This window comes from Pomacea canaliculata, linkage group LG14 (assembly GCF_003073045.1).
Source record: "Pomacea canaliculata isolate SZHN2017 linkage group LG14, ASM307304v1, whole genome shotgun sequence".
NCBI classification, from domain to species: domain Eukaryota; kingdom Metazoa; phylum Mollusca; class Gastropoda; order Architaenioglossa; family Ampullariidae; genus Pomacea; species Pomacea canaliculata.
In genome coordinates this window covers 1421069-1549721 of record NC_037603.1, presented here as the reverse complement: position 1 = coordinate 1549721, position 128653 = coordinate 1421069, and the positions used below count along the sequence as shown (strand labels likewise).

Genomic DNA, 128653 nt, shown 5'->3' with positions numbered 1-128653 from the left:
TTTTTCTTCTCTTCCCTTTCTTGTGGTCTTGTGCCAAGCTTTCACCATCTCCATTGATGTTAAGGTCCTGAAAATAACGTACCAGTTTCTTTTTTTAAATTTCAAATACCTGTATGTACAATAGATCAATCTTTTATGTTTGATTAGTCGGCTGGCTTTTGTGTGTTTTTTTTTTTTTAATTTTTGGAAGCTGAAATGTTCAGCGTATAGATTTTCCTAGAGCGTTCTAGAAGTCTGTCTCGTACTTTGCCATGTCCGTCTGGAACCAGTATCAAGACAAGAGGTTCCATTGTCATGTTTTCTGTCAAACCTTTCTCATCAAAGTAGAAAACGGTGTTGTCTGGTGTAGTGACAATGGAATCTTGAAGAGGTGGCTATGCTGTCCGACCTTCACCTCCCGGGAAAAGTTGACATCCATGATCGCATACAAACCTAAACTAAACTTCACCAATAAAGGCTGAATATCAACACAACAACCGACTGAAGAAAAATACACAGAAGTGTACACAGACTCGCTCTCCAGTTGTGCAAACTGCTTACTATTTACAGTCTGATGCATGGCATTGTGTGAACCGGCTAGCCCACCTCTGGGACAATCTGATGCAAGCGGTTGTGTAAACACATCGACTTGATCGTCTTAGTTTCTAGGTGATAGTCTGATCCATGTGGTCGTGCCAACGGTCGGCTGGCATGGTAAGACGCGTAGGTGACACGTGGCATCAAGTGTATTTATCATCTAGACTGCGCAAAAGTCAGCAAGATAAGCTAGGAAAAAAAAGAAAGAAGGTAGGAAGGACAAAAAATGAATAAACGATAAACAGAATCAAGGAAATATTAAAAGAAATAAAAACATTTCACTTCATGTAAATTCATGTTTGATCATTTGAAAGAAACGTCTGGAAAGAGAGGTTGGTGGATTGGAGTGGGGTGGAAGATGGGGGATGGGGGTGGGGAGAACGGTACTGAAGAAATATTCGGCTTTTGTCATCAAACCGGATTCTGTAGTTACAGAAAGAACATCACATCCTGTTCGGGAAACACAGCAGCTCCATAGAAATGGTATCTGACACCTAATCCAGCTCTGACTAACCCTTTTCTTCAAACCCAATCCATCCATCTACCCGCCTGCCCATATCTTGATCCTCATCAACGATTATGCAACAAGATTTAAACAAATGTAAACATTTTCCCTCAATTTGTCTCCGTACAACAGGTTTTCTTGTGAGCAACATCCGGGCTTTCACGCTCAGAGCTTAGATACATCCTCTAGCATCCATCATCCTTGACAAGTGTGTAGAATATAAACCACGTCCATCGACGTATTAAACACGTAAATTTCACGTCCACATCCGCTAAGTGTTTTCTGGTTTATTTTGTGCAGACGTAAGAAGCAAGCTGCGGCGACGGCCGCGGCTTCACTGGCTGCTGAGCTCGCCATCCCGGACGACACCAAGTCTCTGAAAGTCTGGACCTTCCTGCTCAATGGCAAGCCCAACAGCGTGGTCCTGCGTCAGTAGCCTCTTGCTGGCATCCATGTTTGTTTATGTTTGAGTAGCTTATATGAGTTCTTTTGTTCTTTGATTTTCAAATGTTTTGAAGTTTAGAGCGGTAGCTGTTGATAATATCATTGGCTTGAAAACTTTTCGTGGGAGACGCAGGCGCTGAAGGACACACGTAGACACAAGTACATGCACGCAAACATACACATACGTACATACATACATGCAGTCTATTCATCTCTCACAAGCACACAGGTACATTTCTTTCTTAGACAGTTTTCTCTCTGTCTCGCACACAAACACAGATGCATTGTTAATCCCTTAATCATCACACACTTTGTAACATGTATTTATATGTATATCATTCTGTTACAGACCTAGATACTCTGGATGTTACCTGCAACGGAGAAGACACGGACTCACAGGTAAATTTTGCTGAAAAAAATCTGCGATATAAAAAAGAGAGAGAAGGGGGTAGGTCGTTATGACATTTTCATTTTGTAAAAGTGAAGATTAGGGAAAATTACTTTGGGCTGATACAAGTAGATGGTAAAAGCACGTTGCTGATGCTGATACTCCTCCTCCTTCTCATCATCATCATCAATCATCATCATCATCATCTGTTTTCAGAGTGAATTTGTGGATGGTGGATCGAAGGTAAGCTTCTGGCTGGGGGACCACAACGCCCAGATCATTACCGAGGCCGCCCCGAGTCGCTCCCACAAGCTCATCTACACCCTGGCTATCGACGGCTACGTCGTCCCCGACTAGTCGGCCATCAGCAGACGTGTGATGGGAGGAGCTGCAGTCAGTTCTGTTTGTGAGGCTGACTGAGCAAGAGAAACTGTCAACTCTCTTTGTGTGCTTCGACTTTCAGTAGTTTTGAAAGTTAAATGAACTAATTTAAATTATTTCTTTCTTTCTTTTACTATCACTTTTCGCTAATTCAATCAGTCCTCATCTTTTGCTCGTGAGTTTCTCCTTTCTTACCTTCTTCAGCAATTTTCATATTTATGTGCAATATTCTTTCTAACAAGACAATTTTATATTTGGCTAGGTTGTTAATGTTGTATTAATTAGTTATTAAAGAGTGATAGCACATGAATTTTTCATGTGAGGTTTTTCAAATCGATATTTTTATCGATTTTTTAATCAATTTTTTATAAACACGTTTGCAAAACATATGAATGTGTTTTTCGATTTCTCTGTCATAATTACTTTGGTAATACTTTGGTCATTTTTTAAATGTTTTCACACATTTTTCTTATTGCAAGACCTCTGCTGATTTACAGTGGACTAAGGTCTTGCTCTAGATCTTGATTAATATTATTCTTTTCTTTAATTTTAATCGAACTGGTTTTAAAGAATCATTTGTATTTGGAGACGGCAAGGTTACAAAATAGTGGCTTTGTTTTTTTTGTTTTTTGTTTTTGTTGGTTTTTATTTTTTTTTTGTCTGTGGAGTGCTTTTGCTCGAGATAGTGGTATTCGAAAAGTGCTCTAAGATAGTTCTATAGCCACTTCGAGACCAACTACGCCAATGAGATGACCCGGATTTTAACGTCGAGTCGTGCTTAAGTACGGTTGACCTAAAGTACGACTACTTCGTGTTGCCCAAGGTGCCGACATGTCAAGTATGCCCTTTCTGTGCAGCCAGGGTACACTAGTCAACATGTAGACTGGTTTTGAATTCTGTTGCTTTGCACACTGATATTTAATCTTTGATGTGTGTAGTTACTCTATTATTGTACATGCAGATGTTTATATTTTTTTTTTATATACTGATGTACAACATCTACACACAATGTACAAGGGGCTTCAATAACTATACCTATAACATAAAAAAATGGAGGAAACTGCCTTGGCTGAAAACAGTGGTGTTTATAAATTATTTTATTATTTTCTTTATGAAAACCAGTTTCAGTCCCCAGCCATTTCTCAAACAAACACAAGATTTCGGAAGCTGTTAATTACACATGAAAATATGTAGCATCTTATAATAAACAAATACTTTTACTAATCTGACAATTACCAAGAAATCGTCGTTTTCTTCCCTAGGTTATGAATAAACAAATAAATACAAGTCATAGTGTTTTCCAGCTTGTAAGCAAACTAACAACATTTTCCAAGCAATATATCCACCACAAAGCATAAAATAACAATGCTAAACATCAGCTGACCTGTCAATTAAAAAATTGAGACAAGCAGTCCCATTGCATTTGATGTTTTAGAAACACTTCAGAAAAAAATAAACTAAAACATTTCTTCGTTTAGAAAATTTATCGGTTGTTTTCCCAGCACTTCGTTGCCGTCCCTCATGTCTGTGATACAAAGAAATCAGTTTGGCGTTTTCGACACCACCCTCCTCTCACAAAAGCCCCTCGTGGACACAAGAATCGCAGCCAGAGACCAACAATGATGTCTGTGCACATTGAGCCAACTGGGGTCCACAGCCGTTAATGATCCCTAGTGGGATCTTTGACATCCAAGACCATGGCTCCCCTAGTTTTGGATCCACTGGCGTCCATTAAACTCGCCTCTGATCTTCATGCGCCATTGTGCGCGGTGTAACTATATTTTTTGTAACTGAGTGGAATCGTGTGTTTGTGAGTATATAAATTATTTACTAACTGTTGAATTATCCGTCCTTTGCTGGTAATCACGCTGACTACAAGACGCACATAACTCAGATGAAAGTTCCTTCAAAGACACCTGTGTGTGTAGTACATCATAATAAACAACAATTGTAAGCACAAAACTTCTGTAAGACACTGGAAATGCTACCTCGACAACATATGTACATATGTACACGAGCGAGGATATCAAGAGTCGGTAACCACAATCTCGCTTAAATACACTAGTTAGCTCCCTTGTTCCCTCGACAGTATCATCAGCGACAAACGACAGGTAGATGCACTACACAGGTAGTTTGGTCGACATCAGTTCAAAGACTGCACCAACTGCATGGTAGGAGTATGTTTACATAGTTTACATTCCAAATCAGGTCCTTGCACCATGCAGCAAAATATCTTTGTGCGCATGTCTGACAAAAAAGGGAAATCACTAGGTGCAAAGTTTTTTTTTTTACATTTGAACTACCATCTGAGCCTTGATCGAATCGACTGAAACGAACAAACTGCAGCCAACATTTGTTGTTGTTGTTGTTGTTGTTGTTGTTGTTGTTGTTGTTGTTGTTGTTGTTGTTAAACGCACTTTGCACCCCACCTCACCCCTCCCACTCAACAGAAAATTGTCAAAGTCTGTTGGTGAACTGTGTAACTAGAGGTCATCTCTTTGTTGACTTGTTGCAAATTTTTTCGTTGCTGTTATTTGTGAAGAAAAATTGTGATATACATACTATTATTTACCTGCTTGTTCATTCCAATACTCGTTATGAATCATTTCACAGGATTAATTTCACGATTTAAGTGTTGTCATCACCGCAGGACATTGTGAATACCTTCTTGACTGAAGTAATTACAGCTCACAGAAGCAATAGCATGTCTTGTAAATGAAGTCGGTGGAAGCTCCATGAGTTTGATTTTGTCACAGACAACTTCTTTTGTCTTGCAACTAATGTGCACGGCAGTTTGAAGGCTGGCAGTTCGAAATTCGGTTGGAAGCAGAGACTAGACAAAGCCTAGCCTCCCCAACCTTCTCTCCTCCCCTCTTACACATCAATCACAACTCCCTCATTCCCTAGCAACAGTGAATCAGTTCAGTTCACTACCACCCGACACCCTGGTGTATTAAATGTTTAATTCAGGACAGAAGAACAGTGGAGTAAGGTACAAGGTTACTTGATGTTTCTTTCCTTTTCTTGTTATTTAATTATTTTTTGTTATTGATGTTGCTAAGGCGGATGGAAATTGTTTCTTTCAACAGCACCATTATTATTAAATCATATCCACTGGACATCTCTTAACACTGGACTGAATATTTACACAAAGTATAAGATCGGTTGGCTGAGCAGTGAGGTGAGCTGTAGTCACTGTTTCTCTTTAAATGAAAGAGTAGATTTTATTCCTCAAATGTGTTTGTTGTGTTGCTTATTTGTTTTAGAAAAATAAATGTTTTTTTCGGAACTGACTTGCCCGAGTTTTTAGTATCACTCTGTGTGTATGAGTAACTCAAATGTTTCCAAATTCATTCACTCTAAAAAAAATAAAAAAAAAAAAAAAAAAAAAACAAACAACAAACAGATACAATGGTTATAAAAAATCAAAAAATATTATTTAATATGAAACTAAACAAAGCATGACTACGACAATGAATGTAAAACAGCAACTAACCTCAGTTCAGGAGATATCGTCCTCTTTCCATCTTCAGTCTGTCTGCCAGACTATTCTTACTTATATCAAAGATACTGATTATAAGTATTTTAGTATTTACTATCTTTGGTTATTTATATTAAGGTAAATCACCACAAGAGACATTAGAAAAAAAATTTACTCCTACCCGCATCCCCGATACTGTTTTTAAATTTTGTTTGTTTTCTTTTTCTCTGTAATTTTGTTTTTGTCTGCTTCGACTAATTCTAATTTTTATATATATATAGTATTCGCGAGCTTAAGTTCTTCTCTATTGTCATTCACTTCCAATCATCTGTGTGTGTGAGTGTGTGTGTGTGTGCATATGTGTGTGTGTGTGTGTATTACAATAAAGTAATATCTCTAGTTGGTTATGAGTTTGAAGTAGGAATAATTAGCTTAATTCAAACAAAATTTCAGTCGCGCCTTGTGTAAACAGTTTACACCACTCTCCAGTGACATGGAAAATATTAGAAACTTGTGAAGGAGTGGAAAATAACGAGACACGAGATTAATTAATCGCCCCACCCAGCAACTATACTGTGAAGAATGTTGATTATCGGCATTGAGGTCTTGATAAAATAAAGTACAACTGACATTTTTGTCTAGATGTGTAAACTTGTGTCTATATAATTTAAAATACAGGAGCATTCTGGAATCACACACACACAAACACAAAGAAAGAGACTCGCATTCTGAGGCGCCATCTGCCCTGTGGTGTCTTTCAGAACAGAATCAAAACAGAAATGAGCTTCACCGAGGTCATGTACCTGACGTCAGGGCTGTACAACTTGAGAGACTTCAATCTCGAGCCGAGCATCACACCTCGCGCAGGTCACGTGGAGGGGAAAGAGGAGGTAATAGCGGTGAGAGCGTTTACTCCTTGCCGAGACCCTGACAACAATATTGATGAGATGACTGCTAAGATGGTGGAGAGGGTGTTCCATACAAGTGTCCTGACCAGTCTGCAGGTTTTCGGGGTGAGCACGAATGTTTTCAACATGGCGGTGTTTCGTCGCCAGGGTCTTCGCGATCGCATCAACCTCTGTCTCTTTAGTCTGGCTTTGGCCGACTTTGCTTTCCTCATCTTCATCTTTGCAGCCAAGTCCTACAGCTTTCTGGGTCTGTTTGACCAGCGTCTGGAAGATTACTGGAGTCAGAGATACCTGAACACGGTGCTGGGTCTTACGCTGGGTGCCCAGAACGTCTCCAACACCATAACGGCCATTATCTCCCTTGAACGCTGTATCTGCGTGTTATCACCCTTTACTGCCAAGAAGTTCCTCAAGACCAGGTACATGGCTGTCCTCATCGCCGCCATGTCAGTTTATGTGACCAGTTTTTACAATCTTTTCAACATGAAGTATGTCACTGTGTTCATCACCGACCCCGTCACCAACCAGACCCACTGGGCGTCCGGGCTCAGCTCCTTTTATCTCAGCAACCGCGCCGTTGTCGACGTGCTGAACAACTACTTGCTGGGACTCACCATCCCGTGCACCTCTCTGGGCGTTGTCATGGTCACTACGTGCATCACGGTCATCAAGCTACGCTCTACGGTGGCCTGGCGGTCAAGAGACGGCCAACGTGAAAACTACGTCCAGAAGAGAAAGAAAGGAGTCCTCCGTCACAAAGACGTTACTTGTCGTCTGCTTTGTGTACCTGACCTGTATCTCGCTGTCGGTTCTTCAGGTCTTCCTACTAACCTTCATTCCCGGGTACCTACCTGCAGGTAAATACTGCAACACCTTCACTGTAGGCCAGACTCTCGGACATACCTTCGAGGTAATTAACTCCTCAGTAACGTTCGTAATATACGTTACCATGGGAACCAAGTTTCGTAGCACGGTGAAGAAGATTTTAACGCTCGAAGAGAAATCTAGTACATCCACATTCTCTGCTAGCGAAGGCCCAAGCTCTGGGTAGTAAGGCCTCAGTCACACGATGCGACAAATGCTCCGTTCGTGTGATGACAGCATCACCCTCTGGCTGTGTGTCGAGGTGTATACTCGTGTTTATGGTCATCATTATTTGCATTGGACAGTAAATCCTCAACATTTTTATCAGTCTGGTGCAGTGCTTAAGCAACTAATGTAAGAACAGACTTCTGAATGTAATGAGCTGGAAGTGACTGAAACACAGTTTCGTCACGTGCTGTCTACTGCTTGTATATTTATTATAGTCTCGTGCATGAAACTACATTTCAGGTCTTTTTCTCTACCTCAAAAATCGCTCTCTGGCATGGTTGTATGATTTGTTTCTCTTTTATTAATATGAATCAAGTATCATTTTGTTATAAATTTGTTAAGCGCTTCATCCCTGAACGAAAGAAATCCCAAACTCTGAAATAAGGAGCGCAAATGCACTAAAGCAATCGAAATTGATTAATTAATATTTAATAATTAAAGATTTAGTTAAATACGAAATATATAAAATCATGAAAATCGATTCTCCTCGAGATTGTCTAAATTGTATAAAAACATAAAAATTAGGTTTTTTTGAGGAAAATTAATGACTTTTTTGAAGCTGTGATTTTCTTTTTACTTATTTCATACCATTCTTACTCAAACTCTCCTCATGCGATTGACAGTGTTTGACTTTGAAATACGACTTTTCGCGGTTACTATCATTTCCATGGGAAACAACGACGCCATGGCAGGCGACAACCTGCTTGATGACCGACGCACAGTAGTGGTTGATGACTAGTTGTATGGTTAACATCAGTCAGTCTGATTGATTGTTTGTCTGTCATGAGCGTTTTGTTTGGCTGTTGTGCCTTTGTGCATCAGGTCAAAGTGCACTTGGACTCAAACTAAGGCCGCTAGGGAGCCCCGGTGGCACAGTGGTGTAATACCAGTCATAGACCCGAGGCTACATCTCCTCGTTGCAAGTGATTTCAGTTTCATGGGCAAGCCATCGGTTGATGGGGGAAGAGAGTCTTGGTGATAATTCTTAGTATCACCCATTCACTCCAATCTCGCTTAGCACAGTGCAACAAGCCACCGCCAGGTGGAGGCACATTTCCTTTTGATCCAGCCAACCGACACGCCATTGTTATTAAGGACAAGATTAAAAGTTTTACAAGCTCGAAAAAAAATCAAATCAATCATAAATATAACTAGTACAGGCAAATCTCGCTACTATGCCACCTACCGGGACCGAGCAAATGTGGCATAATAACGAGGGTTCGTACAAACGGCTTTATTTGCTCGTTACCCGTCAGTCCAAAGCTCTCAAGAATCGTCTGCTGGCGCTAGCTGTCTCCTCTCATTCTCCCCTCACCTCTTCATCCTCCACCCCTCCCAACCACATCCGCGCACCTGCATCCTGTCGCTAGTCAACCCCCTCCCGCTCTCCCTCTGTCACGTGACTGTCACCCAGCCAGCGACCATCCCCCATCGTTAGCCTCCACCCTCCCTGTGTGCGTGCTAGGTTCCATCCCACCTAGCTGCCATGTCCCACACTACCATAATAATTTTAATAATCGAGCACTGCGCGGAATTTCACAACTCTTGCCTTTTAACAATCACACAAAGTAAATATAGAAATATAGAAGCCGTGTTTCCAAATTCATTCACTCTACAAAACAGAGACAATGGTTATAAAAATCCAACAATTTTATTTAATATGAAACTAAACTAAGCATTACTACGACACTCAACGTGAAAACAGCAACTAACCTCAGGTCAGGAGATATCCTCCTCTTTCCCTCTTCGGTCTGTCTGCCAGACTATTCTTAATTATACCAAAGATAATGAATACAGTCGGACCTCGATAAGTCGAACTCAAAGGAACCCGAAAAAAATTCGACTTACGGAGTTTTCGAGTTAGGAAAATGGCGTAAAGGCGCAGGTATTTGGCCGGGAACTAACAACTGAAGGGATACTCAAGGCTTGTGATAAAGCTCTGGCGACGGTCAAACGTTTCAAAAATATATTTAGTGACAATTACAGAGCACGAGAACAACACAGGAGAAAGAAATGATTCGTTTCTCACTTTATTACCGCTTATTAGCACTATTTCGGTTGCCGATGTTTATAAAAATCGAAAAAATCCTTGAGTCCTTCCGCCGAGTAATCGCGATATCTTCCCGAGATGGAAGACTTGTCTCCTTATGACATCAGTTTCCTTATGACGTCAGTCTCCTTATGACGTCAGTCTCTGACATGAAGTGTCTGTGGTCATTGGGAAGATTTTGCGTTGGATTAGTGATATCCAAACTAATCTACAATCAAGATGGCTTGGAGCATAATACGTCCCACTCTTTGGGCTCCCAAATCTTTTTCGTACTGGGATCGAACCTGTCTATGGGTATGACCCACTCGTTTTGTATCGCCTTGTCTTTCGGAAATTGATGAAAAGAAAATTTTGAATCTTTTCCCATCTTTTCGTGGCAATCGCGTGCAGCGCATTCTCGAGGCATGGTTCTCACTATGGAAACCACGCGTCATAGGGTCACGTGACGGAGAACGAGACTTCGTGGAAGCAAAATAAAGAGAGTCCCGTGTAATTTCTCTTATTAAACACAACATTCTACTAAAAACCTTCAACGTTTTCCACATGAACACACATATAAATAGACGAGATTCAAATTTATCCTACTCTGTACGCGATTCTAAGCAGTTTTATTTTGCCTTAGAATCCCTTTAATTCGATTTAGGCAGGTTTTCGACTTAGGGAAGGTATTAGTATTTTAGTATTTACTATCTTTGTTTATAATGAGGTAAATCACCACAAGAGACATTAGAAAAAAGTTTACACCTACCCGCATCCCAGCTACTGTTTTTAAATTTTGTTTGTTTTCTTTTTCTCTGTAATTTTGTTTTTGTCTGCTTCGACTAATTCTTCTTTTATATATATATTTTATACTCGAGCTTAAGTTCTTCTCTATTGTCATTCACTTTCAATCATCTGTATGTGTGTGTGTGTGTGCGCGCGCGCGCGTGCGTGTGCGTGTATTAAAAAAAGCCATAACTCTTGCTGGTTATGAGTTTGAAGTAGGAATAATTAGCTTAATTCAAACAAAATTTCAGTCGCGCCTTGTGTGTAAACAGTTTACACCACTCTCCAGAAACATGGAAAATATTAGAAACTTGTGAAGGAGTGGAAAATAACGAGACACGAGATTAATTCATCGCCCCACCCAGCAACTATACTGTGAAGAATGTTGATTATCAGCTGTGAGGTCTTGATAAAAGAAAGCCCGTGAGGCTGCAACCAAAGTTATAGAAGGATCCAGTGTTATCACGGTATCGCTTTTATCTTTATATAAAACTTGTTCTGTTTAATGCTATTGTTAAAAAAATGACTTGTGATGCTCGTAAATGTAAACGATGAGCACCGGTTGAAAAAAAAATGTGTTCATTCAATGAAGGCTGTCGAACTTAAAGAGTGAGAATTTGTGAGACAGATGCTGGCCAGCCAGCAAACTATTCAGATGAAAAAACAGGAGAAAAAAATTAATATACTGATGGAGAGAAAGCCATCCTGTCCTCCTAAAAAACCACAACCAACAACAACAGCAGCAGCAAAACAGGAAATGATATTTTTAAAAGGTGCACAAGCATTCAAGCAAAACGTACAAAGGCGTGGAAGTGACTGCTGGCGCCATAAGTTAGTCTGATACTTTCATGTTATTAATTTATTAAATAAATTGATGACGGAAAACATTGACAGTTACAAGTTCAATTGACTTTTTTTGTCCAGATATGTAGAACTTGTGTCTATACAATTTAAAGTACAGGAACATTCTGGAACCACACACACACACACACAAACACAAAGAAAGAGACTCGCATTCTGAGGCGCCATCTCACAAGGGCTGCCCTGTGGTGTCTTTCAGAACCAAAGGAGAAATGAGCTTCACTGAGGTCATGTACCTGACGTCAGGGCTGTACAACTTGAAAGACTTCAGTCTCGAGCCGAGCATCACACCTCGTTCAGGTCACATGGAGGAGAAAGAGGAGGTCACGGCGGTGGGAAGGTTCATTCCTTGCCGAGACCCTGACAACAATATTGATGAGATGACTGCTAAGATGGTGGAGAGGGCGTTCCATACAAGTGTCCTGACCAGTCTGCAGGTTTTCGGGGTGAGCACGAATGTTCTCAACATGGCGGTGTTTCGCCGCCAGGGTCTTCGCGATCGTATCAACCTCTGTCTCTTTAGCCTCGCTTTGGCCGACTTTGCTTTCCTCATCTTCATCTTTGCAGCCAAGTCCTACAGCTTTCTGGGTCTGTTTGACAAGAGTCTGGAAGATTACTGGAGTCAGAGATACCTGAACACGGTGCTGGGTCTTACGTTGGGTGCCCAGAACGTCTCCAACACCATCACGGCCATTATCTCCCTTGAGCGCTGTATCTGCGTGTTATCGCCCTTTACTGCAAAGAAGTTCCTTAGGACGAGGTACATGGCTGTCCTCATCGCCGCCATGTCAAGTTTATGTGACCAGTTTTTACAATCTTTTCAACATGAAGTATGTCACAGTGTTCATCACCGACCCCGTCACCAACCAGACCCACTGGGCGTCCGGGCTCAGCTCCTTTTATCTCAGCAACCGCGCCGTTGTCGACGTGCTGAACAACTACTTGCTGGGACTCACCATCCCGTGCTCCTCTCTGGGCGTTGTCATGGTCACCACGTGCATCACGGTCCTCAAGCTACGCTCTACTGTGGCCTGGCGCAAGAGACGGCCAATGTGAAAACTACGTCCAGAAGAGAAAGAAAGGAGTCCGCCGTCACGAAGACGTTACTTGTCGTCTGCTTCGTGTACCTGACTGTATCTCGCTGTCGGTTCTTCAGGTCTTCTTACGAACATTAATCCCTGGTACCTACCTACAGGTAAATACTGCAACACCTTCACTGTAGGCCAGACTCTCGGACATACCTTCGAGGTAATTAACTCCTCAGTAACGTTCGTAATATACGTTACCATGGGAACCAAGTTTCGTAGCACGGTGAAAAGATTTTTAGGCTCGAAGAGAAATCTGGTTCATCGACAGTCTCTGCTAGCGAAGGCCACTAGTTCTGGGTAGTAAGGCGTCAGTCACACGATGCGACAAATATGCTCCGTTCGTGTGATGACAGCATCACACTCTGGCTGTGTGTCGAGGTGCGTACTCGTGTGTATGTCATCGTTACTGCAGTGCTAGGGTTAAATTTCCTCTGAACATGAGGCAGCTAAGTAAGAGCAGACTTTTGAATGTAATGAGCTGGATGTTACAGTTACCTCATTAATGGTGAAGTGCAGAAGAATTCTAAGTTGCAAGTAACTGAAAACCCAATTTCGTCACGTGCTGTCTACTGCTTGTGTATTTATTATAGTCTCGTGCATGAAACTACATTCCAGGTTCTGTTTCTCTACCTCAAAAATCGCTCCTTGGCATGGTTGTATGATTTGTTTCTCTTTTACTAATCTGAATCAAATATCCGTTTGTTATAAATTCGTTAAGCGCTTCATCCCAATGAACGAAAGAAATCCAAACTCTGAAATAAGGAGAGCAAATGCAGTAAAGCATCAAAGGCAATAATTAATTAATATTTAATAATTAAAGATTTATTTTAAAACGAAATAATAAAGTCAGGAAAACTGATTCTCCTCGCGGCTGTCTAAATTGTATAAAGACATAAAAATTAGGTTTTTTGAGGAAAATTAATGACTTTTCTGAAGCTGTGTTTTTTTTTTACTTATTTCACACCGTTTTACTGAAGCCCTTCTCGTACGATTGACAGTGTTTGACTTTTGAAATACGACTTTTCGCAGCTACTATTATTTGCATGGGAAACAACGACGCCATTGGCAGGCGACAACCTGCTTGATGATGACTGACGCACAGTAGTGGTTGATGACTAGTTGTATGGTTAACATCGGTCAGTCTGATTGTTTGTCTATCATGAGCGTTTACCTGGCTGTTTTGCTTTTGTGCATCAGGTCCAAGTGTACTTGAACTAAAACTAAGACCGCTAGGGAAGCCCCGGTGGCACAGTGGTGTAATACTAGTCACCAACATCATAGACCCGATGCTAGATGTCCCCCTCTTTGCAAGTGATTTGAGTTTCATGGGCAAGCCATCGATTGTGGCGGGAAGAGAGGCTTCATGGTTATCCTTAGTATCACCCTCACTCCGATCTCGCTCATCACAGTGAAACAAGCCACACAAGGTTGAGGCACATTTCGTTTGGATCCAGCCAACCGGCACGCCATTGTTAAAGACAAGATTAAACAGTTTCAACAAGCTAGAAAAATTCAGTCATTAATAACTGGGAATCCTCCTCCTCCTCCTCATCGTCGTCATCATCATCATCAAACGGTAAGCCTGCAAGAATCCCCACTCTTTAAAAAAAATGAGGAATCGTCTTTCTTATCGCCCTCCAAAATTATAATCGCTGCAGGTCATCATGTCACCATGTCATCATGTCATAGTAAATATTCTTCATAGAGCTTCCTTAGCTTTACCACAATTTCTTGACCGTGAGTTTCTTGTCCACATACAAAATTTTACAGTCAGGAAGATGTCCGTTGTAGAAACGATGGATCTGAGCTTTTTTTCTATATTTTTAATTGTACTTTGTGACTATGACCATGGGACAAGTTATTAACCTTAATAACACAAGCTACAAAATTATGAAAACAATAATAAAAAATGGAGATGGCTAGGACGAGTGTATAGAATGAAACCAGAGATACATCCCATATAGAGCATTAAGGGACAGCTGATGGCAAGAACTGGTCGGCCAACAGAAACATGGCGAAGGTCAGGAGAGCGAGAGAGAGAAATAAAGGACGAGAAACTGAACTCGAACAAAATAGCTAAACTTGCTGGTGTCAGCCAGAGATGGAGGTCTCTAGTGGGTGACTAGGTACAAAGAGGACTAAATAAGTAGAGTACTGCACTGAATTATTTTAAACTTCTAAAGATCTGTAAAGCTGTCCCTCCTAACAATCTTTTTGTTGTTATTCTTGCCTTTAAGTGGCCCGATGTCGCTCCAACAGATGTTTGCAGTCGCGGTTAACGTTGAAAGTCTCTCAGGGTCCACAACCAGTTGACTGCCTTTCGTGTAGGACATCCCCTCGCATCTTGGGAGGACTTTGTAGCCTTATGGTTAGAACAACTGGCTTAAAGAAGCCATCTGAAGGCTCTCCCTAATTAACGACTGGAAGACAGCATCCTTTGTCCACCGAGCAAAAGGGATAACCTGATTTATCAGGCAAGACAATGTCGTGACGTAGTCACGGTGAACCACTCGGATACGGACTCAATCTAGCTTTTGTCTATTCGCCTGGTTATAGCCTTGCTACATTGTTGCTGGAACAGGCCTCTTATTGTGCGCAGTTTCGGGATATTTACAAGACATCTTTATTGTCTATGGTCGCAAGAGACATAGAAATTTGTCTTTGTTGGGAGCTCAGAAAAATCATTTCCTAACGTGAATATGTTTTCTTGCCTTGCCTTTTCTTCTATGTTTTCTTTCATCAGTCTGTTCACTGTGATTTGAGTCACTTGAACTACACCTTATAGTCCGACAACGTCTTACCAAGAATATTCAGCAATAATAATAATAATAATAATAATAATAATAATAATAATAATAATAATATGATTTCAAGTAAGCAAGTCGGCCTCTCTGATCAACGATAATAAAGAAATGACATTAAAGCACTAACAATGTCTAACATCATTGATACTAAACACATTCAGCTACTGCATTACAGTTTAAAGAATGCACAGGTAAGGAAAGTTACAGGTAATATAAAGTGTAAAAGAACACACATAACTAAGTAAAGTACTGTATAGAACTAAACTGTGTTCATGCCTAAAGGTAACAAAGTACAAAAGATCAAGCATAATATTTTTAATTACATGACTAGCAAGAACTAAGGGCGGGTGGTGCAGCGGCAGGTTGTCAAGTCTGGCACTGGTATCAACGATTTTGCGGTTCCAGGGGTAAAACATCTGCAGGGTGTAAACACTGTCTTATGACTATGGAAACTAAGCACTTATCCTTGAGCTTATCCACGTCACCCCAGGGTAGCGAGCTACCCTCGCTTCATAACTATGGCCAAGGATTCAGATCAACACAAACATCTTCATATCTTTGAACAAGTTTCAGTCAACCACACCATGTCCCAAACACTGTCTGCTATATTTTAAAATCATGAATTATGTCTTTCGTGACTACTTTATGCGTTCTTTAACCGATTTTATGTTTTAAAAGTCCGTCTGTGATTATATCGTTGCTATGAGAATAATAAGAAAGCTCTGAACGTTCGTACAGTGTGGGCAAGCTTCGTATTTTATTGCTGTCTCATTTGACTATTTTTAATGCAGTAGTCTTTACGACTGCAAATTAATTTTTTTTTTCGCAATAAAGTTTTTAAAAATTTATACAGCTTAGATATTTAATGCTGCAATCATATTTACAGAGATAATACGAAGTGACAGTAGTGGAAACCTGCGATGTAAGGCCAGTAACTTTTGTTCTCCTGATTATTTATAGACCTCCGTCCAGTTGAACTTCTCCTTCATCTCTGGGGTCTGCAGCTGGGATTTTTTTCTTTTATTAAAAATTTCATTGTTTGTGTGTTTCCTGTAAAAATATAACTTTTCAATGTTACACTTGAACGTATTCAAATTTCGGAAGACCATCGCTTTTCATGTATCGAGAGCCGAGTTAAATTGTTGTGTCCCTTAGTTCGTTCTCTTGATATTCAGGACAGTTTTACTAGCGTGTAGCTATAGCAACCAGGTTGAGATTTTGTAAATGAAATGGCAGCAAAATTCATGTTTGCTGCTGGTGATGCGAATGATAACGATCAAGTTAAAGTCAGTAGATTACAAATAGACGGTTTCTCTGAATTTTTCAAAATTATTAAATGGCGATGTAGATAAATCGACCAAGGTTTTATGCCAACATGTTATTTTACTTCACAAAAAGACGACGAAAAAAAAAAAAGAAAATGACTAGGTAAGCAAACTTGAAGGTAAAATAAATGAAATAGATAATTAAAAGTTTATAACTTTTTTACAATTAAAATTTTATATATTTTTTTAAGTCTACATTTTGAAGCCAGTCTTCAGAATGAATGGCGCAGCGTCTTACCTTTTGTCTTCGATGTAGCTTTCTGTTGACATGATATGTCCGCTGGACTATGTCACATCTATCTTCAGTAAGGAGAATTTTTGGAGATATGTTCAGGCATTTGCTTTCTTAGGGCGGAGATACAGGATGGTGATGCCAGCTTCATCTTCTTGAACATGTCAGCGTTCAGTCGGCAGTGACCTGCACCTAGTCGTTGGATCACTCACTATATACCTGTAACCTTCACTCAAGAAATGGGAGCGGATGGAAGCTTCATCATTTGCAAATGTCTTTTATTTCTCCTGGAAGCTGATTTTTATGTCTGGCTGCCTTTTTTGTTATCCAAGTTTGGAAAACTGCCCGGCTGTCTCGGTCGTGATCTACAGAATTCAGGGCTACTCACCGATTGTTTGCTCACTCTTGCAGTTTCTCAATAAGGCAGGGAAATATATTTTCGGAAAAAGCTTTCAGAGCGGTCAGCACGTATCGTTGAAAATAGTAGCTTATGAACATTAGCAATGACAATGACCAACTTTACTAATCCCAGTGAGTAGTTATATTTAAAAAAAGTGTGCTCAGATAAAAAAATCAACAAAACAAAAAAGTGCTCTAGTTACAATATACAAATTGTGTAGGTTTTGTTGAGGTATTAAGTTATTTTTTAAAACTAGAATATTACAAAATTCTAAAAGAAATTTAAAATATATTTTAATCTGTCCTATACATGAATTTCTACGTACAAAAATTGTTTTAAGATTCAGATGAACAAGTTTCAGTTTCATTCAAAGTCAAAACTGGACATGGTCTGGAGTGTGTGAGAAATTATTGACAAGTACCATTCATTCGTTCTCGCTGCTGTTATTTCTGTTCCCCATGCTATTTCTAATCTTTAGTGACACTCTCAGCAAAGCAGAGCAAATCGTTTGTAATTGTATTCAGTAAATAAAAGTACAAAAGTGCCGTATTTTACTCCAGAAGTATGTTGTCAATAACATCGTTTAAGTGTTTTTTAAATAAAGCCCGGTTTATGCCCTCCAACGAAAAAATTATTATGTAGAGGGAAAAAAGAGAACACGCCTATTTGAGAAGCAAATCTTTGACACGAAACAACATATAATAATTGTGCTAACATTCTTCTCGGAAACATTTTCTGGAGAAAATTGTCTTTTTTTCTGAAGATCGAAAGACTTGAAAAGAAAAATCAGACGCGAGAACAATTAACCACTCGTACTGGAAAATAGTGGATGCTTGTAGGAACAAATAGCAATTTATTATATCTCATGGAAATAAGTTTAGGTTACATGCTGATACATGTTCACGCACATATCAATATACACGTTTGAATTGTGTTTGTGTGTGTACGTACGTATGGATAGGTGAATATATGTATGTGTGTTTGTCAGTGAGTGAACCTGTGCGTTTGTGCTTGTGTGTGTGTATTTTCAGTGCTCAGTATTCACGCAACTTTGACATAAACTGTTATACCCCTCTCTCTCTCTCACTTTCTCTCTCTCACACACACATTTACACAAGTATACAAATGCACACAAATGAAACAAGTAGCAAACGGTCGTGTATTTAAACAGTTATTACAGAATATACACGTCTTGCAATAAAACAAATACGAGGAACTGTCATTTTCACTATATATATATAGACACGATGATACAACTCGTACAATATATTCTGACATTATCTTACAAGTAAGTTTAAAGATTCTAATCATTTTGTGCTAGTCAGTGCCATGCTTTGTACTTGGAGCAAGAAAATAATTCATTTGGACAAAGGTACTTTTGCACAGAATATAACTCTTCTTATCATTAAATAAAATTCTTTCATTCGTGACAATATTTTCCGACAACAATATTGGTTTGTTGTTATTAACAATAACATGTAAGACAGGCTTCGTTCGTGTCTCTTCGCAAGTTGTGAGTTTGATTTCTTACTGCTTGTCTCCTTGCCTGTAGGTTTGTGTGTCTGAATATATGCCGGCTGTGTATTACTACTAAATGAGAGATAGAGAGATTAAAAATACTGTCTGCTATATTCAGTTGTGTTTTTTTTTCGCTCTCCACGACAAAGGAATCATCACAAGCCAGCAATATTATAGAGTTCTTATGCTAACTGCATATTACAGGAAGTACAATATGGTGAGGACAGTAATAACTCACTTTTATAAGGACTTTAATGGACTTGTAATTGTGTATGAATAAAATGAAACTACACATACAGAGAACGTATGCATGATACGAACAATTTTGTTTATTTGAAAGAGACATTTTGTGAAGCAAACTTGCAGATAACTCGGCATTGTGGAATCCCTGGCTGTACAAAATCCATTGTGAAACTTCTGATCATATTTTTCAAAAATAGAAAATTGCAAATTTATATCAAAATGTAACTGTCGTAGTGAAGCTATTTAAGATTAGGGTCTACTTAGTATTAAAAAGATGTAATGATGATAAAAGATCAAAAAATGTATTTATTTTCTTTCATTTGTATTTCCTAATTTTTGTTTGATTACAGATGAAATTGTAAGTTCAAACGACCAGCATTGACAACACCAGAGGAACTTTGTGATGGCAGTACAGCCCGCAGGCCGTAACTTGAGCTATTCACACACTAACATTACTGACCCTCAGTATAATAAGTCCGACATATTGACGAGGGCTTTCGCACCCTGCAAAAACTCCGATAACGGGATCGACGAAATGACAGCGAAAACTGTGGAAAGGGTGCTCCATACCACGGTGCTGACCTTTCTAGAGATTTTCGGTGTCATCACAAACGTCATCAACATGGCGGTGTTTCATCGCCAAGGTCTTCATGATCGCATTAACCTCTGCCTCTTCAGCCTGGCTTGCCGACTGTGTCTTTCTTCTTCTCTTTTCTACTGCCAAGTTCTACAGCTTCTTGGGTTTGTTTGACTGGAGTCTGGAAGCTTACTGGAGCCAGAGGTACCTGGACACGGTGCTTGGCCTGATGCTGGGCACAGCCAACGTGTCCAACACCATAACCGCCATTATCTCCCTTGAGCGCTGTATCTGCGTGTTATCGCCCTTTCTTGCCAAGAAGTTCTTCAAGACGAGGTACATGGCTGTCCTCATCGCCGCCATGTCAGTTTACGTGACCGGATTTTACAACTTAATGACCGTCAAGTTTGCCACGGTGTACGTCACTGATCCCCTCACCAACACGTCACACTGGACGTCTCAGCTCAGCTCCTTTTACCTCAGCAACCGAGTTGTGACCGACGTCCTCAACAACTACCTGCTCAGCCTCACCATCCCGTGTACTTCCCTGGGCGTTGTCATAGTAACGACGTGCATCACGGTCCTCAAACTACGTTCCACGCTGGCTTGGCGTTTGGAGACCACCAACGTGAAAACTACGTCAGAGAAAGCCAGACAGGACTCGGTGACGAAGACTTTGCTTGTCGTGTGCTTCGTGTACCTGACTTGCATCTCCTTGTCGCTCGTTCAGGTTCTGGCGCGGACTTTTGTCCCTGGGTACCTACCCACAGGTAAATACTGCAACACCTTCACCATCGGACAGACACTTGGTCATCTGTGCGAGGTGACTAACGCATCGTCCTCCTTCTTAATCTACGTTACCATGGGAACCAAGTTCCGCGAGACGGTAAAGACTATTTTTGGGGATCGAAAGGAAAAGAAAGTAAAGGAACATCGGCGAAATATCTTGTCCATAAAGGTTCAGCCACAGTGAACGACTTGAAAGCTAATTTTTGTTATCAATAAATATATCAGAATGTGGACATAATTGTCCCTACTCTCCCTCCCTGGCATTTTTATCTCTTAATGAATTAAAATAGACGCTGATTTGGACATAATTTCTTTCTCTTTTTAGCCTCCAACTCGATCTGCTTAAAAATGAGAACGAAGTTGATGTTCTCACTTGTTTTGCCTCTCGAGGTTTTTTCCCACGCCTGATGATTCCAGTCAAAGATGAATAAAGACTTTTAAAAAATCGGTCACCAATAATTCAAGCCAGTAATTTTTTTCAAGCGCCGCCTTTTGTTAAGCAGTTGGTCTCGTGGTTTGTCTCGACTAAAGAGTGGTTATAGCTCATGTCTACCTCTCGCGCGGTTTTATATATTTCTAGAAAGTGACAGTTACATCCATTACATAAGTCCATTCTAATGTCATTAGTTGCAACAGCACTACCTTAGTCTTCTGTAGGAAATATTTCAACTCTCGTTTAATTAAACTAATGATTTTCAAATAAAAGTTAGGCACTTGGTGGCGCAGTGGGTACAGCGCAATCACCACGGCAGTGAGAATCGGGTGTCGTGGGTTCGTAGTTCGGCTCAGACATACCCTCTCTGAATGGGACAACTGTTCAAAGGGCCGTGTGTGTGTGTGTGTTTTGAATGATGGTGAATACATTTTCCAGAAGCATTTGATACCGATTAATAGTACTCAAATAACGATGAACAAAGTTGATGAATGCTATCCTCTGTCCATCTACAAATTGCTCATCTTTTACGAATACCCCTGAATATTTTTGTCTGGACGTTTTTGTTAAGCATGGAACATATATATATATACTAAAGTCATTGGTATCAAGTACTATTAGGTATCTACGACCCTTTTATAAGGAAAAATTTAATCTTTGGTCTTTTCCGACTTAAGAGTAGTCTTCATAATGAGTACCTTTAATTACCTTTAATTACCGTCTTTCATTACAAGAAATTTAAAAGGGAGTCTTTCCTTATAACTTCAGGGAAGTCTTTTGGTATCAAATATCTTTTTATGATAATCTTTCGTTATATGTAACTTAAGGAGTCTTTTGCTTGATGTTAAGAGAGTCATAAGTCGTTTTACATTTCGCAAGTTTATAGCAGTTTTTCATGTATTTATATAAAATTACAAATGAAATTCAGATTTCATAGATGTTTCTTGCCATTTTGTATCTTTTTGTTCATCCACAGGTGGAATATTTGCTTAATGGGACACAATTGTCTGTGATTTTGTGTAAAACTATTTGAAACTTTTATCAAAAGATCTTTCAAAAAAATTCTTCATAAATTTAAGATAAATTTAAGGATTTAAGGAATATTTTTCTTTCTGAATTTTCTCTTTTGTTGGGATTACCTTTCTTTCCGGAAAATTCAAGATCGACTGAATAATATAAACCTTATTCGTGTTGTGTCCGCGTTTTGCTCGTTTTAAGTACAATTTAAATATCTTGAACGAGTTTCATTTCATCCTCTTTCTCGCGACCTGTGAAAAATTATCGCGTTTTACATCTCAGTAAACGACCAATTATTTTAAAATCTTCGTGTGATTCCGTGACCTAAGAACTATCTATGTTATGATTTTCTACCATAAATATATATGCACAAATTTCGAAGGTTTAATTTTTAAAATGTTTCACTGAAGTTTTGGAGGAGGATTCTCAGAGACGTTCGTGGTTTTTGCACACTCGCCGGGTACCCGAACCCCTCCTGCTTTCTCTTCACGAAAATCTTGGAACGACTGACAAAAGATCGAGTTACCTTGCTGAAATAAAAATGAAAAGTCATGTGTCCATATAGCGATTTTGTTTTCAGTATCCAGAAATATATTAAATGTGGAACGGGATTTACCTTTCTTTAGTTTCGGTTCATTTGTTTTTATTTAATTTAGTTTCGTCATTGTTCACGCGCCCACTTGCTCTTGTGAAAATGATTGTTTACTTGTTTATATCAATGTAACTTAACATCTGAATTCAATTTAGATATATTTAACGGATGACTTAAGCAACATACTGTAAATCGAGGAGGATGTTGACCAAAATAAACGGACGATCGGGCGATCATTATCGTTTTCATTTTTATCGCCGTTATTATGACATTCTTCACAGGTAACATGATGTCGTTAGTGTCTCATCGTTGTTGTCGTCCTCCATCGTGTACTCATGTTTTTTGTCATCATTCACAGATTGATAACAAAGTCGGCTTCTTCTAAATCGGATTTTTAATTCTGACATCTTTAAACCCAAAAAGTTAAGACCAGGTGGTTCGCATGCTCGGTAGTCATAGCAACGGTTGCCTTTCGACTATCTCTTGTTGCCTCGCCATTGTGATTTCTGGGTCTATGTGAGCCTGATGCACTTTAATTATTTACAATGATAAACTTCGACATGCACACACACACACACATCCAAGCCACTCTTCAGAGTTTCTGTCAAATTCAAACCCAGGCGTTTGCTGAACACTTATTTCATGCCAAGCATACACTCTTCAGTTTGTTTACTTCCTTCTTGTTGCACTGATAAAAATCTTTAAATGAAGAGTAAAAGGCTGTAAAGAAAATGTTGGAATGAGAATAAAGAATGTTATTAGTGCTACGTTCGTTCAGACATCTATGGTAACCGCTCCAAGATCGCTTAAATAAAATAATTTCCCCTTGCCATGCCTCGATGTAAACTAATTTTTCAACAACCAAGTGGGTTTGCTCTTTCCCATGAAAGGTGGGTGGCAGGATTGCAGTTTAGCATCTACCTGGACAAAATCATGCGGAATACACGCCAGGACCATCATATCTCAGTGTTCATCAGAGGGAGGCTGCTCAGTAACCTCCACTTTGCCGACGACATCGATCTGATGACGGGTGAGATAAGGACCTCGTGGACAAACTGACAGCCAGCACCAGCAAAGTCCTGGTGAACACAATCAGGAGTTCAGTGGAGTACAGATGGAGGAGGTGCAGTCCTTTAAATATCTGGACACATTTACAATTAAAGCCATGACATCTAGATAAAACTGTGTTAACGTTTCCTTCAGCTGTCTTCAATATTTTACAGTATTTTGTAAGAACCACTCTATGAATGTTTATTGATAGAAATGCCACTTTAATTCCTGAGACTTTTTTGTGATAAAATTGGAAGAAATGGAAGATGACATTTGAAGACAAAATCCATAAATGTTTATGCTAATTAAAGGCCACGGACTCTGTCCTCATAAATGAGTCAAATACTAGACAAAAAAATATTCTTTTCTTTAATACCAAATGTTGCCTTTACAACGACAATTGGATGTTTAAGAAGTCAAACAAAATTCTTACGCCTTTCCCTCCCAAAACCAAATAGACACCTACACATGTGCACTTGCGCACACACACACAGATACCGACGCACACAAGTGATAGCCATGATTTTGTTTGTAGGTGTGTACTTAAACGTGAAGTCTTTGTTTTGTAAAGCGTAGTTTGCACGTGTACATGTCACATGTATTTAATGTGCCTGTGTGTGTGTGTTGCGCCATGTGTGTGTGTGTTGCGCCATGTGTGTGTGTGTGTGTGCAAATGTGCATCAGGAGATGTTTGTATGCTTAAGACATTTTGTTTAATCGAGGGAAGTGTTCATGAGCAATTAAATATTTTCTGATAAAACCCTCGCCATTTTGGACTGGGAAAGCACTCGTCAGCTGCTTAAGATATAACAACCGCAGCAGAGGTATAAAATAAACAGGGTGGATCCGATCCACCCGCCATTGTGAGTGCTGTTTGAGTATGAAGCTGCATAGGTGAGGGTTTCTGAAAGTATTGTACAATTGATTAGTTTTGAAACACAAGTTTGATTGTCTTGAATTTCTTTCAGTCATCCTCTAATTATGAATTTGTGACATTTAAGTGGTAATATATTGGGCGTGGTAAAGGAAAGAGAGAATAAAAGTTGTTCAATAAATGCCCGTAGCAAAATGTTCATTAAAAACCCGTTATAATTAAGGAAACGTTTGACGTCAGATATACACTTTTGACCAATCGCATTTTGCAGGTGAGCAAGAGTTCGTTTTTCCCCCTTCAATTGTCATGTGACGACAAATCACTCCCAACATGGACACAACAGAGATCAGGTTTATGACATATATACTCATTGCTACTTCCACCTCAGATTACACGCTCCGTAACATTACGGAATTAGAGAAGGATGAGGAACAAACATCGACCAAAACCTTCTTGCCCTGTAAAAATCCCGATAATCCAATCGACGAGAAGACAGCGAAGATCGTGGAGAGGACGCTGCTCACTACGGTGATGACACTTTTAGAGATTTTCGGCGTGAGCACAAACATCATCAACATGGCGGTGTTTCATCGCCAGGGTCTTCGCGATCGCATCAACCTCTGTCTTTTCAGCCTGGCCTTGGCAGACTGTGTATTTTTGCTTATAATCTTTGCAGCCAAGTTCCACAGCTTCCTGGGTCTGTTCGACGCCAACCTCGAAGAGTTCTGGAGCCAGAGGTATTTAAACACATTGCTGGGTTTTGTGTTGGGGACGATGAACATCTCCAACACCGTAACAGCGATAATTTCAGTCGAGAGGTGCATCTGCGTTCTGTCGCCTTTCATCGCTAAAAAGTTCCTCAAGACCAGGTACATGGCCATCCTCATCATCGTCATGTCCATCTACATCCTGGGCTTCTATAGTCTCCTCAACATGAAATACGTCACTGTATACGTCACCGATCCGGTCAGCAAACAGTCCCACTGGACGTCACGACTTAGCTCGTTCTACACCAACGACCGGGTGGTCATCGACATCCTCTACAACCACCTCCTCAGTCTGACTATCCCATGTCTCTCCCTCGGCGTCGTGGTCATCGCGACGATCATCATCGCGCTGAGGCTTCGCGCCACTCTGGCCTGGCGTCAGGAAACGGCCAACGTCAAGACGATGTCGTCGAAGATGACTGGCGAGAAGAAAGAGGCGGCTGTGACTAAGATGTTGGTCGTGGTCTGTGTCGTCTACTTGACGTGTATCTCGCTGTCGGTGACGCAGGCCTTCTTCAGGACCCTCTGGCCAGATTACCTCCCCTCGGGCAAGCTCTGCAGCACCTTCATCATCGGCCAAACTCTCGGTCACACTTTTGAGGTCACGAACTCCTCCGTGACCTTTGTCATCTACTATTCCATGGGGACCAAGTTCCGGAAGGAGGTAAAAGAGATTTTTTGCCGCCAAACGAAGCCCGTCCAGCCAGCAAAGACTTTCTCCACCAGCATGAGTTCAGTTCAGTGAGAGCGCAGTTGAGGTGCTTGAGATTTGAATTTATTTGATGTTCTGAGAAAAGGGTACCCATGGCCAGCACATTCATTTTTGTTTACGATATTAAGAGACTCAGACATCTTGCCAAATACTGTCCAATGGACCTTAGACATTAAAGACCAACTAGGGTGCAAAGCATTTTATGCAGACGTTGATAGATAGTCACAACATTAATATTTGTTTAATTTCCGAGTTTTACATGTGACTAAATATTACGAGGTTAAATGTTTTTAAATCCCTGTAGATCAAAAATGCTGCAGAACCCCACTGAGAGGTCACTTGAGTGTCAAAGTTGATGCAAAAGATTATATTTCGTCAATCTTCACTTTTTATTTCTATTGGAGGCTTCACGAGGAAGAACACAAAGTCTCTCTTAGTCTTGAAACAGTTCATCCATTATAACGGACACTTCTGTAATTCCCTCAGGCTTCTTTTGAACAGGTGAGCCAACGAATTTTTACGAAATTTCTCGGAGAAAGTCTTTCTTTTCGCGATTTTGAGAGTTTAAAGTATTTACAGGTGATGTGAATGAAAGCTTTTTTTGGTTGCACTCCGTTTTGCATTTACTACACAGACATCTCGTGAAGCCCGTGTATTTTGTCCCGAGACACTGAAATGGAGATCTTTCACAAACGACATGAATCTTGATCGAAGAGTAAAAGGAAGAAACAATTTACAAAAGACATGAATCTTGATCACACGCTAAACCAGACTTTTAGCAAAGAACATTGATCTTGACTTATTACGGAGACAATGAACAAAGAGAATTTAATAATAATATAATCATGGTACTTATTGAGCGCCAAACCCCAGCCACAGGCAGTTTGCCACTATTTACAAAAAGACAAAATTAAAGTAGGTAAAAGTATATAACAATGATAAAATATGCAATGGTAAAGGATCGGACACACCGACAGACTAAGCGCAAATGACAATAAGCAAGAATGTATATCAGGTCTGTACAGAAGGTAATGAGACTTTTTAAAATTATTTATTGAAAAAAACTGACAATACAGTATTAGCACATTCGAAATATTATTCTTGTGATCACACACTATTGGTAGCTGTGCTTGAAATCGCCAACTGTGAACTCGGTCGCGGTTCTATGATGTTGTTTACTGCGCCAAGCAGGGGTAAACAGTGGGTGGGCAACGACTGGAATGTTGTTGTTGGGTGGGTTTATTTAGCCACATATTCTGTCACCGACAGTGACGTGAGATTTGGTGCGCGGTCATAAGTACATGTAGGTGTAGTAGCAGTAGTCATCATCATCATCAATCATCCATCCATCATCCATCCATCATCATGTGAATTTATAACGCACATCATCACGACCAAGATCGCAATCTCTGTTCAGACTAATAACGATAAATAAAAGATAAGCCATTGGCCAGTGAGGTATGTGTAGACACACTGAACAACATAAAGATGAGATACAAGAGTAGAACGCAAAGCAATGGATGAAGGTATGAGTGGATGTAGATACTGTAAACACTAAGATGGCGTCGTTACACGATGTTTACATGACAGGCAATATTTCCAGGGAGTTACGAATAGTAATTCAGGGTTAATACTTTGTGATCAGATATGTTTTCGGAGAGAGTGCGATGTTTGCTAAGCGCAACGAACCTTGGTGGTAATAGCGGTATTTAAAAGTGCGGCGTTGTTGTTATTATTATTATTATTGGAGATAAAAAAGTCCGTCCTACAGAAACTACTCATAAGAGTGTCTTTAAACAGATTAAGTTTGATTCTCTATATTAAAATGCTGGTCTGTTCGCGTAATTAAGTTTTTTTATGCGATCTGAGGTGGCTGAGCGACAGGTCTTGTCTAATAGTGTTGTCCCGAGCTTATATCACATTTTCTTGCATGATACCGGATAAAAATTAGACATGACCTCCATCCCGAAATAGCAACCTTTAATTCGGGCGAGGGGAGAAGGTCCGCAACGCAATAACAGGTTGTTATAGACGCCATGATGTTCAACCGAATAACTCTAACCCTAACTTTAATCCTAGTCTCAGCCTTAACCCCTCACCTAACCCAACCACTAACCCTAACTTTAACCCGAATCAGATTTTTTCTGGGTTATTAAAAAGATCATGACCTCCTGGGCCCCAGGTCATGATTTAGCGCGAAAGCATTAATAATATTTACTGTTTACTTGTTTACCTGACGACAGAAGTAGGTTTGATAATGCAACCAAGTCTTAATATATTGAAATTTGTACCAAACAAATCTCTTGTCCCAATGACAACATTTCTGTTTTTTTTTTTTTTATTGCGCCATTTACCTGTGTTCTGTGTTGTACTTCTGTTACTGTGCCAATGCAAAATGCTTTTTGCTTGAACAACTTTCTTGATGTGGGTCAATGACCTGTAAAGATATTTTATAATCTCTACCTGGTTTAAGTTTTTTAAATCAGCGAACTCAGTCCAGTATGTAAAAGTAAACGCCTGAAACTGAAGCAATAACAAAAAGGATTTAGAACTTCAGAGATTTTATTACACAGAATTGCAATTCCATTTTTACAATTAAAACAAACATTCAAACCTACACTGTTGCGCAGTTTGTTTGTCCGGAAACAGAACGACCAAACAATCGTATACCAAATAACCCAAATACCTAGAACAGAAATCTACTTTAGTAACCTTGACAGCCTCGACTGTTGAATGTACCATGGAAAGTGTATCTAAAGGTTGAGGTCAACACTTACTGGGGTAAACAAATGCTACATTTGTTCTTAGCGGTGCATGTTAACAATTGAACAAGAAAATTGCAATACCGGAGAGCAATGTGTGAAGAAAAATGTGGACAATTTTTGAGTGGTACCCGATGTAATCAACAATTAGACCTTGTTTACGGGTGGTCCTATGTATCAACAGCTCATAGGAGAAGGCGGCTTTTGTGGACATTATATTTTTGTGAAGTTGATGACGATGAAAATGATAACAGTCACGATGATGGGAGTAATGACATCAGCAAGGATGCTAGCTCTGAATTTTGTTTCTCGTCACATTGTCATGGGAACCACTTTAGTGTCATCAGTGTAAATATACTAATGAAATTTGCTGGTCATCTGAAAGTTGAAAGGTCATGTGCAGAGGCTGTTCTTAGAATGCCGCTAAAATAGTTGGTGCATCATAAATACTTTATGCCATTGATTTGAGACAAAGTCCTAATTACTATAAGTAATATGAACGACAAAGTTATGATCACAGATTTTTTTAAAACTCCATCACAGAATATCAAATAAGCAAATTAACAGAACACCAACGTAAACAAAACAGTGAGACAGCATTCAACTATAGTCCTAAAGGATTAAAAAAAAACTTAATAGAGAAATCATTTGAAAATAACCACGGAAATCGCGGCTTGAACCCACTCAGTGACCTCTTCTCCTTTCACCATACGTTAAAAAGACTGAGGAGTAGGAGAGGTGTGTGAAGCAAACGCATAAAAGGTCAAAAGTTAAACTGAGGTCTGAGGATCGTCCAACTTGCGGTATGTCTGAGATTCCACGATTCTTTCTTAAAATCTCCGTGGTCAGCTTCTACTACTAGTCAGTAGCATCGCCTCTATCATCAGGTCGTCATCGATGGAAAAACAATCGTTAATTGGATACGAGAGTGTGGGATGGAGGTGCGATGGAGGGGTACAAGTCTCCCCGTGGGATTAATTTTTCAGGCAATTATCGACTGTTTGTATTGTGGACAGCAAAAATGTGGGTCGTGTCATAGTTCATCAAATAAAGTTTTCCTCCAATCAACAATGCTACTGGATTCTGTTATTATTTATAGGTACAGTTTGTTGAAGCTAATGTTTTGCTTGCAAAAGCAGGCCACGCAATTTCTAAACATTTCATTAATCATGCAGTAATCATACAAAACGAGAACTATTTTATAAATTCTTTACAATTGTTTTTAAACTCGAAACATTTAGACCATATAATTCATACAAAAAAGCGCAAAGATGGAAGGTAGGGGTGAGGTTTAATACCTCACTAAACTGATGAAAACAATCACAAATTCATTTTTTTATCCCTCCGCAGCACACACTGTAACAAAATAATAAATAGTGCCGCAAAAAGTCTCAGAACCTATAGTTCTCAACAAATATCTTTGGAATATGTGAATAAAAATGCATGCAATAACATTTTATGGATAACGTACGGGCCAACAGTACAACTTGTTCACTAATTTTCTGAGTCTCATAGAACCGCCAACACATAAAAAAATTAGAGGAAAATATCGACAGCAGCTCTTGAAGTTCCATTTCTTTCACTTACATAGTGTGATTTTTCTTTTCTTTTAATCCACTTTAAGCCCAGATGGGCATTTGTAGCCAAGATACAAGCAATGATGCATACAAACCTGAAATATGTCACATATTATGTCACATAGCAATTATATAAATATACACACATTTTGAAACTGCAGTTGTAACAATCTGTCAAATTAACACTACATTCATATTGTATTAAAACCACAAATGAGTATCCAGTTCCTGAACTAGTGATATTACAATTTGAATAAATTTGCTTAATGTTCACTGTTTGTTTTCATATTAATTAGCTGATAAAAATTTTAATGTATCAGGGGAACATACAAAATAGTCTGGAAGAATCGCTTTAGCGGAAACAGTCAATAAGAGGTGAGCACACATAAAAATATAATGAAATTCATCCCCTACCTCACTTAAATTACATAATTTCTAGGTATTTCATTATATCTTAATTGTTGGATAGGCAGTTTATTGAAACTTAAATTAAATTTTATTAAGTGGATTTTTTTAAGGCAGGGGTTAAATTTATCAGGTACTTCTCCATGTTAAAATCTTCTTTCAACATATGGCAAGTAACGCGGAAATTATCTGTGTACATAGTAATTCACATACTGAGCTATTAAATAAAATCTTGCTAATTGGAACAGTAGGACGGATAATTTTCGTTCTCCAATGGTATGGTTAGTTGATAGTCTATCCCAGAAGCACAGTAACTTTCATTTTGCAAAGATTGACATAGTTTGGTCCTCACCATACATGATGGTGAGCTAGTTTTTACATTCAACATCAATGTCATAAATAATACCTGCATCCTGTCACAAATATCAAGAGATTCAAAAGCCCAGACTTCACTTCAGCAAAATACATTTTATACATCTTTCAAAAAGGTCAATTTGAATATCAAAGGGCAGGTCAAGCTATCTACATTTCTTTATCAGAGAGAACATTGCTTTTTTTTTTTTTGCAAGAGCCCATCATAATTTAATAACCTTATTGAATTTATTGTTGTGATTAAAACCTGTTTTTAGGTACTTATATAATCCTGTATCACCTCAATAATTCAGCCGTTAAAGGAAAGATGTGGAACTTTTCTAACCTTGCCAAGTGAAAATGTCATAGTTCTAGTTTCCTCAGTATTTAGTTGCAGACCGTATTTTTTGCAGTAAACATTGAAAGCTTCCAGTGCATTCTGCATGTCACCTCTGTTTTTTTTTGTATGACTGTATCATCAGCATACAAAACTAGGAATAGGTATAAATAATGACAAACATTATGGAAATCATAGTTATTTGATAATGTTTGTGGTAATATCAGATATCAATTACTGTTTTGAGATGCTTCATTTTAACAGCATGAACATTCGCTAATAGTCTGATTAATATAACAGTTTAATCACTGACATTAAATTGACTCATTAATTCTATTAAGAAAATTAGAAGACAAATCACACTTTCAGACTGGTCTGTTCAGGCTGCATGGCATAATATTTTTATCATCCAGTTTCTGTTTAATACCCTTAGCATGTTTATTATTATCAAGTTTCAAGATTCTTTTGTGAATCTCTTATCCTCTAAGGCGTATATATATATCATATTCCTATCTATCTTTATGTACAATATCTCTCACTCACACCCACCCACACATTTCATTGGTCGGGTTATAACAGCTAATATATTAAAAATTAATGAAACTAATCAGTAAATTAAGTCAGGTATGATTCCTGTTCTGGCATTAAGTCTCTAAGTAGTAATATATATTTATTATCCCAATAAGCTAAAGTCTCTTCAATTTATTGAAAAGCATTCTTTAGGTGTAAACTGAATGTTCTGGTGGTACATATACCGCAGTACCAACGAGAGTTGGATTGTATTTATTTGGAATACTAAATTTGAAGATAAGGTCAGGGTGCTGCAGAAAACTGTAATAATTCTGAAGGTCATTATCTATTCTACTGGCAAAGTCGACATCTTTACATCTTCAAAATCTTTAAATACCCCAACAGCTCATTATGAACATTGTTTACATACTAGAAACTGTCCCATTTTTCACAAAACACATAAAGCCAGTGACATTACACTGATCTAAATCTAGTTTTGTTTCTAGAAGACAGACAATATCCATTTCACTAAAACATCACATAGCTCAGGAACTGTTTCTTTGAGACCACAAACATTCAGGGACTAAAAAACATAAGTGGAAACTTGGTAACTTTGGGCTTCAGCATTCATGTTGAACTTTCTGCAGGCAGTGTATTTATATTTAAAACCTGTACTCTTATTATTATCGTCACTGACATCACAGGTATTGTCCTTCTCTACCTCGATCGCATTGTTTACATTTATATAAGTAGCTTCGAAAGCAATAGTAGAGGTAACATACAGTGAAAGCATCAATACTTGTATCACCTGATGGACACAGAGAGGTGTTCAAGCGGTTCAAACAGATGTACCTCGACGAAGTGGCATCAAGTGCTGGAAAATGATCTGGGTCTGATGGTTGCACCTAATCAGTACACAAATAGTTGGCTAGTATGAGAAACAAAATTACATCCCCTCCCATGCCTTGGGCCGACCAAGACCCGTTGACCGATCACAAGAGCTTCATCTTGAGGTTAGGACACACCAGGTACGGGGGATCATACATGTACCCCACACCATGTCACCGCAAACTTGAAGAAGTCGTCTGAGGTCTCGATGACTACAGGTTTCGGACGATCTGCAGGAAACAGTCCTGGAAGAGTTTTCTTGGCACACGTGACCTTGCCAACCAGTGAGTTCATACGTCAAATCCCAACGAGAGGATGTAAATTCAGAAAGGAATTCTGCAAATGCAGTACTGTAATTAACCACAATTCAAGCCACAGAAATACTCCCTTGAACACAGCTCAGAAATAGGAAGAAAGAAACAACTTATCCCTTCAATACCCGGGTATTTCAAGTACTTAAGCAATACACGTTTGACGATCTGAAGGGTTTGACAACAGTTTTAAAACCTCTCCTTAAAAAAATCTGTGTAAGAAGAGATTTCCAACAAAAGACAAAAGGAGAAGTAACTTTGGCTAGATCTCCGAGCAGTTGTCTCCCATGGCTCACTGCACGAGGTATCAGGATGTCGCTGGTGAAGATGAGGAACCAGATGTATGTTTGTGCCGTCCTTGTACCCGCTTCACATGGTTCAGAAGGTTGCTCTCCCGCTTCCCTCTCCATTTACAATGTAGCACATACCTGTTGACCACTGATGGACAAGAAAAAAATACTTATTTTTTAGCCTTAACTCACCGCGCTAATCCTAAGCTAGGAACACGCGCCTGTATCATTATCCCCACCACTGGAAACCTAAATCAGATACCAAGAAAGAAAACAGGACCAGGAGATGAGGACCTGGCTTGAGGGATCCGTTTTGCTATACACTACAAAAAAAATGTTGTACTTACCTATTACTTTCATCTATACGATGCATTAGCCTTCACTCCATCAGCCATCAATGCTTCACTGTATAGCAGTGGGTCTGGAACCAAGGGCTGCAAGTCATAACTTCCCTCTTCGTCATCTTGGCCAGAACGATGTATAAATTCCATCTGCGAAGACGCACATTGACTTTTGCCCACGAGCAGGCATCGTCTGCCTCGTCTGGTCGTTGCTGTTTACTGAAGTTTTCGTCGCTGCTACCGCATTTGCATTTTGTCGCTTTTTTTCTGTAGTTGTGATGATCTCACCGTGGTATCAGAGGCTACCCCCTCGGTGCCTTTTCTATTTTGCGATACGATGAGGCCATCAACACAATCTTGTCGCCCTTGTAGTGTGCGTGGACATCGTTTCCTCTGTAGCTCCTCAGGAGATCGATGGCGTTCGATGAAGTCACTTGCTATGGCAATTCCTATTTCTCTGTCTCTTCTTTGGGTAAAAATGTCCATTTTGTGACCACAATACGCAATTTTTGCGATCATTGGTTTAGGTTTCTTTTTATATTCAATTTGTGAAGCGCTCTGCATGTGATGCTTGCCCAACCGGTGATTACGTCACGTGTATAACCCTCTCTGCCGGGTGTGGCATTACACTTGTTTAGGAGCTCGATTACAGCATTCACACGCGTTTCAGAAATTTCTTTCCCACTCTCTGGTATTCCAAAAAGAAGTTTATTTTCTCCACAGAATCCTCCATGAGTGTTAGTCTCTGGCGCACATCGTCGAGGGTTTCAGCTTCATTGTTTACAATTGTCATAAGATAACTCCCAGCACAATGTTTCCAACTTTTGTTTAAGCTTTGAGAAATCTATCCAGACGGCGTCATGACTAGATGCATTGCAAACATTTCCCCCCATCCCCTGGTTTCACACTTGTAGAAGTAGTTTTGCTGTGAAGAAGAGGTATACCTCTAGTGGTATTCTCCTTCCACTGAAAGATCAAGATGTCCTGCTGGACGCCATTGTCATGTTCCCTGTCTGAAACCTCCTAACACGAGCCGGCATTGTCTAAACAGAGAACACACGTTTTAGTTTAGTTTTCTGTACACGGGTATTTCAAGCACTTAAGGAAGGCGGGTTTGACGATCCGAAAGGTTTGACATCAGTTTCACAAACCCGAAATATAAAGCAAACGGGTTGTTGTGTATTAGAAGAAAGAAAATATTTCTAACAGAAGACAAAAAGATATGCCCTGGCAGTTGTCTCCCATTGTCTACCATCACGTAGAAACCTGGGGTACGTGATTGCCCGAGGTATCAAGATGTCGCTGGTGAAGATTCACACGTGTGTGGGTGTAAGGTTTGCTTCCCCGCTACTATCGCTAGGAAACAGATGTGTGCTTGTGCCGTCCTTTCTATCCTGTTGCCTAGTCATCTGCGCGGTGCCAACTTTGTGTACTCGCTTCATGTGGTTCAGAAGGTTGCCCTCACGCTTCCCTCTCCATTTGCACAAGGTGCAGTGCAGCACGGAAGCGTTGACCACTGATGGACAAAGACAAAAATAAACTTCGTTTTTTTCTACTCTCACTTACTGAACTGCGCTAAACCTAAGCTAGGAACACGTGAGTATATCAACATCGCTACTACAAATAAAAACTAAACAATCACATACCAAAATAGAAAATAGGACTTGGTGAAGAGGACCTGGCTTGAGGCACCCGATACAAAAAAATGGAGCCTTCCTGTTACTTTAGGGCACTGACTTAACTTCTAGACCTATTTGCTACGGAAGGAGACTTGTAATGTTGAGGACCACTGCACAACCTGCCAGTCCAAGTTTTTAAGTATACTAGCAGAATTTGTGAGCATTTGGGCTTGTGAACCTTATACTCCCTCACTCTCTTTTTATTTTTTTGTTGTGCAATAATAATAATAAGTAATCTAAGGTCATGGTGGCCATATTCGTTTAAGAATTTTACAAGAATATTGCAAGTTTCGTCACGGCAAAAGAAATTCGACACAATCGAGATCACTAAATCTTATCAGATTTTGCAATAACAAATGTAACATACAGTCATACAGTCTTAAAGGCTTCTTTGTGAGAATGAAACTAAGTTGACACGATTCCTAGTCAAAATGATGATTGCAATTTAAAACAGTTTGGTAGGATTGCTAACGTTTTCATTAGTGTGCGAATGCAAGAAGTAACTAACATGATCATGGCCCCAATAATCTTGCAAATATCAAGACAAATTATAAGTTATCCTGATACCTTATTAGTTAAAGACCTTATGAATCCTCTGCAACCACAAAAAATCACCTATCCATTTGAAACGAAGAATGCTATAAAGATAGAATTTCACTCTTTTTGCATGCACCAGATGTGCCAAAATATCAACCTTTCCGTGATTTCTGTTCTAGAACTAACCTTTCTTACGCTCCTCCTGTTTCTTGTCGCCGTCAAGCGCCATGTGGAAGGGCCTGCGTCCCCGCTTGCCGATGTTGAAGCTGAAGCCCTCCTGACGGCACAGATCCCGCTCCACGTGACGTGCCAGTGCTGTGCTGTCCAGAAAGCAGCAGCGGCACGTGCGGCACTGGAAGGGGCGGATGCCGGTGTGCAGACGCGAGTGGACGGTCAGGTGGATCTTCTGGGTGAAGCGCTTGCAGCAGACGTGGCACTGGAAGGGCTTTATACCCAGGTGAGTCTTGCAGTGCTTGGCCAGCGTTTCCTTGCGCAGGTACACCTTGCCGCAGGTGTCGCAGGTGAAGTGCGGCTTGCCGCTGGAGATGTGCTCCTGCACCTTGCGCCGATACAGGTCAGCATACTTAACGGGCTTCACGTGCAGCAGGCGGTGCTTCAACAGGTTGTGGCGGTACGTGAAACTTCTCCCGCACTTCTCGCACATGAACGGCTGCACGTGACAGCGCAACGCCACCTCTGGGTGCGACTCCAGGTGGCTGTTCAAGCTCTGGGCCGTGGCGAAGCGGTCGGGGCAATGCGGGCAATCGTAGGCGGTGTAGGAAGAAGTCGCCCCATCACCGCGACTCTTGTCGCGGAGCTCCGTTGCCTCTGTGTGTTTCCGATGTCGGGTGGAGTCCTTCGTCTTGTCGCCAACACCGTTTTCCGACGCGGTCGCGATTGAGGTTACAATTGCCACATCAACGAGCATCTGGTCGTGTGACATCATGTGGTATCGGAAAGATGACCTGCTGTTGATGATGACACCACAGTAGTGGCACAGAAAGCTGCGCCGCCCGACGGTGTCGTGGGTCAGTCTGTGCTCGTTGCGGTGACCGGATTGCTTGAAGCCCTTCCCACAGATGTCGCAGATGTGGGGGCGTTCCTCGCGGTGTGATCCCTCGTGCCGCCGCAGCCGGTAGATGTTCGCAAAGACCTTGCTGCACTCGCGGCATGTCAGCTCCTCTTTTGTGTACGGTACTCGCCGTCGCCTGCGGTTGGGCCGCGAGTGACGAACCTGCAGCACCGCCGATTTGGACTCTCGAACAGCTTCGTCAATCTGGAAGCTGACGTTTTCGCTTCCAGACGCTTCACTTGTGGCCGTGCCAGCGGAGCAGCTTGTGGAGCTCACAGAGCCGCGGAACTCAGAGCTAGACCTCCCCTCACTGGGTGGAAAACAAGATGGAGTGACATAACCATCCCCGCAGTCCGAAAGCACCTTACCGAGCTGTAACTTTTGCGGCTCGTTATTGCTGCCGATTTTTCGCGATCTGCTTGTCCCACCCGAGCTTCTTTTTCGGCTTCTTCTATTGGCGTTGTGATCAAAGTCCCAGTCGCTTTCAACATCTGTCTCATTTTCTGAGGAAGAAATGAGATCAATTGTTGTTATCGGGCCTCCAATCGTCATCCGAGACATCGTGGGCGTGCTCAGAAAAGTCTGACATCTCCGACAGCTCCTCTTCTTGAATGGCCGTTCTGTAACGGTTGGGCATGCTGCGCCTCTGCCTCGTCGGTCTTCCTTTATCTTCTGGTTCCAAAGTGGTCGAACGGGCGCCTGGCACCAGATGTTCAGTGGAATCATGAAAACTTTGCTGGGGATATTTTGTGTCCAAATTATTGTTACCCTCATTCAGACTGATCTCGTAGCCGCTCACTGGTCTCTCTTCAGAGTTAATGTCATTACCAGTGCACGACACTGGCGCGTCGTCACACCACGTGCTGCTGACGACTTGGCAAATATCCACAGGGCATTCCACGCTTTCCTCCAAAGTCCTCGACAATATTGGCTGAGCGACCGAAGGCTGGGTCTGGTTTTCGATCAAAGTTACTGACTGATGACCAAGTTGTGGTAGGACCGGAGTCGGCCCAGAGAGTCTGTCTGGGAGCACTTTAGATTCTTTGTTAGTTTCCATTTTAATGCTTCCGTAGTCGTTGGGTCGGACGTCGCGCTTGTGTGGACTTCGGCGCGAGGTGCGTCCCCATGGGAACAACAACCTGTTGGCATGGGAAAATTTCTGTGCTGCAGCCTGAGGAAGTGGCGCCTAGAGTCAAGAGCTGGGAGTGGGGAAGGAAGAAGAAGAGAGGAATCCCACTCCCACTCTGCGGCACGCCGGCAAGCGGAGCAGGAGAGTAGTCGACGCTGTCGGTTGCAGGGGTCACATCAACGGATGATCCTTCGGAATCAACTTCTACGTAACGACTCGCGTACCCAGCACCTTGACATGTGAGGGCTGTCGGTAAAAGGTTCCTTCCGAGCGGGCATCGGGGAATCGTCCGATTTTCTTGATAGTTGCAGAGGACGTGTCAGTGTTTCTATGAGAAGGATTTGATGCATGCCGAGTAAACATGGGGATATTATGAGCGATAAACTGAAAGGGCAAGAAAGAAACGTTTCCGAATGGAATCGGAAATGAGGGCATCGGACTAGGACTGTTAGTCTTAGAAGAAATTGGAAGCTTTAGCCCTGAGTTTTCCAAAGACGGTAGCTGTAAGCCTTCCTTTCCCACTTTTTGTGTAGATTTTCTTGACCTCTTAGCCTTCGACCCCTTTCCTGAAGAAATATTTATTTGGATTTGCTGGAGGATTGTACGTGTCCTCGATGGTGGCTGCTCCTGTATGTTCGTCAGCGACGACCGACCCATGCAGCGGATCTTGAATCATAGATTCTGTTACTCTGTCTTGTAAAGCTCTCTTCGTGCCTTGTGACCTTACGTTTCCTTGTTTTGACTTATTTACTCCTGCACTCTTTTTTCCGGTGTTGTCCTTTCGTTTGATCTCGCTCACTATGTGTGTCAGCGTAGCCACAGCAGGGAAGGACTCTATTGCCTGAGTGGTATCTTCGTGGGAAGTCCACTCCGCGTCCTTGGTCTTAGCTGTTAGAGACTGCAGAAGAGCACTTACAGCTGAAATGTTACATTAGAAGCCGTTTCTCCAGAGTTTTCTGACATTTTCTGCTGCTGTTGACTGACTGACGCTGGCGCTGATCTGGTACACAATGTGGGATCTTTCTTGTTTTGTCACTTCATCCTCCTGAAGAATAGGACCGTCTTGGACTGTGTCTTCTGCTTGTGTGGCGACTTGTTTGTCTGGGCAAGCCACTTCAACATGCGCCCTACAGTATTTCGGATTTGATGGGTTGTCCCTGCGTTGTTCAGTACCTGGCGAAGTACATGCTGAAGTATTATTTTGACCTGGTTCAGCTTCACCATCTGGGGCTGCTATTCTTAATTCCTTCTTTTTGATCTCTAGAAACGACCACCTCAGACTTTTCTGCTTGGTGTGTTTCTTAGCATCAACGTCCTTACACGCAATAGGCTGAAGAAGTGGATGTTCATTAAGCACATCATGGTTAGAGGTAGCTCTTGTAGTATCAACCGTAAGATCAAGAGCACCCCTTTGGTACTCAGTCTCAGAAGAGTTCATCTTTGCTCTTGGTTGACCTATTTTCTTTAAGGAAGACCTAGTGTAGATGTTAGAAACGACACGGACGCTGAGTCACTATGTGAGTTGTGCTCTGTCGACTCCGTCCCTGTAAGTTCTTCTTTATAGACACATCCTCTTGTGATGAATTGATGTCATTAATGCTGGTCTGAATGTTTTTATACTTATACCCGAGTCCGAATCCTTGATAAGCTTCTGAGATGGAAGGTTGCTGGTAGACACAGCCGTTACCTGAGTCTGCGCTGGGCAACGCTGTCATGTTTATCTCCCTTGCGTTTAACGCAGCTTTCAGTCTCGTTGTTTTTAAGCTTGTAGCAGAAGAAAATACTGAGGTAGTAGTTCCGATAGTTCCAGACGTGTTGCTTGACTGGCAGAACCCAAGTAGGCTTGCAGTGTCTGTGGGTGGAGAAGTACTAACTATGGTTCTGTGTCCCGTCGACCGAGGGGAAGTAATCACGTTTGTCCGGGCTTGTCTTAAGCTTGATGATGTCCCCATTTTACAGTTGCCAGGTTTGGACGTTTCAGCAGCATCAGTGGGATCTGAGAGTGCAGAATTTGTCAGTTCATTCTGTCGTCCTTGTCCAAAGAGATACGAGGCTCTTCTTGCTCCTGTCGTTGCCGAGCTTGACAATTCGCTTCAACGGACGATTGAAAGCAGAAAGGCGACAGGGGTAAACCTGAGTTTATTTTCTGGAAAGGACTTGGACTAGGACGGGAAGGGTGAAAGGGAGATTGTAGAGGTAAGCTAGGTGACTGCAGAACGGGAACGATGAAGCGTGTTGCAGACTCGTTCAAAGAGCTCATGCCTGTAGGAGCTGAACTGTGCTGAACCGCGCTCTCTCGTTGTTTTGATTTGAGAACATTGGAGTGTGGAAACTTTGTGTCTTGAGAAACAGATGTGCTCCTTCGCCTTATTCCTTGAGACTGCCTCCCAGGTCCAGTGCCATTCTTGTTCGTTTTTGTCTCGGAATCATTGTCAGATTTCATTGGTGCATCCTCTGATTGTGTGACACTAATATGTTGGGGTAGAGAAAGCTGGCCTCGTGCCGGTCGCTGTCTAGGGTTCACCTGCTTTCTGCGGCCCAATGAGCGCTGTACAAGTGCTGACGTAGAAGTGAAGCCATCGTTTTCTGACCTCAAAGATTTCCCTTGAAATCCAAGCTGGGAGAAGACGGGCAACACGGAGGGATGCGTGGAGGGTTCGAGACTAAGACTAACAGGCTGGTCACTGATGACTAAACTCGATGATTGACCTGTGAAGCATTGTTTCGATAATTTCATGTCGTCTGCATTCTCTTCGTCGACGCAATCTTTCAAGGTGCTTTTCGACAGATCGTCTCCCAGTGCCTCCAAGACAGTGCTTCCTCTCACATTTTTGTCGTCTCGAATATCTGCTTGATTGTTTGCCTCTTGCCTTCCTTGCCAGGAGGCAGAACTCCCGCCTGATCTAAGTGATTTTTCACCACTGTCCTTGGTACACTTTCCTGACACCGGTGACTGGATGACTTTTCTTCCCACATTGCCCCTGAACGTCTCTGTGTGGATGTGCTTTAACGAGGCTGTTGATGCCCCAGGTGAAGCAAGAGTTTTGCTAAAAGCAGTTTCTGACCAGCCAACACTTTGCCAGTTATTTTCCTGAAGATCTCTGAGTGTATTAGTATTGGTTTCTTTATCAATATAACTTGGCGCATTGTCTTTGTCCCTGACACCTAAGCTTTCAGTGGTTATTCTTTTATTATATGCCACGTCATCGGCTTGTTCAATCGCAAGGAAGACTGTGACATCGACATCCGTCTTCTTGTGGCGATGAACAAGTGAATTGTTGAGACATTCAGAAGAAGTGCCTTCGATTCTGTCTTCGATAAAAACGTTTTTCTTTTCGACATCGCTGGTTTGGGAAGAATCATCCACCCTGAAATTTGCGGGCTGCTGGGGAAGGTCAACTTCGCACAGGTAGCTCCACTCCTTGGAGATGAATGACGGTGGGAGTTGTGTCAACTCTTTCCTCGGATCACCTGAAAGGATGACAAGATGTAGCCTGGACTGAGATGCAGCATCAGCTCAGGGATATCAGTGTCAGCTTCATCACCCATCTGTATGCCTCTAGTCTTTGTTCACACATGCACACGAGGACAATACATTCACACACAAAGACCAATCGCATGGGCAGACCAACCCTCTCCTGTGTGTGTACGCGCATACACATATTGCACACATGCATTAAATGCGTGGACAAACACGAAAAACAACGCACGAACGCACACATGCATACAGACCATTTTCTTCCTCCATCTCCTGTTTGACCCTCGTGACCTTGTCGGACCAGGGGTCGTGTGATGACCCCGTATCCTGGGCTGTGTCTTTCTCAGCTTTTCCTCCCGCTTTCTCGCTACACTTGTGACAGTCGCCCCGAGTTACCCCTTCCTCCAGAACATGGCGGCAACTGTCAGCATCCGAGGACGTGCTCATGTCCATCTCTTACTCTGCAGAAGAAGACATCCCACAATTCACCAGTAAATCAACGGAAATGGACCACCTCGATACATGAAAATAGAACTTAGACTAACACGAACAGGATTTTTAGTTCTGAAAGAGGGGAACAAGCATCCGTGTGTGAGTAAAAGCCTGACGCCCAGATTTTTGTTTCAAATTTTAGTGCCGCTCATTAAGTATTATTTCCATTTTTAAATCTGTAATCAGTTTGGATTATATTAAAACACAATATAATGTTTTATAAAGATAGAAGAGAAGAAACAACTGAATTTTTGACCAAGGAAAACTGGAAAAGTCAAATGAAGCGTCGCTCACATTCTTGTAGAACTGGTAAATTTATACAGATTTTATAGGCTAAACACATCCTGCAGGATCGTTCTCCTCCTCTCACCTTCCCCTTAACTTTTGCCTACAGGTATCCGAGAGACATCTCCCGTGTTGCCCCCAGCAACTGATCTCAACGACCACCGTAGCAAAGCACCACTGATCCTGTCGTTGCCTTGATTACCGAACTACTCATCTACGACATTAAACGCCATTAATTTGACTGTACCGTCATGCCACTCTCCCAGCCCCTGTATGTCCACATCTGTGAAGGTACAGGAGTCGTCTGTAACCTCGTTTGTAGGTCATCCAAAGTCGGGGACAGATCTGTGTCACCAGTGACTGCGTGCAAGCTATTTATAGCAGCACGTCTCCGAACTGTGTCAGATCTATGTGTGATCTTACCGCCAACTAATACAATGCTAAAAAATTGTTTTCTTTTACTGTGTATTCTGGTGTAATTTTACTTACTACCTATTTCGCTATTTTATTTATTTATTTTTTACTTGTAGTAGACCTGTAGCTGAGATTGTAAAGGTTCAAAATACTGTTTGGGACTTGGAAGCTGGGAGAAGGCGAACTGATGCTACACGACCCTCTCAGTGCAAATGAACTTCATAAAAACAAAACAGGTTCAGAGATTTTTTCCAGAAGAATTTCCAGCAAAATCATGTGCCCTGCTCTTCAGGGTGGATCCTGTAAAGTGGTCTCCCATGACAACCAAGCCAGCAGATGCTTTCCACCCTGGGTGTCGGAAGTTGCATCGTCCGATGTAGATTGACGAACAGAACTGATTCTGAGAGATCAAGACTCAAGGGAATACATACAACCACAAGCAGACGGCTGTCCCGCCATATTATCTGAGGACAGTTGATTGACGTTAGCTCAACGTCATCAGTGATGCTACTGAAGATAAAATTAGACTAATCTGAAAATGATGGAAGTTTCATATGCCTTCACTCTTACTTACTCTTTGTAGAATTTTAACTCGACTGCCTTAATGAGCGTTGTTGGTGCTTGACACAACATTTCTCTACGCCAGTTAATTTATTGCAAATCTAACGGTTTTTGAAATCTCATATAAAAATTAGATATAAAAATATTAAATTTCATATAGAATTTAATTATAATCAGATTCCTAAACAGACATTTGTTATTTTGAGATCAAATTTTTTCAATATTTATAGATTCTAGAACTTTCAAGGTGCAAAGAAGTGGAAATTTCTTGCTCATAAAAATTCTTGCGATAATATTTTTTATCGATGAGGTACACTCTTCATTAAAAGAATGTAAATAAGAAAACATATTCCTTAATAGAGGCTATCAAAAAAATATTTTTTCATTTTTTTCTAACCATAAAACTTTTTTTTATGTAGAAAGTATTCTTGTAATAATTCGGATCTAAACCGTAAAAATGTCAACTCTGATCAGGCAGCAGAATTTTGTTGGTCAGATACAAAATTCATAGTTACAGTAGGACTTACTTGATATGCCTTTGATTTCTTTGCAAACAATCTCTTATTTCATTGTTTAGCGAGGCACCAAATAATCCTCCATCCTTCGCTAAGCAGAAATATCTCGCCCAGATTATCGCCCTCGACGATGATATCAAGATGGCAGCGAAACCGAATAGTCTTGTGCTTTGAAAAATATCACTAAAACTTCAAAATACATCATACACTGTTTGTCGTTTACTATTAGATGATTGTCAAATTTTACAATAACAGCTTTGATGGCGAAAAAACTTGAAGACGATCGCCCGATGTAAGGGGTTGATCTAAAATTGATCTGAGTAGAAAGCCCTCCGAAAACCGAACACTTTGAGGTCTTTGGCGAGAAAAGAAGAGCCAGCTGCATCCAACCCTTGTTTAAGTCCAGTTGTGGTGACTAAGTCTGTGGACTGGAAGCAAGTAATCGCATCATTGTTTCAAGAGTTAGACAAAGGCTGGGCAGACAAGTGTATTACCTGACTCAGACGACCGGTTGATGAAGCTGAACTTCTAGAACCATCGGCTGCGTAACTTGTCAAAATACGTAATCACGAAGGGAAGCAATCGCGATTAAGGACGATTAATCGACTTTGAAGTAATTCGAAACAGAGTGCTTGAATATTTGATACTAACTTTGAAATTAAACTTTATTTATTTTATGGTACAGAAAAAGTGGTTGTCACCTTTTCCCCCTCCTAACCCAAGTTTATTTGAATACTTAGCTTTTGACCTTTAGTGTCATCTTTAGTCATTTAACGTTAACAAAGGGACAACACTTATGAACCAATGTTTTGTTCGAATTCTGTCTTTCAACATAAATTACTCTGGGGAAGAAAGAAAAAGACTGTCCAACAGAGTAACCAGAATAAAGGTAAGAGGAAAGGGGTCAAAGGGCCTGATTTGAATTACTTGTGTTAAGTGTCATGAGATGACTAGGAATAGGGCTGTAGCGTTGGTGCCGCACTGATGCCTCTTGCGGGTGGAGCGAACACGCGGTTAAACGGACGTATGCAGGATGGGAACGGGTAGCCGTTAGGTGGCGTTACGTTCGGGGACCACAGCGGTTAGTGGCGGTGCCAGGCTGTCGGGAGGGACAAGTGGGGGTAGGGGGTCAGAGGCTGAGAACCGCGGACGATTGTTAGTTGTTGCGTCTGGTCACAGCTACGACTGGCGAGGATGTCATCTGATTTCAAACGTAAAGGAACATCAGAGGGCCTTCAACGTCGCAAAAGACATTCGTGTGTTAAGATAAGTGGTGAGAGTGTGTCGAAACGAGTGTAGTGTGTAGTAATTAAGGATAGGATCACGTTGCATGGATCAGAATAAGGAATTGTATACGCGAGCCTTACAAGACTGGCCATATTTGGAATTTTGAAGTTATCTGTAACTTCTTGTACAAATCTCTCGACTTTATTTTTTTATTTTATTTTATTTATTTATTTATTTATTTTTTTTGATGACACCAAATTGATTGAACTGATTATTAGGGAGGCGGGGGCTCTGGATCAGTTTGTATCATCTTTGCTTGTGATTTAGTGTAAGTGTTTCACGTACACCTACATTTAATCACCCCGATAGCAGCTCGATTACGGCATTTTGTCCGTCTCGCATACCCATTCCCCGAGGTTCACGACAAAGTGAAAAAAATAAACGAAGAGAAGTACACTGAATGTCCAAAAATATGTATTTTATTCAAGTATTTTAGAATTCAGAAACGTTGGTATTTTCAAAAATATTGTCTCCGATTAAATTGGTTAACATGGCAAAAATATTATATTTTATTAAAATGACTAGTATATAAATATTATATTATATAAATAAGCATTGCCAGTAAACAGAACATCTAAACAATAAAGATTGGCAGTACACATCACAAGTCTCCTAAGTGTTACTGTCATGGACAACAGAGTCTGTATAATTCTGAAAAGGGATAAAATGTTGACTTTTTCTTTATTTCAATGGCTGACCAGAGGTGCATAAGCGATCCTATTTTCTTTTACTACACATCACTATCCGCAGATTGCGTATGGACATTTTTGTGAACGAGAAGAAAAATCAAAGTTTCATGCACGTTCTAGAACCTGGGACAGGAAAGCCACTTTCCACAACGAATGTGGTTAACATTCTGCTCATCACAAAGAAGAAAATATCTTGTCAGTTATTAGTCAGCCTGCACGTCAGAGAGACAGGACTGCATAGGTCAAAGGGCAGGTTCCAAATACTTGCTGTAAGCTTCCGTTTTGCGTTTGGCCCTAGTTGTAATCTGCTTTAAACTCTAGTTATTTTTCAACACCCAGCGACCCGAAATCCTGTGCATTTCTGCAAATATTTTTTTTTTCTGCACCCTTCCCCCCACCCCGCCTCCACTCTGTCACTTTTTGTTTTGGAATGGAGGGTGGGGAGAGATGCGAGGTTTCGAAGAGGAGCCTAGCTGTTCACTTCATCTTGATCTTTTCGAGGGTCGACAACGAGAGTCTGTAGGTAGAGGGGCGCGGGTTTGAAGAATACGGCGACCACCAGGAGGAAAGAGCCGAGACTAGGTACATGGAACCGGCCATCACAAAGGGCAGGAGGTAGGCGCCAGTTTCGTCGTACAGCTTGCCTGCAGCACGACAAACTTCTGACACCAACGTGTTTCGGCATTTACTGATGTAACATCTAGTGAAAGAAATCCTGTCCCTTTCATTTTTTTTGCTGCTGCTGAGAAATGCACTATATAAATCTTTAGTATTATTCTTCTTCAAATGATAAGATCCCAAGTTTTGATGACTTACACCACACATATCAGCACCATCCTCTACCAACGAAAAGTGGAAGGTCGCATATGAGACTTACCCGCCATGGGAGGGTCCAGGGTGAAGAAAACGCCTTGGAAAAGAGCAACAACTCCAAAGGACTGGGTCAACATTTTCAAGCCCAGCTGCTGTCAGCACGATCGTCCTCATGGACACCGCCACGGCTGTAACAACGGAGTTTGAAGGCAGAAGTTGAGTTTCATTCCCTTATCCCCTTCTCTCCCTCCCTTCTTCATCTATCAAACCCTATCACACAATCAAATCATTGCTGGATGAAATGAAGATTATGCAAATGAACTCTAACCCATGCACATTCCAAAGACTGCGGAGTTGACGGCCAGCCCGGCGAAGCCCTCACACCATGGGAACGTGTAGCAGACGACAGAGGCGATGGAGAGGGCGACGACGTAGAGCCAGATGCAACGCAGGTGCAGCAGGTCAACGAGGACGCCAGCGACTATTCTGCTGGCGGTGTTGGTGATGCCCACGATGGAGATGAGGAAGGCAGCCTGGTGTCTGGGCACGCCTTTCAATAGGGCTAGGTCCGGCAGGTAGGTCAGCGGGACGGACTGGACTGGAGGACATGGAGGGACACCAAAATACAATGGTTAGCACGGTTCTTTTGGGTGGGTTAGGTGATGCAGGGGCTCAGAATGTGAGTTCTCAACATTACAAATCGATCTTGAACTGCGAATTAAACTCTGAGCTTCTATTTTGTGTGTGAGGGTGGGAGCGAGCAATTGAAAATGATAATTGACTACCACGAATGTTGTGGTCATTATTAATACATATTACTCATATACTGTTCCTTAATGAAATAAATTAATTTATCTTTAACAGTCTGAAAAGCAAGACCTGAAACGAAAGCTATGGCAGCCTTCCTTTCAAAGCACATGTTTCAGTATGCCTAGCTATCACTTATTTATTAGACTTTTAACTTGTTCTTATCGGGACGAGGAATCAAAATCTTCGAGATTTCTTTTCCGTTTCTTAATGAATTTTCAGTTACAGAAAAAGAAGCGTTTTAAGTGCTACAGAAAGCTAAAAACTAAGTAAAAATGGTTGCACAGTTATCCATTTCTATCTTCTCCGTTGAGAATAACCACAGGGTTTACCTAACTTTCCTATATTTCTTTGACAGTTAATTACCTGTCCACATGGAAAATGTCACAAGCAGGAAGAGGAATGCTTTGTTGCTGAAGAGGTGGACCGCAAAAATACTGCGGATTCTTTGTCCACATCTGCCACCGCACGCGACTAGTGAATGCCAAGCAAACACTGCGTCGCTGGTTTCCCACCTGGTGGTGCTGCTCGCCGTTAAGATTTGTCTTTTTTTGCAGCAGCGGTTGCAGTGGAGCGGGGATAGTAACGGGGCTTTTCTTGCCACTGGCTAGGTCCCCTCCAGCGCCGTCTGTCCCCAGTCCATTATTCCCTGTGCTCTTGTTTGTGACGCCGCTGCTGCAGCGGTTGGTGGCGTCGCAGATATCGCCGTCTTCAACATCTCCACTTTCTTTCATCTTCGTCCCTCCGACGTCTGCAGTTTTGGCGTCTTCTTCCTCCACGTAGTTGTACAGCTCTTGGCTGTCCCCTCCCTGTTTGCGCCCGCCTTCTCTGCCACACGTCTTCCGCTTCCGGTGACTGAGCCGCGCGGAGGCGAGCGGGCGGAAGACCAACCGCAGGCCAGGCAGTGGAGGAGGAAGGCGCCCAGCAAAAGGACGGTCTCGCGCCAGGTGAAGTGCTGCAGCAGCATGTCGCAGACGTTGGCGTAGACGAAGACGCCGACGCCAGAACCACTGGTGGCGATGCCGGTGGCGATGGCTCGCTTCTTGTCGAAGTACAGGCTGACAGCGATGACGGACGACAGGAAAATCATGCAGATACCGGTACCTGTGACGTCACCATATAGACATGCGTACTCGTAAGCTCATGATAGCCATTTGAACGTGACATAAGACGGCTTGAGATCGGCGCGCGCGTGTGTGTGTGTGCGCGCGTGCGACGTCGCCACACTAAGACATGTGACGGTATCGCACAGACAGTCGCACATCGATGAGACATGCACATGTGAACATATTTCATCCCATATTGAGAACCTGTCACAGATGTGCAACAGTGACATCACATCGACACATCTGTACATCACGTGACATCAAGGTACCACCTCTGTGCGTCACGCGACGTCACATGTAGTTGTTATATATTCATCTTACCACCGCTGTACCGCAAAATCGCTTGTGTCTCTGACACCTCCATATTTTTGTCTGTACCTCCCGTTACATGAAATGATTACTGTACATGCGATGAACACCTGTACCTGTGACATCACATAGCCCCTTATACCAGTGACGACCTCTACACGCACACGCGCGCGCTGCTGCACTTGTCACAGCATCATGTAGGACAGATTTGCACACAACATAACCCTGTTACCACAATCACTCACCGTTCAGTACATTCGACAAAATCCAAAAATCAATGAGAAAAATCCTCTACTCGCACCTGCAACAAGACCGTACATCACGATGAGGACAGACACGCTGGGTGCAAAGGCGGATGAGATTAACCCTAGTGCACACACCAGTGAGCCAGCCATGGTCACCTGCCTGGTGCTGAAACGCTTCAGTGACAAACTCACCAACGGACCTATAAATAAATAGATTAATATATGTATAAATATTACGATATAGACAAATATCTTTAGTTTGTTGGTGGTGTTGTTCATCGTAAACTATTCAGCATGAAAAGGTGCAATAGTTTAATTTGAAATATGTCATTATTTTCGATTTGGGTTCCCCCCACCCCTCTCACATCCCCAATCCTTCGAGCTACTCAAATGCTTAAAGGCACACTAACGACTTAGCGTCATTAATGTCCACTCCCTTTTATGTCTTCTTTTAATATGACTATTCCAAATTTTTTTTTAAAGGCATGAACTGTACGCCTACCCATCAACATGCTCATGCCCAGCTGGGCTGACCCAACCCAGGAGGTCAAGGCCTTGGACTCGTGAAAATCGTCGAGCAGCTCCAGCAGCAGGATTCCGAATGAGAACATCGTGCCGTCAGCAATGAAGTTCACAACAAAGGCGGCGATGCAGACGACCCAGCCCCAGCCGCCGTCGGGGATAAGAAACTTCTGGCAAGAAACGAAAATAATTGGACACTGTTTTTCGACATTATTGCATTGCAAATTACAAGTGCATTTTTCACGAACGTTTAATAGAAAATGGGAGGAAAAGGAAAAGTAAAAGTAATGATTTTTGGGGCAGATTTTATCGCCCACAGTCATTCTACAGACAGTAGTGGTGCACAAAGGCTCTCCAATCCTCGTTCGTACCCGTGCACGTATTACTGGCACAGGGAGTTCTACAGACGGAGAATGATCAAAGAAACAGTAGGTCGGTGATAAAGCGAGTATGTCTGATGATCTTTTCTTACACGTGTTTTGTGTGTGTGTGTGTGAGAGAGAGAGATTGATTATCTGTTTCGCTCAATCACTTGTTTACTCGCATACGCCAACATTCCTTAATAACCGGCCGTTTTATTTACCTCATCTTCTTCTACAGGCGATGCTGCTCCATGTTCTGGATTCTCCGAAACCGGAAGTGTCACTAAGATATCCGAATCCATTGAGTCGGTGTACCCACTTTTGGCCTCCATTACAAGCCAAGCACTGCGACATCACGTTAGCAGCTTTCTCCTTGGTGGCGAGACTTCGTGGCGGTAATGTGAAGTGCGTATGTAGCTGGTATTTAAATGGCTTTTGCATCTGTTGCCAGAGATAAAACAACAATGTGGACACATGAAACAATAAGCCAACGATAGAGAGTACACCATTGTGTACAAAGCTCAATTCGCAAGGTGACAATACACACAACTTATAAAACATTGCATGAGCAACAGAAGTTCGTCTGTTAGCTGAGAATTTCTATTATGATTTACCAAACATAGATCAAATCAATTATACATCTATACATACATACACGAAAACGGTAACTTTCAGAGATGAAAATTGGAAAAGCCAGCTCCCGTCCAGTTGCATGGATAAAAAATATCTTGGAGTCACTTTCTCTTCTGCCCTCCCCACTACTCAAAGACTTTCTCCATTCCTCTTCACTGTTAAACCGTTTCAGATGACGTCATCAAAACAAGCATTGTGGACAGCTAACTACCAATCGTTCAATCAGTTCGCGGTTACTTCGATGATTCTACTACAATCGTAATAATTACTTTTGTTGAGTTTTCATACAAGCCATCGAACCAATCAAGAAGTGTGGGAACAAATTTGATGTCAAGCGAATGACCGCTCCCACTCACCCATCCCCGCTCCTCATATCATGACCCCCACCCCCTTGTATTCACCGTAAACACAGAAACAACATCGACACGCGCAGACCAATCCAATTATAGAACTACTGTTCTCACTAACCCCAGCGCCGGCAGCGCTATCTTAATACATTTGAACTTACTATTTATAGACTGATACATATACTATTCTTAAGGGCAGGATAACTTAAATATTTTCTGTTGCTTTGAGTAACTTTTCTTTCCAACAATTTGCAGTAGGAGAAACTTTTTTTTTTCTCATGAACACTTTGGCCTTGCCAGATCGTTGACGTGGTTAGCAAGAGATATATAGTGGACAGGCAGTTGATTAAGTTTAGCCTGGATGTCAAGAACGTTGTGGACAAAAAACTAGCTGAACTACATAATTAATGGTAAGTACAACTTGTTTCTAATAAAAAATGGTACCTGCTCTATTTTTTTTTTTATTTTTGCGGTGAAGTGGCCCGCGACACGGCTGTCCGAAATGGATATGGCCCGCAGGCCGAAAAAGGTTGAGCATCACTGGACTAGATGAACAAGTGCTGATGCCTTCGCCTTTTATTCCAGCAGTAAAACTTTCTTGAAAGTGGGGATGACTGGAGTTGTTCAACTCACCCTGCCTTTCATTCCCACTCTTTAACTTGCCGTATCTTTGGCACCATAAATGGCGTCTTCAAATAATGTATTTTGATATCAACATATGTTGAGTTTCTTGTCCCCTCGGAGTGACCGCCATATTAGTGCTGCCTTCATTATGGCGCGTAACTCTAGCGTGAATGTCAGTCAGTGCGTGCCCCTTATATCTATTTTTAACTTCCCTGACCTACTTTGCGAAAGGTTGGGAACTGTGCCACGGAATTTGCACGTATCAGTTACCATGTTATATTTTCCATGCGAGAGCTATCCCAACATATAAGCAACACAAATGTAATTAGCATATATTTATACAGATATAAAATAGAGAAAAAATAAACATAACATACATTTGCTGCCCATGCTAGCACAGCAGATTGTTCCTATCGCGTTCGTATCTCAAAGCCATATGTTGTTTTTGTTTTTTTTCTGAAACTATAAGCAGTCACTCCAAGATCAGCAGTCACACATCATTTGACAGCAATAATTATCAGCTATTTACTGAAATATATCTCACTCTCACCTGCAGTTCGAAAATAAATGTTATAGTTGACCGAACCACATCGCAACACTAGCGCTGTTGCCACCATGGACGTATGTATACAAAGTCACTGGACTGTGACTTACGTTCGCCAGCTGATTCTTTTTCACAAAATGAATGATCTACGGTTGACTGCCTCGTAGCAGGTGCTGCACCTGTATGACCGGTAAGGGCGTTGTAACTAGGGCATAGTAACATCACGGACTAACATCCCGTTCGCTGTCGAAGAAAAAGACAGAGAGAAGCAGATATAAACATTGATTTATGTGCATTCAGAAAGTTTGGTATCCTTGACATCATGAAACTGCTTTTCACCCACTAGTTAAATTGAGTTTTAAAGTGAACTAGTAGTAAAGTGCAATTTATTTTTCAAGAGTAAAGCTTGGTGTTGTAGATATTTCCACAAATCTGAGTGAATATCCCTCTTTTGTTTTGAGGTGTACTGCTACAAACACTAGTATGTGAACAGAAAGATCAGCACTTTGCATGGAAGGCTTGGAATAAAAGCTTTAGTCAGTGTGAGAGTTAGGACTGTATGTTAATCTGTGAATAAATATGAAATTACAAGTTTGACTTTGTTCTGTGTACGATGATGTTTGTATATAGTTGCGCCATCTTCACCACTGCAATGTTTACACTTTCTCATCCTAGAACATTTTCCAGTGTTTAAGATTTTGGATTGATGTCTGTCAACAGACTAAAATGAAATCCTTAGATCTTTTAATGAATTGTTTGCCACTGCTATTGTGTTGATGCAATGTCTACTCCAGCAATCTCTGTGCATACCAGGAACAGAACCACTTATGCCTTGCTGTCTACTTGTCTCCATTAGCATTTTACACATTATTAACAATTTACCTAGGCATCTTGATATGTGCACACAACTGCTCCATATCTCCTAAGATACTAGCTGTCTTTAGAATTATTCAATATACAACAGCAGACTCCAACTAAGCATGATGCCAAACCTTACTGATATCATTTTGATGTTTACGCGTGGACACTTGTGGTCATCATTCTTTTTATTTTTCTACCTGTTACCATACCTCTGTATATTTGTCTGCTCAGGTGTAATTTGGATTCAGGTTTAGGCAGTTTTGTATTTGGTAGAAAGATGATCGAGTCATCTATACCCTGTTGCAGGCATGCTATAAATTGTCAAGGTGACAGCTAATATCTTCACTGAAAATATAAAATGTCTTCATGAGCAATGCATATTAGATGTGTAAATCCCTGAAATAACATCTGTTATATAGAACAGCTGTCCAAACTTCTTTCTACATATACACTCCATTTACTGATTCTCCAGCTGCCACATGTCAAAGTTTCCATGAAGCAAGCCTCAGAGTGCACTTTATTTAGAGCACACCCCTCACCCACTCTCTCTAGGGCATTATCTCCCTTTTTAACAATAATGGCATGTTTGTCAGCTAGGATGTATGATTTTTGTTTCTCCATACAAAGATTTATAAATTCATTTTGTGTGTGTATGCACGCCTCATGAGTGTGCATGCATATACATTAGATTTGAGCCAATGTTGCTGAATAATATAGTGCTTTGCCCATCATACTCTGTTTTTATGGTATCTTCATAATTAAAAGGTTGACAACTTCCTCTGCAATATGATAGTTAAAATTGTATCATTCACTCCAAAAAAAATCTGCCCATGTATTAAAGTGCATCTTTTAATTCAACATCCATATACAATTTTTCTTTACACGGCACATAAAAATGACTTTGCTACTTCAACAACGCATATCAAATGACTTTATCATTTGGTATGACTTGCTAAAGAAATTAGCTTTTCAATTTAGAAAGAACCAGATTTATCATACAAATGGAACCTGCATTTATTTGCAGGGCATTTGAACACAACGCCACTACTGCATGCTATTTCACAATCTCTGCTCACAACACTCTACCTCCCAGTTCATGCTTCTGATACACATTCTACATACCTGACACAGATTTATCTGCTAAAAGTGCAAAGAAAATAAAAACAAAGCAGAGTCTTTGTGGGGTGAAAATGGAACAGATCTCAATCTGTGTGGTCAATAAATCTCAACAAATCAAACTTTCACAAGCACATAAAACCATTCCTAGCAAACCACTCACTTCTGTGAACCTTACCCAACAAGCAAGACCCTGTACAACGAAGAATTCTCTATATCTTCTAGAACAAAGCAAAAAAGAAGAACAGAATACTTAAGACAACCCTATTAGTGCAGGCAAGAAAACTTTGCATGTAATACTGCAGTGTCTTTTATAAGAATCAGTATGCAACTACATTCAAAGGTAACTAGTATTTTACTTATATTCCTCACAATGGTTTCTGACCAAATAACTTATACTTTACATGCACACTGGCATAATGTACCACTTTCAAAACTACATTTAAAAAAAATTTTGCACATTCTAAACATACTATGATAGTGTTCTAATGCTAAGAGATGATGAGATATTATTATTAAGTGGGCAGCACAGTATCAGGCACTCTGAAGAATATTAATTTGTTCAAATTATTTACACAGCATTTTTAAATTCACATTTTCAGCACCACAAAGACCAAAGCACCATGGGAAGATACGATTATTTTGCTTGGGAATACTGGGAGCCTGCTTGTTATCCACAAGAATAAGACTCCATGCAGTTCACACAGGCAAGAAGTCAGTGTTGCATAAATACTGTTTGAATACTCTTTTTTTTTCATACTGATTATTCAAGAAACAGGTCTCTTTGTATCATTAGGTATTAGTAGGCATGTCACACCTCACACAGAAAATAAACTGCTTTGTCATTTTTGCATGCAAAATACAACCACAACTCAAAGATCCCAGTAAAGTTGGTCAAGAAAACCTTTACTTAATTGGAGGGCCTGACTTGCGGCTTTATAAAGAGTAACTCTTTGCAGCCCAGTTTCTTCCTTAACCACTGAGCAAATGTAGATTTTTGACAGTTAACAATGGAGAGAACAATGGAGTTAAAAGACATGTAACTCTGGAGAGTTAAAACATGAAGTCTTGCTGAAGACAATGAGAGCGAGGATGGTGCTCAAGGAGGAAAACACTGTCAAGGGAAATAAACATTGCATTCGATTTTTCACTGATCTGCTCATAGTAATAATACACAGCACAAATAAAAGGGAAAACCCCCCATATAAAAATGGAAGTGGCACACATGCATTTAATTACATATATATATTTTTACACATGCACATATACAAATGTGCACATATACAGATTCTGTTCTAATTTTTTTTTACAATCAAATTTTTTTGCATTGCGATGAAGGTTTCAGCTTTCTGGTTGCCTGTATAAGATGCATACAAGGTGATAAAATCAAAAATGTTTCCACAAAATCTATATGCTTCTGTTTTTCTCTTTTTTATTATCTCTGAACTAAGGGAAAGAACTTTGCCAATAAGAAAAAAAATTCAAAGAACCTGAAAACATACATTTTACCCTGGATGACAGAAGCAATAACTCTCTACCCCACAAAATTATATCAAGATTTCATTTCACTGCTGCCATGATCAGGCAGTAGTGCTCTAATTTTATCTCTTTTTCTTGCTTCAGAAATGAAATCTGAACATTTCAAACATGTCACACACTCAGAACCATCAAATGTTTACCATCATTCCTAACCTGGTGGCCATGAGGGGAAACGAAGAACACAGAAGGGATAACTTGACACCTTTAGTTTCCCTGAAGTCATTATACATAAAAGGCACTGATTTACTTTCACACCTCACTCAAGAATGCTCTACACTGACACATCTGGCATGAAGCAATGTACAAACATGCAACTGTTCCCTCTCTTTGTTTACTTTTGATATATACAGATTACTCCATTTTGTTGATGACAGAGATGGAAGAATTTGACTGAGCCATGTACTTGTCTTTCATGATTTCATTTCCTTATTACTCCACATAGCAACTCAAAAAGTTGAAAGCATTTTATTCAGAGTTCTCCTGTTTGTCTGTATACCATCTTTCATGCCTTATTTTGAGCAAATGCTTTGTATCCATGAAAACACCATTCCACACTTATCCTCCTGTTTGGTCTGATATTCATAACAATGTTGACTGATTTTTACAATACAACTATAGCAGTAACACTGCTTACATCATAGTTTCACCAATTGCAAACCACATTTTACATCAGTCAATGTTATACTGATGAAAGTTCTAAACAAAGTGAAAAAATACAACATTCCTCCTCTAGAAAGAAAAAAAAAAATAAACACATTTCCTAAATCTTAACACGTTACTGCTGTTTAGTGTTTATCCATGCCCAGATTAATATTGGCATTTTTAAGCAAATCTCTCAAACTCTTCTGTCACACTTCTGCTTTAAACACATGTGAAAACTAAGCATATTGTTCCATTTAGTTTTCCTCTGTGTCATCAAGAAATTGCATTACATCCTCCATTAGTAACTGCAGTTTCATCACTCTATTTCACACAGGGTCAGAGGGCAAAGTGTCCAAATAGATGTACCTCTTTGTTTTTCTAAAACAATGTCTCCATTTTCCAACACTCTCCATTCTATTTTTGAACTTGGTCCAGTCATTTGAAGAAAGGTGGCCATCCTTCTGGAGTATGCATGCACTTTGGGATGATGGTAATGACTGCAACATTTTTGTAAATGCAGACAGCTTAAGCACAGTGCAGCATCTTTTAAAGAACATCACTTGTCCTTTGCTGAGCACATCTGAGATATGACTGTAGCTTCATTAAGAAACCCAGTGTATCTAAGACCCATCTGGGACTCCCAGACTAAGGCATATGAATTAGGAAAAGGAAATGTCTGGGTTGCTGTGAAACATCTCATGACTTTAAGCAAGCCTTTGAGCTTCAAAAACCCAGACTGTTGCCGCTGAAATCATACATGTCATCGTTCGAGACTGGATGAAGCCTTGGGGTGACCTTGCGCTGGGGAGGATCTGTAAGTCGAGCAAGTTCCTCCTGCACAGCCTCATCATCATCTGGCTCAAAGTCGTCTTCATAATGACTGCAACCATAAAAGATTCCCAGTGCAAGTCAATGCTTACTCAAATGTTATATGCAGCTGCAAATATAACAAAAACACAAGTCACTTTCTATTTAAAAAAACCATCTTCATTGTGACTCCAGTTACATCTTTATTTTAACAAATAGCAGATAACTTTTTCTAAATATTCTTTTAAGCCGCAGAAAGAAAATGGTTCAGATAGTTAAAAAAATATTGAATACAATGTAAAACTTTCAATAAACTAAAGTTTCATGTCAGAATAATTCAAATACTGATCATTTAATGCAAAATCACTGTTGTATGTTTTTATTTGTTAAATAAAATGTTTATTATCCCAAAATTTTAACAAGCAAACATGTTAAAATCTGGAAATGATATACTAGCATCTGGCAATAAACTGTGCATGAAATATTAAAACTTTATTTCAAATATATCTTCTATGAGTTAAACATCAGTCTATACATCCCATCTATATTGTCTCCCTTACAGTTTTCTCTCTCTTCCTCTCCCCCCCTGGAATGCACATACATATCTATGCCCATATACAGTCACACAAAGAATCCAAAGTGACAGCTAAAAAAATGGTTTAAGATGCAAAGTAAAATTAAGAAAGATTATAATGATAATTAAGAATAAATTAATGGGGTTAAGGACCACCAAATCTGTAAAAATAACTTCAAGTTTAATAAAACAACAAAATATGTAACAAACTGAAATATGCTGAACCACAACAAGCACCTGCTGTGTTCAAACTCCAACAATTTCAAGGCTCTGAAGAACAAACACTAGTGGTAAAGTAAATGCAAAGACAAGACACTCACAATGCACACCCATCCTTTCCCACCACTGGATTTGTCCCTGACTGCTGTAACCTTGTCTATTTGAAAAAAAAAAAATCCCTGCATGCTGCATGCATGCCAAGCACTACTTACTGCAGTCCTGCTGCAATGTGCTTTACAAACCCCTACTTCATAGATGCAGTTAAAATGTCACATCAAGGTACTTAACCTGGCTGTTTAAAACTAACATAGCTTTTAAATATATACGAGTTCCCAATGCCAATGTGGCTGCCAATACTGACACTAAAATTATGCTTAATAAAAAACAAATTTGCCCTGTTTTGTAGGTGGCATAGCTGCAATAACAACTGCAGGAAAGAGTGCCTATGAGTGCAAAGCCATGATTTTAAAAAAAATTTTCACGAAGTGCTTAAGTATCACAACCTAGCTAAATGCTAACCAAAACAACAACAAACAGCAAGCACATGTGCCAAAAAAATTAATTAAATAAAAACATCAGTTTACAACCACTTTCACAACAATAATGTTGCTTAAGTTGTAACTAATGTATTCACTAGACAACAGGTGTGCACAATGCAGCATGATTTGTGCTAATGATTTTTGAGGAAAAAAAGCAGCAAACAATGTTTTATTTACAATGGGAATTAGAAAAAGGCAAAAATTAATGACAGATGCACTGATGAATACGTGTGAAAGCATGGATGAAGATGCAAATGAACGGAGTCGCAGATGAGTCACTGAGCAATACATCAACACCTGATGGCTAAGGACAAGTGAATTAAACCACAGAGGCTATTTAGAGTGAGTGGCCCTGATGTTTTTCTAGGACAGAAGTAGAAAAGTGGCTCCAATGTGATTGGTTCAGTGTGTTTGTATGCTGGGCTGCTGATGATTAAAGGGATCAAAAATCAGTGATAATGAAGTCAATTAGATGCTTTTCTGTATCATCAGTCTGGCTGTAGTTCTCTAACCCCATTTGAGAAGGCATGAAAAGAGCCGACCAATGTGACTGATGAACCCTGGGCAGAAACTGCTGAAAAGCTCGTTTTTGAGGACATTCAATCGATCCAACTGTCATAAGAGGAATCTCAAGGGCAGATAACGTCTCCATCTGATATGCTATATGAATGATAGGCGATCTTTGGGCTTCTTTTACAATGAAAATCTTCCTTGCCTTGCAAAGTTTCGTTCAATTGTAATTCATTTATAATTTTTTCAAAACTAGACTAAAACTTTATTGCTAGAAATCAAGACACAGTCAGAAAGGCAAAGTGGAAAAAGATGAGAAAAAAAGAAAAAGAAAAACATGATGACTAAACACAAGATGATATGATCATGTTTGATTTATACTGCTATACATTAATGACATCTATTTCTGAGCTGTACAGTTATGTCAACTTATTAAAAATCTAAGTTATTTAAGAAAATTCTTCTTACAGGTTTTAACTTCTCTTTAACATATTTAACTGATCTAACATCTAAAAAATTATGGAGGCTGATGGATCCAAAACGGATCAGTACATGCTTTCCATGCATACAAACACCTACACAAACAAGTGGATCAGTTACTGTCTGTACAAACCTGCAAAAAACAGTATGCCACACAATACAGCATTACGATGATATGAATAAAGAATCAACTTTGTGAAAAACGTACTTTGTCTCTTGGATGAGGGTGACACATTGTGTGGAGTGAAAAGATCTACAAAAATATATGTAGTACATAACAATGTAATGATGAACTAATTGTTGCAGAAATATAAATTGGAGGGCTTGTTTTATGGAACTTTTTTTCCCCCAACAGATGCCAGTTTGGCAACTCAACACTAAGGGAAACCTCTTCATAATGAATAATGTTTTGATGCTTTAAAATGGTAAGCCGCAAGCCTTCAGAAAGGTGAGAAACTAAAACACACACACTCATCACTACTGGGTCCATGAAGTGGGTTACCATGTCTAGGATACAGCATGTGCAAGAAAGGCCCAATGTTCTCCTTCTGTGGCTTTTTTAAAATCTGAATGATTAAGCACGTAGTCACTGCAAGGTGACAAGGGAATTTTTTCAGCCACTGCTATCAGTGAGAACAGAGCTTATGCCTCTCTTTTCCAAAGCTGAGGACCACACAGCCAGAGGGAGGCTTAAAATGCATTAGTTTAAGAGAATAAAATCAATTCATCAATGGCCTGAGGGGCTGCTGTAAATAACCAATAACCGATTTTACTTGCTTGGCTGGTCTTTAATGTAGACTTAATGTGAATTTCAACATGCAGACTTAAAGTGGGGATAAGGATCCAACCATAACATCGTCCAACCATAACATTGTAACAGTTGTACTAAGTATTAAGCTTCTTTCCCTTTTTCTATGTATCCACCACACTGTAAAATGACACAACGAACCTAAAGATCAACAACAAAAAGTATGAAGAGGTAGAGAAAGTGAGAAGAAGAAAACATCTTCAAAATTACAAACTTTATGTATGTCTTTAATAGTAAATTTCTGTAAGATACTGTGGGATCTATACATTACAAACTCTTCAATACTTGAGAAATTTCTTCTCCAAGAAGGATTATTGGCTATAAAAAAAATCAGTCACAACAAATTTCTTTAAAAAATTTACTGAAAGCTAGGACTTTATGAAGAGATTCCCCCATGTAAGAACACAACCAATCCATCAAGAGTACAAAACAAGCTTTGATCACCAACCTACAGACATAGTTCAGTCCAGCTGGCTTGTTGGGTACTGCGCTAGCTTATATCTCTGTCGCAGAAGGAACAATCAAAAGATCAAATAACATTTAAACAAAGGGAGAACCTTGTGTATGTCACCACAAAAAAGGTGATCTTAACATCTTAATCACAAAGATGAAGTCTGTGGGCTGTACAAATTGCAGAGATTATCAATAAAGTGATGAAGGTAAATAATAAGATGATGAAGGGGTACAAATAGCAACATCATGAACTTAAAATGAAGAGAAGAGGAAGGAAAGAAGAACAATAGAGTCAGAAATATTTTAAAAGATTTAAATACTGCTTTACACCCTTAGAAGCCTGACTGTCTTGACATTATCTTGTAAATATCAGCACAATATGTAGTGCTGTCAGTTCTTAGTATCCAACCACTTGGTTAAACATCAAAGCTTCAAGCTCCACTATTGTCCATAATACTGCCACCACCAAGTCAAAATATATGTCTGAGTGTTAAATTTTGTCTATTTTAGTGTCGAAATGGATCAACAATAAAGTAAGTTTGGTGACACCGTAACATAGACAGCATGATGCTGGGTGATCTGAATGCACAACTGAGGTTGTCCCACACATGAAATTTCGTCGACATAAGATACATAACAACAGGGAGATGATCACATAGGACACCCCCAAAGATGGGGCATCTTAACGTGTGAGCAGGTTTGACAGATGTCATGTGAAGAGGACATATACAAACTTAAAAAGTATCTTGACAATATTTTTTTTTTAACTGGGCTTAATTTGAAAATCAAAACATTTGCTTATACCAATCCTCACTTTGCAAAGGTCAACTTCACAGGAAAATCCTGTGCTGGGAGGAAGAAAATGAGTGAACATATTATTGATTATGGGTTATGAATGCCTCTAAAACCTACAGCATGCAGGTTTCTCTAACCATGTATGTGGTTCTTAATCCTTGTGCCTATGACATTTGTGCACCTGGATCAAATGTGCCATAATTCTCAGAGAAGTGTCACCTTTGACCTCTGTGACTGTGACATCAGCCACGAAGGTTCAGTAAGGCTGTAGATCAAATGTATGCTGATGGCATTCATCTTCTTTTCAACATGAGTAGCTACACTCACAGGGTTTACAATGAACACTTTGCTTTTAAGACCAGTTGTGTGTGTTTTCTTTTTGTACAGCTCTTTGAAACTGCTTTTGATGGTGGGGTAAGGCGCTATATAAATCAACTTTATTATCAACATATGAACTCAACAGGACTCCTGGAGCTCACAGCATGACACTAATGTTGCGGTAGAGTGCTATAAAATACACATTTATCATTATTATTAAAAGGTAATTTATTATATGAGTAAACAAGCCATTTGACACAGGGCCACCGAGAGGGGCTTGAAATGCAGGAGTGGAACACCTACTGGATGATGTGATGTGCAAACAAGGCATCCAGATGAGTGATATGTGAATGAGTCAATGACTCCCAAGTGTTCAATGAAGAGTCAGATCTCAGATAAGTAAGTGGATCATGTCAAAACAATGCAGAGAGAGAGAAGAAAAAAAAAAGACTGTCGTTCAACATTTAAAAAAAAAATCATGCGATGCAAATACCTCCGAGTGAAGGTCTGAGAAAAGCTGCATGCCAGAAAAAAAAGACTGATAAATATAAAAAGATGTAAAAACATTGAAGCCTGAAATTAAATTGCTCTCACAGAAGTAAAATGCATATAAATAGCAAGTGTATTCTACTCAGAGAATTGCTTTGGTACATGGTAGGTGAAGTGCGTGTTTAGAACCATTAATTTTTTTTCCTGTCAGCGGACAAAACATTTTACATCTAACATTTAGTTTAGCACTTACAAAGAAACAGTGAAAATTTTGGAACAAAAGAAGCACTCTGTTATGAACTATATAATCCTTTTTACCATGCTGTGGTATCTTGCTCCTAGATATTTATTATATCTGAGATTCTATTTTATTTGTGTTAGAATAATTGACCTGATGAGACCTGAGGCATTAGTGTAACAAGTGATGTGGAAACATTTATGTCTAGCTAGTATCTAAACATTAAAAAAGTCATCAGTAAGACATCTATTCAGCAAAGACAAAGCTAACCTGACACTCTCCCTTTTGTGCACAATAGAACCCACACTCCACCAAAATAAAATATAATCAGAAAACAGAAGAGATCGCACTGAATAAACTTTGTCACAGTCACATTAGAGAGGCGTCAGCTTCTGGAGTTCAAGATTAAACAGGTACATAAGTTTATGAGATTTGTAAAGCCCACTTGACCCCATGAGAACAGTTCAAGTTGTTGGGGGATGTTTAAAAAAGATTTTAAAGAGGAGAGTTTTAAGCAGCTGCCCGAAACCACTTAAAGAGGCAGCCTGACAGAACGTCAAGGGGAGAGTGCTCCAAGTAAAGGGACTAGCATAATCAAAGGCTTGCTGGCCAGAAGAGCATAGTACAGAAAACATGAACTCAGAGTGTACTTACTAAAATTGAAACATTATCATACCATCATTGCACTCATCATCTCATGCTCATATCCTCACATCTGACCAAATTTTAGAATTAATTAAAGTCAGACTGAAAATCTTTACAGCAAAACTGATAGGAATAGGCATTTACCAAACTCATAGTCCTGATACAATGTTATAGGAAAGAATGGGTTGTTGCTTACATTTCCTCATGTTCATTGACACCTTCCTCTGCCACAAGAATATCATACTCTTCTGCTGCATAGCGATCCCAATCTGACACTTCATTTCCTGCTGCATCCAAATCCTGCAAGTAGAGAACAACAGATGAAAAACAAAATTTCTAAAGCTTAATCAATAAAAAATACCAGTTTGAAAAACATGGTACTGACTTAAAAATAAACAGTAATATATATCATCACAAAACCCATTAGACAAGAATGAGAGAAATGCAAAATAAACTTTTCAGTTATTTTATTTATTTACAGCCTTTTATGGCATGGTATCATGATCTTTCAAGTAATTTAAACTTGCAAATGAGAATATCCAACAATAAAGTAGTTTTTCTTTGCTCATGATTAAATTTTATTAGTATCTTCACTATGACGAACAGAGATACATTTAATATAATTCCCTGTTCTCTGTATTTTTGTTCAGTAACATAAACTAAATAGGATTTACTCTTCATAATATACAAAAATGACAGGACATTCTTTGAACATTTTTAAGCAAGTTTGAAGATAAGGCAACTTGCCCTTGCGTTGGCAAAAGGATCTCTCTGTTCATGCTCTAGGAACTTGTCAAGGTTGAAGAATGTGTCAAAGAAGATATTTGCCATGCGGCAATTCTTGAGGTCCCCAAGAGTTATTGTCTCTGCCTCTCTTGGACGCACCAAATCAAACATCTATGAGGAAGAATGAACGTTAAATAATAGTTTGAACAAGTAGGTCACAGTATGATGCAAAAAGGCTAACATCAGTGAGGCTAATACAGGTTACAAAGCGAAATGACCTGATTCACTGTTCATTATTTTCTCAACTCTGCCAGTTTTACCGAAAGAATCTGTGCTTTATATAACTTTGCTGGGATGACTAACAAGGCTTGTAATGGAGGCATGGAAGTTTTGGCAACAGTGGTGACAGATGAGTGTTGGGATGGCAAGAACATATGGATGGCAAAAGAAGAGAAACAAAACATGTACGTGGTAGAGGAAGAAGAAAGGGTGGAGCGGGAACTCGTACTAAGCCCTATGGTCAAGAGCCAGCCAACTCCAAAAATAAATACACATAATAAATTAGTTATAGTCATGCCATAAGGAGATTCTTGGGAGTACTACTTAGTGTTGTGGTGACTCTGATTAGGTGACAACATGCAGTCCTTTCCTTTTGGTTCTTATGTCTACATTCATCATAGTTTTTGCCTTTACCTAACTGGTCATATTTTGCCCACCTCTCACACAATTTCCTTCTGATATTCTATTTAAAGATTTAACCGTTAAGAAATGTAATATTATAGCTATATGCTGGAAGGTGAGAGAACATCCTTCTGCACTAAAGATGGTGAGTTTCAATAAACTGACAAAAGCTGCTTTTTCTACAAGTTTTAATTCAGGCTTTATTTTGCAACTTTCAATCTATGGGTCCCAAGCTTACTATAACACATGCACCAAGGTTAATGTGCAGAGATCCCATAGCTCTTTACAATTTATTCAAACATGGGTAATGAAATACCACATCTGTGCAGTGAATGAGCAACAAACTCTGGATGGCATACAGTTTCCGGCTCACCTGACACAAGCAGTCTTCAAAAGGGAGCTTTTCAATGCCTAAGGCTTCCATCTTCTGCATCTGTTCCTGATAGAAGTATTCCATCTCATACATTGAGATCACACCATCTCCATCCAAGTCCATACAGCGAAACCAATACTCAATGCTGGCAATTTAAAAAAAAAAGGATTAAAGTAACATGATAAAATTTTCCAACAAAATTCACAACAGGATATTCTCATGCATCACAGCCAAAAAGAAACAATATCAATTGGAGTTTACTTATGTTCAGATTTCCAAATAAATATAACTGAGAATTTGAAATTTACCATGGAAAATCTTGATGTAGATCCACAAGATGATTATGATAATTATAATAAAACCAGAATAGATCATAGACAAAACAGAAAGAGAGAGAGAGATGCCCCATTCAGACTGTTAGGTAAGTGAACATCACTCTTTTTTTCATTTATAGTATTCTTGCTCATAATATCAATAGTTTTCTTGTTCTATACAACTCTTGAAATGACCATACATCTCAAAGTGAAACCAGCATACAGCTCTTGACAAAAGATAGTAGGTTGTGTGACACAAGTGAGAGATAGGTAAACAGTCAATAAAGCTTAAACAATGACATACGAAGGTTGGAAAGAAAAGAGAAACCTGAAAGCCACTAACCTTGTAGGATGCTTTTTGTCCTCCTCGGAGATCAAGAACCACACAAATTCTTTGTAGGACATGCGACCCTCCTGAAAGTCTTTCCCCCTGCCAGACATTCACAGGATGCAGAGTTAGTCAAGGCAGTCAAAGTAAACTGTTAGTATGAGCATGACTTAGGTGAGCTGACTGTGGAGGTGTATTTATTGTATACACTGAAAGATTAACAACTTGAAGCAAAATAATGATTTTTCATGTCCACATGACAGGTCTGATGTGAAATTGTTTCAACAAGCACTGATATGTTAGCTTATTTAGTCCTATTCCCAGCACATGGAAACCTGAAAACCAAGTTAGTGAATTTCTCAATAACACACACAAAAAAAAACCACCAGCACCAAAATAACCTAAATAAGTAAAAGAAAATAAACCTCTTTAATCTCACCTCGTAACTGCGCCAGAAAATATTCTGTCAATGATTCTTGAATTGAGAACTGAAATATTTATTAGAAATCAAAATAAACTTCATTATTTTATCAATAAAAAATAATATCTTATTTTATAAAACCCAAATGTTAAGAATCTACAGGCATCAATTTTCTATCCAGTCTAAAACACTGTTTATATAGCATGGATGCACAACTGCACTAAAGTATGAAGTAACAAGCAGAATCATTGTAGTTTGCTTATTTTCAAAAGAGAGGGTTCAGTACTTTCCTAATTCTTTCATGGTCACCACATGCTGGTGTATCGCTCAGTAAACAGCCAGACAATAATGCTACAAAATCCACATATGTAAAATACTTTCAGTTCATTTTTGTAAACATTTTTTATTCAACGTGATTCTCTTCCCCCCAGTCTCCACCCCCACCCCCACATATTCACAAACCACACACAAACATATATCTATATATACACACATCTGGATAAATGGCTGAAAGTTTATTCAAGCACCATTCTCTATAATTCAATTGCAAGTCACAACTGTCAAAAGACACACCATGGTCATTGTGTCTGGCTAGGTCAGCTCTGTCGATGAAAAGGTCATGATCCTTATCCAGCTCCCAGAACTTACAGTAGATAACATAGAAATGTTCATAGGAAAAATACTCTGTCACTTGGTTAATGTCCTCCTCTTCTTCCAAGATGGATAATACCTGTAACATTTTGCAAACACGTAAACATAGGCCCTTTCTATATTTTTCTTCTTACATAGTTAAGATTAATGACAGAACTGCTTGTGTCTCCACCTCCATCCATAAATATGATATTTCTAAAAGCTGGATAAAATGTCCTAACATATGTCTTCTCCATAGAAAATGATATGCTGAGTATTTCTCAGTCTAGTAATCTATACTTCATATCTCCCTAAAAGTAGTCACTAATGATGAAAAGGTATTAAATTTAAAAAGCAAAAATATTGTAATTAAAACAAAAAAGCATCCTGAAGCAAATTCCCATCTACCTGTAGAAAGTTGCTTTTCCTGAGCTCTGGTAATGTTATTCGACCCGTCCATGACCGGTTGACACAAAAAAATATCCGAGAGATCACCTATCATCACAAAATGCAAATTCATAATTTTATCATTAATAGTTAACATTTATCATTTCACAAAAAATCTGGTATAGCATGTCTTCCATATTTCTAAAAGTCAAAAAATCTCTACATTAAACAAACTAAAAAAAAAAAAAAAATGAGTAAAAACTTCCATTAAATGTGTGATAAACTGCCCAGCAGAATGCCTAATACCGTATCTAGCATGCACTTACTTTTAAAGGGTTCATAATCCCATTCACCGAGTTAAATGATGAGTTCTGAATGAACATTTAAATGACGTTATTTCTATATGCGATCTGCAGGATGAGCAACTTACAGTGTGAATGTAGCGTGAATGGAACTCCGGAGCATCCTGTAGGAATGAAAGACCTGGGTGGCAATCTACAACATCCTGCAAGCAAGAAGACAGATAAGAAAACGCTCCTCAATTATGCACTAGGAAATCAGAGAAAACCTACACTTGTTATCACATCACTTATCTTGTAGATTTCAAAGTATTTATAGGCCAGCAATTCTTACACTCATAACTACACGTTTAGAATCAGGCTACAAAGCAGCAAGCCTTACCTGTACTAACGGTAAAAAGTCATCAAAATCGAGCGTTGATCGCCCTGGCTTGGCCATCAGCCGAAGGAATCTTGATGCTTCATCATGACACGATGACAAAAGCCTGCAATGCAATCAAGACCATATCACTCACTTGACAGTATAACCTCTAGGTTATCTCTAGTTCAGATGTTTGTATTTTCTCAAATTCAAAACCCCGAGATACAACTTGTTAATAATCTAAAAAGTCCATTAACATTTTACAGTTCAGAGTTTCTAGCTCAGTCACAAACTAGATGTGACATTCAACCAAACATTTTCAAGTAAACAATGAACTGAATGTAAAGAGTTAAACATTTATATCTTTATGTTTCTACCACCATCACTCATCCAGTAGTGTTAAAAACTTAAACACGCAGAAAAAATTAAACAACACTAATTCCAAAAGAATATCATCTCTCAAAACAAAATTTGCTCGTAAACCCACTTTTTCAACATTGCAGAAAAAGTCTGCAGGGTAACAAAACCTTGCTTGTCTCCCCCTGCTGCACGATATAATAATATTTTCCAATACAGTGGGAAGCCACAGACCTGAAATGAAACCAGAAATTGCTTTGGTCCAGTGCAATTTTAGACATACTTTTGCAATACCCTCTCTACTGCACTCAGTTCTAAGCTCTTGCTAGAAAATGTTCATGAAATAAGAGATGATGTAATAAATTCAGTTTCCAATGAACAATTTACTTGAGATGATACAGATTCTTTTGTTTTAATTCTTTGCCAAACAAGGGGTTGAGTGATTAAAAGAGAAAGAATGTGGAATCATTTTGTCAGCTCCCTCCCTCTCTCTCCCTCACTCACACATACATGCAGGAATATACAAACATACAGACACATACACACATACATGTATACAAATGCATAAACATAGATGCATACATAGACACATCCAAAAATGCTTCTACATACATACACAAACATGCGCACACACACAAACAGAGCCATTTGGTATTAAAATTATAAAAGGAGATAAATTCTTGTCAGCAGCCTGGCCTTTCTAGCTAGCGTAGAGCCATAAATAAATAACAGCTGCTTTAGCTGCTTATGTCTGCTAAGTCTAATATGATCTGTTCCATTTCCTTTTGCACTGGTACATGTGATCTAATCCCCACTTCCAGCAGTCAGCATAAGAAAGCATGAAATCTTCCAGTCATTGACTAAATCCATCTGATACTAGGAAGATAGTAATATCAAATAGCATCTCAAAATATCTCTCAACAAATATGAGGAGACAGATGCAATATGCTAGCAATAGCTGTTCCTTGAAATTCTCAGATACAAAGAAACACACCTTCAAAGACTAACCAGAAACAAAATCTGAATTAAGCTCAAAGCCGCTGACATGTTAACAGGACAAGGTGCTATACATCGTTAGTTTTTATATAAAAGCTGCAGCCAATGCGAAAGCTAACAGCATTTACTATCAAGGCTTAGCCTTATCATCCAGTCTACTTATATGATGTCAAAGAAAATAAGGTCTTGATTCTGCAAATAAAGATTTTATCCTGTTGCTGGTTTACTCTATGAATATCTTTGATGCTGACCTAATGATTATATCTAGCAAGAGCAGCAAATATCAACTGCTGAAAAATCACAAGACATACAACTCAATGTTTTTCAGACAGTGACAGACATTTATACAAGAACCAAAATTTGAATTAATAAAACAGAAAACGACAAATAACAAGTTAGCCAAATAAGTTTAAAACAATAAATAAATGGTTTCAGCTTCCTTGCTTCAGCCCATTTGTGGTCTTTCTTTCTTTTCAACATGAACTATGAATCTAGAATATGAACTAGATAGCTATAATATGAACCAGACAACTAATGTCAACCAGGAAACTAAAAGATCTGCTCATTTATCAGAGATTTAGACACGCGGTCAGCTAACCTTTGTCAGACGACCCATCTGCTCCTTATAGGCTTTTCCACCCTCAAAAGAGGAAAACTCTGCTGCAACCCTCTGCATCAGACCATCCAAATCCAAGGGGGCTTGTGGTTTTCCCAAAGGAAAGAAGAACTGTGGGATGTCCTCTCGAAGTGCAGGTGGTACGCGAGACACTGACAAGTCCTTTAATTTAGGCTTATTTTCCTTGTCTTCGATGTTGGCCAACGATGTGAATGATTTTGATGGTATAACTGGTGAAGATGGTGAAGACACCCCTGGAGCTGACCTTGCTGATGTTCTGCTGTCTTTGTGGGAAAGATCTGAAAGCAGTTCTCTCTCTCGAGGGTGTGTCTCCTTCTCCCGGAGCACTCCATGATGTGGTGTGTCCCCTCTCTGACCCCCATTTGGAACTGTCAACTGTACAGATGAAGAAAAATAAGCTGTGTTTTATGTTTTATGACAAGCAACTCCATTACGTAGAAGTCTAATGCACATTACATTAGGCAGCTTTTAGATGATCTGGAGGTGGGTGCACAGTTGCCCTAACTGGATGCTAAAGCCTAGCAGTAAGCTAATATTTCATGTCTTGTTGCTTGCTGCTAGACTTTAGCATCTATCTATTGACTGGCACCTGCCCCCCCCCCCCCCGCCTAGAGAAAAAATGTATTCTCAACTGCTTTTCTCCATTTAAAAAGCTGTGTTATACTAAAATGTATGCAATTTGTAGGACAATTCTGAGCGTTGGAACTCAGTTCTGCCATTATAATGTCTCTGTCAAATATTTTCTGCATTGAGCCAAGAACATTCCTTGTGTGAAGGAATTTATTTTGTTACAAAACAGCACAGCCAGCATGTGCATACAGATGTAATCTATGCCTTGGCACACATGCATCTACAGTTATGTCATAAATTATTATTTTCTGACAACTATCAAACAACTAAATATTGCTCAATGTGTCTATTATCTCTCACTCTCTCTATCTACAAACACATGCTCACAAAGTCATATTTTCCTGTTAAAAGCACTCAACAAGTTTCCCTCACTTCCTTCCTTCACTTTTGCTTTTAGAAGATCAGTGTACGTCCTTGACCAGAATGTTGCGAATACGATACGGAACTTGATTTTAGCCTGGTTTTGGCTTTGAAATCAGCTTCTTGATGCAAGATGTTTCCCTAAAATTCCCCATTTCCCTATCCCCTTACCTTCACTAAGCTTGGCAATGTACAAAGCCCTTAGGAATACACTGTGTACTACTATGCCTGCCTGCAAGTTTACAGAACTTTCTAGATATCTCTCCCACTCTTTCTTACACACACACAATTCATGTGCACTCACTCTCTTGACCCTTGTTTTATAGCTATAGCAAACTTCTGCACATTTGAAGGATCTTCTCCCAGTGCCCTAGGGGATCCACTTTGCCTCAGAGGGTTTATGCTAAAAGTAAAGGTCTTAAACCTAGAATTGCTAGGGAACATAGGTGTGATATCTGGACAGTACACAGACAGCAGATACTACCTACTTAAGCTTTTTTGCCTATGTTTCTTAAGGTTCTTAAAAATACCTTCTGGTTTATTAAAAGACACTCTTGTGTATAGATAATAGCATAACTCACTGTGTGTCTACCTCATTAGAGAAATACCTCTTCTTCACAGCAAAACTATTGCAGCGAACGTGAAACCAGTTATCATGGCTTCTAGATTTAGAAAGGTAGATACAAGAGGCAGTGCGGTTGAGGATATACGATGTCTGGGATTAGCTCTTCTGGCTGTGCAGTGTAAGGTAGATAGAGCGAATTCAACAGAAAATGGCACAGGCCAGTAAGTGTGAATGTTTTATAAGCTCGGAAACATGAATTATAGGGGGGAAAATGTGATGAACCCATCAACCCTGCTGTGAACAAGACCGAACCCAGTGATTTATCTGCAAGGTCGGTCTGTAAGTCAGACAGGAGGGAGAAAGGTGGAGTCCTGCTAGTGCACATGTGCACCCGCCTGAACACACTCTGGGGTGGTGTGGTGATGAGATACCAAGTTATCTGCCCCATGGTGCTGCCGACACCGACGAGCTGTTTCCCCAGCTGCAGCATGTTGTACTGCTGGGGAAAGGGTTCAGGAGGGAGCATGGCGATAACCCTTCCCGTTATCGTCCCTGCAGAAGATCCTAGTGTCTAAATCTAGAGCAACCATCAATAAGCTGCAACTACCCGCAGGTTGAGGTCACACGTATGCGCGCGTGCACGTGCGTCCCCTCTCCCTGCAGTATGGTCTGCAGGTCAGCGCCCCTGTGTGTACCTCCCTTTCTGCACGTAACCTTGTGACCTCTTGACCAACATTCATACTCCACCCTAATCCACTTCTAACCCTCTTATTCCCCACCCTCACAACACATGCACGCATACACATACCTTGATCTTATTCCATAAGTGCAGCCGCAAAGATGATATTATATAAACATTGAACATTATGTACAGCACAAACTACCTGATAACAGGTACATTGTGGCATGTATATACGAATCATACACCCCTAGACAGTGAAAGAGTAAAAAAAAAAAAAAGAAAATCGTGAATTGTGGGAGAAAAAAACTCTCTTCTTCTCCATACTAAGCAGTGTCAACAAACCTCTTGAAGATTTTTTATGTGCGTCGCTCCACATTCTACAACCCACTGACCAGCACGGTCATTTTTGAGACTGAATAGGAAGAACTTGATGACTCGCGCCCTCTAGTGACCCAACGACACTCACCACTTGCAATGCGTTTTTTTCTTTTCTGTTCTTTTTTTGTAGTTTGCCTGTGTTTCTGATCCATTTGGACCCTTAGGTGCCGAGGCTGCATAACAGTGCAAAGACAATCTCATGTCACAGTCGCCTAAGCTTGATGCTAACCTATCAGCCAGCTAAAAAATCTTTGACAATATTAGCAGACTACTAAGATCAAGACTGTTGCCTTGGACAGCTGCTCACTCGGTCTCGAGAGAAAGTTGGTGGACTTCTGAAGAGTGTCGTACAGAATGCCCTGGACAGCGAGTAGTTAACACAAGCCTCCCATCTCTCTCACAACTACATCTCGTGCGTGCATGCCACATTAAGAGCGAAATCCAAGGATGGATGGGTGAGAGGGGGACAGGTACAGGATGAGGGAAGTAAGGACAAATTATCCCTCCGCCAAAAAAATACAAAACAAAAGCGCCGATGAACCTGGCACGACAAAAGCAATAAAGACATTCAAGATGTCAGGTTCTTTCGTCAAAGGAGGACACTGTTAAGTAGTTTGTGTGTGAGAGAGAGAGAGGGAGAGCCTACGTCTGACTGACTGGGTGTGTGTGATGGCGGGACAAGATTTTTGAGACTTCTGCAAAGAGCATGTGTGTGGCTGCGTAGTAAGACCAACATATGTTTCTTGTGTGATGCATGCGTGAATGCACGACTACACAGAGCAGAGAGGAAAGCACTCAAGCGGTGGCTGACAATTCTCTGTGTGTGTGTGTGTGCGCTTTTTAAACATTTATTTGTATGGGAAGGGACGTGCAATCACTGAGTTCTTTTTAACAGTCAACGACGGAAACTTTGTTTGTTTTCATGCTACGCTTCCCTCCTTCAAACACACACACACGACCGCCCACACAAAACCGTGTTACATTAAGCACCATTTGGAAACGGCAAATTAACTCATTAATACATCAGACGTTTTCAATAAAAATTTATAAATTGTCAGCTCTGACAGATGTCGTCTAAATACATAATAATGAATATACAATGAAACCCTCAGTTGTTATCCTTCCCTGTGTTAACTCATAAATGCCCGCGACAATCAGGCTATTTCAGGGACTCGCAGAACCCAATTAGTGACACAGCCGCGCCTTAGTGGAAATTGAGCTTAAACATTTTGAGCTTTTAGTTTCTGTTTCGTTTACAGCAAACTTACTGTATCTCTCGTTTCTATTTCACGTATGCATGAATGTCGATCGTTGTTAATGAAATTGAAATGATAAAGGAAACAATTAATTATGAAGTTTCATTAACCTGAGAACGCTCACACACATTTTCTCTCTCTCATACACACACACACCCACTTTTTTATGTGTGCCCAATTTCTCTACGATTTGGACTAGGAGGGGCAGTCAAAAACTGTGCCCTCTGACCTCTTGACATTTCTAGTTCAGTCTAATCAGTCGGGAAGTATGATGTTGATAAAGGTCGCACTGCTGCTGGCGATGACGGTCTGGGAAAGGGTTATATCCAACGGCAATAAATCTTACGGCTACATCTCCCATGAAAATGTTAACTCCTATACATCATCATCGTCGTCGTCATCTTACTTCTTTTCCATTACAACTTTTTATGATTTGTTTGGTTTTTAAAGAAAAACAACAGTCACCTTCTTAACTCTCATGCATTCAGCTGATGCTGTCAAATATGCAAAACAAAAAAAAAATTAAAAAATTAATGAAAATTGTGAAACTTCTTTGCCAACGTACAAGGTATGCCACTTAAAAGTAAAGACTTGGGCTACTTTTAAGTGTTCCATCTTGTAGTCTCTCCTTCATTCTCATGTCACACGCAAGCGGTCATGCATGTGCGCGCACACTGAAAATTCCTAGAGAATAATGCCGAAGTCGTCTACCTTGAAGACAAAAAAATGCAGCCAGATGTAAGTGACAAAGTATTGTGTCCCAGTTTGTAACATTTCCATAAATCTTTATTCTTAAAATAAAATGGTAGGGCTCGGTGGGGAAGAGTGGGCAAGGAAAATGTATTTGCCACAAGCGAGATTTTCTTCCGTGGGTTCATGGTATTTGGAGTTTGCTTCTCATGACTAATAGTACCCAAGGGAGCTGCAACGCCAGCAGCAACAGTATTCAGTCGCGTACGTGTGTGATTAAAAAGAGAACTAGTGAGGAGTGAAGAGAGAGGAAGAATACAATAGAATTATAGGGTATATGTACTGGTATTTCTCAAGAGTAGGTCTGCCAGAGCAGATCTGTTTCACTTCCTTTCAAAACGATCGTAGCACCATTTTTGCGCCAGTCCGGCAAGGGTCATCATAGCCACCGTGCACTCTCCTTTCTGACCAGGGACCTCGTCACCATGCCATCCTCGCTGTTCAGGAGTCCCTGAAAGTGGCTATGGTACACAAGAAATTTATCCTCCAATACCTTTTCCTATTTCCAAGCTACCCCCTTGAAAATCCTCCTCTTTTTTCTTTACTTCTAAGGCACGTGACCAGAGATGGCAGAGCCTGCATCTACCCCACATGTAACACGATCTCTCAAGGAGAAGGCGAGAAAGCGGGGTGCCCTCAAAATATGCGTCGGAACTGAGAAGAGTGGAGTAAGGAAGGGGAATGGGAGAAGTGATAGACAGATATAGTGATGATAACGCCACAGAAGCTGCTTTCCTCATATTTCTAACCCTCAAACGCGTACAGTATGTTGTAACGATTACTCATCGTGCTGTTATAAGACCTAACGCCTTGTCATCTGCTCCTGAAATGGTGGTGACTATAGTAATCCTCCTCCCCTCCAACAAACACACATGCCTCTCTGACAACTGTCGAGATCATCGCCTTCGTCACGAGAGGAACCACTGTATACAAGCATGCAAACCTGCTCAAAGCTCACCTCACCAAGCAGATGCATGTTGCCAATAGCCCAAACCTCAACCCCAACCCCCACAAAATTGTTGCCATGCCTACCTGATCCTCCAGAGACACGGGGAATGCTGGACACGGCTCCCCGTCTACTTCCGTCAGCGGGTCCGGCATCGCCGTGACCGCGGACTTGACCCCTGGCCTGAGCGTCGGGACCACCACCACGACCTCGGCCGGCGCGGGCAGCTTCCTTTCGGCGGCGGCACCTGAGGGCACAGTGTTCGGCCCACTGCCCACTCTGGTGGGAAGAACAGCGGGCAGGGCCGTTCCCCGCAGCTTGCCCCACTTGCCCGTTCTTCCTGCAACGACCTCTTCGCCATCAGAGAGGCTGACGACGGGTGCGGGAGGGCTGGTATTACGAACGACAGGTTTAGGTCGCTGGGCAGCACCGGCGGAAGAGGAGGAGGAGGAGGATGCCAAGGCTGGGACCTTGCCGTCCTTGAGATCGAGGTCGGAGACGGCGGTGACTGCGGTGCAGAAGCCATAGTGGATGGCAGCGCAAGACAGGCCCACCGTGTGCAGCAGGTTGCAAGTGATGCAGCTGTGCAGCGCTTTGCAGTAGCGCAGGTCGATCTTGCAGGCTTGATACACGGTGATCCGGGTGTGCAGGTAGCGGACGCAGGCATACTTCTGCTGCATGCTACCCCGTCTTGTCGAACTTCCCGTATACACTGAGGACACGCAAGAGCGTACGAGGCCAAGCTTCCGATCTCGACTTGGTGTCCCGATGAGGCTCCGCGTGAATGCTTGTCGGTCTCGATAGCGCCGGAGGCTGGACAAGAAGTTCGTCAGACACAGCGACAACTACTGCTGCTCCAGCTGCAACCACATGAGGACAAAACTAGACACATCTGGACCGCGCCACTCCCGCCAGAGAAATCGCCGTGCAGCTCTTGCAAGTCCCACGATTCCATGAATCAAACGGGGCGTCCTCTTGAATCTTCTGTACTCCCTAGTCCAACGATGCACTTCCGGTCTGTCCTGGAAAACGTGGCCCCCAGATCATCCCAAGACTGGCGCGCCTGGTGGATGAGAGGCAGCGCGCATAAGACCTTAGTCCAGCGTGCCGCCTGCACGTGACGCACCAGCTACAAACTAGGGCGGCAGCATGCAGGAAACGGGAGGAGAACGCAGGGCCAGGGGAGGGTCTTACATGCGGTTAATTGATGACAAAAGTAAAGGGAGGTAGCTCAATGGCAACGTTAACACGACAGGCAGACTCACAAACAAGCAAAAGGAAGACGAAGTGATACAGTGCAGTTCTCTCCTAATGTCGAGCTTAAACTAAACAGAACATGGCAACAGGCTTAAATTTTAAACCTTTCTACACGCACTGGTTTCTACGCGCGCGTGCATGTGTGTGTGTGTTTTCTTCGGACAGCAGAAGGTGCTTACTTACCCAGTCGGTTAGGAGATAAAGAGAGGGCTTCTGGCTAGGCAAGATGCCAGCGAAAGAAAGCTACAGGTAACGCAGTCCATCTAAGTAGCTAACAGTTATAGGGTGTAGTGATACTGAAGAATTATTTACACAGCATCGATCCGGGACTGCCCGCATATTCCAAGGACCTCTCTAGACTGAGATGTAAGAACGAATGTGAGATTTCATCAATCTCGATGTAGAGATATCGTTTTTATTGGGAACCTAGCACAGACAGAGAGAGAGAGAAAGAACCATACGTACAGTTCGGTATGGCGCATCGCGTTTCAAAGAAAACGAAGGTTGAAAATTATTGCACTGGACCATCATTAATCTACAAAAGCTGACAGGTGACGAGATAAAAGCACACACATGTTGAAGAACAAACGAAGATCTAAACAAGCAGTATAAACATTTTTGTCTCTACCTACGAAAACGGACTTTGAAAGTAACACTAATCAGCTAGCGCCTCTCGTCTCGTCTACAGAGCTTTATCGTTCTACCATGACGCCAGGCACGCCAGGGAGGATGAACCAGCCAGCCCAGCGGATTACGGTTTGACGCCGCTAAAGCAAGCGAGGCATAACCGGCATTCCTGCTGCAGTCACAAAAGCGAGGGGGAAAAAATACTGAAAGCAAAAGATGCTGTCCGTTTTGACTACCGTCCGACGGCACATGTGTCTACGGCACGCGTCCTGCTTTAACGACGACGCCAGCGATGACAACCGCGGCTCTGCTCGTCACTTCCTGCGTCACATCATTTAAATGAAGGCGAGACCCCTCGAGTGCCTAGCTTGTTTACGTGTTTATGGCCGTAAATAAAATTCGGAGATTACAATGGAACTCTCTCAGCCTCTACGTTAGACATGGTAATGTCATAAAAACGAAGCATAAATCGGCGCCATATTTATTTCATACACCACAGACACTATTTTAACTCCTGCATGTGTTGTGGTGGTGGGATGGAGATGAGGGGGGGAAGCATGCAGACAGACACAGGACCAAGACAACAAAGAACAGACCAGGGCTAGTCTTATTCAAAAAAAAAAGTAATCTCGCTTCCCCGCTTCCTTGGTCTGGCCGGCCGTTTATCACGTGCACTTATGACAAACCGGAAACGGGCTTTTAACTTCCACTTGGGTTGTTCTCTGACTCCACCCATACCTACCCCCCTCCCTTTCGTCCTGACTAATTAAAACAGCTCCTCACACTCGTACAGCGATCGGCACACTCGGTAATGCTAATGAAAGTGAAGGTTGTGTAGAGGAAGAGTTTTACTACTACTGATCTTGAACGTGATTCGACGCACTGTTATTACTCTGTTTTTGGAGTTGTCCTCGTTTGCGATTTCACACTCAGCCACAGTGTCTGCACGGTCAAGCTACCCGCGTGATGACCGAGGGTGGACAGAATAGACCTTCCCTACCCCTTTCTAACCCCCCACTTCCCTCCTTTTTAGATGACATCATGACCTCCCAAGTCTGAAGAAGAAGCAAGAGCACGAGTTAAGGATGACCCAGCAGCATTTACACATCACGAATGTTTCTCTCTACTCGCATCTCAGAGTGTTATCTGGTCCCAAACGGGTGGTTTCTTAAAACTGCTTCGTCACTGGCCACAGCGCTTGCCACAGTGAACTTTGCCCTGGAAGCCAAAAGCAGGCCACGGTGTGTCCGAGCACTTTACCGCCCCATGAGATGCCAGCGCCAGCATTTCGACATCCGCTTCTTTTCGTGCACCTGACAGCTTGGTCTTCCGCATTCCTGCAGACCATCATCCTGTTACTCGCCGTAGTGCCCACTTCAGAAAAGGGAGACCATCCTTCCACGCCAGAGCGTAGTTATCTCCCTCGGCATCGCTTCCTCTTCCATGTGTACGGCGTTTTAATTAAAATCTTCGCCGAAGACTGATTAACGAAAATCTGCCATCTGGCCACCTAACCACGGAACCGTTTGTTAATTTTGTTCCTAAAGCTGTAATACAATACTTCATTGTCTATTTCTGTGCAGCAGAGAGAAATCTGTGGTGGGAGCTCATGAAATAAACAAAGCAACGAGCTAAACAACATACAGTCGCATCCCACATACAATTACTACTCTCTTAACCCCCCCCCCCTCCTAGAAATAATTATCAGATGCGTTGTTAATTTTCAGTTATTCTCTCCCAGTCCGAATGTTTTCATTCAGACCTTTCTCTCTCTCACACACACACACGCGCGGCAACATGCGTATCTTCTTACAAAAATTAACATGTACGCGTTCATGAGCAGCTTGCGTCCACCGTAAAGATTCACGATGCTTTTAATATTACCTTCCCTAGGTCACTTATTGTGTGTTTGTGTGACACATCCAGCAGGAACGCACGCGCACACAGAACAGTTTCACGCTTTTTAACTTTCATGCGATGATGCGTGTATCCTTCAGGTCGCTGATACGCGATGCGCCATGACTGAGCTCCGCCAGGGTGAGGTAACCTGAGTTAGAGGACCCTAACGCTTCGGCCTTTTCCTCACCCCACCCACACTGCTTCTTGTAACTGAAAACTTATGTGTGGTGACGCATGCAGAGCAGACAAAAGTCGCATGTTAGAGCTATATACCAGCGCCTTGCCAACGTATTATCATTCAACAAAGCAGACTGTATGATAGCAGTTGTTCCTACACGGGTACAATGATTAGTGTACATGTATCTGCTACCCCTATCACCTGAACGAGTGATAAACTCATATACATTTATTTGATCGAATTTTCCGCGCCTCTCACCTCGCAGACTTAAAGAATATTCTCTTTCCAAAGTTGCCAAAGAGAAGGTGAACCGAAAAAGCGTTAACAGCAATTCTCAGAGTCGCCGTGCTATGGTAGACGTGGATCGGGTGGGAACAGTTTCCTTACGTTCTACATCAGGGGGCAGACCCACATTCAGCAAGCTACCGTCGCACAGATGGGCTAATATAGCTTCTATCATCATTCAATGTCGCCTTAGACGAACGAGGGTTAGTTTGGAGACGAACTTAAGGTCGACAAAGAGAGACATCACCGTCAGCGACAGAGTTAATGAGGAAAACGGCGTAAAGACCATGGAGAAAACAAAACATACATAGGTTACGACACGATCATGCTTGCTGTTGACTACCAGACATTAGTAATATGGGGGGGGGGTGTTGGAGCCAAAAAAGGGGGGAATTTACCTTTACCAAGAGTCGGTCGAAGAATCACGTGCCCCTGTCAAGGATAGTAACAAGGGGGAATGGGGATAGCAGTAGGAGGGGCAAGGACATTTACGCTCAAACACTTTCAACACTTTGAAGACATATCCGCAGAGAGAATCCAGCATCTTTTGCGCACTTCCACCTCATGTGGTCGACCCAGAATGATGTGAGAGAAACAAGAGCACCGACTGCCAAGTGCCAAACTTTTTCACACAAACAAACCTACACACGGCTCGACGTTACTTCGCTGACATCGATGATGATGATGACGACGACGACGATGACTTGGTCCAAAACACCTCGCTCCGACAGCGACGGGTGCACAGAACTCCCATCAACTCCCGCGGGTAGCAACACGCACACACATACACACAGTCACCACCCGCGCGCGGCACCTCGGACTCGAGACTAAGCATCCTCGGCCAGATGCCAGACTTCAGTTCCGACACGGGAGTTCGGGGGGAGGGGAGAGGAGGAGCCCGATCCGCAAGCCTCCCCCTCCTTCCTCCCCACCAACGAGCGTGCAGCGATTTCCCATACACACGACGAGAGTGTTCTAGCGGGAGTCACGTGCGCTGACACGGCAGGGCGCCCTCCTCTCTCGCGCTCTGGCGTGCGGCCTGCGTGCGAAACCGGTGTCGCAGAACCGAGAGGATGCCGAAACGTAGTGATGATGAGGGGCGGGAGGGGTAGCACCGGGTGGAAAGAGATGGAAAGTGCGGAGTTGGGAAAGGAAAAAAAAAAAAAAAGTTGTGTGCGGATGCCGAAAAGAAAAGAAAAAGACGATGTGAGCTTTTCAGGATTTGGACACGGGCTGACAACTGTCTTCTATCGTTTTTCATCACACTTCCTGTCTTATCTCTCCACCGCAACACACCCTGTGACTGAAGTCACACTTCGTCGCAATGTCACCGAAACCAAAGAAAGTCTCTTCCAATTTTACGCAAGAAGCTCTGTGTGTGTGTAGAGAGAGAGAAAAGAGAGGGACGGCGTGAGAGACAAATAAAATAAAACCACAACCCACAATGTTGCGGAAGCGTCAGTGATGGCCTCTCTAGCAAGCGGCAGGGTACTTGCCTCACGACCACAAAGAAGATAACGCAACAAGCAGCTGTTCGCAGATGCCAAGCCTGGGAAAGTCTTCGCTTTCACACGCACGCATGACAGCAACTCTTAAACATCCATCCATCCTCATCCACCAAGGCACAGACAACAACCAGGGTATCCGACTAACAGAAGCAGAAAATCCATTTTACCTAACAACAAGTTCGCGGGATCTCGCCTTCGACTATCGTCTGCCTCCATCATCTTCGCACGATAACGTCACGTCGCGCGTGCTTCTCCATGACGAAAAACTGAGCTGAGGTCGTGACGTCAAACACTGTCGTGACGTCAAATTCCATATAATTCTACTTCCCCTCCAACTCCAATCGTTCCTCTGCTGTGTGTACCCGCTACCCACCCATCCTTTCGCTGGCGAGTCTAACGTTTAATTAAATAACTGGGCAGCTGGGTGTTGTCTGATATCCTAACTCTCTGTAGCAGCAGGGCACAAGCGTGAGTTTCTAGATCCTTCTTTTATACTGATGCACAGACCTCGACAGTACAGCGGTTTTCAGTTTGGAGAAGGCGCACTGACTCCGTCCTAGTTTATTTCTGTGCTGGAAACTTTTATTACAAAGCATGATGGATGGTCTGATCACCGGTGCATTACTGTCTACCGGCCGTTCGGCTACTGTTAACAAGTACAGCGACAGTCGATTGCCGTGGGTTCAGATCTCAACAACATTGCAAACATATAACCCTCCCAAGAAGCTTCCTTGTCACAGTTCTGCGATGTGGTTGCGGAAGTTGCTGATAAGCCAATCAAAACGCACTTAACAGTCTTTAACAAAGTCAGTTAACTGCGAAACTGGTCTAAAATAAAAGAAAAAAAATGATTATGCAATAACTGATGTATCTTGATTTTTCCCCCCTATTGGAAAACTAGTCTGAATTATTTGCCTACGTCTTCACTCTTCCAGTAATCATCTCCATCATCATTGCCGTTACAAGAAGGAAGTGTGAGCACACTCACAGTTTTTCAGAGGGATGCCAAATGACGCCACCGAAATAAGGGAGGCAACTGCTTTCTTCTATCGTTTGTCTTTTGGGAATAGGCGGATAGAGATGGGGGGAGGGGAAAGACGGCTGGAGTGTTGGAGAAGGGTAGGAAAAGGGGCGGACGGATTGCAGGAGGAACATTGCGATGGTCTGGAACTCACGCCCCCACAAACTGACTCACGTCCAAAAAAAAAAAAAGGAACCGCATCGGCACAGCAGCTGCTGCAGCGGCAAATCGGAGGGCCCCGATGGCGCACCTGTATCAGGTTCCCTCCAGGCCAGGAAACGCCGCCTGATCCCCCACTCCCCGACTCCGAACGGGTGAGGACGGAAGGGGGAGAGAGAGATACCGAAGCAAAACTAATTTTGATTCCTCCATCCCTCACCCCGGACCACCTCCACTTTGCTGTCAGCTACTATCTGCTGCGAGTGGAAAAGGGACACGATGGTGGGCAGGCAACTAATTTCCGAGGACGACGAGCTGGCGGAATGTGAACAAGAGAGGGTCTTTTGCTGCGGGCCGTATCCGACACCCCATCTGCGCGCTTCTGGGTGCCGCTTTCCATCGACGTGATTTAAAAGGATGATGATAAGGAAACCGCAAACACATTCCTAATCACAAAAACCACAGATTTTTCAACTACAAAATTGTACACAGCAATTAAGAAACGGGATGGGGTCACCAAATACTAATGTAGCAAACAAAGCCAGGAAAAAAAAAAACAAAAAAAAAAACAAACAAACAACAAAAATCGACAAAACAAAGCAAGAGAGAGGACAAGTCTGGGATGAATTCTGTAGGCATGCGGACTCACATCGACCAACAACAGACCTTACCGCTCGCATAAGTCTATCAACGTTCAAGTCTGCTGTATGACGGGATATGACGAGTATGACGAGTAAAGAAGCAAAAACTATGTGTGTGAGCGAGCGTGTGTTTGAAAGACAGATGAGCAAGCAGCGGAAAAAAAGCTAGAAATCTCTTTTAAAAAAATGGAAAAACAGCCGTTTTGTTTTCTCGTCACTGCTTGGCTCTATCTCCTCGCTGTGAGGTACCTCTACGATCCTCGTGCAGACCCAGCGCTTTAGCTTATCTCCTAGGTCTGCACTTATTAAGTTTGCCTAAACCATGAAACCTCCGAGGTAGAATCTAAGTATGTCTAGCGAGTGGCAAGCTCCGCTGACGAAATGGTGACTAGCAAAATCATGTCGGACTGACAGTTGGTTGTTGGTTTTAACGCCATGACTAACAAGTGAGGCTATGTCAAGGTTCAAATAAAGTACAGAGGTGGGGGGGCTGATGTCAATATTTAGTTCTATTTGTGTCCTGCTTCGCCTCTGAACTTCATTATAAGAATCACACAAGCGGATCAACTGGTGCAACAAAACTGATAAGGAGGACGTGACCAAGCCAGGAAAATTTCGCCTACAGCAACAAGCGGATGTGAAGTTTCACAACTAGCCGGAATCTGACAGGGATGAAGTCAGAGGTTTTCCTGTAATTGGTGATTACAAACTGTTTAAACGGGATAGGTGAGAATATGATGTAAAATCTTCATCAAAAAACTTCATTGTATGTGATACGGATATTCAAAGTTACTGATTTAATCTTTTCATCTCTTATATTATTAACATCATGTTTCTTCTAAAATATATATTTAGTTGAACATTTATGGCTCTAAGGATAAGATTTGTTTAAATATTCTACGTTAACGCTTAATCACAATCGACATCAAGTATTGCACCTAGTGACAAACTTCTCTAATGCTCTGCATTTGACATGCGGAATGTTTTTTGTAAAATGCATAAGAATTTGGAGTTATGTAATACACATATTACTGGTGGTAAAAAAATACAGACACAATTTTTAATTTGAAACAGAAGTTTAACAGAATTTGGGCGACTTCGAATGCAATTTGCTAGCAGTCGTATGCAATAGGTTCAGAATTCGTGAAGAATGACTGAATGCCTGTCTCTCTGTGTGGGTGAGTGGAGTGGGGGGTTGGGGTGAATGCGCAAGGGTAAGACGGCTTCCCCTTCGTGAAGTTTCAACATAAAAAATGTTCCCATTCAGCACAACTATGAAGGCCACATGGTCAGAGTCAGGCTGACCTGCGAACATAAAAAAAGATGCTCAACCCTCCCCCTTTCCAAAAATAAACGAAAGTGAAAAACATTGTGGCACCACTTCACCACAATACAGGGACTCACTCCCCCCCGCCCCTGTACCCCAAGCGATGAGAACAATACATACATTTGATTCAACAAGGCTGATAGCTGGCATACTTAAGAGTGTGCTTCCACAATAGTACTCAAAGTGCATATGCACCGGAAGGGAGGGTCGAAGAAGAACAAGCTCAACAAAGGTTCACAATAAACACATCACCCAACACCTTCCGTCCAAAAGTTTTCTTCCTAAAATTTGCACTTTTCAAACTCTGGCTACGGACTCTGTTTCTTGTAAAATCTGAGCTGGTGCAAAAAGATGAGGAGGAGGGGAGCCTTCTTGCTGCACTAAAAGCTTTCCTCTGACCACTCTCCTAGCTCACTACAAGAGGCATGTCACACAAGGCCGTCTTCCGCTGTATCGTCTTTCTGACACGGAGATGCAGATTATGGGGAAAACCAAGCGAGGGATGAAATCTGTTGCTTTAGTCTGGTCTGCTTCTAGAAGGTTGGCGAGCCTCCAAACTAAATGACTAACTGTAACACAAACTTTTCCTCATGAAACATGTACCTAGAGAGTTCCTTTGCACAATACAAAAATATGAGAGGAGACAGGCACCCCCCTCACAAAAAGCTGGACTTCAGCTGCCGTAATCTGAGAATTTTGTAGTCCCAGCCAATAACAGAACTATACATTTCGGACAGTGAGGTCCAACAAAAAAGAAAAAATCGGAAATTTCGGATCTGCTGGACCTTTACATTATGCCCATTTCACTATTTCGACACAAGAGATTATTAACACACTACGCTCTGTTCTCAACTAAGATACCAAGAGTTTGATAAACACTATTTGACAATCATTGCAGCATCTATGAGGGTAGCCTTGAGATTCTTTTAAGAATGCCCAGCGACAAGGGAATGCACAATAAATTTAGGTAGGCTGACAGTCAAAGGACAGAATATTAACTTTCAGGAGAGAGCAGCAGCTTAAGAGGCTATCCCTTTTATTCTGACAGCAGGAGTCCAGGAATAACCTGCTGTAGCCCTCCTCCCAGAGGACTCACCCACACATCCCAGCACGGCCCCTTGTCAGCAACAGGTGGTCATGCAGGTGCATTGACAAAACCTGAAACCACCCGCACTTAACTTCAACTACAACATGTACCCCAGGTGGTTTACCTGCTCCCAGCAAGATGCCGGCATGCACGCCACCCGGATATAAAAAATGATCCTCTGTTTCACTGAAGCAGCTGGCTGGGGCGAAGGAGATTTTATTTTGGGATTGGCTCGGTTTTTTTTTTTTTAATGGGGTTGTGAGGTACGGGCACATCCACAATTAGAATCGCAAAGCCCACTGAACTCCAGCGAGTCTGAATTGTGTCACTGGGTCTCGCCAGCAGAAAATAAAAGGCAAGACACATCGTTTCCACGTGCGAGCACCTGCATCATGTCAGGACTACCAACAAACAGATCCTCCGACTCGTGCCAGGTCTGGAAAAAAAAGAACGAGACACAAGGCCGAGAGAGAAGGTGTAGCCCAGCTGAGTTATAACACTTTAAATCCAACGTCTACCCTTGGCGAATGGCCCTCTCTGCACTTAGCTAACACGTGCGAGATGAAGTAATGAGAGGAGAAGGGAGGGGGCATTATATTAAACTGGATCGTCTTGGAATCAAACCTCCCATGGATGTTATCTCACTTTTTTTTGTGAGTTGGGAGGTCTCAATTCAAACTGCAGATCAGCATCGTAGGAGATTCTCGACTAAGAAGCATGACAGCGAAAACTACTGCTGTTGTCCTGCTACAAGTATTTGTTGGAGACAGCCTTCACAAAACAGAGAGCATCACACGCGGGTCGCTGACAGGTGAGACGTCCGCCACCTCGACCATTTCCGATCACAACCTGGTTCAGAATGATCAGCAATCAGCATCATACATAAATAAGTTTTATTTTTCAACTGGGAAAGAAGGAAAGCTCTAAACACCGGTTGGGCTAGTAGATGTGCCAAGGCAAGCAAACAAAGAGACGCAAGACAAAGGTGCGTATGGTTAACTCCCTCCTGGAGTCTTCACTGCATTAAATCCCACCATGAACATCAACAACACCTGGTAACATCAGACGCCTGCTGTTAACTACAGCTGTAGTAGATACCATGCGATTTCGCAATCACGGAGTATACACAGACGATGGCAACTTCTACGAGCAGTAAAATCTCTACACTTAACTGTTGTCATGTCTCATATAAAGATATGGCTGGAAGCATGAAAAAAGTTTCGTGTGTGTGTGTGGGAGAGAGAGAGAGAAAGGAGGGAAAGATAATGACCCGCCACCACAAAATAATTTTTTTAAATCTACAGAATATTACTTCTCTTTTGATATCAAAGTTATCCTTCCAATTCCAAAGCGGTCCGGTGGCTCAACGGTTAGCGCCTGTCAACAATACAGTGAAGGTTGTAAAACACCGATTCCCCCCCCCCTCCAATTCCAAATAGTAAAATAATATACAGGAAGGAAACTCTTCATTCCTAAAGACGAACGAACAAACGAAACAACAACAACAACAACAACAACAACAACAACAACAACAACAACTTTGTCGGTGGAATCCTCACTGTGTTCCTTACACTCCGACTCATCGTGTACAATGCAATATTTCCCGAAATATCCGGTAATTAATCTCCCGAATCCTAGCTGTTCCGATTGTGGAAGCGCCGAAGACTGCTTGGAAATGGTGTCGGAATCAAAGGCTACAAACGACTTAAAATACCTCAATTAAAAGGTATTTTAAAATCCTTTCCCACTTTTATCTTTTCTATTTTAGTTCAATGACAAAGGAATCTACTTTCACAGAAAATTGGAGGTGACCGAAGTTGATGATTAAGTCTCTTTCCGGGCCTCTACCATCAAATTGTTCCTTTCCAGTTACACTCATTCGGTGGTGACGGGTCTGTCTCTCCACCAGCCTCTCTCTCTCTCACACACACACAAACACACACAGCGGGCTTAAGATGGGAAAGCACTGCAAGGACATGACGAGGGCATGCAGGTACGTCCTGCCATAGGCACCTCTCCAGATCATCATGTACCTTCTGAGAGAGACGGGAGTCGAAATGCTTAAAAATAACCACCAGAACTGCGGCAGCATCGCCAGTACAACAACAAATGCCTTCGCCAAAGGATATCCCGGCCCGCATCAATGATGGCATGCGTTTCTATGGCGATATATATATAATTCTTGAAAGGCCTCGGTGCGGGTTACGAATAGCTAGCAAGGCTAAATCGCCTACTTCCGGCTACAACAGGCTCCAGAAAGTTTTTACAACACAGCAGCTTGATGTGCTTAACAGGGATTCACGCTATATACACTACACACAAAAGAAGTCTTGTTCATCCACATGCCGCTGAACCACACGGAGAACAATCAGAGCGCGCGCGTGTGTACGTGAGTGCATATCTGTGTGTGTGTTCATGGGTGTGAGCGTGGGTGAGTAGGGAAGCGTCTTAACTAGAAACACGTGCATTATTAGCTCGATCATAATTATGTTCAAGACCACATATGTTCAAATCCCTGATAATTGCAGTGTGGTAAGTCGACAAAAGTAAAGATTCGGCAAAATGTTCCTGACAAGCCAACACAAGGAGGTGTAAAGTTTAAATATTGGGAAGATACGCAATGGAATTATCAGTGCCATCCTCAAATCACAAGCCAAAAAGATCAGTTTACAAGACCACAATCTGTCACAGCATTACTCTTTTTCAGCATATTTCACGTCAGACAACAACAGCGACAACAGTAGCCACAAACGATAGTATCGTGTTCTCAGCCCCTATCTCCAAGAAACACTCGCCAGGCGCAGCAACTTCCCTGCTCTCGCCTAGCCCTCAGCTGAACTTCTCGTCTCAGGTTACGGTTTCGGGTCAGGGGTTGAAGTCTTGATCTCCGACTCATGGACTCTCCCGGTGGATGCGACCCCTGTTTTTACAGATCTAGCCTTATCGTTGCGGGCTCTATCGGCGTGAAACATCCACAAACCCCATTAAGCCAAATTAATTACTGCTTTTGACTGTTGTTGATCTGTTGATGCGTCTCGTGCGCCGCACGTCATGCGATGTTGCACTGTGGGAAGGTGCGCCAAAAAAAAAAAAAAGCTAAAAGACGGGCGTCTGGGGGAGATAACTGCACAGCGTGTGACGTCACGAGATATGTGTTAGTACTCTGCGCCTCTCTCTCTCTCGCTCACTTTAACAGCTTTAACAGCTGTCATTGCCAAACGCACCACACATCTACTTACTAACACACATTACAGGTTACTGTGTACTCTTTCTCTTCAAAGGCTTGTTTCCTGCAGAGGAGTATATATCTATGGTAACAAGAGAGAGAGCCATCAAGCCATCGTCACAAGGAAATGAATGAGTTGCCAAAGCTTCCTTACCCAGAAACACTCGGATTATAAACTCTCAACGCTCTCACGTTTACCTGACCTCTGAAGTTTTGTAAAGCGCATCTGGCATTACTTATCCTCCCCTCCTCCCTCTCTTCCAGCCTGACTCCCGCCACCCCCACCCGTAATCGTGCTGACGGCAAGTTCCGGTGCATTACAATCCTGTCCACCCGGGGAAGCGAGGGAAAAGGGGCATGGCTAGATAGGTCAAAGGTTAAGAGAGACGGTTGCGTCTGTCCGAAGAAACCGACCGACGCCACCTCCTGCTGCTGTTTGGCGAGTCACATGATGCGAGCATCGTGACCGATTTCTCGATGGAGCGACGCGGTGAGCAGGAGTGGCAGAAGCTCTTGTAGTCTGTACGCGGCCACCTCTTGAAGGCGCGACGACCCCCGTGACCCCCATCATCAGGTCAAGATGCTGCGACCAGCTGCCCCTCCACGAAGTTTCCAGGGCACATGCGCCCTGAGATAGTAGTCTTATGAGTGAGCACAACATCAGCTACCAATGCCGTGCGTTGTCCGCCACACGGACGAAAGGACAACGAGACCTTTGCCCCATCTTCCATCCCCCATCCCCCAACAACCAGTATATAGTTTTAGATATGCAGATGGCTTCACAGCTTAAAACGACTATTTACAACAACCGATTGTAACAGAGCTATCAAATCAGAGAAGATGCGAAATCGGGGTAAGGGGTCGGTGTTTTTACACCTAGTCAGCAACTAACGTTGTATCAGGGAACCAGATTCTCACTAAACATCAACATGTAAACTGGCTTGAACATCAACATTAAGTTCGATGGGCAAGGCTACAGTACTCTGAATATTTAGAAGATTGCACTCTCTGTCCGAGGGAAACAGCGGAATTACGTGATCCCCGCCACATCCTGTGTTTGACGTTTCTACGCAGCGGCTGTAACATCCCCTTCCCCCGTGCCCACTACCGAACTCCATGAGAAGTGTTCGTAAACGTAATTCTTCGGTATCTGAGTGTGTACACAGCTCAGAACAGAAAAAGCGAAGGTAGGAAAAACGGAAATTGCAAAACGCTGACATCGTAGAGAAGGGGTAACGGATGAAAAACGCATGAGCGATCGAAGAAAAAAAAAACAACATATAATAACGAAACAAGGTTCACTTGTGATATTTTTTTCTGGGCTCTGATCATTTAATCGAACGCACAACCAAGCAAGCCCGCTCACTTTCTTCACAATACACACTCACATTACCTACCTCCGAACTCCAACAAGGCAGCAGCAGCATTTTTATCATACTCTCCTCTGATACTCCGGCGGATTAGTTGTTATTTTGAATCACTCCCAAGAAAAGCAATCAAGTTTATTACTGTACTTTTTTGAACACTCGTCGCACCACGGGCGAGCTGTCCTGGTCGGGTTTTGTGGCCCTGGCTCGGCCCCGACTGATCTGTGGCCATGATGAGCGTGCCATCAACAGAGCAAGACGGACGCGCGGGCAGGCGCGCGCTGAGAGGACCTACAGCACTGTCGCCCTGTCGCCACGCTGCGACGAATAGGAGGAAGCAGAGAGAGAGAGGGTCGGTGTCCAGCCGCCCTTGCCACAAAAACTTCGGCCGCGCGCCGTGTGCCAGATGAAGTGGGCATCGAAAATGGACGATAAAGTCCCCCCCATACACACACTTCCGGCGTGTTGTGTGCCACGAAACTGCATTGTTACCGCCTTTAATTGAAAACTGGGATGTGCATGTGTGGAGAGAGAAAGGGGGAGAGGCGGGAAGAACCCAGAGGCGCCCGAATTACCAGTTATACATCTCCCAGGAAGAGAAGTGGAATTTGGAGGAAAGTTGTGGGAAAGTGAAGGGGAGGGTGGAACAGTGCCTGCCGATGCTACTACTATTAGCACTAGATTCTGCAGGCAAATGGGGTCACGAAGCTGCAAGAAGTAATTCGGACACCCATCTCCTATACTCACTTTCCCCACTCTCAGCCACCTTGTTTACAACGATGCCCGCGCCTATACCTTTCTGTACCTGTCTGCAACCGTTCTGCTAGTCACCCATGTTCAGCGATCCCTTCTCCAACCTGTCTTTTTGAGTTTAAAGTTGCGAACATACCGTCTGGTTTTCACAACGAATATGTAGCACAGTTACCGGCTGGTCATGCCGATAAATGGTTATGGGAAATTCATGCACATCAATTAATCGACTGACTTTTTATATAAACCATGACATCATGAAATTAAAACCATGACATCAAACTGTATGTTCCTACAAAGAACTAGCAAAAAAACTGGCCCATGTAAGTTGAAACTTGAAAAGCCAGCACTTTACCGTTTTCCACACACACACACGCGCGCGCAAACTTCTCCTGATCAAATAATGCTTATATTAACAGCTCGAAACAGTCATCACACGAAAGGGTGTGTAGAGGGGCGCGAGGTGATCACAGGTCATTAGGTGCGCAGAAGGAAGCGGAGACCGCGTTTCCTGTTCAAAGGGCGAGAACTGACATTTTCCTTGCTGTAAAGTTGAGCAATTTCTCATTGACACTGAAAGCCTGGTGCAGCTTCGGTGTTGCAGCACTGTCACTTGAGATCAGCCTAAACGACATTTCTTCACCTATTAGCACCCTACAATATGTATAATATCATGCTAGCAGGAACTAGGTCAAGAAAATTGTGTGAAAATGCTGCTGAACATGTGCTAAAGGCTTGCTTCAACAAGCTTACCTATGTACCACATAAATAATGTGAAACTGAATGTGTCTGATGCATACACTTTACAAGAAATGTACTAACTGTGGATGCAAAACTGAATTTGTAAATGCCTTTTGTCCCTTGGGTAAATGGGATGGTGATATTCATTCGTATTATCATCATTAAGTATCACTGTAAATTAATTATATACCATCATCTAAAATAAAAGTTCTGGTGAATAAAACGACCCAAAATTGCATTCAAGAAAACAATGATGCAAAAGAGATAAGAAATCTTTTATCCTACATCAAGAAATCAATAATCTAAAGTAAATATCACTTATTCAACATCAAGAGATAAAGTGAATATCTATTATCCTACACCAAGAATGAGATGGTGGAGTCTATATTTCAAATTGTATAGAGGGAAAATATCTTAAGCCCACATATGGAATTTATGACTAGGCTAAGGCAACAAACGCAACAAGACCAGAAGGATAAAAATGCTAAAACCTTTTAACTTCTAAACACAAAACAAAGAACCTACAAGCAAGGGAAAAAAAAGGGACATAATACGAAAGCATGCAGCCAATTGTTAATAGGTTGACCGATACAATCATAATGTCAAAGCCAATGGTAACATAACTTTAAAATCTTGCAATTTATAAGTGGGAAATTTTAACATTTTCTCAATTTTGTGACTCTCTACTACATGTATCCAAATTTAAATACACACACACACTAGAATTGTTCAAAGAAATATATCTACATGACTATTAATATAACAATTTAACCTAGTTAAAAATAGTTTTGATATCATTAGTCAAACATGAGTTTGGAGAAAGATTTGTTGATATACGTTTTATGTTGTCCGCGCATTTAGAGTTGGCAGTATGAGAACAGTAAATAAAAATAATGAGGCATTATGGAACATGAATCTGCTGTTTGAAAGCAATCACATTTTGAGTCTCTCGAGTCTCTTTATTAATAACAAATAATGGATTTTTCAAGAGTGAAATTTACTTATTTTCATGTTACAGTAGACATTTGTGACCTAGCTTCAAGCCTCTATGGCTCAAAAACTGTTTGAAGTTATCCATATCAACAGGAACAAACGAGTCTAAAAAAAAGTTGTTCCAATATAATCTTCACAATTGTTGCATGCTTATCTAAAACATTGTATTAGAGGCAAATTGCTCCTTATATATTATGAATGTATGTATTATTGGATAAATATTAACATGCTACAACCTGTTGGCTGTTAATTTTGACAACCATTGTGCCAGCAAGCAATGAGACTACAGTGGACAGCAGGGACCAGCATTCTAAGACCTAAATTTAAAAGCCCCAAAATCTCAACCACTCAAACATTCTTCAAGAACAAAAGCTGGAAGTGTAATTTTGACTAAGCAAGCTAATTAGATCCTTGAAAGAGCTGTAAACTAGAGATAATTAGGGGAGATAATTAGAGGTTAGACTTCCTTTAGCCAGATCCTTTGCCTCTGAACAGGAAATTTCATAAGCTTGCAAAGCATTCAGCTGCAAAGTTTGATACAAGTATGGAGGAAGAAGATTGATTAGAAGACAATAAATGCATAAAACTAGCAATGTTTCACATAAAGAATGATGACAAAGAACAGAAGAGACTGGTTTTAAATTAAGAGCACGGAAAATTATATGGATCAAAATATGACAGCAAGGTGAGAATAAAAGATTATGTCTGTCTTCTCCGTCATTTTTACTTGACACTTCCGTTAGATTTTAAATTGAATTTCAAATTTATAAAACGAATTCCAACAAGGAAATTTCAAACCCAACCCACACAAAGTTCTAAAGAGCATCCATACTAACGATTTAATTAATTCCAAACTAAAAACTTTGATTTGTAGCGCATTCCACAGATTAAGTATTTTTGTTTACACTGTAAACTACAGTTTATCATGATTTCACTCTAACCATCTCTCTTAATTTCATATATTGCCATACCATTTCTTATATACATATTTCAGTCAGTTGCCAAGTTCAGCAAATTCACACTACTATTTAGTCACATAAAGGGTTCCAAGAAACATAAAAATGACTCCAATCATGATTATTTATGAATCATCACTATTCTTAGCAGCCTGAAAGTTGAGAGAAAGTGACAGCGAGCTTATAAAAATTCAAGTGTTTCCTTGTGTACCCCCACAAGCAGGACTTAATCTCTCTCAAAATGAAAAAGAAAATCCCACACATGAAACAGCACATGCTACACTTTGTAGACTACAAGGAGAATTAATAAAATCCATTAAATTTAGCTATGGAAGATCTTATAATGCTATGGTATATCTCAAATACCTCTAAATACACAAAAATTATATGAGGAGCAAACTGGTGTTAACCAAAGTTATGTCTCTGATGATTTTTCTCTCAGGCAATGGACCAATCTTTTGCAATGATAAGGCAATTACAGACAGCTTACAAAATGTTTCATAGCAACATCTTGTGACCTTCTGCATGGTGAATAGTGCTGTAAAGTGACCAACACTGAATGAATGCTAAAGGTTTCAAAGACCAAACATTTATTATTGGAGCTTTACAGAGTCAAGATGATTTAGTTGCCACAAATGTAATCAAAATACTATAATGAAAAGAAGGACTAGCTTTTGACTCTGAAATGGTGAAGATGGATCATTCTAGCTTGGCTATGCCTCAAAGAACACCCTTGCTTTCCCCTACAATCTATCACTATTTTACTTCCAAGGACAGTGTTCCACTGGTGACCACAAAGCAGAAACAACCAATCCACTAATCTAATGGTCTACGTAATTAAGGATTATCATTTATAAATTGAACTGTTCTGTCATATCATGTTAACCAAATCACCTTTACTGTGTAAGCACATGCCAAACACTTATATAGAACTGGAAGGATGTGACTTGTTTTTGATGGATTGAGCATAAAAACAAACAGGCTGTAACTACCAAGTGTCTAGCAGCAGATGTCATGAACACCACTGTACCAATTAAATGTTAATTTGTAAACTTTTTTATTATTTTATTTAAAGGAATAAATGTTAGATAGTAATAAATCACAATGTGCATGCAATCAGAACTTCACAGCTGCTGACAAAGCAGGGTTTCAATTTCTACAGAAACAACTCATCTATTTTCATTCACTAAGTATATCACAGAGAGTGATTTAAAAAAAAAATAATAACAATAATAATTATTCAGGTAGCAAAGAAGTGAGTTCACATTGTATAACACTACATTTAACTTCAAAACAACCTTAACTTGAACAAAACTTACACCAAAGCAAAATTACACCCAACTTTACTTATCATGTAAACATTTTTAGAAATGCATCTTACAGAAAAGACTACAAATATTTTAAAAGATAAAAAGTGATTAAACTTGTTCTCATAACAAAGAAAGAAGCCATGTTGATTTTGTATTGATGCATAAATACGAAGGGGAAGGAGATACAAGCCCAGAGGCACATTGGTTTGATACCTGTGAGGTGCAGCAAGCTTCCCCCAAGCCAACCCAACTGTTGGGAATGGATATCTAAATGGGTACCTTAATCCATAGAGGATTGGGTAAAATATGACAATGAGGGGGAGGTTGATGGGCACCACCCTAACATTAAACTGGCCCCAAAGAAAGTGAGGTCTCTAACATATCACTCTACAGTGACCTAACAAAAAAAGGTTAGGGAATAACCTTTACCTTTTTACTTTTGAAAAAAAGACCCAATCCACAACCATAGAAACACATTTGTGCACACATGTCTTTAAAAAAAACTAATAACCTTACCTTGACGTCAGAGCTTGAAGACAAAGAATTCTTATGGCTGTTCTTTGTCACAAGAGGTCGGCGTGGACTACGAGGACTAGGAAGTTTTGATGATGACGTGGCCAAGGTAGGCGATAACGGACGGTGTCTTGGTGAACTTGTTCTAAAACTCATACTGCTTCTTGGAGAGGGTTGAGTAATTTGTTCTCCATGAATGATCTGACGAAGATTTTCATGAAGAACTTCCTGTGTTTCTGGATCACTGAGCCACCTCAAAAATAACTCATCTACTTTCATCCTTAAAACTGGTTTTAGTGCCATTTTGGGTATATGGGGAATATAGTACTATTTCCTACAGAAATCACAATTTCCACCAATTCATATTTTGAACTTTTACTTTGTGTTGAAAACGCTTTGACTAGATACTTTTTGTAACATATAGAACTGTGTCACAGAAAATGTTGTCCTTTGTCAAGTTCACAGTCCAACCAAAACCAGTTATGCTTGGCTACCCGCAAGCTGAAAATAGAGACACAAAAAAAAAAAAATTGAGAGTAATGATAATATGATTATTACGTTTAAACTGTTTATACATAAGACCATGATTCTTAGGAGTGTATGTGCTTTACAAATTTAGCATTTATTATTTTTTATACCTGACTGGTGCAAAAAAAAAAATTGATTTCACCATAATTTATGTACTTCCCTTTTAAATGCTGATGTTAAGTATTAAAACAATAAAACAATCAAATGCAAAATAATTAACTGCACTGTCAATAATCTCTTGTTCACTCTTCGGTTTTCTCCCCTCCCCCTCTCAGACATGCGTGCGCACAGACATATACAATCTATATACCAGTTTAGAACTCTGTAAATATGGCTTAAAAGACACTTGGAGGTCAAAACTTGAACTGTTTAAAAGAACACGAAGAAACTTTTTCTTTACTGTTGAGTTACAAACGCGATAGATTTGTAAAAATTTTGTTGACATAATGAAGACTGATTTCTTAAATCTTTCGGCTAAATACTTTTTACAAATCTTACAACTCCATTATAAACTGATAGGTTTAACGGCACAACTCAGATTGTGATGCCATTGTTTTACTTCTTTAGTGCTGAAATACTGATGATACAGACAAAGAGTGGAACTTGCAGAGATTCAAAACGTGTACAGACTTATCTATAAAAAAAAAAATCTGGCATGAAACTCATTCCTATGTCGGTCAAATAATTCCAAAAAACTATTTTACCCTAAAAGGAGTTACAGCTAATCCCCATCATCCTAATTTCGAAAATATATTAGCATGAGTAACTCACAAATAAAGAGCTTGTTCTTTCACAGAAAAGTCGTCTTATCCGTACACAGCGAGCACCGCCATTGCTGTCACAGACGCAAATTGATAACGAGGCTTACGGAAAGGCTTATAGGAAAAGACCAAGGAAAAGTTACAAATTTGACAATATGAAAGAATAAGAGAAAGAAATCTCCCCTATAATTGAAGTTTGGACCCATAAAACATAACTGTAATAATTATGTGTCTTTCTTTTTTATTTCAATTTGACATAAAGTTCCTGTCACCAAAACAACAACATGGCCACAGGGATTTTAGTTCCTGTGCAGCGAAACAATGGAACTCTTTTCCTGTCCGTACCCGCCACCTACTCACTATTGAATCCTTTAAACGTGCACTGAAAACTCACCTCTTTCGTAAACATCCTTTTCCTTACTGCTAGTCCTTTATCACACCCTTTTGCAATATCAATTGACTCTCAGGTCTCGTTCTTGTTAATTATTTGGTTCCTCGATCTTTGTGTTTCATGTATTTGCTTTTATTCTTGTTTAGTACGGTTGTTTATTCTTTAATAGTTCATATGTTATTTGTTTTCCTGTCCTCGTATGCTGTCCATGTTTCGTTCTTTCGTTAAGAGCATATGCTCCAGCTTAAATCTGCATGTTTCTTTCCAAAGATGAATTGTTGCATTCCAAACTTTTTAAGTGTTAAGTAATGGTACTTTTTATTTTATACCTTTAATAATTCACTAAAATATTATTATTATTGAGCAAAACTCCAAAAGCCTTTTATTTACGAATGAATTTTCACAGTTAGAATGGACAACGGAAGATACACATATCCAGTGTTAACGTGATTGGCAACTTGATAGAAAAAGCAGACGATCACTTCCCGTTCTTTTACCCGTAATGCTTCACTAAGTTATTTCCCTTCTGTTGCTCTTCGTGTTTTATTCAAAATAGTGCTGCTATATTTTGTAAATATGTATTGATTATAATTATTATGTTCAGAAGATTGATTACTATTGAATGGATTCTCTGATTTCAGAGCTGGCTGATGAATAGACGAATAAATGCAATGTGGTCAAATGAACAGCGGCGTAGGAACCCGGAGGACAAGGGGAGCAGGAAAGAGACTGAAGGGGCAAAAATATGAACGTTATTCACTGTTAGAATGGAGTTTAATTTGTAGTCCCAACACCCTCACCACTACCAAAGCTGAGCATCTTCCTAAATATAATAGCATAATATTTCAGACTCGCATTTATATTTATGCGTACTGCAGGCTATGGGAAATAACTGTTCGGTCCATCTCAACAGCTGTTAGGGACTCACTAATTGCTCCCCTTAGTTACTTGTGGGGCAAAAACTATAAATAGACATTCCTCGCTTATTATGTGTCATCAACTTTAGAACGCGCGTAACTTGCTGCTGAAACCAGTTTTATTTGGCCGTTGTAGCGGCAGGATAACTGCTAGGTGAGTCAAGTGCTGGGCTAGTCACACGTTATCTAAATCTATGTCGTCAGCTGCCGTTTAATCAGCCTTTTGCTCGAGGCCTACTTTCGTTTTCGTGGTTGACAGAAGCCCTCTTTGGAAATCCCACTAGGCCAGCCAAGCGGGTCATAACAAAACCACCAACTTGACAACGAGGTGGAGTACTACATATGCTTCGTTTCCTAACTGCCCCGCCATTGCGACCGATCGCTTGGTATCCCACGATCTCCGCCCAACCGCAAGTCAGCTTTACGGATCTACTGTCATGACAGATTCCTGTTGCATCAGTGCCAACTCCAATGTCACTTTGACATTCATCGGCCAGAACATGTAGCAACTGCGTTTACACGATTCTCAGTCAAAATTTGTTGAGCTGTGCTACACATGAAAGAAAAAGAGCGAGAGAGCAGAATTTATATTTGGGACTCGGCTCTTCCCGTCTGCTTTCCCCTGACTGCGCGCTTCTCCGCGAAACAGTCAACAGCAGAAATTTATTTGTGGAAAGTGCATCCGATCTTGTGCTCGCATGTACAACGGGTATTCGTGGAAACAAGACTGTTTGTGAAAATATACCGCTTTCCATTCCTCAACAAAGTTAATGCAGTTACTTGGTCAGGGACGACAAACTCGCTGGAGGCGAAGTGAAAATGGGGCAGAGTGACAGGAAGTTTTCTTCCAGTGTTTGCGGACGTCTGTAGTTCTCCCAGACACCGAGTATAATCCAGTTTTGCCAGCGATTCCAAAGGTATGTTCTTCTAGCACTTAATAACTTGTTTAACGAGACTTGCACTCAGCTTGACCCCGGGTGCATGGTGGGGGTGTGTTGCTGTACTCCATTCAAGGGAGACAACAAATAAGTTGAATGGCGATGGGAAATTGTGGTATTAGAACCTAGGGATAAATAATGGATGAGATCATAGAAAACAAGATGTGATACTCCGATGTCATGGGGTACGTGACATTATAACTACTGCGGTGTTTGGCAAATGCAGTTAAACCGGGTAAACGGGTGCAGAACCGATCGAGATAAATAAAGCAAAACTGAAAGATGTTCAAGGGTATATAACAAAGTTAAAAGTAAATATAGAGGCATTTCGTTATGAACAGTGCAGCGCTTGATTTTAAATGTACAGCTAAATCTTTTGTTCGATTATCATTTTATGGACTGTAAATTATTGAGTATTGTCGAAATGAATATGTTCAGTAAACAGTGTACACAGGTCAGAATACAGGTTGTGTTCAGATCGGTGTAGCATGACTACTGTTTGGGTGTGTGGGCGGGGGAATGCCTCAGTCTGTGTACACGCGTGCACACACGCATGCATAGCGGCTACATGTGTACGTGCGGGAGCATATGCGCCGTGTTGTGTCGTGTGTCCGGCCATCAACACACGACCGCTGACAATTTCCTTCCTTGATCAAACCGTCACATAAACATGTCCCCGACATCTTGCACAGTAAGTTAGGTCTGGCGATGCACATGCGTGTATCAGTAGATGGTTTTTCGGTTCGGTCATCTATAAATAGACATCGAATGCGTGGCGACAGCTGAGGTAGAACACCGTCACGTCAGTTTGCTTCAGGTAGTCATTGTGAAACTGAAACTTGCGGGCAAGTTGATACGCAATCGCCAAGGATTGTATTGGAAAAAGAAAGAATGACAAACGAACGGATAAAGACAGACCGTGCTTACATATGTTCGTGTTTGTAAGTGAGTGCACGTGTGTAATAAATTATAGGGGACGAATATAAAAAAGTGTGGGGAAGTCGGAAATTCCCCCGCAGCATCTAGGTGTGTAGTGAATCGAAACCTCCGGGCGTATCTAAACGTATGGGTATTGTCTGCGCATGCGCACGAAGCGAAACTTCACTACCGCCTGGTAGTTTACTTGAAATAAAAGTAAAGGACGAAACATTACTTGACATACTAAATAAAATGGCATTGCAAAAGCAAAATTATACAACTCACAATATGCTTTGAGCTGGTTTTTGATAAATAAACATCCGATGGATTAGTAAATATTTTCTTGGGTTTATTTATCAAAAACCAGCTCAAAGCATATTGTGAGTTGTATAATTTTGCTTTTGCAATGCTATTTTATTTCGTAATGTTTTGTAATGTTTCGTCCTTTACTTTTATTTCAAGTAAAGTACCAGGCGGTAGTGAAGTTTCGCTTCGTGCGCATGCGCAGACAATACCCATACGTTTAGATACGCCCGGAGGTTTCGATTCGCTACAGGCGCAGAGAAGGGCAAGCAGTGAAAACTTACCTTTCCTTTATTCAACATGCAGTTTTACTTTCGTTTTCTGAAAACCCTGCAGACAAAGCGAAATGAAGAGTCAAGTTTCCATAGGTTGACTATCTAGAGTAGCTATATCTGTGGATTGTTGACTACTGGATCAGGTCAGTGCGCAAAGGTAGGGTATCTACCGATTGTAGATCCGTTACTGATAAAACAAAGAGGGGGTGGGAGGAATTATGAGGTGTTCACTAGCTGTCTTAGTGTCGGTGTGTAAAAAGTTTGGTGGAGAGCGGCTGTCACAATTTTACCTTTCTTGTGAACAGAAGGCACAGAAAAATAAAACAAGGTTTTGATTAATGACTGAGGTCTTTCCGTGTTACTGGAGGAGGGGAGGAAAGGTGGGAGGAGCCTGATTTGTTTGTAGTGGTATTCCGGATCTTGCGGTCTGTCGCAAAACAGCCCGAGTCATTCCCTGATAACACTTGTGTTGATGTTATTTAAAGTTATCGGATTACTTTGTTGGACGTGTACGAAAACACACACTTGTTCTCTCTCCCACACGTACGCATGCACTCATTCGCACGCACAAACACACATACGCATGCGCGTACACACACACACTCTCGTTCTCTCTCACATATACGCATGCACTCATTTGCACGCACTCACACGCACAAAGACACTCTCTCGTTCTCTCTCACATATACGCATGCACTCATTTGCACGCACGCACTCACACACACAAACACACGCGCGCAGCGTTACCACGTAGTGCCTTTGTCGAAAACGAGCAACAACAGATTATCAGGTGACCTGTGTGATTAGGGAGTGGCGAGATCAACTTCAGACAGGTGCATTAACAGGTCGTACTGGCAAAAGAACACCTGACACAAAAGAAGCGGAATGTGACACGAGGGTAAGGAGAAACATAGATATAAACATAGTTACGCTTGCTTGCCTGTAGCATTCAGTCTGTACTATGGTAAGTGCCCCGTATATCTTATACTTACCAGCAACAGAAGTAAGTTAACTAGTTAACGAAATATTGTTTTCTTAACTCAGCTCTTAGAGCCCAGCAAGACATGGATATCAACAGCAGATAAGTTGGACACATTTTTCGCGGAGAATATCATGTGAAAGGACAATCGTGCAAGAAGAGTGTCTGACATGTATGGAGCCAAGCAAAGACTGTTTCTCCCTTTAGAACGAGCGAGGGAGAATAGAGAGAGAGGAGGGGTCGTTTTCTTGCTAGGTTCTGAGCCAGGTAGAAATGTCAAAAGTTCTGCTTCGAAGCGAAGCTCTGCAAACCTTAAACAAACTGTAACACGTAACTCGAATGTTGAATTTTTTTTTTTTTTTTTTTGTAACTTTCCCTTCATGCTTTCACTATCTAACGCAGAATAATCTGTTGTTGTGATGCTGATTTGAAATTAGCTACATACATATGTTTAGGATTCAGATTCTCTCTCTACACCCCTTTCTATCTCCTCCTCCCTTCCCAATGGTTTTCCTTGTCGGTATCATCTGTTTTCTGTATCTATTTGAGAACTTGAGGTGTAATGTAGTGATTATCAAAAGAAGAAAAAGGAGAGGGTGATGGGGGCAGTTATCTTTTACTCGATTTCCTCTCCTCAACCCTTCCTCCCAACGTACAAACGGGCGCACGTGCACATACACACACACACTCAAACATGCACGCACACCTGCAGGGAAACTGCGCCCGCCACGCCTTGCAACTTATTGGTTGTTGCGAGCCACCTGAAAGATGTTTGTGCTGCACAGGTATGTTGTGGAAACACAATTGATTTTTGTGTTAGTTCGACGCCATTCTTCAGGGGAGGGATGAGGTGGCGGTAGGCAGTGAGAGAGGGGATGGGAGGTGGAGCAAACGGTGCAGAAAGGTGGTATGTGTGTGGGGGGTAGGGTAGGGTGGGGTGAGGTGAGGAAAGGTGGGACAGGCTTGTCAGGTTCGTTGTCAAAGACGTCAAAAGGAAGTGAAAGAAGATGCACGTGCCAGGTGATCAATGATGACGCCACGGTTCGTCTGACGGATTGTCTTTCCGTTGGAGCTCATTGGTGAATGGAGTTTTGGTTTTGATTCAAATCATTTACCATTGATTAATTACTTCAAGTGTTCTCTGGCTAACTGAGACCTTTTATCTTGGTATTCGTTTTCTGTATTGGTATAGCGCTAGCTTTGTCCCTGCTACAGCGAACGGAGATCGTAAGGTGTCTGGTTCACATCTCATCTCGGGGTACGACTATTTCTCTGTAGATCTGACACCTGTTCAATGGCCTGGGCCATGAAAGTGTATGTGTTGGGGTACTCCAGTTGTGTACCGACCCCCACCTCCCATCCTTTTTTTATTATCATACTTTCCCTTACCCCACCCACGCGAGAATTCACGGAATGTTATAAGAATTTTCATCTGAAATTGTCCAAGCTAACCAAATAAAAATGTTTTTTATGATACTCATTTGAGAAGAAATTAAAGACAACACAAATTAATAAATAAAAAGGTGGAAAACACCACGCAAACATAAAGGCTTGGAATACTGCTTTATGAATAAACAAGCGACATTCACAACATTTACGCATCGTCTGCAGTTGCTGCAGGCAACCGTGTCTCTCATTTCCTGCACACAGCGCCCTCCCTCACAGGATGTCAACGATCAATAACCTTAGTCATAAAAGGTGAAAAATTCCTGCACACCTGTGGTGGTAGTACTCATTACTTATGCAGAGTACAACGGATCGATGATGGGTAGAACCTCCGCCTACGCAGTTCCACCCGGATTTATTTGTTTTCCTCCCGACCTGCCTACCCCAACGCCCACCCCGCCCTGATCCACGGCCCCTGAAAATCCTCCTCAATGGCTTTGATTTCTACTCTGGCCCATTCACATTCTTTATTGTACCTGTGATATTGTGGGAGGGGTGGGGAAGATATATGCTCCTGTTTACTCAATCAAGTTTTAAAAAAAATACGTTTTCATTCTTTCAAATATCTCCCGCCCCCTGCGTTCGATTTACCTTCTGTCAGAGCTTTCAGCTCACTTCAAAACGGAATTAATCAATCTTGAAAGTAAGTAATAAGAATGATAGTAGCAAGTATGGCTGGGAGATATAACAGCTTTTTTGTTGGAGAAAGGACAGCACAATTCTGAGAGTTCCACTTCCTTGTGCTGGCGTAAATTCCACATAAATTATCGCCCGAAAATATAAAATAATGGCATTCTACAGGAATAATCACAAGAAACCGCTCGTCTGTATTTTCAGGCAATATGGCCAAGCTTCACGCCTACATATGTTTTCTGACAAAACACATCCGCGTTGATGTTTATAATTTGCCCGCGGCTATATTTATACTTTGCGTACAACCAGACGCCGGTTCTCCTAAGTTATCTAAGAAAACACATCGAGGTTTACCCACCCTCACCCCGTATTTACAGCTAGCCAGGGTACCCGACATTGCCCAGGTGACAGTTTGCGGTGCATTGGCGCGGAACAAAAGGTGGGGTAGGGGTCGGGGTGGAGCAGGCAGGAAAGCCTGGTGTTATCATAAATACTCTTTGAAATTATAGCCTTGTTCAAATTTGTTCTTCGCAGTAGATATTTGTTCATTTGAAACCTTTCACCATATTCTTTATGTGATAAGTTGATCTATGTTTGAAGGTACAAAAACGTTCACGCACGCACGCACATTATTGTTAGTTTTAGCTGCCCGACATTCTGGATAAAAATAGTTATTAATGATAGCGTTTCCTTTCTTTTAATTTAAGAAGATTGGAGGAAAAAACTAGACGGTGCATTAAAGGAAAGAAACAGTACACCCCTTCATGTAGCACAAGATAACCCAGTGGGATCCATGAGAGGATTCAGGAAACGCGGATAGGACTGTTGAGTGATTGCGTCATTTTTTTCACCTGCCAAATTGCTCGGTATCGAACACCTCCAGCTCAGGTGTGCAGTCGGCAGGTGGATCCCAGGATAGGAGAACATACAGACGTAAGTCATTAGGAAGCCTCAGTGGGAGGCGTCGGAGGGGGGAGTGAAGAGCATCCTGCGGAGAGAATCGACGAGGAAGCTGCAAGGGAGCTGATGGAGAATTAAGAGCAAGGTGTTTGCACAGCACGAGGCTGGCGAAGGGCAACGAACGGTTCCGCATCGACCTTTCTTACCAATGAAACCGCGAACGCAGAACAAAAATGTGGATTTGAAAGCGAGCTGGCGCTGGAGGCTTAATTTGGCGAATGTAGAGATGATCCTCAACTTGAAAGTCCCATTGTATTAGCAAATATTGTTGTAGTGTATTAGCAAATAAGTTTGAATTTACCATATGGACCAAAGTTTGAAAGTCTTCAATATGCATTTGTCGTTGTTACAACCCTAAACAACCCTAAACTACTTTTCCGGCATAATTGAGAAAAATAACTTTTTAAAAAACTGAAGAGAAAGAAGAAGAAAAGAAAGACATTACATTATGAACATTAAGGACTTTGTAAAAAATAATGTTGATTGATGTAGCAATTTAAGGTACCATCAAAGGCAAGCTCAAAGCGATTTAGAAAAGATAAAAACACAATAATAATGGATGCTGATATTAAACAGATTATTAGGTGTCCTTGTGTAGACAGACACTCCAGTAGGTGAGCGCCTTCACCAGAGATGCGGTCTGCAGCCTTGCCATTGCATGAAATGTTCGGTAAGTCAATAAAGTTCTGCATGTAAAAGTAGCTAAAAGTTATTGTGATGTTTCTATGGAAGATCAACTCTCAATCTTTGACGGAACAACAAAAAAATGTTTCCATAATCACAGCGCGAACGGTGAAAGTAAGATTAGTTTGACAGAGATGCACGATGTCAGCCTGCGTTTATTGCGCGCGAAGATTGTTGTGACAACAACATCCAAACATTCTACAGAAAATTGTAGAAAAAGGAATCAGTTTGACATTTACCCTCCTGATGCACAGACCTAACATCTAAGTTATTACAAGATGGCGCTGACGTGGCACTAGAAATAAAATGGAGGACGGGGGGAATGGAGAAATAAAATAAAACTTGCGAATATACAAAAATAAATCCAGGAACATATAAAATGCCGTTATAGATGCACTGATCAATATTTGACACAAAACTTGACACGGATAAACGGTCAAAGACAAAAGCGGCGGAAAGGTATTCCTTTCTCTAGGGGATTTAGGGGAGAAAATCAAAACTTTCCATAGTCGGGAATGATTAAGGTATGGCGAGTTAATTCTTCCATAATTCTGTTTTCCTTGGGTTCCTTTTTTAACGCAGAAGACTGCACCGTTTGATGGTGTGCCCTTTGCAAGACCGCACGATCAAACGATTTTGCACTCTCCGCCGCGGAATGTTTGCTTTCGGGTTCACAGCGGTTGGCGTTGATTTGTTGCCTTTTGCACGGCGACCCCACAGATCACCTTCACAGTGATGTTTGTAGGGTCATGCCTACTTACTTATCCCTTTCTTTAGATGACGCCTTACTCCCACGTCCATCCTTTCACCTTTGCCCCCACAACGGTCCCTCAGGCTCTGATGACGTAGAAGACAATCAGGTCAGCATCCACCGCTTCCTACCACAACGACGAACTTGTCAATGACGAGTAAAATGAGGCCAATGCGGCAAAGAAGGAGGACGACGATCGAAGAGTTGCCTGATGTTTTCTGAATCACAATTGGCCATAGAATGATCGCTGAAATTCTTCCCTGAAAATTACTCGGTTTCAGAAATAGCGCGAGGAAACCGTTCGTACGATTTTGCTTAAACTGTTTAACGTTTCCTGCCGTTTAGACATGGCCGTTAAACATCGCTTGCAATTATCTGGAAAGGGTTTAACCTTTCTTCTGAAGAATTCATCCAATGTTTGGAGAGATGTGCTGGTCGGCGAACCGCGCTGTCCCGCTGTTCGATGTAGGATACGAAGCTATTTGGAAGAAGGAAAGTTTTCTTTTGGAGGGAAGAAGTGTCAGTGGGATAAAGACGAGAGAAATAAAGTGAAATGACTTCTTAGTCCTATCATTTACTTAATGTTGCAGACAGGAAAAGGATCAACTTTTTTAAAAATCGATTTAACTGTACAAATTAACTGTACGATCTTTGTACGAGCTTCGACGCGAGGGTTTACAGGTAGCATCTCTGCAGCGGCACGGCAAGCGGTGACGGAGGCGGCAGCGGAAAATTGGATGACGTAGACGTTGTGGCTTGATGCGAGCGGAGCGACACCTGAGTGGGAATACACTCAACGGAGAGAAAAGAAGAATACATCCTCGCTCGCTTTCACGCACGCGCACATGCGGATGGACGAAAGACGCACGCATGTACGCATGCGCACCCACGTGTACGCACGCGTGAACAAGAAACCGAGGTCTAACATCGTTGCCGCTGTCGCTGTCGCAGCTCCCCCTGCCGAGCGGATGTAAGATGTTAACATGCGAGCACGCACTCTGTAGGTATGGATTGCCGGGAAACTAAAGAAGGACGAAGAGCTTCTTCTATTGATTCCAGGCTCAGGTGACGAGCGCATGCCATAGGTCTGAAGGTATGCCGATATTGACGACGAGGGGTGGAGGGTAGGGTAGGTTGATAGAGGAGAGGGAGGGACTGGGAGGAAGGAAGCACAGACAAATTAGCACCGTGCTGACGACACGCCCTGATGAGCGGGTGGTTCTGTGCGCTTGTGCGTGTGTTTGTGCGTATTTCAGACACTCAACCCCAAACTTTCTACTCTTTCACCCTCCCTTTCGCTCCCTGGTGTCTATCTTCTGCACGAATTCTCTCACGTGGAGTTATGAACACTCGAAAGTGCACGCGCTCACTCACACACACTCGCTTGCGCGCGCGCCTCAGGACGAAAGTACAACGTTGCACGAAATCGACTAAAGCATCCATTTAAATGAGGCAAATAACGTCAAAAGGGCAAAAGGGGTGACAGGCTGGGTGGCTGCGTGTTCAGCGGGCAAACACCGCCTCTCGACAGACCTTCCGCCAGCTGAACCAAAGCTGCGGCCGGGAGTGTATCACACCTGTAGTCTGTTGTAAAGAGAGGATGTTGCTGTCGGGTGGCCGGGTGTTGGGGCCTCCCACCCTTGGACCCTTGTCGCTTAAGGCTTTTCCATGTTTCGCAGGTCACTCATGTGTGTCCCCTGCCGCCCCCACCGCGACCACCATGTGGCGATCCGTGGATAATACGACCGGCGCGCCCGTCATCCGGAAACCACCCTCGAAAGACACCCAGCGCGTGCTGACGCAGGAGGGCTTCTGGGCGAAAGGTAAAGGTCGAGGAGACAGCGAGGACACCAGCGACAGCGACAGCAGCAGTAGTAACAGCAGCAATGGCAGCGACAGCAAGACCCTTAATCCAGAGTTGTCCAAGTTGGGAAATGCCAGAACGAACGTTTCCAAATCAAAATCTAGTTCACCTGTGCCAGACGGTTACCTGTCCAGCTCCAGAGAAAACCTGGCCGCGAAATCTGTCGCCTTTGACAAGCGGACCAGGGTGGTGCACACCAAGAGCTCATCTGTGGAAAAAAACCAACGGCCAGCGGATCCTGCCAGATTCTCTGCGAAACAACAGTCGGCACAAGGAGTACTGCCAACGAGGGGTTTCGGCAACGAACAACCAGTTACAACCAGTTCGACCAGAGATGAGTTCAGCTTGAAACGATTTCTCACAGGATATAACTCGCCCAGAAGAAGCGCTGAGGCGGGGGTTTCGGCCCGACCTACAATATCTTCCAGAGAAGATTCGAACCGTGGACGACAAACGAAGCTAGACGAAAAAAATAAGCTAGGCCAGTTTTTTCCCAAAGAACTGCAAAGTAAACATGGCTTCTCCATGATGCCCGATCTGGCGCCATCGCTCAAGACGACGAAGGTGAGGACAAAGTTTGGACACGACTCTGGAAATGAGTACACAACGTTTGGGTCACATGACTCAGAAAACGACTTTCCTCCGTTTGGATCACGGGATGTGCCTTCGAGAACCTCGGTGCACGAGGACAGCCTCCGCCACTCTCGAGCGACCGCCGCGCGGATGTGGGGCGGCACGGTAGCGGAGGTTGGCAAGACGGAGGGCACCGGCTGGGAGGAAGGCGACAAGGACGACGATGACCAAGAAAATGTCAGCGAGAATCTAAGCCACGCGCGAAAGTCAGCGATGAACGCGTGGGGGAACGTGCCGGGAGCCTCGGCCAAAGGTGGCAGCACCAGTGGAGGATGGGAACCGGACGACGCGGCAGCGGGAAGGCATCGCTATGGCGGATATAGCAGTGGCAAGCGGAACGGAGACAGAAAGGGAGAGGACAGGGTAAATTCTCGTGGGGTGGCGACGGGGAGGGCCAGTCCCTCTCGAGGGTCGGCCTCGAGGAATCCTTCAGATATGTCCACGAAGCCGATTGGATACTGGGGGTCGGCGACCAGACGACGAGGATTGACACCTTCACATCGCCTTCCCAGACCAAAGGCACCTCCAGAAAGTTGCAGGCCATGTGTAGTGAAATCCTGGGAGACGATTCGCAGAGACACGGGAAGAGATCGGAGGGGAAGACCAGAGAAGGCGAGGACTCAGGTTCCCTTGACGACACGGATGACGATCTAGAGCACATGCTGTCTTCGGCGGCTAGGTACGTTCCGCCTCGAAGGCCAAGTCGTGCGCGCGGAAATGTGTCGGACATAGGGTCAGGGAAGTGAAGAAGGGATGCCTTGGTCACCACGGGGATCGGCAGGTGTGGACAATTCCCGACACATAGGGGAAAGAGTCATCGGGCGTCAACTTTGGTGTGGACAGGACAGGTGAGGGGGAACGAACGGGCAACTGGAACTCGCCGGGAGGTGGCCGAAACGTGCCAGGGAGAGACAACTTGCCACATAATGAGAGAGACAATTGGAGACAGAACGAAAGAGACAATTGGAGACAAATTGAAAGAGACGATTGGCGACAAAACGACAGAGACAATTGGAGACAAAACAATAGAGACACGTGGAGACAAAACGACAGAGACAATTGGAGACAAACGACAGAGAAAACAACGGTGGCGATAGAGACAGAGATCATCGACAACCGTGGCGAGACCCTCGTGACAGACCTGGACGACAACAAATTCCAAGAGAGCGTCAGCACCACGAGGTGCCCCCGCTACCCCGAGCATACGACAGACACAACGAGCACGTAGCAGACAGGAATGAAGGTGAGGATCCTCCACCCCCGGTCAACAGGCACATACCCCAGCAGCATCCTCAGCAGCCGCCGCCGCCGCAGCAGCAGTATCCTCAGCAACAACAGCAGCAGCAGAACAGAGGAGCCCCGCGCATGCCCAGGCCGCTGGAAGTAAATCTCTCCTTCGGGAGGTTGAGGGACCTGCGGGGCAAGGAACCCGCCGAAGTGGTGGCGGCGCTGGCGTACAGCAAGGAGGGACTGCAGCGCCTGGTGCGCGATGAGCAAAAGTTGACACGAGACCGTGAGATGATGCGGCTGTTGCTGACGGTGTTGGGCAAGGTCAGCCAGTGCAAGTCCATGCCCACACAGCAAAACGAAGTCTTAAACGCCGTGCGCGTGCCGGAGTTCTTCCGCGTGCTGGGGCCATTCCTCACCCAAAGCGTCCTCAACTGCTCACCCGCCGAGGTCGTCAACATCGTCGCGGATTGCGCCGACCTTCTTCGGACTCTCCTGACCATATTCCCCTCGAGCCTGTCTGATGTGGTAGGGGCCTGCGCCTTCCTAGAAGTGGCCTTAAAGATGGTCAAAGGACGGCAGATCGAGCTGGGGGAGGAAGTGGAGGCTAAGGTAGAAGAACTGGAGCTGGCCCGGGAGGCGGGGTTCGAGTCTCTACAGCGCAAGCAGTGCAAGGCGCGTAACGAAGCTGTGGACGAGGACAGCCTGGCCCCGCCCGACGACTTCCGCCAGATCTCCGTCTTCCCCACCATCGAAGACCTGGAAAAGGAGGAGCTGCCTTTCCTGCGGAAGAACAAGGAGAAGGGAGGCTATGTTAGCCTGGATCATTACCTGGACGTGCAGTTCCGCCTGTTGCGAGAGGATTTCGTGTACCCGCTAAGGGAGGGAATAGCTGAGTACCAGAAGATGCTGTCCACACCTGGTAGAGGCAAACGACTGAAGGTGAGTGATCTTTCGTGTGTCGTAGTAACATAAATATTTTTGAATACAGAAACCAAAGTTTGCTTCTCGCAGTTAATTTCCTCGCATCTGTTGTGTAATGTATGAGTGAATTCAACTTACACAAAGTCGCCATGGAGGGGGGGGACCCCTCTTACGATTCCCCGCTTTGCGTTCAAAAATTTTCCATGAAAAATAGCGATCTTCCAAATATTCAGTCCTTTAACGATTCTTAAAGAACCGCTACTGACTAATGTACTTGCTGAACTAGGTAAAGTAATGAGCTAGAGGAGGGTGAACTTTTGGTCCTCCCGGTAGGGCTGTGGTTAAAAACAAATGTCGCTTGTCGCCACGTGAGTGAGAATATCGATGTTCCTCGTCCTCTTCCGATGACACGCGCAAGGAAGCAAGCTCGCGCACACGCATGTACGTATGCACACATATTCACATATTTGTGTATCTCCTGATAATCCGAAGTCCTCCCTATACAACATTTATTTTCTTTCGCTCAATTCCCTTAGTTCGAAATCACTTTTGTGTGTGGATGCACTTTGCGACTAAATAAACCAGCAACCAGCCAACGAATGCCAACATTTATGTGAATGCAATCCTTGATTGATCCTTGTGGAAATAAAAATAAAAAACCCCCGCAGCGCCTCAATTTAAAAAGTCGCATAGCTCATACCAAACACTCATCTCCTCAAAACAACATAGAAAAATAGCAAATAGTTTACGGAGCAACAAATAACTATACCAATTTTAATAAAGAACAGCAAATATGATTTTATTAGATAATTCAATTTTTTCACGAGTTGCATTTCTTGCCATGCCAGGACATCCGGGTGTACCACGATGTCCACCTGCTGAGGGCCGTGTGCCTGCAGACTGGTCTCGGCCATCGGTTGTGCTTTGATGTCACTCGGCTGAAGCGGGTCAAGTGGGAGATCTCTAAGCGACTCATTTACGGGTCGCTGGTCTGCCTGTCCCCTGACAACTTCCGCACACTCTTCTTCGCCACCGTCATCAACAGGGAGCCCGCCGACCTCAAAGAGGGACTCGTCGATGTGGTCTTCGAGCACAACCTGGAAGAGGTAAGTCACCGCGATGCCACGGAACTGCATCATCATCATCATCATCATCATCATCATCATCATCATCATCATCATCATCATCATCGTCGTCGTCGTCGTCGCTAAAACATCTTTTCCATAAGCATCACTCCTAACATTAAGTCATATAATGTTAGTCCCTATTTTTAACCCTTTCTTTCAAGTTTTTTTTTTTTTGGTCCATTCTGGAGTATTATTCCTTACAGCAATCGACCTAGTTGTCAATAGTTGGGATTGTATTGAATTGTAGTCTAGTTGCTCGTCTTCCTATGAAGAATTATAACACTTACCATCCTGGTTTTTTTTTTCTTGATTCCTTTTTCTGTTTTATATGTTGGTTTTTTATTACTGGGAGAGGGTGGGTATAGTTGTTTCTCCTTCCGTCCTTCGTATCCTGTCGGCATCTCCTACTTGTCTGAAGCGCTCAGAGCATGCTCCATAGTGAGCTTGATTATTTATTGTATAACTCAGACATTTATTATTTTTATTGACTAGTCCACCTGCTTGTCTTTTGCAGATTTCTGCAACTCTCAGTGTTTACTGTGTGTTCTCTGATTCCTCTGGTTGTTCCGTCTTTTGTCTGTTGTTTAAGAGACAATGCTGATGAGCGCGATCATCTCAACCACACTTTTATTATTGTTATTATCATTAATATATTTATATATTAGAGTACTGGATAGCAAACTCAATGCGCTTCACAGTACCACGTAAAACAAGAGAATTAGGATATGATAATCGTGGGAAATGAACCGATGATGAATGCCCAGATTCCATTCCATTTTGTGATGTTCTTATTCGGTTCAAAATTTCATGATTCAAATTTGTACTTGAAAAAAAAAAGGTATCATCGAGTGAGGACATTACAAATTTATGTCTGTATCTATGTATGCAGCAGTCAGCGGACTGTTCACTGCAAAGTCAAGAAGCAGAGTTCACATGAATCACAATATACAGACCCTACATCCAAGCAGACACCCACCCGTGTGACAAACTAGGCCTCCTAGCACATCAGCAGGATTTACCTGGCAGGTTAAAACATCCCAACACACACAAAGCAGGAATATATCAACAAAGGTCAAAAGCAACTGAAGACTGTAAATCATCAATATCGATATCTCTTGGTCAACAGCAACTTTAGCCACCGACAAAGCAGGACACCGACATCGCATCCAACATCTGGCGACAAGTGCGACATACTTAGAGACAAAGTCCAGTACAATAACGACCTGTCAAGCGAGACAAAAATCCTCTTCAATCCAGTTCCTTACATTTTACACTCATACGTGCCACTTAGCCTATGGATTCCATTTGTGAGACTTTAGTTGATAAAGAAAATATGTTGAGGGGGAGGAGGAGATAACGGGGGAGACAAACATGACAGGAAACAGCGACTATATTGACGCTGGTTTCTAACATTGATAGTTGTTAATCCTAATTACCGTTGAGTTAGTATCCACATTGGATAAACGACCAGATTTTTCGATAATCTTTGAAATCAGAATAACATTACATGTAATGGAATGTAACTTCTCGCCAGTAGAACATTGTGCTCTCTGCGATTTAACCTGCAGACAACACCCATCGACACATGCACTCAGAAAAAAAAAAACAGCATCGGTGAGGAGTGGGGGAGATCTTGTAAAAATTATGAGACACCCAGTGGGAAGTCGAATCCACAACGTTTCGAACGCATAGATGTAACCATAGAAACTAGTGTGCAGCAGACTATTGAGCGGTCATAGGTCATTAACTCGCGGCGTTAATGAAGCGTGAAGCTGGTGACAGGAACTCAGTTCTCAGTGTAGGAGTGCTGCTGTACCCATCACTTGGGTTCACCTGCACCATGGCCATTAGTCGATGACCGCCGCGCAGTGTTCTCGTTGTACTTGAGTGGAAGCGAACGGTTACAGCACCAGCGTCCAAGGTTGGCAGGTTCGATTCCCATTTCGCACAATACTTCTTTTCGGGTGATCCAGCTGTCCAAAAGGTAGCTGAACCATTAAAAATTGGTGAAGAAGGCGAGGCAGTGAGGGCTATGAAATCATCTCCTCTGTATCTTTAAGTTCTTTAATAACCAAAGGGTCACTAATTTTGAAAATCACGGGGAAATTCGCTAGCTATTAGTTACTATTCACTATGATTAGTGACATGGTGCGCAACTAATTAGATATTGACTACAGGGCTAGCTGACTCATTTTCTTTCCTTTTAATGGTCCTTCTGTCTGACTTTTGACTTTTTTAATTTTCGATTTCTCTCTTTCTTTTGGCCTTTACTTAATTCACATTCCGCATGCAAATCATGTGATTTTATTTTAGCATCGCAGCATAGGTCATACATCCACACACACCCACACATTTCGTCATTAATATATTCATAAAAAAACATGTAAATCGAAAAAGTAACTCAAATTCTTGTGGAAAAAACTTATCAAACGAGAGTGGTGCGAGTTGCACACTTCTTTTTTAAAGCACGTTTAGGCCTTATTTATGATTCTTTATATATGAACAGTTTCACAAAACAGCATTAGAAATTTTAAAATAAAATATTTTTAAATATACTGAAAAAATAAATAAGATGTTTAAAACATTTATGATCCGGTCAGCACTATTTTTCATATGTGTTTGCGCCACACATCGAAATGGCATAACGGCGATTTTTAAAAAAGTTTCTTGAATTTGCTTCTTACATGGAGCAAGCGCTCATCGTAAATCTCTGAAAATAGAACATAAGTATCAAAAAACATATTCCGGTGGTAAGTTATGACGAAAAGGAAGACAATTATTACATTTTTCCCCCCTTAATCACACCTGGATTTGTCGAGAAAAAAGAAAGTGACGAAAGGGTAATATTTCTAAAAATAACTTCTTCTGCTTGAGCTGAATTCAAAGAGGAAAGATGCAATCATGGGTAAAAGAAAACAACCAAGACACAATGTGATATTACTGAATGTTTTCTTCGACAATCAGGGTTAGTTCTAAAGATAATGCTTACAAACACAAGTGGATTAACTTTGTCAAGAGGTGTATATAATTATACACATCTCTGATTTCCTCAGACATGCCGTGTGAACTTTGCCCCCCACACCGTCCTCAAGAATTTGCTCAAACCATTTCACAGTCGATTGTGATCCAGTCACTTATACAGTTCAGACAACTTTTGAACTTTCAGTAAACAAAGTCATGTAAGTAAACAATAGATTTTGCATGCAGCTAAATGAGTAAAAAATAAATTTTTACATCGATAAAAATGTATAAACAATTTTATACTGTTATTATATTTTAATGGTAAAAAGTCATTATCAGTAATCTGTTGTAACTATAAAATAAAACTGCAATTAACCATCTAACGAACAAGTACAGGAGTTTATCTTACAACAAATGCTCACTAAATTAACTCAAATGCGCTCAGTAAGAAACAGCAATAATACAATGTAGACTGCAATCTGGGGAAAATTTACTTACCAGTTTGTCGAGTTACACCTTTCCGACCTTTTGAATTTTTTTTTTTTTTAATTTTCCGTCGAAGCGTCTGAAGTTCACATTTGTATGGCTGTGTTCTAGAATCAGCCGTTTCATTTTCTGAACAAAAAATCCCTTCTTGAACACGACAGTGTGGGCGATGTTTCTTTTTTTTTTTGATTGGAAGACCTGCATAGATTTTCTGGACTGGCTGTTACAAATGCTGTTACACGCAGCAGAGCTCTCCAGTGTAGGAGAGTAATTTTCTTCTGCTTTCCTAGCGGCAGGATTTTTTAAAATATTTTTTTCAGTGTTTCCTTTGTTTGTTGGATTGATGGCTCTTTTTTTTTTTTGTAATCAAACTGTAATTTTAAACTCGATGTTAACTTATTTCTGTTGCAATAAATGCATAATTAAGATCTTGTCGTTGGCACTCACGGTCGTTGTCATCGTTACTGTCTACATCAGGTGTCGGCCATTACCCCTGAGTCGGTGTTCACGATGGCGGAGACGACAGCATTCTTCGAGGCGTACCGACACGTGCTGGCAGGTCTGCAGCACATCCACGACAACGACCTGCCCTTCCAGCGCTACATCGTGCACTGCGAGAAGAACATCCGCGAACCCGCCTACCTCACAAGGCAGGACCAGCCCGTCTACGACCTCCGACCCCTCGTCGACGACGGGGTGGTGCTGCGGGAGGACCGACAGTTGGAGGACCAGGGACGGGACGTGTCCTACCGCTTCAGCACCGAATCCAGATCCGCCGAACGGGTTCCGGTTTTGCAGCGTGAGGCATGGCCGGAGGCGGGGCTCCTGAAACTGGATCCCTCGCAGTTCGAGGCCCTGCACCGGGCCTTGACGAAAGAGTTCTCTGTCATTCAAGGGCCCCCTGGAACAGGGAAGACCTACGTGGGGCTAAAGATTGTCAAGGCGCTGCTTCACAACCGGAAGTCGTGGGATCCGGATCTCAACAGAAGCATGTTGATCGTCTGCTACACGAACCACGCTCTCGACCAGTTCCTGGAAGGAGTAGTTTGTTTTTTCAAAGGTTTGTAGACAGTCTTCTCTCTACTCATGGGAGGTAGCTTAGTATGATGCATGATGAAGCTGATGAGGTGATATTTCCACTGTGGATGATAGTGACATAGTAATGTGTGCGCGTGCGTGTGTGTAACAGACACCAACGGACAAAGTGACAGACAAAGACATGACAGACTAAAGTTTACAACAATGTTTTGATGTGATGGGTGTTGTAAGGGAGGAGTGTTAGGAAGCAGTGAAGTAGTCCTGTGGGGAGGCAATTTACAGGCACGACAAAGGTACAGAGAGCAAAGAGACAAGGGGGATAATCTTGCTGGCGTGCAGGGCGCGTGGTGCGCGTAGGGAAGCCGGCTGAAGAGCGAGGAGATGAAAAAGTTCACGCTCAGCAACATCCGGTGGGAGATGAGGCGCCAGAACCGAGACGACCTGGACAGGGACTTCCGGGAGATCACGCGCTTGCGCTTCCAGGGACACGAGGCAATGGACAACCTCAGGAAGGAGATGGACACCATTGGTGAGCAGCGCTAAATGGTGATGGTGGTGAGTGGGGGGGAGGAGATGTTGTCAGGGGGTGACGGGATGCTTTCCCACATTCTTTGAGACTTGCTTTGAGTCAGTGCAGGCCCTGGACGGTCTCCTGTCCTACTTATGGCAGACATCATGCCTTCCAATACCCTAGACACAGCAAACAACCCCTCTTTTGATGACATTTGATTTACAAAATGAAAATCCGTGTTGCTCTTGACAGTTCATTAAAAGAAAATCATCAATTTCTTACAAACGAGAAATACTTGTAACAGGGCAAACACCAGCAGCATCAATCGTTTTAGACTACAACAGATGATTGTGCTTTTTTTTTCATTATACATTTTTTCGCCAAAAATTTTTTTCCCACTTTTTTCATTAGTCTTTAGGTTTACTCTATGCAATATCTTTGTTCACTGAAGTCGACCCTTGATCTCTGTGACACTTGCATTAATTTGTGTGTTGTTGTGGTCTCGGCAGGGCTAAAGATCGAGGGTGCCAGGCGAGAGATTCTGCACGAAGACGTCCTCAGGCAGTACATGCTTCCTCAGCACTACGACCGCCTGCAGGACATTAAGCAGTACATTCAGACAGGCTTCATTCGAGGCAGGTGAGAAAGGACAGATGAAAAAATTATATTGAGCTTGTAACGACAAGAAATGAGTGTGCCCTACAGCAAAGTGCGTAAGCATTTAAAAGTTGTAAACATTTCTTTGTACTATAATAATTATGCAGGGAAGAACGAGGAAGAAGGTGTTTTGCATCCCGAGTGGCTGGGCTTGGGAGCCATGCTGCAGAGCACTAATGTGACGTCAGAGGACCTCCAGCAGCTGGACCAGGAGCTGGGTCAGGACGAACTGGACGTGGAGGGAGAGGTTCAAGCTCTGGAAGAACAGAACAGACTGGATACGGAGGAGAACGGTGACAGGAACGAGAACAAACGGAAAGAGGTTCGAGTTGTTTCCTCTTGTTATACTTTTCCTACTAATGATGTTCTTCTGTGTCTCCTTCACATCCCCTTCTTCATCAGCTCATCTTATTTTCTCCTTTTTTTCTGCGCCCTGTGTGTAATATTATCTGACTTTTATTATTAATGATGATGATAATGTTAGAGTTGTTTCCTCTTGTTGTTGTTCTACTTCTTATTGTTCTTTTGTGTCCTTTACACATCCCCTCATCCATCATTCTATTTTCATCCTTGTTTTTCTGTACCCTATGCTTACTATTATTTTTGTTGTTGATGATAATGATGATGATGATGATCAGAGAGAGAAAAGGAAAGCCCTAGCCGAAGAGCGCAATGGATATCTGGCGCTGGACATCTCCCGCCTGGACCAAGGGCTGTCCAAAAATGACAGTGCTGGGACGGAGAGTTCCAGATCCAACGGTCACAGTGGAAGAAGATCAAGCGGAAGCTGAGGCGGAACGTGGTTGTCGATGACCGAATGACGTCAGAGGAGGAACAAGAGGCAAGGCTTTTAGTTGCAAAACACAAACAGTAAAGTTTGCAACACGGTGTAGATCATTTTCAGGGGTTATGATTACCCAGAGTTCACCAAAAAAATTTGTGGCACCCGTTAGTGTGGTCGTTAAAATACTTGCTTGTCACCTGTGCAGTGAGAGGCTCAGAGTTCAGATCTCGTCTCAGAACACACAGGGCTGGGCACCGGGGGTTTACCCTCCCTTTCCCTTTCCCCCGATTGTCTGAAATCACCAAAGGTGGAAACACATTCCTATTAAATAAACCAACAACCAACCATCGCCTCAAAAATCTGTATAATGGATGGCGACAAGATGTCGAGTTGAGAATTTTCAGATGGAGAAACATTTAAAAAAAAAAAATTCGTTTTTAAGAATTGTACATCACATTCCAGTTATAAATTCTAGTCAAAATAGGATGTTGTGTGTGTGACGCTGTATCTTTTGCCGATCTTAAAGTCATGTGACTGCTACATCTGTTAGGTGGCCGACCTGTGGGAGCTGGACATTCCCCAAAGATGGCGTCTGTATCGGCGCTGGGCGCAGAACCTGTGCGACTCGCTGCAGGCCGAGATCCGCGACCTCGAGCGTCTGTACGACCGCTTGGCCCGCCGCCAGCAGGAGACCCTCATGCAGGAGGACAAGCACATCCTCAAGAGCGCCACGGTCATCGCCATGACGACCACAGCTGCGGCCAAGTGAGTAGCTAGTTTCTAACACCCTCGACCGATTTCGTGTGTTTCTCATACAGGACTGTCACGTGAGCTTAAGTACAGAGACTCTTCCTCTCTATCCGTTCATCTGTTTGTCTGAAGTAATTTCCAGTTAGAAGAAAGTCGAGTTATCTTTGCTTTAACTTGAAAGAGAGAACTTGTACACAAAATTTGTTGTCGGACATTTTGACATGGCTCCGTCTTTCAAACGGTCACCCGTGAGTCTAAAGTCACAAGTCAACTGTCTTCATCAGGTATCAAAGCATCCTCCAGGAGGTCAAGCCGCGAGTGGTGGTCGTGGAGGAGGCGGCGGAAGTGCTGGAGGGTCACGTGATCACGACCCTGAGCCAGGACTGCCAGCACCTGATCCTGATCGGCGACCACAAGCAACTGCGTCCTAACCCCACAGTCTACGCGCTGGCCCGGAAGTACAAGCTAGAGTTGTCCCTTTTCGACCTGAGTAATCCGGATGATAGACATGGTTTACCTAGATTAAAGATACATTCGACACGAATCTATCACATGCATCATGCCTTTCTGCTTTGTCAGATAGGTTCATGGTGTTGGTTTTATCCTGTACACTTCACCCACCCTGAATGAAGAAATCATTTAAATCGATCAATCAGTCTCTCTTTCTCACACTCAGAGAGAGGGAGAGAGAACCAATGGAAAACCATAAAGATATCTAGAGAGAGGTATGTCGAAGTCGAGATACGAACCCAGGACTATTGCAGGTGTGACACGCTGGGGTGGCAGCACCGCATGCGACCGGAGATCGCGGCCCTGGTGAAGCCCATCTACCCGAAGCTGCAGAACCACGAGTCCGTGACGGGGTACGAGGATGTGAAAGGAGTGTCCGCCAACGTCTTCTTCATCAACCACGCCGAGCCTGAAACCAACGACGATGAAACAAAGAGTCACTCAAACTACTACGAGGCTCTCTACATGTCGCAGCTGTGTGGCTACCTCCTCAAGCAGGGCTACGACGCCTCGCGTATCACCATTTTGACCACCTACTCAGGTCCGCACCTATTTGTCAGATTTATTTACTTACATCATCTTTAGTTTTCAGGCTTACTGTCATCCTTTTCGGTCTTATTCTGTATTCTCTTGCATCTATCAACCTTACTGACATCGGCCTCTCGACCTACCAGTCTTGCTTCCACACATCTTTCACTTATTCTTAAAGAGGAGACTGATGTTCGTTGGCCTAACTTAAGAATGACAACTCTCCGAATAATGCTCAACAGTATTATCTATCTTTAGGTCAGCTATATTAGCTCTATAACTCTCCTACAAAACCGTTTACCTGTCTATCTTTAGGTCAGCTGTACCAGCTCAAGAAACTGATGCCCAAGAAGCAGTTTGATGGTGTGCGTCTGACTGTAGTAGACAACTTCCAAGGGGAGGAAAACGACATCATTCTTCTCTCCCTTGTTAGGAGCAACGACGATGGCAACATCGGATTCTTGAAGATCGAGAACAGAGTCTGCGTGGCACTGTCACGTGCGAAGGTGAGTCTTCTATCCAGATATACTCAACACTACACTAATATTTCGTTCCAACCCAACAAATCACCCTTACAGCTTCGGTTTTTAGTAAACATGGCTACACCTCGAGAATAAATACTTGACATACTCTTCCTACTCTGCAAGTGTTTCCATGACGACTTCGCTGCTGTCCTTTATCCAGAAAGGTCTCTATGTCCTCGGCAACTTTGACCTTCCTCAGTGGAGAGAGCGACCTGTGGAGGAACATCACCTCGTCCCTCAGACGGGAGGGGCTGATTGGAGAGACCCTGCATCTGTACTGTCAGAACCACCCCGAAGACGGGGGCCTGGACATCAACTCACCTGCGGACTTTGACCAGGCACCGGAAGGAGGGTGCATGAAGCCCTGCACTACACGCCTAAACTGTGGTCACGTGTGCTCCCGTCTGTGTCACCCGTATGACCAGGTGAGTAGGTGTGCGTGCTATGGTCTTTTTTTTTGCCACGAATCTGATTTTAATTTTTTTTTCTTAAAATGTGTTCAAGAGTTATGAGTTACCTAACAGAAAGCACCATTGTCAACTCCTGCCAGTAACTTTTGAAAGATTTTTTTGTGACTCGGGTTGGCCTTTAACTGTCGGGTGCAGGAGCACGAGACGTACGTGTGCCTCAAGCCGTGCGAGCGACGCCTGGACTGTGAGTTCCGCCACCCGTGCAAGAAGCGCTGTCATCAGAAGTGCGGCGACTGCAGCGAGATGGTGCAGCGGGTCATCCCCAAGTGCGGCCACCCGCAGTTCATGCAGTGTCACGAGGACGTCTACGACTTCGTCTGCCAGGCCGAGTGCAATGTCACGCTGGCCTGCGGCCACCCTTGCGGGGACAGGTCAGTACTGGACACTGTGACGGATCTTCCCATCCTTCCTTCCGTTTCCTTTCTTGCATGCTTCCTTCCCTTATCCTCATTAACTTTTTTTCTGTCCATCCCTTATTATTAACGCTTACCTTATTCCTTCCATCCCTCTATGCGACCATCCCTTCCATCCTTTATCCATTCCTTCCATCTATTCTTAATTCCTTTCTTCTTCATCCTTTTCTCTTTCTCTCTCTTTTCATCACCGTTGCGATAGACCAGAGGCCGAAGAGCGAGTTATGTTCTGTTCTCGCTGCCATACTCTTGCTTTTTTCTCACCACACAACCCGTTCTCTTTGGTTTCGCGGGTTCACACAACAGAATGTAAAAGAGAGCTTTTTCAATTTTTTTTCGACTACAGATGTGGGGAGCCTCATCAGTGCTACGAACAGGTGCCATTCAGCTGGCCATGTGGGCACACGGGGACAGTGTGGTGCCGCTCACGGGAGACAACCCCTTGCATGGACCTCTGTCAGCGCCCTTTGTCCTGTGGTCATCCGTTAGTCACGTTTATTTATTTTTTGTTGTTGTTTGTTCTTGTTGTTGTTGTTTGCCTTTTTTGTCACATTTGGAAACCAGCTCGCGAGATAAAAGTGACAGTCATTTGCAGAGCGTGCACAGATCCGTACAACGTGTGTCGAGGGTCATTGGTGACGGCCTGACCTCCACCTTTATTTCCTGGAGGAGCCTATACTCCTGTAGGATGTTTGTTCTGCATCTCCACAGGAGAGATTGAGGGTGGCACCAAGTGCAGCTTACGGTGAAGGTGGTGCTTTAGTCTGTTGTGTCATGTCCTGAAGCGGAAAGTTATCATCTGTTCTGATCAGGAAGGTAATGGTCGAAGCTAGCGGTTGAGTGGTCTGTGCAAAGCCTCGATCTTCATCTTTGCCAGGCTGACTGTTCTCGTCCTGTCTTCAGCTCCTGATTTTGCAATTCTGTCAACCTGCTCATTGCCATCAGTACCACAATGTGAGGGTATCCAATGCAGTACCGTTTATAGGAAGTTGGTATTTTCAGCCCTCTGTCAGCTTAGGTAGCTGGTTATTGTAACGGCTTGTAGAGCAAGTAGGACATCTGTTATGAACACCACTTTGTGAGTCTGTGTTTGTTTTGTTCATTGCACTGATCATGGCTTTGACTTCGGCTCTTTGTAGTTGGTGCAGTAAGAGCCTGTTGCTATGGTTACCATGTGTCCGTCGGGGTAGTGGATACCTACTCCCGCTCCTCCATTCTGGATGGCGTCCGTCGCTGACCTGTTTCTGTGTAACCCTATGTACATGCTTCTTGTGGGTACCTTCTTTTCGATGTTTGTATCGCTGTGTTTTCCTTGAATGTGAAATGCGGAATTGTGGTTGAGATGAAGCAGTGCCACCTGCTACCCCTCCCCGTCCGACAGTTGGTCCGCGGCTGTTTATTCGTCAGGAAGAACCAGGATTATCTCGCAGCCAGTCTCATGTCTGGAGGCCATTCTCCTGTCCGCCACCTGGAGACGTTGGTCCGATCGGCCCGCTACCGAACCAGCCTAGTCCTAGATTTATTTATCAACATTTATTTATTAATGTGCTTGCAAGGTTTATTTATTTACTAATAATAGTGTGCTAGCAACAGATAAAATTTGTCCTCAGTGGCTTGTAAATTATTTTCCTCGGCGCTGTAAAAATGTATCTACATTAAACGTTAAGACTTGCTATAAAAAATCAATTAAAAATATTTTGCAAGACAGCCTCATGTCATTAAAGCAAGCTCTCAAGTGTTGTTTAGAGGACTCACATTTCTGCGAATGATGATGAGTTTGTTTCACCCTCACCTGCAGGTGTGGCGGCAAGTGTCAGGAGTGTACCAGCGGACGCCTGCACCGGCCATGTCGCAAGAACTGCTCGCGAATCCTGGTGTGCGGCCACGAGTGCCAGGACTCGTGCTCCAACTGCCCACCCTGCAACTCCAAGTAAGAAACTTATTTTAGGCCACAAAAGTTCTTAGTTGTATTTTTATTCGCTGTTTAAACGAATGAAAGACATTATGACCGACTGAGTGTGGGTTCTTACTGACTGAATGATTGATTTACAGATGTCAAAACAAGTGTGTGCACAGTGAGTGTAGGAAACTGTGTGGGTTACCATGCACACCTTGTCGGGAGCCCTGTGTCTGGAGATGTCCACATTTCAGGTGAGAACCGCCGAACGCAGTTTTCAACAAAATCTGACTTTTACCTCACCGCCCACCCCATTCCCTTTCCTCTTCAGTCACACAAAAATAATATAAGCGATCTTCCTGAAGTTTTTTTATTAAAGAAATTTTTTTGTGACACTTGAGCTAGTCGACAGAGTAACTCCTCTTGGGAAATGTTCACAGTTCTCGATCGTGAGATATGTTGCTCTCCTACCTATGTAATCAAATGAAATTGAAGACTGATTGATGGCAGGTGTACGAAGCTGTGTAACGAGCCTTGTGACAGGCAAAGGTGTGATGAACCGTGTCCGAAACTCCTTCGTTGTGATCATCCTTGCATAGGGCTGTGCGGCGAACCGTGTCCACCTCTTTGTCGCATATGTAACGCCGACATCGTGACGGAAATCTTCTTTGGTACGGAGGACGACCCGGATGCAAGGTAGACAACTTGACGGCTCTTCCTCAGGCCTTAATTCAGAAACTGGGGAGATTTTGTGTCTCATTCTCTGCCTTTTTCCATAGTGTAATTATAAAAGCTCATTTCTACTTCTCGTCACATCTATCTGAACCTGAACTGGTCTTTAACTTCACCTGTCACCTGTGTTTCAGTGGGTCTTTAAATTCAGCTAAATGTGAATCCCTTTTGACTTGAGACGGCCAGTAACCTCCCTCGCTTCATTGGTTTTTCTGTGCACGTGTGCAGGTTCGTGCAGCTGGAAGACTGTCACCACATCATCGAGGTGACGAGCCTGGACCAGTGGATGGAGACGACGACCAACCATCACGAGGACGCCGTGCAGCTGAAGGCTTGCCCTCGCTGCAAGACATCCATCCGGCGCAACCTGCGCTACGGCGCCATCATCAAACAGCAGCTGCAGGACATCGAGGTCATCAAGGAGAAGATGCTAGGAGACGAGCTGAAGCGAACCGAGATCACGCGAGACCTAGACGAGCGCATCAACCGCGAGGTCCTGGAGGAGTACGAAGAGATGAAGAAGACGGTGAAGGAGCCGGTGACGTCAGCAGCCTCAGCGGCCTGCTGTGCATGCAGAACCAGATGAAGCTGCTGGACGAGACCAAGAAGCTGCGCGAGACCCGGCGCAAGAAGTCCATCCGCTGCTCCAGCCTTCCTGCGGCGCTGGACGCCTTCGAGAAGTGGATCCTGCATCCGCGGGTCATCTTCCGCAACCAAGAGCGCGAGGACGCGCAGGCCGAGCTGCTTCGCCTGCAGCACTGGATGAGCCTGCTGAACCATCGCAGCATAGCCTTGGGCCGCAACATCTCCATCCCTCCCTCCGTGAGCGATCTGCTGGAGCATGCACTGCAGGCAATGAAGGAGGGGCTGCCCTACGCGCCCCGTCAGCAGGAGGCCAACAAGGAACTGCTGAAGAAGCTGCAGAAGATCGTTCCGGAGTCTGGCCTGGGTGTCAGCGAGGAAGAGCGGTCATGATCCTCGGGGCTATGCAGCTGAACCAAGGGCACTGGTACAAGTGTCGCAACGGTGAGTAAGGCGGCAGTTTGGAGGGCCTTATTATATAATGACTATTAACATGGGTGCTCCGGGACATGATTGCGAGATACAGCAGTTCGTTAATTAATGGCATGTCAAAATCAAAAATTCACTGGGTGGGTCACATACCTGCTACCTTCTGGAAATAGAGGGTCTTTAGGTGGGTGCTTTGATTTGCTAATATGTAAATCATTGTCTGTTTGTCAGGTCACGTGTACGCCATCGGTGACTGTGGAGGAGCTAACGAGATTGCCCGATGCCCGGAATGCAAGTTGGAAATCGGAGGAACCGGCCACCGCCTCCTGGTCGACAACTCCGTGGCTACAGAAATGGACGGGGCTGTGTTTCCGGCCTGGTCTGAACAAAACAACATCGAAAACTTCGGCTTCGACGTTCGTTTCTAAGTGCAGGCAAACTCAGCAGATGGTGAAGCAGATCGAGGACTGACATTGCAGAACAAATCATTCAACGAATGTGACTGTATCAGGAGGAATAATAATTTGTAATGGAAGGAAAACAATGAGACTATTTTCACAAGAGTTACAGATATCGCGATAACTACACAAGCGCAGAAACCTTTTAAATCATGTGTGAAGGATAATTAAGCCGAATCGAAAAATTTCTGACAATTTGTATGACTGAAAGGTAGTATCTACATTTATGCGCTGTATAAACAAACTTTATCTATGCACTACTTATATATGTGGTTGGAAAAAAAAAACATTATAAACATTGTGAGAAAACGGTACAACTTCGTGTTTGTAGCATAAATACAACGCTTGGAAACTTTATTTCTTTGTGTAAAAAATGACGAAAGAGAAATCTGTATATACATATTCCAATGATCATGACACGGTACTTACATTAAGATTTCATGGTGAATTATTGTCAACATTTTGCATCTCATATTAAAATATTTTTATTTATCTGTTTACTATGCAATATATTTTGCCGATCTAACGCCACTGTAACGATTTTTCTAACGCCTACCTATTTTTTTACTCGTGAATAAATTATTGAATAATACTTTTCAGATTAAGACACTTGCCATTTAGACTATCACGGGACAGATAGGGGAGGGATAGACAACTCTATTTTATCATGGCGACCTCACCACCATCTTAATTAATTAACCGTGGCCGTGTACAATATCTTGTATCACTTCCACCAATGTTTGTCCAAATTCAACTGTATAATTCCTTTCCCATTTCGTTACCTTACCACTTCCCATTTTTAATTTCATCTCTTTATCATTTTTTCATCAAGAACCTCCCATCAAAGACCCTATGAACACGGTCCTTATGTCCCTGCCAGGCAAGGGATTGCGATTTCTAGCGCTCATTGAGATGTATCGGTTGGCAGCTTACATGTTTACAGCTTCAGTATCTTGTTAGATTATTCTGTAATGTTGGTTGTTTGTTTGTTTGTTTGTTTGTTTGTTTGTTCTAATTATATTTCGGGCCTGAGGCGGCTGAGAAAGGGCATAAACTGTACAAATTACCACTACAGCCTTAGGGATGCCTGCACCATTTGAAGACATGTACACGACAATGTTGTCACAGCAACCTGTAGGCTGCCTTAACCTGCACAGTTGAAAAGCACTGGAAATACAGAATTATTGTAGCTGTTGTCGTAGCTGTTGCTGTTATAGTTGCTGTTACTGACTTTCGTTACTTTGTGACAATGTCCTGCTTGCGTTACCATGGGAACTTATACAAACCAGAAAATGTATAATGCAGTGAATGGTAAATATAATTGTGCATTGATTGATCGTGGAAATTGGTCTCTCTGTTATTTTCAAATAATTAGGTTGACTGATATTACAGTCGCTAAATTATCTATTGTTTCTGTGAGCATCAGTTTATTCTTGAAAGCTTTTGTCTGATTGGCTGGTTTGTTATAGACCTTTGTAAGTATTACTCCTGCCTTCCAAATAATTCATATTCTCCGTATTAATGCTTCATGTACAGCTTAAAATATTTGTTTATAAAGTTTATATTCATCTGATGTTCACGTTGTGATCTTAGAGTTTCCTGTATTCAAATGTTTATACAAACGTAGATGTCAGCTTTATATTTTTGTGATAATTTAACGACCCCAACATTTTCTGGTTTGGATTTTTAAAGTTTATTTTCGGGTCTGAGATTATTCTGAGTGTTTAGAAAAGAACAAAATTCTGTTCAGTTGGTTTTCTCTCGTTACTTTCTGTTTTGAGCCTGTGATCTTTGCTAGACATCTCGAAGAAGCAAGAAATATTCAAACCTGTGTGGTTCAAATCCCGTCTAAAGGTCTTTTTTGTATCCGTTATAGGTATTTCTTATGCTTCACTAACGACAGATAAGAACATCATTATCATCATCATCGTCGTCGTGCATAGTCAGAACAATATTTCTAATGGTTGTTTTCCATTTATTTCAAGTGTACAGTTCAGTGTCTGTCGTTCACATGGACACTCTACCTGCTAAGTAGACTTGTAAACATTTGTCTCCTGTCATGGTCCCCCAGACACACACCGTTCTCTTTTTTCGAGGTATACATCAAACGGTTGTTCAAGATAGCTGTTTGTGGTTGCACGTTTGCAGTAAGATGCTTTCGAGAATTTCTTTTTATTTTGAGATAGTTTCTTTTGTTTTGGTAATCAACAAAGGTTGTTATGGGAGGGAGGGGGTGAGGTGAGGTACACTCTCCTCGTTTTCTTTCTCTCTTTCTTTCTCGATCGGTATTTTTATAAAAGTCAAAAGTTTGAAGATCGCATTTTCTATCTCTTCATTTGTTCTTGTTGCTTCTTCTGTCAGATGGATCTCATTGTGATGTTCAAGCTCACGTGCTCACCTGGGATTCCTGTTTTCTCACTGTGTGATATTATTGTTTGCTTTGGCTATCCCCCCAGTTGTTCGGCAAGTACTGTTTCAAGATTTTGTTCTTGTTATGGCAGTATTAGCCAGTAGTTTCAGACTGTCATTCATGATTATAAATCGTGCTCCACGTATTCATTCATTTCATGTTTTAGATGTGTTACCTGTGTCAACTGCTCAATTTTATTTAATTATATGAAGAGCCATCGTTCGTCTTGACTGATTTCTTGAGATTACGAGGGAGGGTAAGTTAAGAAAATAAAGATAGTAGCCAAAATTTCAGGTGTACGGAATTATGTTGCAAGACCTTTAGTCGGGTGTAAACAGGTGTAAATTCGCAAACACGGAATTCCCAGACCATGTTGAGATTTGCTGTTGTGCCCTCCTGACCTCTCCTGTACTTATGTTGCTTACCACAGACACCATCTTTGACTATCCTGTAACAATGAACGAGGAGTTGAAACAAAATGGCAATTCATGTCGAACCTGTAACATTTACAGGCGTACCGGTCAAACGGATATCGTTCTACGGACCGGTACGAGTGACCCCGCTATGCACGTGCTGACATCAAGACCCCATCACGTGCAGCTGTCACGTGCCCAAGGCAGGCACCCACGTCACGAGTCACTGAAATTAAGTTTTATATCTGTCCAGCCTGTGGGCTTTGCATGAATTTAGCATTAATATAGAAAGAGATTGAAAAGCATGAACACATCCACTTCAGGTGGCTTGAACATGGAATCTTTGAATGTTTTGTTTACCGCCATTAGTGTCTACAAACAAAGGTGTGCATAATTTCAGACCTTTACCCTCATTACCATGGTGATACCTTTGATTAGTGTCTGTGTATGGGAATTAGTCTTCTGGAACTCAGTCTTGTTGAATGGTTACCTGAGGTTTATAATCAGTGGCATATAGCTGTGTGGATCGTGCGAATTGTTCGATGAAAACAATAAAATCGAAAAAAATTAATGAAATTATTCAATGTCTTATTGTGTTTGATGTGTTTATTTACAGTGGACGAAAGTGCACGTGTGTGTATATATATATAAATGCAAGGAGAATGTTTATATGATTTTGTTTACTGTAGAAAGAACCCAGAATCAATTTCCCTGAAAACTTTACATCTTTCTGTCGAGAGCTCTCTGTGTAGTATGGTATATACAGGTAAATACAACAGAGTGTACATCGGA

At 42.1% G+C, this 128653-nt stretch overlaps 7 protein-coding genes across 13 annotated transcripts in view; 4 read left to right on the top strand and 3 right to left on the bottom strand.

Annotated features, from left to right (window-relative positions):
• Window positions 1-5587, top strand: part of LOC112555654 (fas apoptotic inhibitory molecule 1-like) — a 15704-nt gene extending 10117 nt beyond the window's left edge. The window contains exons 2-4 of the mRNA XM_025224096.1: window positions 1382-1509; window positions 1875-1924; window positions 2130-5587. Of these exons, the coding sequence (XP_025079881.1) occupies window positions 1382-1509; window positions 1875-1924; window positions 2130-2270 (319 nt within the window). The 3' untranslated portion in view covers window positions 2271-5587. The remainder of the gene's footprint in view (window positions 1-1381; window positions 1510-1874; window positions 1925-2129) is intronic.
• Window positions 5588-19711: 14124 nt separating this feature from the next.
• LOC112555500 lies at window positions 19712-20611 on the top strand. Its single transcript, XM_025223934.1, has one exon. The coding sequence runs from the start codon at window positions 19712-19714 to the stop codon at window positions 20609-20611; it is 900 nt and encodes a 299-aa protein (XP_025079719.1).
• A 4112-nt stretch (window positions 20612-24723) lies between these two features.
• Window positions 24724-25905, top strand: LOC112555499 (probable G-protein coupled receptor frpr-1). The gene has a single exon (XM_025223933.1). It carries the CDS (start codon window positions 24724-24726, stop codon window positions 25903-25905), a length of 1182 nt encoding a protein of 393 aa, XP_025079718.1.
• A 2525-nt stretch (window positions 25906-28430) lies between these two features.
• Window positions 28431-44468, bottom strand: LOC112555651 (zinc finger protein 596-like). The gene is made up of 5 exons (XM_025224093.1): window positions 44301-44468; window positions 41794-42000; window positions 36047-41532; window positions 33651-35160; window positions 28431-33451 (listed from the first exon to the last, which is right to left on the bottom strand). Exons 3-4 carry the CDS (start codon window positions 37704-37706, stop codon window positions 34958-34960), a joined length of 1863 nt encoding a protein of 620 aa, XP_025079878.1. The 5' UTR covers window positions 37707-41532; window positions 41794-42000; window positions 44301-44468; the 3' UTR covers window positions 28431-33451; window positions 33651-34957.
• Window positions 44469-46196: 1728 nt separating this feature from the next.
• LOC112555498 (monocarboxylate transporter 13-like) lies at window positions 46197-51735 on the bottom strand. The gene is given in 10 exon segments (XM_025223932.1): window positions 46197-46426; window positions 46660-46751; window positions 46753-46783; window positions 46924-47193; window positions 47769-48009; window positions 48142-48506; window positions 49119-49262; window positions 49565-49754; window positions 50168-50387; window positions 51560-51735. Coding segments are annotated over 9 exon segments (1611 nt in total). The 5' UTR covers window positions 50279-50387; window positions 51560-51735; the 3' UTR covers window positions 46197-46259.
• Window positions 51736-53786: 2051 nt separating this feature from the next.
• LOC112555050 (serine/threonine-protein phosphatase 2A regulatory subunit B'' subunit beta-like) lies at window positions 53787-96412 on the bottom strand. Of its 7 annotated transcripts, none has more exons than XM_025223201.1 (15): window positions 96349-96412; window positions 95053-95550; window positions 69599-70012; window positions 68135-68238; window positions 67669-67771; window positions 67418-67492; window positions 67009-67095; window positions 66544-66700; window positions 65989-66037; window positions 65565-65651; window positions 64908-65052; window positions 63875-64024; window positions 63324-63427; window positions 62249-62272; window positions 53787-57132 (listed from the first exon to the last, which is right to left on the bottom strand). In XM_025223201.1, the coding sequence occupies exons 2-15, from the start codon at window positions 95350-95352 to the stop codon at window positions 56976-56978; spliced, it is 1956 nt and encodes a 651-aa protein (XP_025078986.1). In that variant the 5' UTR covers window positions 95353-95550; window positions 96349-96412; the 3' UTR covers window positions 53787-56975. The 7 variants fall into 7 exon arrangements, with proteins under 7 accessions (XP_025078986.1, XP_025078981.1, XP_025078983.1 ...); XM_025223196.1 differs by lacking the exons at window positions 95053-95550; window positions 96349-96412 and adding exons at window positions 75291-76267; window positions 79849-80375; XM_025223198.1 differs by lacking the exons at window positions 95053-95550; window positions 96349-96412 and adding exons at window positions 75291-76226; window positions 79849-80375.
• Window positions 96413-97716: 1304 nt separating this feature from the next.
• LOC112555497 (NFX1-type zinc finger-containing protein 1-like) lies at window positions 97717-128440 on the top strand. The gene is given in 24 exon segments (XM_025223931.1): window positions 97717-98563; window positions 107213-110199; window positions 111030-111287; window positions 115233-115815; window positions 116133-116149; window positions 116151-116322; window positions 116814-116937; window positions 117065-117086; window positions 117692-117802; window positions 118296-118510; window positions 118780-118985; window positions 119232-119546; window positions 119849-120039; window positions 120218-120250; window positions 120252-120482; window positions 120663-120898; window positions 121287-121424; window positions 122739-122870; window positions 122993-123091; window positions 123348-123533; window positions 123798-124150; window positions 124153-124533; window positions 124536-124595; window positions 124812-128440. Coding segments are annotated over 23 exon segments (5064 nt in total). The 5' UTR covers window positions 97717-98563; window positions 107213-109395; the 3' UTR covers window positions 125009-128440.
• Window positions 128441-128653: the final 213 nt, after the last annotated feature.

Bases quoted from the DNA above. Each gene is read 5' to 3' on its own strand.
- LOC112555500 (XM_025223934.1), top strand. From the start codon at position 19,712: ATGATCGCATTAACCTCTGCCTCTTCAGCCTGGCTTGCCGACTGTGTC.
- LOC112555499 (XM_025223933.1), top strand. From the start codon at position 24,724: ATGGACACAACAGAGATCAGGTTTATGACATATATACTCATTGCTACT.
- LOC112555050 (XM_025223196.1), bottom strand. From the start codon at position 75,884: ATGCAGCAGAAGTATGCCTGCGTCCGCTACCTGCACACCCGGATCACC. The intron at 65,652-65,988 runs GTGAGATTAAAG...AATGTCTGGCAG, and splicing joins TTTTCTGGCGCAGTTACGAG to GGGGAAAGACTTTCAGGAGG. The intron at 65,053-65,564 runs GTTAGTGGCTTT...TTAAATTGCCAG, and splicing joins GACAAAAAGCATCCTACAAG to CATTGAGTATTGGTTTCGCT.
- LOC112555651 (XM_025224093.1), bottom strand. From the start codon at position 37,706: ATGAGGGTAACAATAATTTGGACACAAAATATCCCCAGCAAAGTTTTC. The intron at 35,161-36,046 runs GTTAGTTCTAGA...TTTGTCCATCAG, and splicing joins ACAGGAGGAGCGTAAGAAAG to TGGTCAACGCTTCCGTGCTG.